The 131580-nt window shown below is 36.0% G+C and overlaps 15 protein-coding genes and 4 long non-coding RNA genes across 24 annotated transcripts; 11 read left to right on the top strand and 8 right to left on the bottom strand.

Annotated features, from left to right (window-relative positions):
* Window positions 1-12476: 12476 nt before the first annotated feature.
* On the bottom strand, window positions 12477-13865 carry LOC149588209 (uncharacterized). Its single transcript, XR_016380033.1, has 3 exons — window positions 13266-13865; window positions 13029-13189; window positions 12477-12547 (listed from the first exon to the last, which is right to left on the bottom strand). It is a non-coding gene; the product is annotated as an uncharacterized LOC149588209 (long non-coding RNA).
* Window positions 13866-17135: 3270 nt separating this feature from the next.
* LOC149588210 (interstitial collagenase-like) lies at window positions 17136-20765 on the bottom strand. Of its 3 annotated transcripts, none has more exons than XM_089863008.1 (8): window positions 20574-20765; window positions 20459-20496; window positions 20245-20380; window positions 19816-19917; window positions 19643-19743; window positions 18886-19099; window positions 18131-18288; window positions 17136-17451 (listed from the first exon to the last, which is right to left on the bottom strand). In XM_089863008.1, the coding sequence occupies exons 3-8, from the start codon at window positions 20330-20332 to the stop codon at window positions 17422-17424; spliced, it is 693 nt and encodes a 230-aa protein (XP_089719134.1). In that variant the 5' UTR covers window positions 20333-20380; window positions 20459-20496; window positions 20574-20765; the 3' UTR covers window positions 17136-17421. The 3 variants fall into 3 exon arrangements, with proteins under 3 accessions (XP_089719134.1, XP_089719133.1, XP_089719132.1); XM_089863007.1 differs by having other exon boundaries at window positions 20551-20765; XM_089863006.1 differs by having other exon boundaries at window positions 20459-20765.
* Window positions 20766-21522: 757 nt separating this feature from the next.
* Window positions 21523-25376, bottom strand: LOC149588211 (carboxypeptidase B-like). Its single transcript, XM_089862919.1, has 11 exons — window positions 25058-25376; window positions 24225-24303; window positions 24021-24157; window positions 23646-23757; window positions 23434-23535; window positions 23267-23371; window positions 22995-23105; window positions 22847-22940; window positions 22577-22779; window positions 21968-22052; window positions 21523-21890 (listed from the first exon to the last, which is right to left on the bottom strand). Exons 1-11 carry the CDS (start codon window positions 25141-25143, stop codon window positions 21712-21714), a joined length of 1293 nt encoding a protein of 430 aa, XP_089719045.1. The 5' UTR covers window positions 25144-25376; the 3' UTR covers window positions 21523-21711.
* Window positions 25377-26765: 1389 nt separating this feature from the next.
* On the top strand, window positions 26766-29040 carry LOC149588212 (gamma-aminobutyric acid receptor subunit beta-1-like). The gene is made up of 5 exons (XM_089863063.1): window positions 26766-27028; window positions 27647-27753; window positions 28331-28398; window positions 28464-28690; window positions 28752-29040. Exons 1-5 carry the CDS (start codon window positions 26985-26987, stop codon window positions 28861-28863), a joined length of 558 nt encoding a protein of 185 aa, XP_089719189.1. The 5' UTR covers window positions 26766-26984; the 3' UTR covers window positions 28864-29040.
* Window positions 29041-29583: 543 nt separating this feature from the next.
* On the top strand, window positions 29584-32005 carry LOC149588213 (glycine receptor subunit alphaZ1-like). The gene is made up of 3 exons (XM_089863044.1): window positions 29584-29799; window positions 30717-31045; window positions 31199-32005. Exons 1-3 carry the CDS (start codon window positions 29658-29660, stop codon window positions 31289-31291), a joined length of 564 nt encoding a protein of 187 aa, XP_089719170.1. The 5' UTR covers window positions 29584-29657; the 3' UTR covers window positions 31292-32005.
* A 2712-nt stretch (window positions 32006-34717) lies between these two features.
* LOC149588214 (cytochrome P450 3A41-like) lies at window positions 34718-39361 on the top strand. The gene is made up of 14 exons (XM_089862918.1): window positions 34718-34906; window positions 35471-35570; window positions 36257-36309; window positions 36442-36538; window positions 36604-36723; window positions 37093-37181; window positions 37258-37403; window positions 37497-37612; window positions 37730-37865; window positions 37978-38138; window positions 38221-38309; window positions 38392-38535; window positions 38797-38962; window positions 39107-39361. Exons 1-14 carry the CDS (start codon window positions 34833-34835, stop codon window positions 39185-39187), a joined length of 1572 nt encoding a protein of 523 aa, XP_089719044.1. The 5' UTR covers window positions 34718-34832; the 3' UTR covers window positions 39188-39361.
* Window positions 39362-50336: 10975 nt separating this feature from the next.
* Window positions 50337-55928, top strand: LOC149588215 (cytochrome P450 3A8-like). The gene is made up of 13 exons (XM_089862886.1): window positions 50337-50410; window positions 51132-51374; window positions 51432-51528; window positions 51895-52014; window positions 52098-52186; window positions 52574-52719; window positions 52778-52893; window positions 53117-53264; window positions 53334-53494; window positions 54066-54154; window positions 54864-55007; window positions 55076-55241; window positions 55557-55928. The coding sequence occupies exons 1-13, from the start codon at window positions 50337-50339 to the stop codon at window positions 55629-55631; spliced, it is 1668 nt and encodes a 555-aa protein (XP_089719012.1). The 3' UTR covers window positions 55632-55928.
* A 402-nt stretch (window positions 55929-56330) lies between these two features.
* LOC149588216 (cytochrome P450 3A5-like) lies at window positions 56331-65828 on the top strand. Its single transcript, XM_089863029.1, has 14 exons — window positions 56331-56600; window positions 56708-56807; window positions 58005-58057; window positions 58117-58213; window positions 58275-58394; window positions 58466-58554; window positions 58643-58788; window positions 58864-58979; window positions 59087-59216; window positions 59282-59442; window positions 59805-59893; window positions 59956-60099; window positions 65349-65514; window positions 65577-65828. The coding sequence occupies exons 1-14, from the start codon at window positions 56527-56529 to the stop codon at window positions 65649-65651; spliced, it is 1560 nt and encodes a 519-aa protein (XP_089719155.1). The 5' UTR covers window positions 56331-56526; the 3' UTR covers window positions 65652-65828.
* On the bottom strand, window positions 60507-64865 carry LOC149588217 (uncharacterized). Of its 2 annotated transcripts, none has more exons than XR_016380028.1 (2): window positions 64731-64865; window positions 60507-64574 (listed from the first exon to the last, which is right to left on the bottom strand). It is a non-coding gene; the product is annotated as an uncharacterized LOC149588217 (long non-coding RNA). The 2 variants fall into 2 exon arrangements; XR_016380027.1 differs by having other exon boundaries at window positions 60507-64597; window positions 64731-64860.
* Window positions 64593-64884, top strand: LOC149588218 (uncharacterized). The gene is made up of 2 exons (XR_016380030.1): window positions 64593-64718; window positions 64787-64884. It is a non-coding gene; the product is annotated as an uncharacterized LOC149588218 (long non-coding RNA).
* A 3061-nt stretch (window positions 65829-68889) lies between the features above and the next one.
* LOC149588219 (uncharacterized) lies at window positions 68890-70384 on the top strand. Its single transcript, XR_016380029.1, has 2 exons — window positions 68890-70087; window positions 70147-70384. It is a non-coding gene; the product is annotated as an uncharacterized LOC149588219 (long non-coding RNA).
* A 927-nt stretch (window positions 70385-71311) lies between these two features.
* Window positions 71312-75672, top strand: LOC149588220 (cytochrome P450 3A5-like). The gene is made up of 13 exons (XM_089862887.1): window positions 71312-71365; window positions 71689-71741; window positions 71802-71898; window positions 71966-72085; window positions 72153-72241; window positions 72337-72482; window positions 72555-72670; window positions 73167-73293; window positions 73360-73520; window positions 74938-75026; window positions 75089-75232; window positions 75373-75538; window positions 75598-75672. Exons 1-13 carry the CDS (start codon window positions 71312-71314, stop codon window positions 75670-75672), a joined length of 1437 nt encoding a protein of 478 aa, XP_089719013.1.
* A 917-nt stretch (window positions 75673-76589) lies between these two features.
* On the top strand, window positions 76590-80116 carry LOC149588221 (cytochrome P450 3A5-like). The gene is made up of 14 exons (XM_089862888.1): window positions 76590-76663; window positions 76772-76871; window positions 77257-77309; window positions 77369-77465; window positions 77527-77646; window positions 77718-77806; window positions 77878-78023; window positions 78089-78204; window positions 78711-78837; window positions 78899-79059; window positions 79249-79337; window positions 79397-79540; window positions 79648-79813; window positions 80015-80116. Exons 1-14 carry the CDS (start codon window positions 76590-76592, stop codon window positions 80087-80089), a joined length of 1557 nt encoding a protein of 518 aa, XP_089719014.1. The 3' UTR covers window positions 80090-80116.
* A 359-nt stretch (window positions 80117-80475) lies between these two features.
* Window positions 80476-103574, bottom strand: LOC149588222 (glycine receptor subunit alpha-3-like). 2 transcript variants are annotated; one of them, XR_016380026.1, is made up of 9 exons: window positions 101714-103574; window positions 101523-101626; window positions 101388-101455; window positions 101006-101232; window positions 100864-100946; window positions 100640-100795; window positions 99926-100248; window positions 97638-99860; window positions 80476-80593 (listed from the first exon to the last, which is right to left on the bottom strand). XR_016380026.1 is itself a non-coding variant. In XM_089863030.1 (8 exons), the coding sequence occupies exons 1-8, from the start codon at window positions 101746-101748 to the stop codon at window positions 99603-99605; spliced, it is 1254 nt and encodes a 417-aa protein (XP_089719156.1). In that variant the 5' UTR covers window positions 101749-103574; the 3' UTR covers window positions 96527-99602. The 2 variants fall into 2 exon arrangements, 1 of the variants encoding a protein (XP_089719156.1); XM_089863030.1 differs by lacking the exon at window positions 80476-80593 and having other exon boundaries at window positions 96527-99860.
* Window positions 81178-90957, top strand: LOC149588223 (uncharacterized). Its single transcript, XM_089862889.1, has 29 exons — window positions 81178-81273; window positions 81358-81497; window positions 81607-81706; window positions 82003-82055; window positions 82120-82216; window positions 82289-82408; window positions 82883-82971; window positions 83038-83183; window positions 83249-83364; window positions 84085-84223; window positions 84289-84449; window positions 84692-84780; window positions 84839-84982; window positions 85043-85208; window positions 85856-85859; window positions 86192-86354; window positions 86426-86531; window positions 87557-87609; window positions 87668-87764; window positions 87852-87971; window positions 88034-88122; window positions 88506-88651; window positions 88709-88824; window positions 89052-89184; window positions 89252-89412; window positions 89591-89679; window positions 90023-90166; window positions 90228-90393; window positions 90794-90957. Exons 2-29 carry the CDS (start codon window positions 81424-81426, stop codon window positions 90866-90868), a joined length of 3156 nt encoding a protein of 1051 aa, XP_089719015.1. The 5' UTR covers window positions 81178-81273; window positions 81358-81423; the 3' UTR covers window positions 90869-90957.
* LOC149588224 (cytochrome P450 3A30-like) lies at window positions 91391-96273 on the top strand. Its single transcript, XM_089862890.1, has 14 exons — window positions 91391-91703; window positions 91791-91890; window positions 92054-92109; window positions 92174-92270; window positions 93085-93204; window positions 93275-93363; window positions 93833-93978; window positions 94071-94186; window positions 94913-95045; window positions 95118-95278; window positions 95346-95434; window positions 95725-95868; window positions 95934-96099; window positions 96196-96273. The coding sequence occupies exons 1-14, from the start codon at window positions 91630-91632 to the stop codon at window positions 96271-96273; spliced, it is 1569 nt and encodes a 522-aa protein (XP_089719016.1). The 5' UTR covers window positions 91391-91629.
* Window positions 103575-103898: 324 nt separating the features above from the next.
* LOC149588225 (gamma-aminobutyric acid receptor subunit beta-1-like) lies at window positions 103899-105796 on the bottom strand. Its single transcript, XM_089862891.1, has 6 exons — window positions 105748-105796; window positions 105561-105628; window positions 105264-105490; window positions 105109-105191; window positions 104867-105025; window positions 103899-104328 (listed from the first exon to the last, which is right to left on the bottom strand). The coding sequence occupies exons 1-6, from the start codon at window positions 105794-105796 to the stop codon at window positions 103967-103969; spliced, it is 948 nt and encodes a 315-aa protein (XP_089719017.1). The 3' UTR covers window positions 103899-103966.
* Window positions 105797-107492: 1696 nt separating this feature from the next.
* LOC149588226 (gamma-aminobutyric acid receptor subunit beta-1-like) lies at window positions 107493-110101 on the bottom strand. The gene is made up of 8 exons (XM_089863045.1): window positions 109757-110101; window positions 109615-109686; window positions 109454-109551; window positions 108979-109046; window positions 108687-108913; window positions 108545-108627; window positions 108310-108468; window positions 107493-108192 (listed from the first exon to the last, which is right to left on the bottom strand). Exons 2-8 carry the CDS (start codon window positions 109683-109685, stop codon window positions 107699-107701), a joined length of 1200 nt encoding a protein of 399 aa, XP_089719171.1. The 5' UTR covers window position 109686; window positions 109757-110101; the 3' UTR covers window positions 107493-107698.
* A 763-nt stretch (window positions 110102-110864) lies between these two features.
* Window positions 110865-113658, bottom strand: LOC149588227 (gamma-aminobutyric acid receptor subunit rho-2-like). 2 transcript variants are annotated; one of them, XM_089863047.1, is made up of 9 exons: window positions 113560-113658; window positions 113398-113495; window positions 113161-113228; window positions 112874-113100; window positions 112730-112812; window positions 111848-112006; window positions 111397-111737; window positions 111218-111244; window positions 110865-111156 (listed from the first exon to the last, which is right to left on the bottom strand). In XM_089863047.1, the coding sequence occupies exons 1-9, from the start codon at window positions 113628-113630 to the stop codon at window positions 110941-110943; spliced, it is 1290 nt and encodes a 429-aa protein (XP_089719173.1). In that variant the 5' UTR covers window positions 113631-113658; the 3' UTR covers window positions 110865-110940. The 2 variants fall into 2 exon arrangements, with proteins under 2 accessions (XP_089719173.1, XP_089719174.1); XM_089863048.1 differs by lacking the exon at window positions 111218-111244 and having other exon boundaries at window positions 111403-111737.
* Window positions 113659-131580: the final 17922 nt, after the last annotated feature.

Here is a 131580-nt window from a genome sequence, read left to right on the forward strand (position 1 = left end):
GATGCTAAACGAAGCTAAACGAAGCTAAGCTAAGCTAAGCTAAACGAAGCTAAACGAAGGTAAACGAAGGTAATCGAAGCTAAACGAAGCTAAACGAAGCTAAGCTAAACGAAGCTAAACGAAGCTAAGCGAAGCTAAACGAAGCTAAACGAAGCTAAACGAAGCTAAGAGAAGCTAAGCGAAGCTAAACGAAGCTAAACGAAGCTAAACGAAGCTAAGCGAAGCTAAACGAAGCTAAACGAACCTAAGCTAAACGAAGCTAAGCCAAACGAAGCTAAACGAAGCTAAGCGAAGCTAAACGAAGCTAAACTAATCTAAACGATGCTAAAGGAAGCTAAACGAAGCTAAACTAAGCTAAACGAAGCTAAGCTAAGCTAAGCTAAACGAAGCTAAACGAAGCTAAACGAAGCAAAACGAAGCTAAACGAAGCTAAACGAAGCTAAACGAAGCAAAACGAAGCTAAACGAAGCTAAGCTAAACGAAGCTAAACGAAGCTAAGCTAAGCGAAGCTAAACGAAGCTAAACGAAGCTAAAAGAAGCTAAGCGAAGCTAAACGAAGCTAAACGAAGCTAAGCTAAACGAAGCTAAACGAAGCTAAGCTAAGCGAAGCTAAACGAAGCTAAAAGAAGCTAAGCGAAGCTAAAAGAAGCTAAGCGAAGCTAAACGAAGCTAAACTAAGCTAAACGAAGCTAAACGAAGCTAAGCTAAGCTAAACGAAGCTAAGCTAAGCTAAACGAAGCTAAACGAAGCTAAGCTAAACGAAGCTAAACGAAGCTAAACGAAGCTAAGCGAAGCTAAACGAAGCTAAACGAAGCTAAACTAATCTAAACGATGCTAAACGAAGCTAAACTAAGCTAAACGAAGGTAAACGAAGGTAAACGAAGCTAAGCTAAGCTAAACGAAGCTTAACGAAGCTAAGCTAAGCTTAGCTAAGCTAAACGAAGCTAAACGAAGCTAAACGAAGCTAAGCTAAACGAAGCTAAGCTAAACGAAGCTAAACGAAGCTAAACGAAGCTAAGCGAAGCTAAACGAAGCTAAACGAAGCTAAACTAAGCTAAACGAAGCTAAGCTAAACGAAGCTAAACGAAGCTAAGCTAAGCTAAAGGAAGCTAAACGAAGGTAAACGAAGCTAAACGAAGCTAAATGAAGCTAAGCTAAACGAAGCTAAACGAAGCTAAGCGAAGCTAAGCGAAGCTAAACGAAGCTAAACGAAGGTAAACGAAGCTAAGCGAAGCTAAACGAAGCTAAACGAAGCTAAACTAAGCTAAACTAAGCTAAACGAAGCTAAACGAAGCTAAGCTAAACGAAGCTAAACGAAGCTAAGCTAAACGAAGCTAAGCTAAACGAAGCTAAGCTAAACGAAGCTAAGCTAAACGAAGCTAAACGAAGCTAAACGAAGCTAAGCGAAGCTAAACGAAGCTAAACGAAGCTAAACGAAGCTAAACGAAGCTAAACGAAGCAAAACGAAGCTAAACGAAGCTAAGCGAAGCTAAACGAAGCTAAACGAAGCAAAACGAAGCTAAACGAAGCTAAACCAAGCTAAACGAAGCTAAGCGAAGCTAAACGAAGCTAAACGAAGCAAAACGAAGCAAAACGAAGCAAAACGAAGCTAAACGAAGCTAAACGAAGCTAAACAAAGCTAAACGAAGCTAAACGAAGCTAAGCTAAACGAAGCTAAACGAAGCTAAGCTAAGCTAAAGGAAGCTAAGCTAATCGAAGCTAAACGAAGCTAAACGAAGCTAAGCGAAGCTAATCGAAGCTAAACGAAGCTAAACGAAGCTAAGCGAAGCTAAACGAAGCTAAACGAAGCTAAACGAAGCTAAACGAAGCTAAACGAAGCTAAACGAAGCTAAACTAAGCTAAACGAAGCTAAACGAAGCTAAGCTAAACGAAGCTAAACGAAGCTAAGCGAAGCTAAACGAAGCTAAACGAAGCTAAACGAAGCAAAACGAAGCTAAACGAAGCTAAGCGAAGCTAAACGAAGCTAAACGAAGCAAAACGAAGCTAAACGAAGCTAAACCAAGCTAAACGAAGCTAAGCGAAGCTAAACGAAGCTAAACGAAGCAAAACGAAGCAAAACGAAGCTAAACGAAGCTAAACGAAGCTAAACAAAGCTAAACGAAGCTAAACGAAGCTAAGCTAAACGACGCTAAACGAAGCTAAACGAAGCTAAAGGAAGCTAAGCTAATCGAAGCTAAACGAAGCTAAACGAAGCTAAACGAAGCTAAGCGAAGCTAAACGAAGCTAAACGAAGCTAAACGAAGCTAAACGAAGCTAAGCGAAGCTAAACGAAGCTAAACGAAGCTAAACGAAGCTAAACTAAGCTAAACGAAGCTAAACGAAGCTAAACGAAGCTAAGCTAAACGAAGCTAAACGAAGCTAAGCGAAGCTAAACGAAGCTAAACGAAGCTAAACGAAGCTAAGCGAAGCTAAACGAAGCTAAATGAAGCTAAACGAAGCTAAACTAAGCTAAACGAAGCTAAACGAAGCTAAACGATGCTAAACGAAGCTAAGCTAAACGAAGCTAAACGAAGCTAAGCTAAAAGAAGCTAAACGAAGCTAAACGAAGCTAAATGAAGCTAAGCTAAACGAAGCTAAACGAAGCTAAACGAAGCTAAATGAAGCTAAGCTAAACGAAGCTAAACGAAGCTAAGCGAAGCTAAACGAAGCTAGACGAAGCTAAACGATGCTAAACGAAGCTAAACGAAGCTAAGCTAAGCTAAGCTAAACGAAGCTAAACGAAGGTAAACGAAGGTAATCGAAGCTAAACGAAGCTAAACGAAGCTAAGCTAAACGAAGCTAAACGAAGCTAAACGAAGCTAAGCGAAGCTAAACGAAGCTAAACGAAGCTAAACGAAGCTAAGAGAAGCTAAGCGAAGCTAAACGAAGCTAAACGAAGCTAAACGAAGCTAAGCGAAGCTAAACGAAGCTAAACGAACCTAAGCTAAACGAAGCTAAGCCAAACGAAGCTAAACGAAGCTAAGCGAAGCTAAACGAAGCTAAACTAATCTAAACGATGCTAAAGGAAGCTAAACGAAGCTAAACTAAGCTAAACGAAGCTAAGCTAAGCTAAGCTAAACGAAGCTAAACGAAGCTAAACGAAGCAAAACGAAGCTAAACGAAGCTAAACGAAGCTAAACGAAGCAAAACGAAGCTAAACGAAGCTAAGCTAAACGAAGCTAAACGAAGCTAAGCTAAGCGAAGCTAAACGAAGCTAAACGAAGCTAAAAGAAGCTAAGCGAAGCTAAACGAAGCTAAACGAAGCTAAGCTAAACGAAGCTAAACGAAGCTAAGCTAAGCGAAGCTAAACGAAGCTAAAAGAAGCTAAGCGAAGCTAAAAGAAGCTAAGCGAAGCTAAACGAAGCTAAACTAAGCTAAACGAAGCTAAACGAAGCTAAGCTAAGCTAAACGAAGCTAAGCTAAGCTAAACGAAGCTAAACGAAGCTAAGCTAAACGAAGCTAAACGAAGCTAAACGAAGCTAAGCGAAGCTAAGCGAAGCTAAACGAAGCTAAACGAAGCTAAACTAATCTAAACGATGCTAAACGAAGCTAAACTAAGCTAAACGAAGGTAAACGAAGCTAAGCTAAGCTAAACGAAGCTTAACGAAGCTAAGCTAAGCTAAGCTAAGCTAAACGAAGCTAAACGAAGCTAAACGAAGCTAAGCTAAACGAAGCTAAGCTAAACGAAGCTAAACGAAGCTAAACGAAGCTAAACGAAGCTAAGCGAAGCTAAACGAAGCTAAACGAAGCTAAACTAAGCTAAACGAAGCTAAGCTAAACGAAGCTAAACGAAGCTAAGCTAAGCTAAAGGAAGCTAAACGAAGGTAAACGAAGCTAAACGAAGCTAAATGAAGCTAAGCTAAACGAAGCTAAACGAAGCTAAGCGAAGCTAAGCGAAGCTAAACGAAGCTAAACGAAGGTAAACGAAGCTAAGCGAAGCTAAACGAAGCTAAACGAAGCTAAACTAAGCTAAACTAAGCTAAACGAAGCTAAACGAAGCTAAGCTAAACGAAGCTAAACGAAGCTAAGCTAAACGAAGCTAAGCTAAACGAAGCTAAGCTAAACGAAGCTAAACGAAGCTAAACGAAGCTAAGCGAAGCTAAACGAAGCTAAACGAAGCTAAACGAAGCTAAACGAAGCAAAACGAAGCTAAACGAAGCTAAGCGAAGCTAAACGAAGCTAAACGAAGCAAAACGAAGCTAAACGAAGCTAAACCAAGCTAAACGAAGCTAAGCGAAGCTAAACGAAGCTAAACGAAGCAAAACGAAGCAAAACGAAGCAAAACGAAGCTAAACGAAGCTAAACGAAGCTAAACGAAGCTAAGCTAAACGAAGCTAAACGAAGCTAAGCTAAGCTAAAGGAAGCTAAGCTAATCGAAGCTAAGCTAATCGAAGCTAAACGAAGCTAAACGAAGCTAAGCGAAGCTAATCGAAGCTAAACGAAGCTAAACGAAGCTAAGCGAAGCTAAACGAAGCTAAACGAAGCTAAACGAAGCTAAACGAAGCTAAGCGAAGCTAAACGAAGCTAAACGAAGCTAAACGAAGCTAAACTAAGCTAAACGAAGCTAAACGAAGCTAAGCTAAACGAAGCTAAACGAAGCTAAGCGAAGCTAAACGAAGCTAAACGAAGCTAAACGAAGCTAAGCGAAGCTAAACGAAGCTAAATGAAGCTAAACGAAGCTAAACTAAGCTAAACGAAGCTAAACGAAGCTAAACGATGCTAAACGAAGCTAAGCTAAACGAAGCTAAACGAAGCTAAACGAAGCTAAGCTAAAAGAAGCTAAACGAAGCTAAACGAAGCTAAATGAAGCTAAGCTAAACGAAGCTAAACGAAGCTAAACGAAGCTAAATGAAGCTAAGCTAAACGAAGCTAAACGAAGCTAAGCGAAGCTAAACGAAGCTAGACGAAGCTAAACGATGCTAAACGAAGCTAAACGAAGCTAAGCTAAGCTAAGCTAAACGAAGCTAAACGAAGGTAAACGAAGGTAAACGAAGCTAAACGAAGGTAAACGAAGGTAAACGAAGCTAAACGAAGCTAAGCTAAACGAAGCTAAACGAAGCTAAACGAAGCTAAACGAAGCTAAGCGAAGCTAAACGAAGCTAAACGAAGCTAAGAGAAGCTAAGCGAAGCTAAACGAAGCTAAACGAAGCTAAACGAAGCTAAACTAAGCTAAACGAAGCTAAACGAAGCTAAACGAAGCTAAACTAAGCTAAACGAAGCTAAACGAAGCTAAACGAAGCTAAACGAAGCTAAGCTAAACTAAGCTAAACGAAGCTAAACGAAGCTAATCGAAGCTAAACGAAGCTAAACGAAGCTAAGCGAAGCTAAACGAAGCTAAACGAAGCTAAACGAAGCTAAGCGAAGCTAAACGAAGCTAAATGAAGCTAAACGAAGCTAAACTAATCTAAACGAAGCTAAACGAAGCTAAACGATGCTAAACGAAGCTAAGCTAAACGAAGCTAAACGAAGCTAAGCTAAAAGAAGCTAAACGAAGCTAAACGAAGCTAAATGAAGCTAAGCTAAACGAAGCTAAACGAAGCTTAATGAAGCTAAGCTAAACGAAGCTAAACGAAGCTAAGCGAAGCTAAACGAAGCTAAACGAAGCTAAACGATGCTAAACGAAGCTAAACGAAGCTAAGCTAAGCTAAGCTAAACGAAGCTAAACGAAGGTAAACGAAGGTAAACGAAGCTAAACTAAGCGAAGCTAAACGAAGCTAAACGAAGCTAAGAGAAGCTAAGAGAAGCTAAGCGAAGCTAAACGAAGCTAAACGAAGCTAAACGAAGCTAAGCGAAGCTAAACGAAGCTAAACGAAGCTAAACTAAGCTAAACGAAGCTAAACGAAGCTAAACGAAGCTAAACGAAGCTAAGCTAAACTAAGCTAAACGAAGCTAAACGAAGCTAATCGAAGCTAAGCTAATCGAAGCTAAACGAAGCTAAACGAAGCTAAGCGAAGCTAAACGAAGCTAAACGAAGCTAAACGAAGCTAAACGAAGCTAAACGAAGCTAAGCGAAGCTAAACGAAGCTAAACGAAGCTAAACTAAGCTAAACGAAGCTAAATGAAGCTAAACGAAGCTAAACGAAGCTAAGCTAAACTAAGCTAAACGAAGCTAAACGAAGCTAAAGGAAGCTAAGCTAAACTAAGCTAAACGAAGCTAAGCTAAACGAAGCTAAACGAAGCTAAGCTAAGCGAAGCTAAACGAAGCTAAACGAAGCTAAAAGAAGCTAAGCGAAGCTAAACGAAGCTAAACGAAGCTAAGCTAAACGAAGCTAAGCTAAGCGAAGCTAAACGAAGCTAAAAGAAGCTAAGCGAAGCTAAACGAAGCTAAGCTAAACGAAGCTAAACGAAGCTAAACTAAGCTAAACGAAGCTAAACGAAGCTAAACGAAGCTAAACGAAGCTAAGCTAAGCTAAACGAAGCTAAACGAACTTAAGCTAAACGAAGCTAAACGAAGCTAAGCCAAACGAAGCTAAACGAAGCTAAGCGAAGCTAAACGAAGCTAAACTAATCTAAACGATGCTAAAGGAAGCTAAACGAAGCTAAACTAAGCTAAACGAAGCTAAACGAAGCTAAGCTAAGCTAAGCTAAACGAAGCTAAACGAAGCAAAACGAAGCTAAACCAAGCTAAGCTAAACGAAGCTAAACGAAGCTAAGCTAAGCGAAGCTAAACGAAGCTAAACGAAGCTAAAAGAAGCTAAGCGAAGCTAAACGAAGCTAAACGAAGCTAAGCTAAACGAAGCTAAACGAAGCTAAGCTAAGCGAAGCTAAACGAAGCTAAAAGAAGCTAAGCGAAGCTAAACGAAGCTAAACGAAGCTAAGCTAAACGAAGCTAAACTAAGCTAAACGAAGCTAAACGAAGCTAAGCTAAGCTAAACGAAGCTAAACGAAGCTAAGCTAAGCTAAACGAAGCTAAACGAAGCTAACCTAAACGAAGCTAAACGAAGCTAAGCGAAGCTAAACGAAGCTAAACTAATCTAAACGATGCTAAACGAAGCTAAACTAAGCTAAACGAAGGTAAACGAAGCTAAGCTAAGCTAAACGAAGCTTAACGAAGCTAAGCTAAGCTAAACGAAGCTAAACGAAGCTAAGCTAAACGAAGCTAAACGAAGCTAAACGAAGCTAAGCTAAACGAAGCTAAACGAAGCTAAGCTAAACGAAGCTAAACGACGCTAAGCGAAGCTAAACGAAGCTAAACTAAGCTAAACTAAGCTAAACTAAGCTAAACGAAGCTAAACGAAGCTAAGCTAAACGAAGCTAAACGAAGCTAAATGAAGCTAAGCTAAACGAAGCTAAACGAAGCTAAACGAAGCTAAATGAAGCTAAGCTAAACGAAGCTAAACGAAGCTAAGCGAAGCTAAACGAAGCTAAACGAAGCTAAACGATGCTAAACGATGCTAAACGAAGCTAAACGAAGCTAAACGAAGCTAAGCTAAGCTAAAGGAAGCTAAACGAAGGTAAACGAAGCTAAACGAAGCTAAACGAAGCTAAGCTAAACGAAGCTAAACGAAGCTAAGCGAAGCTAAACGAAGCTAAACGAAGCTAAACGAAGCTCAACGAAGCTAAGCGAAAGTATTCGAAGCTAAACGAAGCTAAACGAAGCTAAGCGAAGCTAAACGAAGCTAAGCGAAGCTAAACGAAGCTAAACGAAGCTAAACGAAGCTAAGCGAAGCTAAACGAAGCTAAACGAAGCTAAACTAAGCTAAACGAAGCTAAGCTAAACGAAGCTAACGAAGCTAAGCTAAACGAAGCTAAACGAAGCTAAGCTTAACGAAGCTAAACGAAGCTAAACGAAGCTAAGCTAAGCTAAAGGAAGCTAAACGAAGGTAAACGAAGCTAAACGAAGCTAAACGAAGCTAAACGAAGCTAAACGATGCTAAACGAAGCTAAACGAAGCTAAACGAAGCTAAACGAAGCTAAATGAAGCTAAGCTAAACGAAGCTAAACGAAGCTAAGCGAAGCTAAGCGAAGCTAAACGAAGCTAAACGAAGGTAAACGAAGCTAAGCGAAGCTAAACGAAGCTAAACGAAGCTAAACTAAGCTAAACTAAGCTAAACGAAGCTAAACGAAGCTAAGCTAAACGAAGCTAAACGAAGCTAAGCTAAACGAAGCTAAGCTAAACGAAGCTAAACGAAGCTAAACGAAGCTAAGCGAAGCTAAACGAAGCTAAACGAAGCTAAACGAAGCTAAACGAAGCTAAACGAAGCAAAACGAAGCTAAACGAAGCTAAGCGAAGCTAAACGAAGCTAAACGAAGCAAAACGAAGCTAAACGAAGCTAAACCAAGCTAAACGAAGCTAAGCGAAGCTAAACGAAGCTAAACGAAGCAAAACGAAGCAAAACGAAGCTAAACGAAGCTAAACGAAGCTAAACAAAGCTAAACGAAGCTAAACGAAGCTAAGCTAAACGACGCTAAACGAAGCTAAACGAAGCTAAAGGAAGCTAAGCTAATCGAAGCTAAACGAAGCTAAACGAAGCTAAGCGAAGCTAAACGAAGCTAAACGAAGCTAAACGAAGCTAAGCGAAGCTAAACGAAGCTAAACGAAGCTAAACGAAGCTAAACGAAGCTAAGCGAAGCTAAACGAAGCTAAACGAAGCTAAACGAAGCTAAACTAAGCTAAACGAAGCTAAACGAAGCTAAACGAAGCTAAGCTAAACGAAGCTAAACGAAGCTAAGCGAAGCTAAACGAAGCTAAACGAAGCTAAACGAAGCTAAGCGAAGCTAAACGAAGCTAAATGAAGCTAAACGAAGCTAAACTAAGCTAAACGAAGCTAAACGAAGCTAAACGATGCTAAACGAAGCTAAGCTAAACGAAGCTAAACGAAGCTAAACGAAGCTAAGCTAAAAGAAGCTAAACGAAGCTAAACGAAGCTAAATAAAGCTAAGCTAAACGAAGCTAAACGAAGCTAAATGAAGCTAAGCTAAACGAAGCTAAACGAAGCTAAGCGAAGCTAAACGAAGCTAGACGAAGCTAAACGATGCTAAACGAAGCTAAACGAAGCTAAGCTAAGCTAAGCTAAACGAAGCTAAACGAAGGTAAACGAAGGTAAACGAAGCTAAACGAAGCTAAACGAAGCTAAGCTAAACGAAGCTAAACGAAGCTAAACGAAGCTAAGCGAAGCTAAACGAAGCTAAACGAAGCTAAACGAAGCTAAGAGAAGCTAAGCGAAGCTAAACGAAGCTAAACGAAGCTAAACGAAGCTAAGCGAAGCTAAACGAAGCTAAACGAAGCTAAACGAAGCTAAACTAAGCTAAACGAAGCTAAACGAAGCTAAACGAAGCTAAGCTAAACTAAGCTAAACTAAGCTAAACGAAGCTAAACGAAGCTAATCGAAGCTAAGCTAATCGAAGCTAAACGAAGCTAAACGAAGCTAAGCGAAGCTAAACGAAGTTAAACGAAGCTAAACGAAGGTAAACGAAGCTAAGCGAAGCTAAACGAAGCTAAATGAAGCTAAACGAAGCTAAACTAAGCTAAACGAAGCTAAACGAAGCTAAACGATGCTAAACGAAGCTAAGCTAAACGAAGCTAAACGAAGCTAAGCTAAAAGAAGCTAAACGAAGCTAAATGAAGCTAAGCTAAACGAAGCTAAACGAAGCTTAATGAAGCTAAGCTAAACGAAGCTAAACGAAGCTAAGCGAAGCTAAGCGAAGCTAAACGAAGCTAAACGAAGCTAAACTAAGCTAAACGAAGCTAAACGAAGCTAAACGAAGCTAAGCTAAACTAAGCTAAACGAAGCTAAACGAAGCTAATCGAAGCTAAGCTAATCGAAGCTAAACGAAGCTAAACGAAGCTAAGCGAAGCTAAACGAAGCTAAACGAAGCTAAACGAAGCTAAACGAAGCTAAGCGAAGCTAAACGAAGCTAAACGAAGCTAAACTAAGCTAAACGAAGCTAAATGAAGCTAAACGAAGCTAAACGAAGCTAAGCTAAACTAAGCTAAACGAAGCTAAACGAAGCTAAAGGAAGCTAAGCTAATCGAAGCTAAACGAAGCTAAACGAAGCTAAGCGAAAGTATTCGAAGCTAAACGAAGCTAAACGAAGCTAAGCGAAGCTAAACGAAGCTAAACGAAGCTAAACTAAGCTAAACGAAGCTAAACGAAGCTAAGCTAAACGAAGCTAAACGAAGCTAAGCTCAACGAAGCTAAACGAAGCTAAGCGAAGCTAAACGAAGCTAAACTAAGCTAAACTAAGCTAAACGAAGCTAAACGAAGCTAAGCTAAACGAAGCTAAACGAAGCTTAGCTAAACTTAGCTAAACGAAGCTAAGCGAAGCTAAACGAAGCTAAACGAAGCTAAACGAAGCTAAACGAAGCTAAATGAAGCTAAACGAAGCTAAACTAAGCTAAACGAAGCTAAACGAAGCTAAACGATGCTAAACGAAGCTAAACGAAGCTAAACGGAGCTAAATGAAGCTAAGCTAAACGAAGCTAAACGAAGCTAAGCGAAGCTAAGCGAAGCTAAACGAAGCTAAACGAAGCTAAACGAAGCTAAGCGAAGCTAAACGAAGCTAAACGAAGCTAAACTAAGCTAAACTAAGCTAAACGAAGCTAAACGAAGCTAAACGAAGCTAAGCTAAACGAAGCTAAACGAAGCTAAGCTAAACGAAGCTAAGCTAAACGAAGCTAAACGAAGCTAAACGAAGCTAAACGAAGCTAAGCGAAGCTAAACGAAGCTAAACGAAGCAAAACGAAGCTAAACGAAGCTAAACGAAGCAAAACGAAGCTAAACGAAGCTAAGCGAAGCTAAACGAAGCTAAACGAAGCAAAACGAAGCTAAACGAAGCTAAACGAAGCAAAACGAAGCTAAACGAAGCTAAACGAAGCTAAGCTAAACGAAGCTAAACGAAGCTAAGCGAAGCTAAACGAAGCAAAACGAAGCTAAACGAAGCTAAACGAAGCAAAACGAAGCTAAACGAAGCTAAACGAAGCTAAGCTAAGCTAAGCGAAGCGAATCCACTCTAAACCACTCTAAACCACTCTAGCCACTCTAAACCACTCTAAACCACTCTAAACCACTCTAAACTACTCTAAACCACTCTAAACCACTCTAAACCACTCTAGCCACTCTAAGCTAAGCGAAGCCACTCTAAACCACTCTAAACCACTCTATCCACTCTAAGCCACTCTAAACTACTCTAAACCACTCTAAATTACTCTAAACCACTAAGCTAAGCGAAGCGAAGCTAAGGGAAGCTCTAAGCGAAGCTACGTTTCCTTGTAAAAACCATGAGTTTCATCGAGTTTTCTGAGTTTCATCGAGTTTTCGGTAGATTTATGCAAATGAGTATTCTTGTAGCAAACTCTTGAAAATAGTGGTGGATGGGGAATTTTATGCAAATTGGTATATTGGCTGCAAACCATTGAAAATACTGGTTTTATGCATGAAAAAGTTTTTTCAGAATTTATGCAAATTAGTATTTTGGAAGCAAACTTTTGAAAATGGCGGCCTTATGCAAAAAAATTGGTTTGCTGTAAACTTATGCAAATTAGTAGGGTCGAATATTCGGTTTTATTGAAAAAATCGGCTGCTAGACCATAGCCCACTCGATCACGCACATACGGACGCAAGCTGCTCGCATCGGCGGGTGGGTAAAAATTATTTGAAATACGTCACTGGCACCACGTGACGCCAAGATACTGCAACGGTTGCAGACAGTAGGCACACTGTCGTACAGAAGCTTAAATTTTTAGATCTTTTATTCTTTTTTGTTTATGGTTAGTCCACTGCCGTCATTTAACTACTTCGACCCCAAACATCTAGTTCTTTCTGTTACCACCCTTTACCCATTCCATTGTTAAAAGAGCATTCGAAAATCATTCAGTAAGAATGTAGTCATCATTTTGATGAACCGCGCGGTTCAGGACTTCATAATGTTTAGTTTCTTTATAATTTAAATTACGGAATGAAAGTTCAAGAAGTTTTTGATCCACCAAATTATGTCTTCTAATTTAAATCAAGTTAAAGTTAGTCTGCAACCGAAGGATGAAAGATAACGGCACAACCAAGAAAGTAGCTGGGTAATATGATAGTTTTTAACACTAATTGTGACTTCGGTCCGATCCTTTTTTTATGGATTGACTGAACGCCTTTGTAATCGGAATGAGTTCCCATGCGGACGAGAAGAAACTCATAGTAAAATTTAATTTCATTATAATACAAAGACTCCACATGGAGTAGGACTCGTCACCTAGTCCTTGTTTTCGCAGCGCCAATTTCCCGAAGTGGTAGTTTTCGAAATACGACTAAGCTTCTTTGAACCACGACCTATGACGTTTTCGAATATTTCTGCCCACCCACCGATGCCCTCTTTATAGACCATTTAAAATACGCGAAACTTCAAAACTGGCTTTTGTGTATGTTAATTGGTAGTACAAGCTTTATTATTTACTGTTAAATTATTTCTAGATATGATAATACATGTGTTTTAGCATACCAATATCAAATAGACCGTTCACGTTTCTTATGGATTTGAATTATAGACTTCGTTATAGTTGTGTAGTGCACGTTTTGGCGGTCTGTTTCTCCGTAGTTTATACTTCATTTTCTGAATCCTATTCAAGGAAAGACATAAAACTACCTGCTCAGTTTCCTACTGATACGATCTGAGGAAAATGCAATGACCTCTACTTTCGGTCAAGGTCACTCAAAATTTACACCGGAAGGCCAGAGTACCTGGAGAACAAAAGCAGACTGGTTTTGTCCTCCAGGTAGCCCGGCCTCCTGGTGTAAATGCTATGAATCCTCCATTTGTGTAAGCTATCTATACTGTGTGCCTAACAACTGAACGCTGTTTCACCTATAGATATGCTCCATAAGTTTGTCACTGGTTATTGAGAGCTTGCCTAGAAGTGGCGTAGGTGAAACGTCATAGATTATCTTAAAGCGACGCCTGGTGAGGTGTTGTCATAGGCTTAATACAGACTAAATAGGAAGATCGACAGCTAAACCGAGTGTATAGTCCATTCTCGCGTCGTACCACTCTTATCTTACAATGAATTGTACGGTATGATTAAAGGTTTTTAAAGCGCATACCCCATAAAGCTCTTTCATAGCTTTTATATCATCTTCGTGAAAGGCTACTTTATCTGTCAATCTCTCGTGGCTGGGATACATAACGGCTCCTTTAACGTCGGAATGTCCCAGTCCCAGGGAATGACCCAGCTCGTGCAGGGTTACGTAATAAAAGTCAACGCCTAAGCACAATACAATAAGGATCAATTTTCATTTTATAATCGACTTAAGGTATTAGAATCAATCGACTTAACTTACGGTAGAGCTTTTCCTTGGAAAAGGTGAAATAAAACTTTTCGTCATCGTCATAGTGAACGTCACCGTTTTCAGGACTAAATGCGTGAGCTAAGATTCCTCCCTGACCATCGAAAGGATCTTCGTCACCATGATCTCCCTTTGAGAAGCTCAACTCTATGTCCGCTTTGCCATCGTTAGTTTTTTCAAATTTAAGGCGGCTAATTCCACTCCAAGCCTACGAAAAAAGGGTTAAAACTGAATTTGCGATGTATTTATAAATAGAGACACGGCAGTAAGTGATAAACCCCTTCTACAAAACGTCACACCTCCGCTTATCCAATCATCTCTACTCCCCAACTAGCCTTCTATTTCATAAAATTATACACCATGTAGGAAGGAACCGTCTGATGCCCCATTCTTTTCGCTGTTACCCTAATTTTAAGTTCAATTTTCGATCATGTACATTCAAAAGTACATAGTTAAACCAAAAGTATCCTTCGCACCCTTTGGTTCTAGACGCTATGTAAAATGAAAAGCAAACGGCCCTCGTTTCAACCTCTACACGAAACAATCAATCGTAGAAGTTTTTGAAGGTCAAAAGTACACTATGGTGGTTAAGGTAATCATATGCAGAGGGGGAGGGCGACACTATTCTGAGCGGTAAAGGGGTTTGTCCAATTACAGGGTGCGAGCCAGCTTTAATGAAGTACACTTTTGGTTTCGATCTATCAAATTTTGGTACTATGCCTACGTTTTGAGAAAGAAAACCTTCAAATTCAGCTAATAGTTACGTTTGTGAATATACTGTCTACACAAATGTAGAATTATGTAGTTTTTTGTCTGTGATTACGTATGCCTCGATGAACACGAAAACTAAGGTTAAGAAATAGTTTCAGATTCATTCATAGCAACTCAAGATTATCACCCGGACAGACACTAAGATTATGCATCGCAATTTTTTGGTTTGTACAAAACTCAAAATGTGACTGCTTACTTCGAATGCTTTAGCAATATCCTTATCTATCCACCTCTTTGGATATTTGTTTGTATATTTTGTAACATTATAGGTAATATTTGTACGGCTCCATTTTGAACCTGCGCCAGACGAAAATTTAATCCTTAAATTGAGGGCGTTCATAATGATAAATTACCAGTAAGTGAATAATTTTGGGGATGTAAATTTCTCTTCGTTCTCACTCTGTTAGCTGGAGTGATGTCAGCAACTCCGCATCGTGGCTTATTCATTTCTTTCAGAGTTTCGCTGTCTAATTCGCCTAAATATTTTAATGAAAATCAGATTAATTTCTCATCACGGACTCTAAAACATTACAATTATTGATTATGATCGTGTATAACTAGAAATAACATAAACAAATCCACTTCGGTTTTCATCGAATCAACTAACGTTGTAAGCTATAAATATTTTTTAACAATTCCTCATAACATTAGGTCTTCCCTAACCGTTCTCATCAATTCACATTTTCCAAAAGAAAGCGACTTATGAATCAGTTTTCGTTTCACTTACCAGTTGTTGTTAAAGAAGTGAACGACTGAAATTTTCGTATTGCTTCTTTGAATTTATCTGTTGAACTGCGAAAAAGTAGTTGATTGGCAACTCCATTGTCGGTTTGATCGAAGTATCTGTATTTTTCCAAAAACCTCTGCAATAATAGATTTGTAAATATGAAATTTCTCATATTTATTGCAAGGTGTTTAAAGTGTGAATAGAAATTAATTTACTTTGGCATCTTTTTCGGTAGCTACGGGTTTAGACGACACTACTTGGAGAAAAATCCAAGAGACAATTATACTTACTGAAACCTCACGTGAAAAACTCATATTGTTGTGATAAGGTTATGCTTTTACCAAGATGATGTCCTAGATATAAGCTCCACGAGCCATTGTGTAAAACTATCATAAATAACTTAAGTAGGCCTACATCTCAAGCAACGCTGTAAATTAAAGAGAGTTATTTCCTCAAATTAATATAAGTTAATTTTAATATTTACGGTACAAATAACGCTTGTTTAAAGAGATAAGGGAAAATTTACTAGCTTGTGTTAACAATTACAGTGCGTCGAGAAATAGGACGAAATTTATTGATATTTATCGTCAAAATGAAAAGTGTATCTCGTTTGTGGATATCCCTTATGACAGGAATACATAGATCTGGAATCTTTAACAAGACATTTTATGTTAATTTCTGCTCGTATAAAAGGAGAGGTGTAGAAACCGTCACCGCTGACGTCATATCTAATCTATTTGAACTTAGGATTGAGGTAGCTAGCGACCTATGTGCTCCGATCACGAATCTAAACAAGTTCTCTCTGGGACGGTGATCTGAGGAGCTGACAGTTTAACGTAGTTTAAGGCCTTCCCCTTACCTTCAATCAGATTTAAGTATGGAGTCTATTGCCGCTTAAAGATAGGACATTACAGTTCCATTTCCTTTCACAGCCCATTATGGGTCAGTTTTTAGGCCGCTATCAGGTCTTTAGATACATTCCCGATCTGAGGCTTGGAGATTGTACTTTCATGGAATATATCGCCACGAAGAGAAAAGAGTAGAAAGTGAACAAAAAGGTGTGACGTATTGTATGAAGGGCTCATTAGGAAAAACTGGCATTTCTACTTTTATTTCCGCATTGTTTCTTTCTTTGACCTTCATGAAAAAACTAAGAGATTAATAGAGATGGGCCGATACCAGTTTGAACCGATACCGATCTATCGGTTTAGCCAAATACCGGTACCGATACCGATATTGGTATCGGCCCATCTCTAGATATTAATAGTGGTGCTAAACAGTAGAGTGTGTGACCTTATCGGGTAATTAGTACCCTTTCTGTTATGGCGTGTCAGTTCCGCTCTCTTATTTATCACAATCAAGTTTAAGGAACTAGGCCTGTGTGTGACGCTTCTAGATTCATTTTCAGTCGCTCTTGATGGTCAATACTTTCTGTTCTATGAAACTGAACATAACGTATTCATAACCCTCAATTTAGCTATTTTATCAAGTGCATTTGAACTACAGATAGTGTATGTCCAAACAAGATGATGCCGGCCATATCATACTTTTGCTCTAACTGAAATATTTGTTAGAACAAGACACCTTAAGGAGAAGCTCAATATAAGGAAAATGGACCATAAACACCTGGAAAATTCGATACTATCAAAGTTAAATCCCTGTAAGAATAATTATCGGAACACTAATGTTAAATCTCCATAGGAATGGTTGATTAAATCTTCACAGGGATAATAGAAGCTCCAAAGTTATATATGCATTAGTATAGGGCGTCTTATAGGTGTTTGTTACGCATTCACTGAAATATATTGACTAATTAAATGCCCACGCGAATATGACGTCATTCAACACGTAATGTTCAGCTGACCATATAAAGGCACTTGAGCATTAAATAAGTGGTATTCATGTTGCTTACATTTTCAATAACTATATCGTATATAAGTTAAACGTTTACTGACACTATGAAAATTGATAAAAGCTATCTTTGTGGACAAAGAATAGAAAAAGTGAATGATAAGTAAACCAAATGGGATGACTGAAGTCCAGATATTTAACATTTTCAGTATATAGAAATGATTATAAAATGTGAATTATTTGAAGAAATTGCTTATCTTCGTTTTTTTTTTCAAAATTCCATTTGCCCAAATTATTTTATCATGAAATTTTGCATTAGTTTCGAAAAAGTACATGAGAGTACAGAGTATTCGAATATAAAATTTTATGAAAATGAAAATTAAAAGTTGCGCTTTAAGTAAAATTGGCTTAATCTTGAAGAATTCGACGCCGGTTTAGATGTTTACTTACTTTTTTGCGAGGAAGACACTAAAGAGCTAACCTCAATTTCGAAACACATAAGTATAGGCCTAGTGGCTTTCATTCTTTAGCTGTGTATTTGGCTTCCAAATGGGGTGTGCCTTTACAATAGTCTCATAGTGTTTGGATGGATTTTAATGTACTAAAGAGTAATTGGTAAACATTTATTTTATTTTTTTTATTGGATACATTAAATTGAGAAGTTTATACGAGAAGCTTTAATATCCCAAACTTTTTTTCCTCAGTAAAATTGTAATAGTTACCTCAACCAATGAAAAATACCACCAGCGCTTAAGAGGGGTCGTTAACTATTGCGCTATTCACTATTCATCTTCCTTGGTGTTACTTCATATCCTCTTCGTAATAATTAGACTTTAAAAAAATTAATTTATATTTTTACTGATCTTAACGTGAGAGTGTTTCTCATCTTCTTCAAAAGAGAAGGAGAATTCTCACTTTTCCAATAGGAATGGTATTCAATCTTAGTAAGAATGCATACAGCTAATTGGAATAATTGTGCCCCATTTCTCCCATGTTAATTTCTATGCGGGTTTTGTGATTCTGGCTTGAAAACTATCCGTCACGCCTCAAAATAGATTTTTCGCGATGTAAAATTCGTCATGCATACGTTGAGACAATGGCTAAAAATGATTCCTATTGGCTGTATGTATTTCAGATCTTATAAAACAAATACCTCCAGATATTGCAAACGAAAATGTTTTTCAGCAAGAGGAAGTTAAGCCGAACTATTCAGTTACTTAGGGTGGGAAAAAATGTTGGCATTTTAACAATGAAATAAAGCCGTACGTTAAGAAATGCCGACCAGGGTGAGTTTGGTCAAAAATATGGTTCAAATAATTTGTTTACTGGTCACGGATACTAGTGCCTGAACCCAGATACATAGAAAATATATCCGCTTCATTTACTCTTGCTGCAGCCGTACATTTCAAAAATTTGTTTGAAGGGCTAATGTGTGGCTATCTTCGACAGAACAAGAACAGCATGCCATTTCTCATCTCGTTTGAATTTTTGAATCTTGTGAAGAGCTTACCCCATAAAGATATCTTATTCCTCTTATATCGTCATCGTGAAGGACGGCTTTAGCACCGTAGTTGTAAGAGGGATACATTACGGCCTCAAGGATGTTAGTATGATCCAGTCCTAGGGAATGACCTATCTCGTGTAGAGCTACCCAGTTGAAGTCAACCTCTAAAAATATTAGACAAATTTTGAAAGCATTAATTTGAGCTATGATGAGACGATGTCAAGCTAGAAGATTTTTAGGGTTTAAACTTTTCTACGGGAATTTTGGTATTCTCTTTGTTCATAATCTCTATAAAGGGTGTTTCTGATGAGTCTGCAATCAATTAAAGGGAGTACTCTTTGGGACAGACTGAGTGAAAAGTGTCAAAGAACATGGGGTCTAAAACATTTAGTTGCGGAGATATGTACTCCCAAACCAGGCTTCTAAAACATGGAAATTGGTACACATGTGGAGTAAGACATATCAGCCTGCCCATTTTGTTTGAACCATTTCTATACTCTCCAATCTAAGAACGTTAATGAGCCTTCATCTAGTAGCAGTGTACGTTTCAAGGTAGAAGTGTGCCTAGGCTGGCAATGTAAAGTAGTTCCAAGTGCGCAATAGCGCAAGACCGGACATTTTGATGTTAATTTGGTATACATAAAAGAAACGTCAGTCGTCAACATCGAACTCGAATTTCTTCCATTATTATTAAGCTAGCCTGCGACGCGACTAAGCATAAAGTGAATTGCAAAATAAAAAGGTAATTTGACTAAACATACTATAGAATTGGTTTATGGGTGTTGTGAAACTCCAACTTTCATCATCGTCAAAACAAATATCTCCAATTGGAGGAGCGGCTGCGTGAGCCGCGACGCCTCTATAACCATCGAACGGAGCCCCGTCGCCATGATCATAACTTCCGAATCGAACAGCAATGTCCGGATTACCTCTGGTGATTTTATTAAACCTCAGCGGTGATACTTCACTCCAAGCCTGTGCAAAATGACATGGATTTAGAATTGATGTGTGCATTGGTTGACCAACCATGTAAGCTTTATCGCATTTTTCTAGCTGAGAAATTTTTAAAGCTACGCATGACATTTATTGCTATTTGATTTTTGCTGCTCTTAAAAATGTTCCATGTCATTTTGCCGTCTGGACCACTGTTTTCGAACTATGATTTGAGTGGTTTAGGGATGACCCCTTAATTAAATTATCCTTAATTAAATTTAAGGGGGTCACCCTTAAAATACTCCAATCCTAACCTGAAAATAGTGACCCGGACGGCAGAAGAACATCCCTTGTAATTTATGCCAGGCTATAACCAGAAACGTCGTGTATTTTTCTGACTCTTTCTGGAATTTCATCAGGCTTAACGAATGGCGTTAGCAATAAATAAATGTCAAATTCGAAAGTAAATCTAATCAGAGATACGTATAATAGCTAAGATGACTGATGTCGAATACCGCAACGCCTTAACATTGTTTCTGACATCACGATGCAAACTAATATCGGCATTGTTACTACTTGGCGCACCTGGAAAGCTTTCTCAAGAGCATTATCTATCCAGTATCTCGGATAATATTTTGAATATTCAGTAATTGCATAGGTGAGAGTCGTTCTGCTCCATGTGGTGCCTGTACGTTGGACAAACATTTATCAATTTCTGCTTGAAGCGCCTTATTATATAGACAAGTAACAGATATTACCAAGAACTGAAAAATTTTGAGGGTGTTCAATATTCCTTTTGATGTCTGAAACTCCGCATCGAGGTTTATTCATTTCATTTAGGGTTTCGCTGTCCAACTGACCTAAATGTTGGAAAGTTTAAAGTTTAACCAACGGTTTTGATCGTGCTCTTTACGGTTACATGAACGTGGTAAGAACTTATCTTATCTTACGAACTAATGGTAAAAACGATATCTTGGCATTGGGCGTTTTGGTTTACGATATGTTTCGAGCGTGAGCCGGTTTTAATTATAGCATTTATAGTTGTTTACAAACAATTCAAGAACAAGCAATGAACTACAAAGCTCCATATGACTACCTCGGTTTAGTGAAAACCTTGGAACGTTTTTCGACGGACCTTTTACATAAACTAATAAAACATCGATTAATTATGAAGATTCAAATCTTACCGGTTATTTTTAAAGAAGCAAATGACTGAAATTTTCTTAATGCTTGTTCAAACATTTCCGTTGACCTATGAAAATTGGTTTCATCCATAAAACCATTTTTATTTTCACTGAGATATCCATATCTTTCCAAGTAAGTCTACAATAATTGTAAGAGCATAAATTACTATACTCGAATAATGTATCATTCACTTAATTTTAAAAGAAAGAAATTTACTTTGGCATATTTTTCAGTAGTTACCGACTTTGCTAAAACTATTTGAAAAGTAAGAGCCACTGTGATTACGCGCACTGTATAAAGAATCATACCTAATATTGGACTATGGCTTTACCAAGATGTCCTAGATATAAGCTCGATTGTGTAAAACTTTGACAAAGAAATAAATCTCAGCTAATGAATTGTTTGTCCAATTTTCGTCATAATACAATACTAAATCCTTTTATTTCTATGAGGTTTTGAATTGAAAAACGTACTTCGAAATGAGCATACAGCTCTCAGGTTTATGTTATGGACGCGTGTAGAGTTAAACACGTGTTTCTACTTAACTGTAAATAAATAAAACGGCAAATTTACAACCTTTTTCGAACAATATGTTCTTGGCAAGAAGAATGCTTAATTACTCGAGGTCAATAGACAAATTCATAATTCATACGAAGAAAAGAAACATATGAGGATGCAGTTTCAAACAGGATGAGTGAAAGAATAAAATAGATCACTGTTTTTAATTAAAATGAACAAGTTGGGAAACCAAAGATAAACCTCTCCGAGTCGAGACGCAATTAAGAGGTTTTTCTTCAATAAATAAATAAATAGAGCTGATATTAATTATTTTAATCGTCATTAATTTACCTTAATTCTAGGTAAATCGTTTTAGAAAATTCTATTCCTAAAATTATTTTAATCATAGCTATTGTTGACGTTTGAATTCAAGCGTATGCCTCTTTAACAATTTTTGGAAATTTAGTCGATTTATTAACAATAAATGATGAGAAAACTCGCAATTTCGTGAAACTTTGGTGGAAGCATTGCCATTGGAAGCCAATGTTGCTTTCTGCGAACACCTTTGCTCCGATTTGCCAAATGCGGACGTGGTGACACTGTGACAGACACACACACACAGACATATGCATTGTAATACCTCTCCGTGACGTCATCGTCACTCGGATTCTAAAAACTGAAGCAGAAGGGAATAATAGAAAATACGTTTCCTGCATGGTAACATGAGTCCGACAGTCCGACTAACCTCAAAAATACACTGATAATTCGGGCAACTACACAGCGTGAAAATAGTCCCTAGATTATGTCTGCTACAATATGAAAGCTTGATACTATATCACTATTCTAAATTAGTCTTTTTACAGCCATAAAGCATGGAGATATCAACTGTCATCCTTCTCTGATTATTCCCTTCTGACTGAAGATTAAGAGATGACACTTTGTTCTTTAATTAAATTGAGCATTTTATTATCTTAATAGATAGCTTGAACAGCGGCCTTAATGCCAGCCCAGGTTTCGCGGGCCGTTGGCAATATTTGACCAGCTGGTAACATAAATCCAAAAACTCCAGTGTCTCTGAGTTCAAGAGCGAAAGCGTACTTGGTTTTCAAAGTATCGTAAACCCAGTCAACAGTTGAACCGCTGGCTTGATCTACAAAAGAAATCGCTCAGTGTGAAATTACTATACATCATTGGCTGAAATCAAAGCTGCAATAGATCAAATCTTACAGATAGCTGTGGCAATTGGCCCATATCTATAAGTTTTTCCGTGCACAGCCTTCAATGCAGTGGTACCAATACGTGAAATTCGGTCCTGAAGGTGCAAGGATAGAACAAAATCAATAGAGGTTACAGTGTTGTTTTTTTACATCGATTTGAAATAAATAACCCCTCCATAACCCCTTTTATTAAGTCAAGTTACAAGAGAATGTATTGCAAAAAAGAGTTAAATTCGAGACTTCTGGATGATGAAAGTTTGAAGTGTAGGCGGGAACACTATTAGGCTTCCTACGCTTAGGCAATGGTGCCGTAGATTAAGAAATTTGATACAAGCTTCTCACACACCTCTAAGTATCCCATGTCCCTTCTATTTTTTTCTTGGGGACTAAGATAACTTTGTCACATCTACACATGAAACGTTTCGTTGACGTTATATTTTATCTAAACATGCGCCTATGACTAAAATGGGTCGCAAATCGCAATACAGCACGTGATTTGAAACAAATCACGGTTTATGTACAAGCGTAGGACGTCGTGTTGTTTTTGTTAAAATTTTAAAGGGATATCAACGCATTTTCTTGGTCCTCTAAATTTCCCCAATTAGTTTTGATGGCTTACCAATTCGGCAGCATTTGGAGGTAAGGCTTTAGTATATCCGTAAGGATACATCCACAATTGGGAGAAACTATGAATGCTGAAATAAATCTTGAGACGGGAACCAATGCTGGAGGTGATGTTTTTCAAAGCTTGAGTCTCAGGTTCCGAGAAAGGCCCATCACCGCAGTAGGTGTCTGAGCAAGGGCTGCTACTACTTCCCACTCCTGCATTTATCAATCAATACTCTTAATTACATATATTTCATAAAGACAAGTTTTAAGTGAATCGTACCGCAGAAATTCGTATCCAAGTTTCGGTTTGCGTCAGCGCCGAAGCAGAGTGGTTGTCTCTTACTTCTGGATCTGGTCTTCCTCCAGTTTCGGTTCTAAAATGTGATTGTGTTAGCGATAAGTTTGGACTAAGTAAACACGAATAATACCGATTTATGAGTGTACACGTAACCATCAGGGTTGGTACTGGGGAAAATGTAAACCTCGTATTTGCTCAGTAGTTGACGAACAACAGTGTCGTTCGAATATCCAGCGGTAAGCTATGATAAAGTAAGATTGTAGTATTTTTAACAACTCTAAGATACGTTTAAACAAGTTGCGTATAAATATAATTTCCTAATTTTTCTATAGGTTAAATTAAATCAACAAGTAAGTTAAAAAGTAACTGAACAAAGTGTTAAAAAGTTTATATTATAAATACCTGTCCAATTATATAAAGACCGGTAGCTGGGCTAACCCATTCTCTGGCGTGAATACCACACTCAATGAAAATAGCTGGACGAGTTCCTTTGGCGGCAGCGGAAATCTACAAAGGTTAAAAATCAAATTAAATTATTTTCAACAATAATTAATCGTAAATTCTTGTACCCTTATTCCTTTAATTTGTCTCTTCTCAGTGGAGGTTCCGATAACAACAGTTTCGGCCAATTGGCTGTATTCGCTAGCAACTGTGTCCAAGTAACTGTAGATCTAATAAAACACAGCACCGATTAAATTACTTTAGTTTATAACTAAAGAAAGATCTAATAGATATATATGTATTAAATATATGTACCAAATTGCAGATAAGTATAACTTACGTCTTCCAATGTGTAGTACTTGGCGTAGTTGAAATTAGCAACGCTTCCTTTCGTAGCGTAAAGCAAATCTTGTTCAGTTGCTTTGGTAGTTGCCGCTTCCTCGTCAATTAGCCTAAGTATTAAGATTTAACTAAACTTCCTGGCATTGTCTACAAGCTTTTCAATCTGTTGTAGATAGGGCTGGTTTCAATTGCACTCACAAATGACTAGTTACACTTGTCTACACACTGTCTATTCATATAGCTAAAACATTACGCGTCTTTATGTTTTTAACAGGCTTAATGGCTAGAGGAACTCAATTAGCAAAAACCTTCCGCTAGTGTTTCTGACGCAGTTTGGTAAAATAAAGATAAGCACACTCTAAATCTATCTTACTTTTGCAAATCGGGAATGGTTACTTCAGGGTTGAACTTATTTTCTTCCAAAATGAATAGAATAAGTTGTTTGAGCGTTGGTGGAACTTGAATCAAAGTGTAACCTCTTTTCACCGAAATCTCATTCCAGAAAGAGAGCTGTAATTTAACACAAAACAGTTAAGTAAACTGATAACTATAGCAAAGACAAGTGTGACACACGTACCTGGGTATATTCTTGTTCCAATTCCTTTAAGAAAACTTCATCCAGCTTCGACTGGACAGGAACTCTTACAACTGTGTATCTGTTTAAAAAACATAGTAAATATAACAAGTTGGGAAACCAAAATAAACCTCGCAACACGTCTATCGCATTTGACTCTTAATTTCTCTTTAATGTATCAGCCAATCAGGAGCTTTTAGATTATTACGTTAGCAAAATTACGCGACTGCCCTAGGTTAATATGCACGCGTATTGCGTTTCATCAGTTGAACCAAACATTTATGGCTAGTAGGTAAGAAAACCCCAGATTTGAGGCAAACTACCCTATCACTTTGGTTTAAGTACAGTATAGCTAAAATCGAAAGTAGAACACCTCACTCATATGGTAAACCCTAAATTCTACCACCAGTTGGACTTTGGAGAAAAGAGGTAGCATGGCAATGAAAGTTTCCCATAGTACCTTGGGGAGACTAGGGTTAGGTAAGTTCGTGGCTGACTAACTCAAGTAAAACTCTGACACGACATCACCGAAACGCTCAGGATGCTGGGAGGATTTTGTTGCCATAGATTGGGGACAGAGGCAAGGCTATAGGCAAAGAGCTTACAACTCCATTTCACCTCATTCCTCAAAGTTTGTACAGTATAGCTAAGAACAAAAGTTGAACATCTCACACATATGGTTAATCCTAAATTCTTCGCTATCACTGTTTAAATATTTAAATGAAACACAGTGATATTGTGCTTGTGCATAAATCAGAATTTTGCACAATCAATTGACTAGCATTTTTGTCGCAATAAAACGTAATACGCAATATTTTCACATCACAAATGCTTACCCAGTGTAATCAACTTTTTCATCATCTCCCGCGATAATGGCCGCAGCCACGTATCCGACTAACAGACACAGAGCTAATTGCTTCATGGTTATAAGTGTGTTAAGAAACGCATTAAGACCTTTTATATGTTCCTGAGTTTATCTTTTTAAGCCATATGCCATAATTCCCAAAGGAGCGGTAATTTAGTCAAACAATATTTCTAGATGAAAGATTAGGCTTATCGATAATCTAGATCCTAAATGAAAATGCACTTTAAGAATAATAAGCCATAACACAATAAATTAGTAAGCGTTAAAAAAGATCATATTACAGCTCAGCAGCGTAGCTATTCGGTGGATTATTATTAATCCGTTATGAGATAAGGGAATTTATGTATCTTTATAATTTGGGGTTTTTAAAGATATAAAATAACCATAGTGGTGTCGAGGTTAAATGGGTCCTCATTGTAGCTATACCTGTACTGCCATAGATAGTGGTCAATTCTGCTCAGGACTTGAAGTTTGTTTTATCATGGATAAAACAAAAATTGATCCGAAAATCAATAAATTTCATAAAGAGACTTTCAATATATACATCTATAGCTGTAAAGAACTTAAAGGGGGTACACAGGACTAGAATGTTTTCTTCTTTAATCGAAAGAGTGTTTAAAATAATGAACGTATCAATTGGAACCATGTTTCTGTCTACAATACTAAAGAAGATACAAGCATTTAAGTTTCCGCAATGGCGCCTTTACGCTTTCCTGCGAAGAACTGGGACGTACAATTATTGAACGCCTAGTGTCACCTGCGTGTTTCCTCATTATGAGCGGTCTTAGTACAGTTACATTTCTGACAGTATGACACGGTGTCCTTGTTAAATCAATAAGTTCTAGCGTTTAACTTTGTAGTATGGTTTTGCAAGGAACTGTTTAATCGATATCGGCAGCTTGGTTTAACACCATACAACTACTGTACGCTGAAAATTAAATAAAGTCGTTGGATAAAAGAAATAAAAGGTTCAAATGCTTATCGCAAATTTTTGTGTTTTAAAAAATGTTCAAAATTTTACCGCATCTATTCTGATGCATCATAATAGAGCTTTTTCCAGCGTTAACATAGTAACTGACTTTGCTGTTTTTTTTCAAAGCCAGGTTATTAATTATTTGAATAGAACTTGAAAGGGGCAGAAATGACCTTCGTAATTGAGGAAGTTCAAATTTACCATTCGTGTGCAAAATAATAAAAAAAAATCTTTTTCAACATCCTTACCAAATATAAACTGCAAAGTATTTTTTTCTGTGCCTTCATGGTTTTGAACACGCAAGGTTTGAATGGCTGTGCTAAACCCCTTTAATAAGAACTACCAGAAGTGGTATGATACTAGAAGTATTGAGCTAACCAAATTCTTCACTCGGCATTAGTGAAAAGACTTGATAAAACACAAACGGTTGGCCCTCTAGTGGCGGTTTCAGAATCTTTCCCTCCAAAACGTGAGACGCTCGCGGTGGTAGACGGCCGAACTAGATTCAAGGAGCCGGGTCCGTGTTCTGCGGCTTTAGGTTGAGGGGAAAGGGGTAGGAAAGTTTTTTGGAACTCGACCAATTTTTCTCTCTCTAGTTTTAGCACGTGGGAAGCGGCATAAAATCCTCAAATTTGTTCACTAGTGCCAGGATCTATTACCAATGCTAGAGCCCTTCACTTCTAGTCTCATACCACTTCTGGAACTACCTAGAAAAAGACGTCTTTCTTTGGAATAATATATTAACCATACTATTTGAAGTACGGCACGAACCGACTTGGACTTGTGCTATTTTTGTAGAATAGTTTCGATTTTTCTGTCTGGGCATGTCCAGGCACAATGCCAATTTTAAATTAAATGCATTACTTTAAACGGTTCCAGACGTACGGTTTCGCAAAACAGCACGGTTCATTAGTTATAGTTAAAAATGTTAACGTACATAGTATGGATAAATTGCGTACATTTATTTTTGTAAGTATAGCCTACATATACTTTTATAATAACCTCAATTCGTTTCAAGAATTCTTGGGTTGATTAAAGGAGTATTTGTTCACTTGAAATCAATTCCATTATTATTGACTTTATGGTTGGGTTCAAAAGATATTTTTTGGCTAAAATTATGTGATTCGTAAAATGGCTAACGATATGAATATCGTCATAACATTATAATACTCTCGGTAATTAAATAAAGTATTATAGTGTTGTGTCATTGACTAAGGGTGTGGTCAGTTTATTTTATTTTAAAATTTCATTATACAGAGTGTTCCTGAAAATTCTTTTAAGAATTTAGGGCAATTTTGAGTCGTAAATGTTCTGTGACATTTTGACGTCCGGGCCAAATTTTCTAGTTAAGATTTGAGTTTTTTTACGGATGACCCTTAATTAAGAAACTGAAGGACAATGATTTCTAATTTAATTAAAGGGTCATCCCAAAACACTCTTAACATAAATTAAAAACGGTGGCAAGGACGCCAAAATGACAAATAACATTTTCGACTCGAAATCGCTCAAAGAACATCCCACTAAATTTCCGATATACCGTTCAGAAACACGTTGTATTATTTGAGGTTCATAAATTTTTAATTCTAGTTTTGGTATTATCCATTTCTGCTCTGCGGAAGAATTTGATTGGTCTAAACGTTGGCCCAAGAACGTTTGCGTCAAAAATGAGCACTATAAGAAACCTTGGAACACAGGTTAGCGTATAGTTTCTGACTGTTAGTTTGGTCTTGGTTTATGCCAAATTTTGCATTGAAAAGTTAAAGGAGATGGGTAGATACCAACTACAAAGTTATTATATTTAATTCCAAACGTAAGTTTAATCGACACTGATATAGTCCCATCGTAAAGCAAGCCGACACTGATATAGTTCCAATTAAGGGAAACCGTCACCGATATAGTTCCAATCTAAGTGTAACCGACACCAATACAGTCTCATCGTAATTGAAACCGACACCGAAATAGTCCCATCGTAAGGCTAACCAAGACCAATATATTTTCAATCCAAGTGAAACCGACACCGATATTGTCTAATCGTAAGGAAACCGTCACCGATATAGTCCCATCGTAAGGCAAACCGACACCGATAAAATTCCAATCTAAGTTAAGCCGACACCGATATAGTTCCAATCTAAGTTTAGCCGACACCGATTCAGTTCCATCGTAAGGGAAACCGACACCAATATATTAGCCGATGATATTGCTTAATCTTGAACCGATACCGATATGGCATCGGTAAACGCCCAAGCTTAACAATTATCAATATCGATATAGATAAACCAACGGAAGTATTTGTGACTCTGATGATAATGGATTTATACGATATGAGTCAAGAAAGAATGGTATACATATATAAAATCACCAGTCATTTTTTTTGTAATTTCCAACTATTTGTATTAATTAATAGCAATTTGGCCTGCAATTCTTTATGCTACTAAAATGGAGGGACAAAATACTCAACGTGACGGGAATTGACTTAGAACACGCTGAAACTATCCCGGATGATATTCTAAACTGCATGTGGAAACCCGACATCATATTTTTACTTTGCAAAAACCCCGTCTTAATTCTTTCAACTATTCCTAACAGGGTTTATAAAATTCTTCCTACGGGAGATATGTATCACTACAGCAGGTATAAATGATATTTAAATAACCCTAAGAAATCATTGCGAAAAACATTTCGTATGTTGCAGATATCAACTTACAGTTAACTGTCACATGGACTTTAGAGCATACCCCATGGACCGGCAAATATGCGCTCTACAACTCGAGTTTTGTAATCATATTTATTTATTTTCTACCTAAGTCGAAATCCAACGCTACATTACCTTAGCCCGAATCATTATCTTTTGGTACCAGAAAGATAAAGTAAAAGTATTTAATTTATCTTTGTTTTGAGTTAAAACGTGTCCTTTATATCGCACCATAAATTGATAATCTACCATTAAGTTTCTATGTCTAAATGTGATCTATAGATCACTAGTCTGGCTCCCTATAAACCTCCTCACCCTAACCTGGTATTAAATTATATGAGACACTACCGCCGTGAAAACCTTAACTTTAGTATGACACGCGAGAAGTGATGAAAAAAATCTAGCCTCGATTACCGCCGAGGTTTTCATTCCGTAATTTATCATGCAAAATGTCTATAAAACAGAATGATACCTTATACCTTATACATGGGTTCGTCTTTTACCCAGTTATTATTTCATAACGTAAAAACATCAGTAGCGTAAGGTATGGAAAAGTTACTCGTGATTCGGGTAAAAAGCATAGGTTTAATAGAGCGGGAGAAAAAGAGTCACCCCAAAGTAAACATTTCACAATCACATATATTCTTCTCTTAGCCACGAGCTGCGTTACCAGGGAAAGAAAACAAATATATCTTGTTTTTTTTTTTTGTTTTTTTTTTGATGACCGAGTTCTCCTAGGAGCTGACGCAAAAGAAGGGGCCAGGAGACGTTTCACCACAGACCTAATTATGGATATTTAAAGAGGATTATTCGCTTATGACCCTACTAAACTACCCAGTTGTTGCGATTCAATTTTGCAGTCTTTTAACTGCCAAATATTTTTAATTCATAGTGTACAGTCGTGACATGAATGCAAAGTTGAGGTGGATGGGTGAAACAAAGGGTGATGTTAAACCTCCAAGTGTTTATCTACGATCATACGTAAAAAACACTCAATTCTTTATGGAACCGCCAATAGCGGAGAAAGAAGAAATACATTATATTTCTGGTGAGAAAAATTTCTAGCTCAACACATGTTTTCATTTTAGAGGGCTAGATAATAACCTAAAATCATAAGTGTATAGATATAAAAACAAAAAGTATACTTCATTAGCAATTCCCTGCCTTTGCTGTAGACGACTTGTAGTCTGAGAAATATAGTACCCTCCTCTCAACCGACCTGCACGAATTAACCAATCAGGGATGAGACTTTAGACGTCATAGATTTATAGAAAGTAATACATGATGCTGAGCTAGCATCCGCTATTTTATGAGCCTATTCACGGCTTGTTCCCTATGCCACGGTTGGGGACGCAGAGGGGGTCAACACTTTTCTGGGATTAAGGGCGGCTTCTCATATTACACAGCCTGAGCAAGTTTCAACGAAGTGCACTTTTTGTTTTTGTTCTATACACTTATGCTAAAATTGATCGAGCCAGGTTTATCTTAAAAGTTTACACAACAAGACCTTAAGGGAAATCGAAGTCCCTTATCATATTCGTGACCAAATTTTGGAGTTCCTTGTGAATGGGTCAATAATATCAGATGCAAATAGAAACAGTATGACGTTAAAAACGCACTGTGTCGATTTCTTTCGGTCAAAATCAACGCTTTACTTTATGATTTTCACAACGCGGGCAATTTTATGAAATCTTGGGCTAAACTTCATTCGACATAGAATTTTGTTAATAAAAAGGCAGGGCGTTACGCGATTGGTCGGTGGTGCTATCTTACAATTATCTATGAAATCTCAAACTAATTTGAATTTTAAAATCATTCGGAAATATTACATGGATGTCTCACTATGCGGAGGTCTTATAATTAATTGGTAGAAGACTAGATAAAAATTCACTTGATTTTCATTTTCACCCTCCTATTAAGTGCTATTAGTATATATACTAAAAATATTTTAACAAAACTCAACAGGGAATACAACCGACTTGAGATGCAAATTTATCTTCGTTCGTTACATCACTTCAAGCTTGATTAACACTTATATACCCAGTTTGCTCATCGTTTGTTTATCATTCGTTTCATTTTGGCTGGACGTTTACGCTGTACCTGGCAGAATAACTCTGGGTGTTACGGCTCTATTGACACTATCGACTCAAATTGTATCGGCCAGAAATGCCTTGCCTCAGGTTAATTACATGACCGCTTTGGACATTTGGCTATTCGGGTGTCTAGTCCTAGTGATATTATCCCTAGTGGAATTTACGCTTGCCAACTTAATAGCTAGGAATAGAAATAAAGCGGTAAGTAACGTCGTAAGCTTAGAGAGATATTGGGGGCAATTCTCTAACTTTTTAAGCGAGTTATCGCAAGTGATAACTACCGTCTAAAGGGTTGGTGTCAACCTCGCGCATGTTATGTGTGGGCGATATCTAAATAGGTGATTAAAAGTGCAGGTTGAAAAGTACTTCTCTGAAATTGTAAGGAACAACCCTGGGCCACCCCGTTTCAGTGAACAAGTGAGTAATGCACTGAAGGAGTGCACATAGTGTACATCTAAACTATGGGCATTGGGCTATTAGTTTCACCATATGTTCATAAGATATGTTCCATAAGTTAGTCACTGGTTACTGAGAGCTTGTCATGAAGTGACGTAGATGAAACGTCATAGATTCTCGGAAAGCGACGCCTGGTGAGGCGCTGTATACGGCTTATTACAAACTAAATAGGAAGATGAACTTCAAAACCAAATGTATTCTCGCTTGTCGTTTTCGAACTAGCTCTCAGTAAGTCTCTAGCATTACGAAGTATATGAAGTGTCATACTTATGGAACATAGCTTATAAACTTATGGTTTCACTTGGTCTGAAGATGTCAATGATGTTGTTTGATGTATTCGTTCGTCTTTTTAAAGGGAGAGTGCAAAGAGGGATTGGTGATTTTGAAAGGGAGAGAAATATGATTTGTCTATAAGAGTGCACTGCGAATGTACTATGCACACATTACTGAACCCTAATATCGTTTTGTGTTTCTGATTTATATTAACTTATTTTATATGATATAAATACTTTTCAGAATGCTACAGCTCCAGTCTCAACTAATGATTGTAAACAAGATAATGGTATTGAACCACCAAAAATTAACGCACTGGTGAAAAACGTTGAAGTGTCATCTAATGTCGGTACTTCTTGCTTCATAGACATTGACCGATTGTCTCGTTTCGTTTTTCCATTTACTTTAATCCTATTCTCTACTTTATATTGGTATTTGTTCCTGAAGAGCACGAATAGGTTGTAAATAAAATATATAGCTATCTTTTCATAAGTACCTATAATAAGGTAAGTCTCCAGGACTTCATAAGTGAAAACATCAACATTGTAAGAGCTAGACTGCGCTTAATCTTCATGAGATGTTTTTCTAATGTTAGCTTGAAATTAAACCAATGACGAAAGGAGAGTTAAAGGGGGTTGCAGCGGGAATTTGCATATATAGGAATAGGTAAATCCAGTTTGAAAGCGTGGTTAAAGGGACTGTAACGATGTCGACGGCCAAGTCACTTTTTTATTTTTTGATAAAGTCACCCGACCGCTCCCCCTACCAATCATTGATATCAGATCTCTCTTGTGATTGGTTTTGAGCTGCCCCCTTCGGCGTTCCCCCAGTCCTCACCCCCGAGAGCTCAAGACCCCTACTACGTTTGCTGAAAGAAAAGACTTTCGTTGGTTCCAAAACTATGGTATAAACATAATCATTAAATATCAGCAACCATATCAACCTTGCAAAGGATACCAAGAGGATCAAATTAAATCTGTAGAAATTTATAACTGATAAATACTGCGATCAGGGATAGATTTAATTTTAGAAGTAGGAATGGAGAACGGTTAGTATTTACTTTAGTCCGACTCATAGCCCAATATAAAGCCCTTCCCTCCAACACGTAACGAAAAGTTCAAATAATTTTATTGGCTCACTTAAACTACGTTTTGATGTCGTTGCAGACGTCCCCCTCCGTTCCGCCGAAGGGAGCCCGGGACTTTGACGCACGCCCACATTACTCTGTTCTCCATTCCTACTTCTAAAATACGCTTTAGATTTTTATGTTTATCAAGAATAAAATTATAACAAAAAATCCTCAATGTCCAAAAAATAAAATGAAAAACGTATAATGGGTGTAAAAACACATTAAAAAACTGCATGCTTTAGCATAATTCAATATTATTATTCTATTACAGGGCGATGTTATTAGTTCACTTTGTCTAAAATTACTGAACTGTAACGATTAGTGCATGTACCATAAATTCATGAGATATGATCCATAAGTTTGTCACTGGTTACTGAGCTTGTCATAGATTCGAGGTAAAGCGGCGCCTGGTGAGGCGCTGCCGAAGGCTTAGTACAAACTAAATAGGAAGATGGACTGCAAAACCGCGTGTAATCAAATCATGCGTCGTTCTCGAACTACATCTCAGTAATTCTCTAGAATTACGAGGTATAGTAAGTGTAATACTTATGGAAGATATCTTATAAAGGTATGATGTTCTAGTGTATGTACTGTTAATTCTAAGCTGATTCAACACCTATGTATTTATACATTGTATGTGTAACTTGTCCTTGAATAGAATTTTGTTTATTATTTTTAAACAACGCAACTAAGCTTGTTTTTCGAGTAAAGCTTCCTTCAAAGAGCAAGACTGACTGGATGAAAGGATAAAGGAAGTACCGATAGCCATATACCAATTATATAAGTGAAATTCCTTAGTAACTTTCATTAGTAAATATTAAATGAAGTATGGTTAAATTATTGTAGAAAATGAAATAACTGATAAATTAATATACATATAGAAGTGGATTAATAATAAGAATTAATTCATGTAACTAAGAATATGGAGAGACTAAGTTTCCTAAAACATCCTTGCCATAAACTAAAGAGTGTTTTCATTTTGGGTCAAAGAACATAGGGTCTACAACATTGAGCCATCCTGTCAAAATTTATCTCGGGATCTTTTCAAATCCAAACATTTCACACATGTTATTCTTTCTACCATAGCCTCCTAACGAATGCAGGCCTAAACATAGCACTATTATTATTTTTTCCTAATATTGTGGTACTGACAGGATAAGTACGTTTAGAATATGACTTACTTTAAATTTAGAAAACATTAAAGATAATGTCAACTTTATTAGAGTCGTTTAAATAAAACTCCGAAGCTTTCAAATTGTTAATTGGTTTTAGTAGAAACCATCAGTTTGAAGGATGAAAGTAAAATATGTCTCTTATTTTCGTATATGGTTTGATTACACTTTAAATATTCCGGTTTGTTTTTTCACGTGTAGGCCGCCTGTAATTATACCATAAGGCAATGAATACTATTTCGCAACGGCTTGAAACGTTTGCGCAACACTTTTAACAGATGACGTACCTCCGTTAAAGGAAAGGGGTAGTCAATATAACATTATGACTTAAATGAACCGCATTTTTCTAAATATAAAAGGAAAAATACTAAAAAGATAAAAGTCTTAAATACTAAAAAGATAAAAGTCTTTAAAAGGTCCCTTATTACAAAATAATTAGAATTTAATTAGTCTTAAAAACGAGGACTACTGCGCCATCCGCCAATGGTTTAGTGGGGTCTGCTAGCCCGAACCCTACCTTTACCCCTAACGGTATTGGTTGAATTCTCACAGGCTGAGAGAAGTAATTAAGGGGTAAGAGGTTCAGGCTAGCAGACGCCACTAAACCAATGGCGGATGGCGCAGTAGTCCTTGATTGTTTTTAAGACTAATTAAATCCTAATTATTTTGTAATAAGAAATCGTTTATTTTTTAAATATTTCCTTTAATATTTCCTTTTATATTTAGAGAAAGGCCGTTCTTTCAGGGTATAATGTTATGTTAAGTACACTTTTCCTTTAAACGCTAGCGGCTTATCGACAAAAACGTTATCTCAATGCATAAAACTACGCAACCTTCACGAATTTAAAATCAGTGTGTGCTTATCTCGGGCTGGTTATTAGGCAGAAGAGTTGTGTTTTTTTAATAGCATCGAATTAGCTAGAGTAAATTTTCGAATATTCAACTAAATATTCCAGTCATGTCGTTGTACGAAACCTTAGAATTAACGGGAATTATCATTGGAACAATTATTGCCTTAATAGGGGCGTATTGGTAAGTTTTTAATTCTTTTATCATTGCGATTAAAAATCGCGTATAGAATTTATAGATTAAAATGTCATCTGCAATAAAAAACAAGTTGGGAAACCAACCTGTCACAGAACATTTCCGACTCAAAATCGACCAAAAATCATCACCCTTAATTTTTTACAGCCTTTTAAGAAGCACCCTGTGTGCATACTAGCGACTTTACTCGCGTGTAATTAGTACTTAAATAGAAATGATATAAGAAACGTGTAGATTTTGTAGTATTTCAAATTATATACGTATTTTATAGTATATAGGGTTCAAGCTACCTTCATAACAAATTTGATTAAAATCGGTTCAGCGGATTAGCCGTGAAAACGTAACAGACACACTATGCTTTGTAATGTGAATGATTAAACATAGAGTGGAAAATATAGCCCCGTAAAATAAAACAAAAACGAAAAAAAAAACGGTTAATAATAGAGTGGGAATGATAAAACCAATAAAACATATATAAATTCCATCACGTGACTAGTTAGCTTATCATAGTCAAGTTATTCCAAAAATATTAACAGGCTCTATTCTCCACAGTATCTATTTCAAAAGAAACCACTATTGGGTTGGAAAACCGATTCCGTCAGATTCGCCAGTTCCCATTTTCGGAACAACTTTTGGTATCATAACAGGGAAGGTAATAATAATTAATTGTCATATTTGAGCCCACATTGAAAAACAATGGTCACAACTTAGAATGCTTTTCTTAAAGAAGGCACCTGCGAGTGGGTAAAAAATATTTGAAATCCGTCTCAATCACGTGACCCAGGAGAGGAGTGGTAGTTCGTTTTATTTCGAAAACTACCACTGTGGCGCTGCATTAACGCGAGAAACATGGACTAGGTGTCCAGTCCTACTCAATAAGGAGTCTTTGGATCATGGCTTCACGTTTTCCCTGTGACGTATTTCAAATAATTTTAACACACCGTTCGATGTCTTCTTTCGAGACCCTTTAATTAAGAGGTCCCTTAGAGCCGGTTGATATTTGGAACATAATTGACCCAAGTAATTGTCTCGCAACCTTATTATACAAACCTTTATCATCGTGTTCGATGTGAGATTTTATGAAGGAAAATAAGTTGACTTCGTGCTTTAATCAAAAGGGGGTCAAATTATTACCCTATTAAATTCAATGATCATTTTTGGCTTAGCGCAAAAGATATATTACTAGAAGCATGGAAAGAGACCACTTAGCTAATGTCATTTCGCTTGTGGCGATACCACCTTTTGTAAAGCTCCCACGTGTACCACTTGAGTTTCGTTATATCAGTCCACCTAGATTATTTAATAAGATGAGATATTTTTTTCGTCTATTTAATAAAGAAAGTGCACGAAACAGACCAAGATCTGTACCGAAAATATGGCAGAGTTGTGGGGTAAGTGAAATGGTCATCCTGTTTCAAATGGCAGGGTTTATCACGATTTTCTCGTGATTTATTGTTTGCTGTATGTATTCCCAAGAATACATAGATTTCTTCAATCTAAATAGCATCACTAATTGTTTACAGAACATACAATGGTTATAAACCAGTTATTTACATAGCAGAACCGGAATTAGTGAAACAAGTCCTTGTGAAGGATTTCACTAGTTTTTCATCCAGAAGAGTAAGTCTTACTAACGGTGATGTTAGAATGAACCACGATTGTCTTAAGTGTTTCGTATTTCTCAGGAATTGAAATCAGGTGATCCCTTGGTGGATAACATGGTAAACGTCGTGGCGGGAGATGAACAATGGAGGAATTTACGAAATACTATGACACCCGCTTTCTCTTCCGGCAAACTCAAGAAGGTAAATAAAATCTTCAAAAGTTGAATCAGGCAAAGATGTAATTTTAGAAGCAGGAATGGAGAACGGTTAGTCCGACTCATAGCCCAGTATAGAGCCCCTCACCCCAACACGTAACGAAAATTTTAAATTAACTTATTGGCTCATTTAAATTACGTTTTGATGACGTTGCTGACGGGGACGGCGAAAATACGTAATTCCTTTTTACCTCTGTCGCTATGACCCTCCTCTTCATTCATATCCTCCCGTCCCGGCGAAGGGGGTCTGAGGCTTTGACGCGCGCCCAGATTATTCTGTTCTCCATTCCTACTTCTAAAATTATATATCCCTGGTTGAATTAAAAATAGAAATTTATAACAATTGTTTTAACAGATGATTTCACTCGTATGCGACTGCGCAAAGCTTTCAGTGGAGAATTTTGAAAAATACTCGAAAAATGGAGAGCCAGTCGATTGCAAAAAGTAAATATTCAAATATTTTCCGGTATCCAATGTTAGGCAATCATGTATTTCTAAGCAAACTAATGTTATGTTTTAGACTTTATGGAAACTACACATTAGATGTTATTGCTAACGTCGCGTTTGGCACTAAATTGGATTCTCATAACGATCCCGAAAACGAATTTGTGCAACATGCCAAAAAGGTTTTCTCGTCAGAAATAAGTTTTCGATTAGTTATTGCCCGTAAGTCTAGCCTTAATAAGATTTAACCATATTAGCGGTTCATGACGATATCAAAAATAATCAATGCTATGGGTAATCAATTATACTTTACAGTTCTGTGCCCTAAACTTGGAAGAATGCTTGGAATTACATTTTTTCCAACCGACACAATAGAATTTTTCAAGAACATAACGCTAGCTATTGTCGAACAACGGAAAAATTCAAAGGAGGTAATTTATTTTTGCCATAAATTGAAAGATTAGTTAAAAAGCAAAAATTTCTCGCATTGTTTGGTTCTTTCATAGCAAAATACAACGATTTAAAAAATAAATGATATTATCTTCTAGGAACATCACGATTTCTTGTCCCTGATGTTGGAGAGTCTCGAAACCAATAGTGACGAAACCAAAGTGTCCCAGACAAATGGAAAAGTTAAGGACACAAATGAAGAAATTAACAGTGTTGATGACATTAAGAGGAAACGTGAGCAATATTCTTTAAATTTTAAACCCAAAACAAATTGCAATAAGATACCGTTTTTAAATCCGAAAGAAAGTGATAAAAAATTGAATTCAGTTTTAATTTCAATAAATAGCTCTTACGAAAAACGAATTTTTGGCCCAAACCATCATTTTCTTTTTGGCCGGATACGACACAACGGCTACCACCCTAACAGCCGTAACTTATTACTTTGCCACGAACCCCGAAACTCAGAAGAAAGCCTTGGAAGAAGTGGATAGGATTTGGAAAGACAGAGTACGTTAGGAACTTAGAATTCACATTTTCTTAACCATAACAAATTGACGGTTGATGACATACTGTATATTTGTAATCACAGACAGAAATTGATATTGAGGCTGTAAGTGAAGCTAAATATATTGGGGCTGCCATTGATGAAGCATTGAGATTAACACCACCAGCAGTGAGGTATCAGTTATTCTGGCTAATTTAGTGTATAAACTTAATTTAAATGGTAAGATACTTTAAATATTTTTAACCTTAACTTTAGACTCGAACGCACATGCGTCAAAGAATGCAAATTGGGGGACATAGGTGTGACGATACCTAAAGGAATGGTAGTAGAAATTCCCGCCTATTCTATTCACCGTGATGCGGAATTTTTCCCAGAACCAGAGGAGTTTAAACCCGAGAGGTGAGTTTTTCTTGAAATTCAAGTTACCAATAGATAATTCCATTAAATACACACGGAAGGGTCCGCCATAGTAGGTTGTTCCCTAGCTCCGAGAGGCACTACACGCTGGAGGCTAGCCAACTCGCACTACCTCTATCGGTGCTTCTTGGCACCTAAAATGGCGGCCCCCTACTCCTGTAGTGTTTGCTCCTCTTACGGAATTAATTGAATTTAAATAATCTCGTGAAACATTGTGAGTAAAATCTTTTTTTTTCATCATAGATTTTTAGGAGAAAGTAAAACCGTTATTGCAAATTCGTACACTTATCTTCCTTTTGGAGCTGGTCCAAGAAATTGCATAGCAATGAGATTGGCTTTGATGGAAGTCAAGATTTGTCTACTTTACGTTTTGCGCCAGTTTGAATTTACACCAACGGAAAAGACGAAGGTAAATAAACTATTCATCGTCAAATCTCTAGCACAAAAAAGTTTATGCTGAATAAAATATTTTGGTCGAACAAAAACATTTTTGTAAAGTTCAGCTTGAACTTCGCATTGTTACAATATAATAAAAAATGTTTTGTAATTGTAGATTCCTATGGAGTTCCTGAATGCCGGTTTATTACAACCGAAGGACATCATCCTTCATGTTAATAAACGAAACGTATCTTAATTGAGCAACTGTACAAATTATTTAATGTATTTTATGTAAATACGTAAATAGTCAAGGATATGTTTTATATATAAATATGCAACTATAAAACCTATGTTGTTACCTTCAAATGTAGCTGAAACGTTTTGCGACATCGAATCAAAATAAATCCTAACTCAGAACTTCAATTTTAAATTTAGGATATTTATTTAAACCAAGATTTTAATAATCTGTTACATTCGCCAATAGCAGATATTTAAGAATAAGTGATCAACATTGCAGTTGTGAATTGAGTAGCTGCGGTTATACAGTATATTACAAGAACTTGAATATGCCTTGCATTAATTGAATTGAATGAGGCTTCTGACCAAGTAACTTATTGGGTTCAATATCGCATTGTTGAAACCTGGGTTCCGTAATATTTATACCATGTACCGCTAGAGTGAGGTTTAAATATCGCATTGTTGAAACCTGGGTTCCGTAATATTTATACCATGTACCGCTAGAGTGAGGTTTAAATATCACTTCGTTTCAGACAATCGTTATCCAATTATCGCATGACGAGCGACCATAATTCTTTTTTTTTTCATTTTCATCAATAAGTCTTAGCTCGAATGTTTTATGTATTTGGATTTATTTCTGCGATTCTGGGCCTTAAGTGCAAAGTAAACCAAATCCAATTTCTAAAAACATCGTGTAAGTGCAAATTACAAGAATATTGAGTGTACCAAACAATTGGAGATCATTAAAGGAACGAACAAAGAACTATTGTTTGAAAAAACTGAAGATAATTCGTGAAGTGTAAATCTAACTGAAGCTTCTATTAACTCGCGAGATTTGAGAGCAAATTTGATAGAAAATTCGATACACTGATTTACTTTTGCAAATACTTCAGCAAAACTTGGTAGGTCGTGCCAGTTCATCTTCTATATTTCTTTTCGTGGACTACGAGCTAGCTGGTTTCTCATCGCCTTTGAAACCAAGTCTAATCATGGATTCTAAAACTTTAATGAGAGTCATCATGCTATTCGTAAGTAATCCCGTAATTTTTCTAGTTACCTGTAAATCCAGCACAGTTTAGAGTAAAGTTTTTCGCGCTTATATTCAATAATTATAAATAACACCAAAAGTATATTAAAGGTGGAATTCATAAACGTCGGACGCAACGCAATTTAGTACAGGCAAAGGCAGGGCGTCGTGCGCAAACTTCCGCCTTTTGCGCACGACGCCCTGCCTTTGCCTGTACTAAATTGCGTTGCGTCCGACGTTTATGAATTCCACCTTAAAACAACAAGTTGGAAAATCAAAATAAACCTCTTTGAGTCAAGACGCAATCAAGAGGTTTCTCTTAAATAAATATAATTGATATTGATTACTTTTATCGTAATTAATTTAGCTTAATTCTAGTTAAATCATTTTAAGAAACTATATTCCTAAAATCATTTTATACATAGCTATTGTTGAAGTTTGAATTCAAACGTATGCCTCTTTAACAATTTTTGGAAATTTATGGTATATAAGACGATTGATTCGCAATAAATGATAAGAAAACCCACAACTGCGTGAACCTTTGGTATAAATTTATACCTATAAACCAGGTGTAATTTTGTTCCCATAAAAGTTAATGGATGGAATAATGCCTAATTTCAAGTTTTCTTTACTTAAAATTGGATATTAATGAATATACATTTTCCAAAAATTTTTGTCGTTAGTGTTAATGTCCGTCAGCACCGGTCTTTTAAGCCACAACACGGAGATAGCCAATGAAAAAAGTGCTAGCAAAAATGCATTAAAAGTGGCCCTCCGGTTTTTGTCTTATTTATTTGTCTTTCTAGATTGATTACGACACTATTACTAGAACATTCAATTTGATACGGTACAATCCCGGAGAAAGACTTTATAGGGAATTCCTTCTGTATCCGACAGACCGGTAAATTTGACCCGCGTTTACCATGGAGTATGTTTTAACTTCTTTGTTATTTTCTCAGAGTAAATATAACGTACATTCCGGTTTCCAGTATTCTGCGGGCGCCAGTAATTTTAATTCTGGGTGGAAAACTTACGGAGAATTATATCGGTTTTATATTTCGTTTTAGATGGGCGATCTATATATGTCTCGTAGAGTTATTTCTATCGAGAACATGATCAGCATGAACAAATTTAATCGAACTTTTACTTACCCATATTGGCACTTGGAACACAACGTGCTGTCGTATTTCAAAGAAGCCGAGTATCAAATATCTTTGACTGGTGTCCTTCAAATCTTTCGTCCTAAGGCAATTTTCCATCTGACCTCTAAAGCTCCGAACCGTTTTTACATATTAATGACATATTTTGACGCATTTTAGGCGTGGATGATTATTATTATCTTTCTCTTTTTGTTCAATTTCAATTATTGCCTTCGCTTAGCCATCGCCAATCGATTTGTGCCGAGAGGACTTCGCGATTTTTTCGGTGGCTCCGATAACTTAGCGAACGAATACGAAATTTCCAAAAACGTTTTACTGTCCACCTATTTCGTCGGCTGTTTCATTTTGGTGGAAGTCTTCAAAGCCAATCTGTCAACCAAACTAACTGTGGACATCGATCGTAATATTGATACCTTGGACGATGTCTTCAAATACCCTCGCATGCGCGTTGTTTTTCAGAATAACGCCGACTGCGTTAATTTTCTTCGGGTAAAAGTAACCTTGAGTTTATTCCATCATGGATGTGTACAGGGATAGATGTAATTTTAGAAGCAGGAATGGAGAACTGAGTAATCTGGGCGCGTTAAAGTCCCGGACCTACTTCTCCGGGACGGTAAGGGGGGTTATGAAAGGAGAGGCAGGTCATAGCGACAGAGGTAAGAAGGGATTACGTATTTTTCGCCGTCCCCGTCAGTAACGTCATAATTTCTTTTTACCTCTATCGCTATAGCCCCGCCTCTTCTTTCATACCCCCGCCCGTTCCGGGGAAGGGGGTCCGGGACTTTCACGTGAGCCCAGATTACTCTGTTCTCCATTCCTGCTTGAAAAATTACATCTATCCCTGGTTCAAATTATATTCCCTTCAATAGGCCACTCGTCCGGATTTCATTAACGAATGCCAGAGGAGATTGAAGAAGTTTCCGAGGAAGAAGGGAGAAACCACGGACGGAATCTTCAACGAAGGAAACGCCGTCTACGTCGGCAGCCTCACTCATTTTGAATATTTTTGTCTTCATGGTTACAAGTCGCGTAAGCCGTTACATTACATGAAAAACTCTTTCTTTCCAATATTCGAAGCTTGTGAACTTTCAATGGGCGCATCAACTTTCATTAAAAACTTTATAAACACAAGGTAAATTGTATTGTACTGGCTAAAAAGCAACATGTAAAGCAAATATTCTGCATTTTAATTTCTTTGAGCTTCAATTTCTGAAATGACTGGTATAACACCTGAAGCGTAAACGGAAATAAATTTTATCGCTTTCGAACTGATGTTGTAAAAGCGATAAAATTCACTGTTAATTAGCACATTTTATTAAAGTAGTCACTCTAAAAGCAAATTCCATTGGACTTCTGCGCCATCGCTCGCGGTTTGTTCGGGTACATGGTTCTTTGGAATTTTTCATTCGGAGTGACTCCAAGAACACGCTACCTAAAACACCCTGTATAAATGCAAGAAAAGTAAAATAGTTTCTTCTTTTGCTTATAAGAAGGCTATACTTTATTTGTAGACTTATGAATTTTTGGGAAACTGGACATCAAATCCGATCAAACAACCTTCTGAACAAGAAATCCTGTTCGAAATATCTGAATCAAAAACAAGGGATGGAATTTTCGAAGATTTATTTACGTGATGTCATTGTTATATTTCTTGTATTCGCCGCTTTTGCCATGCTGTCCATTTTGGTCTTGTTCGGTGAAATCAGGTGCGCTTCGAAGAATACAGGCACTGAGAGAACTCTACGAGGAATCGAACTGGAAACGTATTCCTGCAGTATCCCTGAGAACAATACCAAGGAATGCGAGTGTAAGAGATGCCCTGAATGCGGTCATTCTAAAGGTTCTGTAACAGTTGCACGAGACAGGACAAAGAGACGTCGAAAGCCTATCAGCGAGCGTTTGATACACGTTAAAGAGTTTAAGAAAGTGAGTGAAAAACGTCAAAGATTGTCAGTCGGTGATTGGATTTATGAAACACCCCTTCAAACGTACGACGAAGAAAACTAGGATCCGCGATTCTTTGCCTAATGCCATGTTATATTGATCAACAAGTGGATAGCCTTTCATCTCTAGTAAACTTGATCCTTTCGTGTGATATCCACTAGTAATCGCAGATATCGGAAAAAAAATATAAAGATATCTGAAGTTCTGGACAGATGTGAGCTTGGAAATCGTTCAGATAGCACTATAGGTGAGATGAATAGTATCACCATATCAGATCAGATTTAAGAACTGAAAGTAATTACGACGTTCAATGAACTGTTGACGATTTTACGGGAAAGATATCGTAGTCAGATGTCATTAAAGATGAAACAATATTTCATAATTTTAAGCACTATTATTTACCACCTAGGACATACACTTTCATTAGCGGAGATATTCCCAAATTCACTTGTTTAATAGATCTGGCATTTTACATAACTTCTGCCGTTATTCTTCGCGTCTACGTAGAGCTTACGTTAAACACGATGATCTTGCCACACCTTCCATATATGGATGTATAGTACATGTGCTTCTGTTTTAAAACAATACAATTTAAACTTATATAAAGACTATGCGTCAAGTCTCTGTAATGAGAACTGATCACCTTCGCAACCATAGTACAGAGAACACGCGTAAATAGTCGCAATATTTTCCATAAACCATTGACCTCAGAAAAACCTCTTCTCTATTTGGTTGGTTGGTTTATGTAGATGTTGCTTCTCATTTTACAAGGCGTCTACAGTCAAAGGCTGCGAACTGCGATTGTTTATCTATGAACCTATGGTAGAACCCGGCCATGTTTTTACCTCTCCGTGTGACAATGACGTCACGGAGATGTATTACACTGGACGTATCTGTCTGTCTGTGTCTGTCATCGCGTTTGCAAATCGGAGCAAACGTGTTCGCAGAAAGCAATTTTTGGCTTCTACTCCCATCGTTCGGATTAAGAAGTACGCGGCGATTGGCCAAGGTTACGAGAAACGTGTAGCCTCCCAATGGCAGGGCTTTCACCAGGGTTAACGCAATTGCTGGTTTTCTTATCATTTATTATGAATCAGTCGCCTTATATACCCTATATTTCCAAAAATTGTTAAAGAGGCATACGCTTCAATTCAAATGTCAACAATAGCTATGTTTAAAATGATTTTTGGAATAAAGTTTCTTAAAACGATTTAACTAGAATTAAGTTAAATTAATGACGATTAAAATAATATTAATTATATTTATTTAATTAAGAATAACCTCTTAATTGCCGCTCAACTCGGAGAGGTTAATTTGGTTTCCCAACTTGTTTTATGTAACTTCAAGGATATTATAGATACAAAGTCTACCCCTTTGTTTAATTTTACACTATTTCGCAACAAACTGAAATGTTGATTGCGCAACTACTTCAACGGATAACATTGTCTGAAAAAGCATAGAGTTTTATCTCGCTCGTATTCTATATAAAAACTACGATACCTTTACCGATAGTAATAAGCGTGTACTATACAGACAGGTGTTCTAATAGCCCGGTCGGTTCTTTGTACTCTTTTCCTTTAAAATTTACTAATTAAATCATATAAAATTAGAGTGTGAAATTTCGAGTATTCTATTAAATTTCTAGCAGGCAATCATGTCATTTTACGAAGGCTTAGGTGTAACATTTTTAATTGGCACAATTATTGCCTTAATTGGGGCGTATTGGTAAGTTTGTTAAAATTTTATCTTTTGCGATTAGAAATTGCGGGTACTATTGACAGATTAGTTTGACATCTACGCGTTCAAAAACTAGTTAAGAGTTTTGCAATGATATTAATAATAATGCACTGAGTGGTGATCTTCGATGGCGCCCTGTCTAGACACTTTTGATAATGCGTTGGTGTTATACGGGCATAATTTGTATGAGATTCACAGGCGCTAATAAAGAAATTAAACAAATAATCGTGGCAGCTTTAATTAAAGAAGCCAATGAACCAAATCATTTGTCACTGCTGTCAGCTACGGATCGAATGACGACACTTGAAAGTTTAAAACTTATGGAAACGCTGGAACGTAATGCGTTAACAACAAGCTTTATATCTTCAGTGACCTATTACTTTGAATCAATTGGTTTTGCTCATTTTTCACGTGAAATTTTTCATTATAATTGCATTTGAAATTCTCACGCACCAAAATAGCGAGTTGCTAATTTCACACGCGTTTTATTCGTTAGAGATAAAACCACCTTCTTTCACGCGAAAATCCTATAGTTGTAATTAAGTTACGCAAAATGAGTGTTACTGTTTGGATAAGTTGATAAATTAAATTCTTTGCAGTTTTTATTTTAAAAGAAACTACTATTGGGCTGGAAAACCGATACCATCACTTCCCATTTTCGGCACCACATTTGGTCTCGTTGGCGGAAATAAGGTCTAATAACGGTCAATGCTATTTTTTGTGATATTTGAGTCAAAATTATAGCTGTCCCGTTTACTAAAACAGGACAGCTTTATAATGTTTTTCTTCCATTCCATTATCTTGCTCTGAGATGGCTCGCGATTGGCTATGGATTAAATCCTAGAGAGAGGGTCAAGGTCTTTCGAAGCTTGCTCTGTAAATAAAATACCCACCCTACAGATTTAGGGAGAAAGCATCACTACTTATCCGTGCTTTTAGACAGATCAGTTAATCCGAGCGACTCTCGGGTTGAGCGCGAACTGATCTAGAACTTTAAATAGGGCACACTTAAGTTTTTCAGAATTCCCCAGAGCAGTAAATGGAATACGCCAGTCTAGAAGCCCATATCTTTTCACTCTAGAATACACAGGGTTAATTTAACTTGCATACAATCCTATGTTTTTGTCAATGTGTAACACTTTTCATTGCACTACAATATTTCCTTAATTGAATTAACCAAATACTTGTTTCTTATATTTTATATAGAAACTGCACGAAGCAGATCAAGCTCTGTATTATAAATATGGCAGAATTCTGGGGTAAGTTAAACCATCAGTCGCATTCGAACGACAGCTTCCTTATGAAGGGTGTTTCAAAATGGATGGTACGACCGAATTACAATGGGCTCAATGGGAGATTTTGAGTCGAAAATGTTCTATGCCTTTTTGCTATGTGGGTCAGAGAGGGAGTATACCCCAATGGCGACCTTGCCCCTGCGTGTTGGTTTCTCTTTTTGTAGTAATCGAATTTGTCTATTCGCACGAGAAAAGAAAAATTTAGCTTTCTTCTTTCATTTTCTTATCGAGAAAATCCCAAACATAGTGAATTATTTGTGCTCAAACAAACAAAATTTTTTACAGGACATACACTGGTTTTAAACCCGGATTATTTCTCGCTGAACCGGAACTTGTCAAACAAATTCTCGTGAAGGATTTCACTAGTTTTTCAACCAGGAGAGTGAGTTAGGTTGACTGTGAAGTTAGCCTGAGCGAAAATTGTCTAGCAAATACAACTTTTCCGCGATCATTGGTTAATTTCAGGAATTTAAATCAGGTGACCCGTTAGTTGATAACATGGTGAACGTCGTGCCAGGAAACGATCAGTGGAGGAATTTACGGAATACTATGACACCCGCTTTCTCTTCCGGCAAACTTAAGAAGGCAAATAAAATCTTCAAAAGTTAAAGTAAAAAAAAAATTCATAACAATTGTTTTAACAGATGATTTCACTCGTATGCGACTGCGCAAAGCTTTCAGTAGAGAATTTTGAGAAATACTCGAAAAATGGAGAACCAGTCGATTGTAAAAAGTAAAAGATTGAGATATTTCCTCACATCAGATGGCACTTAATAATAGTTTCAATAAATGTCTTAATTTTATAATTTAGGCTTTTTGGAAACTATAGTTTGGACGTTATCGCTATGATCGCGTTTGGCACTAAACTCAATTCGCACAATGATCCTGAAAACCAATTCGTACAGCATGCCAAAAACGTTTTTGCACCAGAAAGAAATTTACGAGTATTTTTCGCTCGTAAGTCCAGTCTTTGTCAAAATCCCATCTAAGTCACGTGATGATGACCAAATATTTGGTCACGTTTCTTGTATTACTTCAATAATCACTTCTTTTAATCAAAAGAGCGTTTAAAATAATGAATATATCAATTGGAACCATAATTATATCTACAATATTATACAAGATATGAGATATTAAGTTTCCGCTATGGCGCGTAGTGGGGTTCTAGGTGTCCAATAGGGGAACTTCACAGTGCTTCGCGGACAAGGCTAACGCGCAGTGTCCATTAAGGAAACTAAATTGCTCGTATCTTCTTTAATATTGTAGATAGAAACATGGTTCAAATTGATACATTAATTATTTTATACGCTCTCTCGATTAAGAAGGAACATATTCTATCCTGGTGTATCCCATTAAGAATTATCGCTACCACAAATTTTCAGTTCTATTTCCTAAACTTGCAAGAAAACTTGGAATCACACTAATTCCATTGGAGACGCTAGAATTTTTCAAGAGTATAACGCTATCTATTGTCGAACGACGAGAGAACTCTAGAGAGGTATTTTATTTACGAAGGCAACGTGTATAATGAAAAATTTGCTAACGCTAAAATTGTAAATAACTAACCTTCCAGGAACGTCATGATTTCTTGTCACTGTTGCTAGAGAGTCTTAAGGGAAATGCGAATGAATCCAAAGAATCCCAGGCAACTGAAAAGGTTAATGGCGCAAATCAAGAAATTAACAGTGTTGATGACATTAAGAGGAAACGTAAGCGCTCTTTAATTTAACTTTAACTGGGACCTCTCTTAATTGTCTTCCGTGGCATCTGAAATTAAAGAAATGTTAATCAAGGGTTGATATTCTAAATAAACTAACTTAAGAAAGCGGATCATATTGCAATGTTTATCTTAAAACATTAAGGTACGGTTTATCTCTTAGTTATAAATTTTGGAAACTTGTTTAACGGCTACTGGAAAAAATACTAGTGACATAAATTGCTTTCCGCAGAAAGTAAATGGATTTATTTTGTTAACTGTTTGTATCATACGTCACCGTAACTCATGGCGATTTAAAACATTTAAATACGAAACAATAATTTTTTTTCCAAGTTCAACAAAACATTAAGAGTCTTTAGAAATACCTTAAAGATACACAAGATCTACATATTGAAAACAATTTATTCAGTTGTCATATCAATTAATAGCTCTTACAAAAGAAGAATTTTTGGCACAAACCATCATTTTCTTTTTGGCCGGATACGACACAACGGCTACCACCCTAACAGCCGTAACTTATTACTTTGCCACGAACCCCGAAACTCAGAAGAAAGCCTTGGAAGAAGTGGATAGGATTTGGAAAGACAGAGTACGTTACGATTCACATATTTTTCAAAAAAAAAAAAAACAATAAATATATATTTGATGACACACCTTTATAATCACAGACAGAAATTGATATTGAAGCCGTAAGTGAAGCTAAATATATTGGGGCTGCCATTGATGAAACATTGAGACTAACTCCACCTGCCACGAAGTAAAAGATATTAGCTCTAATTTAGTTTATCGACTTAAGTAACATTTGGATCATTTTTAACTTTAACTTCAGGCTCGTACGCACATGCGTCAAAGAGTGCAAATTGGGGGACACTGGTGTAACGATACCAAAAGGAATGATAGTTGAAATGCCTGTTTATTCTTTGCACCACGACGAAGAATTTTTCCCAGAACCCGAAGAGTTTAAACCTGAGAGGTAAATTTTATAATTATAATTAACGATTTTGACAACTAATGGATACTTAACTTCACGTTTAATCAATATAATCTCGTTCCATGAAAGGTTTTTAGGAGAAAGTAAAACCACTATTGCAAATTCGTACACTTATCTTCCTTTTGGAGCTGGTCCAAGAAATTGCATAGCAATGAGATTGGCTTTGATGGAAGTCAAGATTTGTCTACTTCACCTTTTGCGCAAGTTTGAATTTACACCAACGGAAAATACGAAGGTGACTGAACTATTCTTCGTCTTAATCAGACCATAAGTTCATAAGATATGTTCCATACGTTTGTCACTGGTTACAAACTGGAGCTTGTCATGAAGTGACGTAGGTCATAGATTCGAGGTAAAGCGACGCCTGGCGAGGCACTGTCAAAGGCTTCGTACAGACTAAATAGGAAGATGGACCGCAAAATTAAGCGAGTGTAGTCAATTCTCGCGTCGTTTACTTATGGAACATATCTTATAAACATATGATCACTCTTATAAATGTGAAAGTAACTCTGTCTGTTTGTCACATTTTCACGGCTAAAGCGCTGAACAGATTTTCGGTTTGGATGTAGCTTGAACCTTGGGGAAGAACATAGGTTACTTTGATTTTTAAAAAAAACGACCCCCTAAAGTGAAGATAACCGGAAAACTTTATTTGTTAACAGAACTAATATAGGCAAATAACAATTTAGTAACACTATATATACTATAAAATCCACCCGTTTCTTATAAAATTTCGATTCAAGTACTTATTATACGCGAGAGAAGTCGAGGGTAATAGCTTGTGTATTTTTATAATTGCAGGTACCAATGGAGTATCGAAATACCGGTTTATTACAACCAAAAGACATCATCCTTAATGTTAACAAACGTCACGTATCTTAAGTGAAGAAAAAACTACTAGTTTCATCTATTTTATATAAATACGTATATATTCAGGGATTTTTCATTGTTTTTTCGACCTTAAAATTTACTAAACATTCATTCTTTTATACGCACTTTCAAATAAAGAAGAAATAATTCTAGAATAAACTTAACATGTTAAAGAAAAATAATCACACTCGAGGGAATGAAATATTAAAAAAGGATTAATTTTCACAGATTGAAATATAGTTATAGGAACAAAATTATGAACTATACGAAGCGAAAAGCGATGGTTTAACGCAGAGCGGGTTAACGATAAACAAACCGGTACATGTTATCAATAGTTTCGTGAAATATTCAGCTGTGAACTGCGTGTACATGCAGGCAAAGTAATTTTAAAATATTTGGTTGAGATAATACTCTAGTGTCGGCGGAAATGGTTGTTTATGAAGGGTTGGAAGTTACCGGCGCTTTATTAGCATTTATTATCACGTTTCTTGGAGCTTATTGGTAAGACCAACTTACGCTATAATATGTTTTTCATTTCTACGCTTAAAAAGGTACAATTTTCCGCCATATTAAAGTCTTACGAAGTAACAGTTCTTTTATAAACAAGGTTTTAATTAGCAAAATTAGAATTGTTTTTCACTCATCCCTAAAACACTTTAATCATAACTTGTTGAGCATGTTACTTATGGCAAAGTATCATAAAATCTTTGGCCTCAAAATCGGTATTCCGTTCTAACATCCTTTTTATTACCCTCATCGTATTATGTACATCTACGATGAGGGTATTAGTTTGACCTGCCCTGTTGTTGTGGTTGCTGTTGGCGTCGTGAAAGAGAACCGCCTTTGGCAGTATAAAAATTTTCGTTCCTCATTGATGGGAGAGGATTGTGGTGAAGTGATATTTTTCTTTCGTGTATTTTAAAGAGAAGGGGATTATAATAGTACGTTTAAGAACTGCATTTAATTGTACTAGTAGGGTTAAGCATTGTGAATTGTGTTTAACGTTTTCTCGATATATTTAAGGCGAGAGGGTGGATTATGGTATTGCTTTAAATTAATTTGGTTACGACGCAATGAGTATTGTCGCAAGAGTTACTACACTTAATTTATCTCTGTTATTGTATTTAATTTGCTCAGAAGCAAATCTAACACTGTTTCGCGTTGAATTGAACGATCGGTTAAACAAATGTGTAATATTTTTCGCTATTTAAACAATTCTTAGGATATACTTCAAAAGGCACAACTATTGGGTTGGAAAACCAATACCGGCAGATTCTCCAATCCCAATTTTGGGAAACGCCTTCGGAAATTTGAAAGGAAAGGTTAGTTTATGTTATGTTATAATACCTTATAATACGTATATCATTTCTGCATGCAAAATAATATTATTGATTGAAACATTAATGATTCAGCTAATCCATGAAATTGATCAAGAACTATACGATAAATATGGTCGCTTATTTGGGTATAATTTTGATTACATCTATTTTATGTCCATTTTCCAAGTTGTTTTCTTTTGCAGCACATATGCTGGAATTTCACCAATTATCTATGTTGCTGATCCAGAATTGGTAAAAATGATTCTCGTGAAAGATTTTTCAAGCTTCTCAACTCGAAGAGTATGTTACAGTTTTTTTCAAGAAATAATTTAAAGGTGGCCTTATTATCACTTGCGTATTAAATTTAATCCACATCCAGCTGATTCTGTCAATTAGTTTATCTAATCTATCGTTCCTGTTTTGCACTTAAATGCTAAAAATATTCGCTATAGAGTGGTTTTACTGAGAAAATTTCACGCAACAATAAAAAAGGTTCCGCAGACAAATTCTCATATCAGAAAAATAACTCCGACAAACCTTTTCACTGAATAAGGCTTACCTTTTATCTTGAAAATTGCACCAATCTAATTTCTCGCGATAACTTATTTTACAAATCCTAAAAATAGAATCCAAATAAATCTCTCACGATGCTAATTTTTATCTTAGAATTTTAAAACAAATGATCCCTATGTGGACAAAATGGTTGTTTTACTGAAAGGTGACGATAAATGGAAAAATATACGTAACACAATCACAAAAGGATTTACGTCTGGCAGATTAAAAAAGGTAACTTTAAAAATCAAAGAAGTACTAATGGCATAAAAGTTAAAAAAAATCAACAAATCCATCAAAAATCGTTTCAATGCTAGATGATGCCACTGATATGCGACTGCGCAAAATTAACAGTCGAAAATCTCGAAAAATATTGCAAAAATGGAAAATCAGTTGACTTTAGTCGGTAAATTGAGAAACGTCCCACCAGAAGTAAGATGAGACTAGAAGTACTGAGCTAACCAAATTCTTCACTTGGCGAAAGTGAATATTCTTGATAAGGCACCAACGGTTGGCCCTCTGGTAGCGGTTTCTGAATTTTCCCTCCAAAACGTGAGAGGCTCGCGGCGGTATACGGCCGAACTAGATTCAAGCAGGGGGTAGGAAATAAATTGGGAACTCGACCAATTTTTTTCTCTCTAGTGTAGGCGCGATGGAAGCGGCATAAAATCCTCAAATTTGTTCACTAGTGCCAGGATCTACTACCAATGCTAGAGCTCTTTACTTCTAGTCTCATCTCGCTTCTGGTCCCACTAGTGAATATAAACTGTATTAATTTCTAGCTTTGTCTCAGAATGTATGAAAGTAACGCTTTGGATGTTATCGCTAATGTGGCATTCGGGACCAAACTTGACTCTCACAATGATACGGACAACAAATTCGTTCAGCACGCGAAGAGAGTATCTTTATCAGATATTGACTGGAAATTCATTATACTTTGTAAATAAGACTTTCTCATTAACTAATATAAAAGGTACTTAAGATTTGTTTCTTTCAGTGATAGCACCTAAATTTGCCAGTATGATTGGCGTAACTATGGCTTGTCGAGAAACTATGGATTTCTTCAGGGACTTGACACTTGAAATTGTAAGGAGAAGAGAAGAAAACAAGGAGGTATTTATAAACCAGAAAGAGCTACAACAGGGATTTGTGTAATTTTAGAAGCAGGAATAGAGAACAGAGTATATTGAGCGCAGATTATGAAAATGAAATGTCCATTCTATGTATTAATGTGATTAGGCCACAACACTAAATTTCTACCATCTTTTCGGCCCGAATCTGTTGTCCTACAGAGGTAGTGGCATAATTGATAAGTAATAGCTTACCTTCTGTATAGGTTCTGCATGATTTCCTACAAATTATGATGGACAGTCTACAAGAGAAAAATGATAATACGAAGAAATGCGCCAATATCACTACTGAGGAAACTAAAAACTATCATGTGGAATCCAGTGTTAACCGTATCGATGACATGACGAGAAAAAGTAATAAAGCACATTTTATAGGTGCATTGAAATCAGTCTAATGTGGTTTTGTTATCGATCTCAAAATAGCTCTGACTATGGATGAATTTCTTGCTCAAACAATAATGTTCTTCCTGGTCGCCTACGACACCACATCTGCAACCTTAACCACGACCACATACTTCCTTGCCACTAACCCGGACTGCCAAATGAAAGCCTTTGAAGAAGTTGATAGAATATGGGAAAATAGGGTTAGTCCAATCAGATACCATTTATTAAATCAGAGATTTGTTGTGAAGATTAAAATCAGCTCAATGTGAGTCAGTTATATTTAAATAATTTAACTTTACCACCAAATTTCACTAAATTACCCCACTGTCAAGTGTCAAATGATAAGTAATTTTATCTTAGTCACTGTATCCCGCGAATATATAATCGGGCAGGCATTTCTCAAGTTTATGTGGAACTATTCGTAACTTTATTGTGTGTATACCCCTATGTATGTTGAGTATTGCAAAGCGATTTTTGCTCTTGTTTGAAAAAAGTCTGGAATTTACAAAAATTATAAATATGACCGTTAGATCAGTACTGATGCGATAAAACCCTGCTCTTAAAAGAAGGTCGCAGCAACACCGGAATTAAAAAAAACAATAAGTTGTTAATGTTGTCTACCACCAAGATAACTTTCTCTGTCTTCTATGCATACCAGAAGTTCAGAACCACTAGCTTTTAACTTAATATCGGTTTTATAATGAAACTTTCGTAGCAAACTTGTAAAAATATGTGATTACGTAAATCGTAAATTTTAAACAAATATTTTAGAAGACCATTGATTTCGATTGTCTTTCTGAGGCAAAATACATCGGAGCTGCAATTGATGAAGCACTTAGACTCGTTCCTCCATTTCCAAGGTATGTGTTCCTTTACTACGTTTAGTGTTCGAACGGGAACCCCGACTCCGACCCTGAAAATCCAGGACCCCTGACCTTTTTACCTAAGATGTAAAATGTAGTCGGAGATTTTTCGGGATTAGATTTTGCTACTCTGATTTTGGTAATCTGATGGCCAGATTATACTCCGTTGAGGGAGTACAAAAATATTGATAAAATAACATACTTAGACTTCATTGTTTTCGATGAAACTTGGAAAAGGCACACCCTGGATAGTTACTTGTTAATTTAAGAGTATTCCGAAAGCAGACTAAGCTGAAGTTTTTAAGTTATTGGAGGCGAACGAACCATCACGAAATACCCCATGTTATTTCTATGGGAAATTTGGTTAAAGCATGTGATTTTTTTTAACGTTACGAAAGGGTGTCAAGTCATACGGGCCCTGTAGAGTAACGGAATTTAGTAATAGCAGAGGTATACTGTATAATAATCCTCCTTTTTTATAAATAAGCTTATTTCCTAATACCAAGAAATTTTACGATTTTTCATAATTTTCTCTTCAATTCTAAAACCTACATTGTCTTACCCGACTTGTGGGACACCAACCCCGATTTTTTTTCCGGAGATACCTTGACCTCGACCCCAACGCCAATAACTATTATACCCTGTACGAACCCTAACCACGTTAAATGCAAATTTTGGAAAATTATGAAATTTCGTTACTTATTAGGATCACACGAACTTGTAGCAAGGAATATGAGCTTGGTAATACCGGTATAACTATCCCAGTCGGAATGATCGTTGAGATTCCAGCCTTCGTTATGCATCACGATCCGGAATATTTTCCTGAACCAGATAAATTTATACCAGAAAGGTAAAAACATAATCCAATCTTTATGCACTTTTAACTTAATACAGATTTTATAACCTTTCTTATCATAGATTTTTGGGTGAAGGAAGAACTACTATCGCCAACTCGTACACATATCTTCCGTTCGGAGCGGGTCCAAGGAATTGCTTAGCCATGAGATTGGCTCTTTTGGAAGTGAAATTATGTTTAATTTACGTCTTGAAACATTTTGAACTCTTGCCATCCGAAAAAACTAAAGTGAGTCAATAAATAATACAATAATTAACGTAATAACGGTGAGTGTGACACTCGAATACTTTCATCGAGGTGTGTTTCCAAGAAAATTATAATTTTAGATAAATTGAATTTATAATTATAGATAGAAACATGTTTCCAATTGATATATTAATTATTTAAAACGCTCTTTCAATTAAAAAAAAAACAAATTTCTAGCCCGGAGTATTCCTTCAAAGAAATTTAGCATTTCTTCAATGAGAAGTGTCATATTAATCTTTATTGTGTTTCTTAAGGTAATGCTAAATTAAAGTCGCTAATTTCAATCATTTATTACAGATACCGATAGAATATCGAAGATCAGGTTTGTTGCAACCAAAAGATGTGATTCTACAAGTTAAACGAAGAACCTGAGTAAAGTTCCTTGACACCAGGGTTCAAAATAAAAAAAAAATAAATAAATAAGGCCTGGGTTTTTATTTATACCCCAATCTACCGGATTTTACTGGGTTTTTTTAAAAAGGCTGGGTTATTTTTATCAAAAACCCATCCCACCGGATTTTACTGGGTTTTTAAAAAAGGCCTGGGTTTTTTATTAAAAACCCATCCCTCCGGATTTTACTGGGTTTTTATTTATTACTAAATAATAATTTTGAAATTCAAGGAATAAATATCTTGAACAATCATTAAATAAAAATCATTTTAGTATTTAAATTCATCAAAATTGACTTTTTGGAGTTTTTTAAGTTTTTTTTTATTATTTTAACCCTGCTTGACACCAACATATATCAGATTTCTAATCAGCAATATACTTTAAAAATAACCCTAACATCACGCTAGACAGCCCTGTCTAATATCATTGACTCCTTGTTATCATAATTTCACATTGTTAAGCAATAGATCTTAATCACAATAAAATATTTTTCGTTATTTATCAATTTTCCATGCGTTAATCTAATTGCCAATGTACCTTAGTTATATTTGATTTAAGACTAGTTTATTACGTCACTAGAGGGCGCTAATGTTCAATAATTCTAAAGTTTATGACAAACATTGCTAACGGCAAAAAATGTAGTTGTACGGGTTTCACAACAGCGCCTTTAGAGGTTAAAAAAATATACTGTTTAAACATAAAGCGCTTTAGGAAATTTGGCACCGATAAGAACGAAGAGTTGCGTAATTTAATGTCATATTTTTTTAAAGGCTAGATAGAGAGAGGGTAAAATGATAAGGAAAAATTGTAAGTCTTACTGCCCTCAATCGGGGTTTAGCTTTCACTTGACACTGTGGATTGGTATTGGTTGTCAAAATGGGTTTTTACGAAGGATTAGAAGTAACCGGGGCGTTAATAGCATTCATTTGCGTGTTTTTGGGAGGCTATTGGTAAGCTACGTATTTACTATTTTCATTTTTTGTTGAAAATACCGTAAAAAATTAGAATTTTGCAATGTCTTAAAGAGATATTTATTTATCCATAACAATATTCTCAGGATATACTTCAAAAGGAACCACTATTGGGTTGGAAAATCCATACCTTCAGATTCTCCTGTACCACTTTTAGGAAACGCAGTTGGTCTCATATCCGGAAAGGTTAGTTACGTTTAATTACGTAGAGCCTGCAGGGTATTTATTTACATATTAGAGTGGTTTCCCGAAGGACCATTATACGAGGTAACCCTTAAAAGGATAGTAGCCTATAAATCAGTTAATAAATTTTGGATAGATTTTTTTCCGAATAGTATGTAAAGAAAATCTACGATATATAGCATAAGATTATAAGACGTGCTTCATAAGTATGACACTACCTATACTTCGTAATGCTAGACACTTACTGAGAGCCAGTTCGAGAACGTCGCAACACTTGATTACACACGGTTTTGCAGTCCATATTCCTAATTAGTTTATACTAAGGCTTTGACAGCTGCTCACCAGAAGAATCTATGATGTTTCACCTACGTCACTTCATGACAAGCTTTCAAACTTATGGAACATATCTTATGAACTTATCGGAATAAATGAAATATTGTTTGAGAAATATCTATTTTACAATTGCAATTTTAAATAATCTTTGGTGACATCTTTAAATAAGTGACACAGTTTTGCCATGTGCCATTGGTTAGCTACGCATTTTTAGCGGCAGAAAGCAGTGGTGGGAATATTCGCTAGTGACGTTGTACCATAAGTTTATAACAAATGTTACATAAGTACGAGGCGTCGCTTTACCAGAATCTATATCCTATGTCACTTTATGACAAGCTCTCAGTAACCAGTGGCAATCATTTGGAACATATCTTATAAACTTATGGTGACTGACTGACAGACAGACAGAGTTACAGTCACAATTATAATGTCAGAATGAACTTTTGAAGCTTTATTTTGGCATTTTGGTTTATCAAAACCCAATGGTTGTCGAAATTTTTATCTATTATGGCTTTAAGTTAGATAAGATCAGCTAAGTTATTGCTATGTTATGTTTAATGAAATAGTTTTATAATAATTCCTTATCTGGATAAAAAATTGGGCAAAAATAAATTTTGATTTTGATGCTTAATATCAGAATCCACTTTTTAATTTCATTTGGACTGTAAAAATATTGAGTGAAATAAAATTGTTATCAGATGATGATAGACTACTTTAAATGACTTGATCCCATTTGTATACAATTTTAGAAATGAGAATAAACAATTTTTTTTTGTTGAAATAAATGCTTTGATGGTTGCAATGCCCAAATATATGTCACATAGAGAGAAAATTATAAAATCTTATTAAAATTAATTTGTGATTTAGCCTTTCCACGAATCTGACAAAGAGCTATATGATAAATATGGTCGGGTTTTTGGGTAAGATTTACATTAATTGGTCTTACATTTCGATTTGTTAAGTTACCGTAATTTTGTAGTACATATTCTGGCATCAACCCAGTTATCTACATTGCTGATCCTGAATTAATAAAATCTATATTCGTGAAAGATTTTACAAGCTTTTCCACCAGAAGAGTGAGTTTAGTTTAGCTAGGAGCAAACATTAGTTGGTCTAATTTTTTATTTGAATAAAAAGATTTTTAATGCTGGTGATCCCATTGTGGACAATATGGTTTCGGCAGTTGCTGGGGACCATAAGTGGAGAAACATACGAAACACAATGACTCCGGCATTTACTTCGGGGAGATTAAAAAAGGTACACCTTAAAACGAAAAGAAAAAAATTATTTTAGACATTATAACTTAGGGCATTCCTTTCTATATTAAGATGATGCCTCTTGTTTGCGACTGCGCCAAGTTAGCTGTAGAGAACTTTGACAAATATTCGAAAAACGGTGAACCAGTTGATTGTAAACGGTAAAATGAAAATTCATTCATGACATATGGATTGAACTTAACCTTTTCTGGTGAAACTAGAATAATATATTAATCTATTTTGTCTCAGAATATATGGATGTTACACATTGGATGTTATCGCCAACGTGGCATTTGGGACGAAGTTGGACTCGCATAATGATCCTGACAGTAGTTTTGTAGAGCATGCTAAGAAGGTATTCGCTGCGGAACTTAGCTGGAAACTAATTTTACCTTGTAAGACCTACTTTATCAGTAAACCTAAATCTTACGCGTAAAGTTCAAAGTTTTTTCTTTCACATTTTCATAAAGTGCTCGCACCCAAATTTGCCCGCAAGCTTGGCATGTCTTTCTTCCCTCAAGACACAATGGACTTTTTCAAGGATATCACTCTAGAAATTGTTAAAAGAAGACAAGAAAACAACGAGGTTTTTATAAACTAGCAACTTTGTTTTTAAAATTTCAGCAAAACGTTCCTATCATAATCTGTCTTTGATAAATTAAAAACGAATTAATGTTTAGTAAATTCATGCAGGTTCGAAATGATTTTCTACAAATTATGATGGAAAGTCTAAAAGAGGAAAATGATAAAGCAAAGAACAAGGAGACTAAAAACGATCATGCAGACCCTAAGATTAATAGCATCGATGACATCAAGAGACAACGTATTAAATTCCAACTTAATGATATGTATCATTCAAATTTGATTTACTTATCATTCTCGAAATAGCTTTGACAATGGATGAATTTCTTGCTCAAACAATTCTATTCTTCTTGGCCGCCTATGACACCACAGCTACGGCCTTAACCTCGACAACGTACTTCCTTGCCACCAACCCGGATTGTCAAAAGAAAGCCTTGGAGGAAATTGACAGAATATGGCAAAACAAGGTTTGTGAAATCAAAAAATTTGAATATCTATTACATCAGCGAATGGATTTTGTCCACATATCTTCTACTTTTTTCGTGGCTTTGTGTACAAAAGCATTTTTTCTCATTAGTATCTGTTAATTCAGTCACAATTTCGGAAACATTAGCTCACGCATTTTAAGTACTATTTTATCACTAGAAATAGTTTATTCAGCGTTATTTATATGAAAATTAAATATAACCAAGGCGTGAAATATAATTCAAATCGAACCTGAACATAACATGAACCTAACCAAACCTAAACTGAACATAACATGAACCTAACAAAACGAAACCTCGACCTAACCAAACTTGAGTAATTTAATGGTGAACATATTCACTAGACGGATATCGATTTTGAAGCTTTTTCTGAAGCCAAATACATCGGGGCAGCTATAGACGAAGCATTAAGACTTGTTCCCCCAGGAACAAGGTACACGAACCACGGTACACGCCGATATTTGGGAAATTATACTAAATTGAATGTTTATAAAGGCTTGAGCGAACTTGCGTCAAGGAATACGAACTTGGAAACACTGGAGTGACCATCCCACCGGGAATGATTGTTGAGGTTCCGGTATACGCCATACATCATGATCCGGAATTTTTCCCAGAGCCTGAAAGGTTTATGCCAGAAAGGTGAAGTCATTGTAAAGAGAGCAAAACTAAAAAACCTGGATCATTCCATAGTTTTAAATTATAAAAAAACGTCTTGGTTTGGACCAAGGCCGAAAAAACAAACGATATGTGTGAGGTTTATCATTTGACTGAAGTTTCAGATATTGCAATTGTTTTAGTTATTTTTATCCATTTAATCCTTAATCAGTATTAAATTCAATCAACTGATTTTACTGTTAATCGATCCATTCCCTCTAAATTAATTGAAAAAATTACATATCTACGCTTTTTCAAGAACAATTACATTTTCCGAAAACATTTTATCATGAAATTAATTATTTTGAAGGGAGTACGTATTGAGGTGTCAATATAGAATATTTGAAATATTCTACTGACTTTCTTAAAAGAGCAGGTGAACTTTGACATAATTCGAAAGGAAAATGTAAATATTTAATAGTGGATTCCAAACAAGGGTGTTGCACTAATTTATACATTTAATTTCGTATAACGAAATGCTACATTTCTATTGTCGCCTCTATGAAGAAAAGATTGCACTGCAATTTCCCTCTCCGTGCTTTAGAATTTCTTGGTCATGATTCAGTCTTCATTTGAAACGTCACCACCCCTTTCTACATTGTTGGCGCTACTTGTACACCGGTTACGTATTACGTGTAATCCTTTTAGTACGCATAAAGACCATTTCGGAAAACACACAGGGGCGAGGCCACCATTGGGGTATTCTCCCTCACACCAAGGGTCACCGCCAGACTGTGCCAAAGTTCACTACAGGCAAGAGGCTAGTCAAATCTCACTGCCTATAGCGGTGCTTCTAGGCAAGAGAGAGAGAAGACCTCAATGGTGGTATCACCCCTGTGTTTTAATTATCTGTATGTAATTTCCAAAATGGTCCACTCACTTACAAATGTACACCGATTACACTGAGTTATCGGTCCTTCAGGCGCTAGCGAGTGTCAGGCCACAACCGTAATCATTCATGTACACGAATGTTTTATAGTTTTAGGTTATTAATGTTGGCGGGCAAGTCCGGAGAGTCATGTACCGTTCACTAATGTGAAAAGGTCTCGAACTATATGATAATATTGGCTGAGTGTGTTGCGACGGCTCAGATGACCCATACACTGGAACCACTGGTGATCGTAAAACTGTATATATTGGGAATATGAAGGAATGGGGGGGGGGGAGTTACATCAAAAGCGCATACATTAAAATAAAATAATAAATTTTTTGTGTGCTACAGAGTGCCACCTACTCAAAGAAACCACACACGATAAACGTTGATGCTTTGTCTTATGAGGACGACATTAGTTTATAAATAAGTTTGAGCAAAATAAGTTATTTATCATAATTTCTTGAACATCAGTCTTCTCAGAAACTTACTACAGATTTAAACTTTTTTGCTGCAAACTTCAAAATTTGTCAAGCCAGCCTTAATTAAAACTATGACCGTCAATGTGCTTTCAAGTTAGTAATCATCGACACGAAATCCCTTCAAAATAATTAATTTCATGATAAAATGTTTTCGGAAAATGTAATTGTTCTTGAAAAAGCGTAGATATGTAATTTTTTCAATTAATTTAGAGGGAATGGATCGATTAACAGTAAAATCAGTTGATTGAATTTAATACTGATTAAGGATTAAATGGATAAAAATAACTAAAACAATTGCAATATCTGAAACTTCAGTCAAATGATAAACCTCACACATATCGTTTGTTTTTTCGGCCTTGGTCCAAACCAAGACGTTTTTTTATAATATCTGTCACTTCAGTCTTAATGTAATTAAAATTTGAATAATTTTATTTTTGCTTTACCGTCAAACATTTGGGGTTGATCTATTTCTAATTGCTTAAAGAAGTACTTAATTATCGTTAATTACATTTAACTTATATCCAATAACATTGATTTTGATATCCATATAATGTTGTACCATAAGTCTATTATGGGGACCTTACATAATAGACTTATGGTTGTACATTATTTATGAAAGAAGTTTAAAAACGACGGTATTTGAAATATGGAAGAAAAATATTTGTTTCGTAACACTGTATACACATACAGTATTGTCGAGATCAGACCAACAGCATTGAATGTTGCCAGATTAAATTGTTGCTGGTGATTTTACGAACTATGTTAATGATATATTAAAATTTAAATGGAAAAGTTACATTTTGACACATTCCTAACCCTAAAATTTTGTATTTGGAGCCTATTAAATGCATTATAGTGATAATGTAATTAATTTTAGTGTTAAATAGGAAAACGTTTAGGCTGAAAGAACTCGCGTAGTTTAATCTTATTTTATTATTTCAGTTAAAGGTTATCTATAGTTACCCAAAAAACCTGTTGTTTTCGATTAATTTCACGTTAAATATGGTTATTAAGTTGAAATTAACGGCTTATCTTCTTTTATTAGTGTTATTGCAGTTTATTATACGAGTTTGAATAAGAAATTCTCCTAAATTGCAAACTTTAGAGGAGTGCCTGTTTGACTCTTGCGGAACAATCACTATTTTGCCCCAAAACTTTTAAATATCGCGCCTTTTCAATGGCTCTCTTTTAAAAATGGGAAAAATGCTTTTAAATGACAATTTAATTAATCGTAAGAATTCAACAGGAAAATGGAGGCTGGGTGAAAGATAAGTGTAGTTTTAATTTTAATTTGTTAGTCTAATTATAAGGTATCTATGAATTTACCCAAAACATTCGTGTTTTGGGCTAATTTCACATTAATTATACTTAAGTTTAATTTAACGGCTTATCTTGTTTATCTAGCGTGGATTTCGTTTATAAAACAAGTTTCAATAAAATATTAACTTTAATTGCAATCACCCTAAAATTTTAATGTATGCGCTTCTGATGTATTTTAACGATCATTTAAATTAATTTGAAAGTGAAATAGGAAACTACTGTGGCTGTACGAAAAACTTGTGATGTTTTAATCTTAATTTGAGCGTGGTTCTCGTGAGAGTGGATTAAGCTTAAAATTTATTTGAATTTTTTACCCTAATTGCAATGTTTAGTGCAGTTTAATATTTTTTCCGCAAATTCATTTTTTAACCCAAAACTTTTGAATTTCGCGGCAATTATTGTACTTTAAAATAGTTTAAATTAACTTAAGTGTCAAATAGAAAATATTCGACTTTACCAATGGCTCGGGTAGTTTTAATCAAAATTAAAGAGTTTATTTAAAAGTTATTTGAGCCTTTATCCAAAAAATGTATATTTTGGTTTAATTTCACGTTAATTATGTTTAATTAACGTAGGACTGTGTTTTGGCACTATACATTTAGTGTTATAAAATGAGTTTAAATGTATACTTCACCTTAATTGCAATTTTTAGTGGAGTTTTCGATTCTCATTTTACGCTAAAGTTTTGAATTTCGCGCCTATTAAGGTACTTTGGAGATAATTTAAATTAGCTTATGTGTGGGGCTTTACCAACGGCTTGGGTAGATACAATCTTAATCAAGAACATCATTTAAGAGTTATCTGAGTTTTCATCCAAAAAAATGTATATTTTAGTTTAATTTTACCTTAATTACAGTTAATTACGTTGAAATTAACTTGTCGTCAGTGCTCATTAAGCTTATAAAATGCCTTTTAAAAAATAATTCACCTTAACTCTAATGTTTAGAGGAGTTTTTGATTATTTCCAACAAATTGCGTTAAATTTTTATCATATCCTGAGCTAGGTTTGTGGTAACATAAAGATTATCTATACAATATGTTAATGAATGATGTTATTCTATAGTTTAGCTTTAATATCAGTAATTAAATCAAATACCTTTACAATTCATAGCAATTTAAACCAATAAACAAACGGCAATGTGGACTGTGGAAATAGAAAACAACGTAACCCTCCGTTTCTAACGTGGTTAGGTTGAGAGAATCTGGGTTGTAAACATGAAAATTATTTGACTAATTAAATTATATAACGACACTGTCCTCCTGGATTAACCAGCACAACTGTTTCTTATGAATTAAACAATCCACTGTTAGTAACAAGTAGTTTATAAAATGATAACGTAACATCACTGTATGACTGATTCAATAGGATCAAAATTGTTTTAACGAATAATCTGGTCCTCTACATTGGTTTAGTTTCAGGAATTATACCACACACATTGACAATTAGTAGCATTTTAGTGAGATTAACAAATAATGAAACCGTTTATACCAGTCCTCAAATGAGAATGTTGACTTAACAGCGCTAACATTAACACCACTCTTTTAACTGCCGAAGGGAAAACAAATTGGAAATTTTGTCATCTTTCCTGTAATATTTTGAAGTCGAATTCTTCACAGGGTGAAAACACTACCGTTGATTTCTAAACCATAATAATTTGGATATATATGCCATTTTTTACTGTCATAGATACAGTATTAAGTTACAAGAAGCGTAAAACCTTGGCCCTAGGGTTGGGATTTGTAGCATGAATCGAAGCAGACTACGTATTTTGTAATTCCAAACAGAGCTGGAAATTAGCTTTCTAATAATCTTTAAAAGGAAAGACACTATAAACACTATATAACATAGAGTAACTAAAATACAACTTAAGCCTTGGCCGTAAAGAACGTCGAAAAGCTTACTTTAAATGATATAAAAACCTCTATTAACTGTAATTATTTACCTGAATTACTTTTCTAGACGAAAATTCGACCTGATAACGACGTATTTCTTATTAAGGGTGCTACAGTTAATTAGAAAATACATATAAAGGTGCTCAAGCTCGGACGAAATACAAAAGTAATTTGCTGGAGTCTACTGCTAAGAAATTAGGAAAATCAGCAAGAAAGCCAACATTTACAATTAGTCAACGTAACTTGTTAGCACCCACAAACCTAGGACCTTCTAGTTGTCAACGAGTACGAAATGAAGAAAATAGGTTTAAGCGCGCTATAAGGTTAGGCTGACATCTGACCCAAAAGTAATTTTTTGACTTACTATCTTAATTAGTTACAAAAATTAGAATTCATTAATTAAAAATCGAAACCCGTAAGTTTCCCGTTTAATAAATGCTTGTTAATTTAGAAGTATTCCGAAAACTAACTTCGCTATACTTTTTCCGTATGGCCTATGACCATTTCGTTAAAAAAACGAAAATTTTTTAATGCTTTTTCTATGGGACGCTAACCCTAAAAGGTGTGACTTTTTCTTTAACATTACGGAAGGGTGTCATGTCATATCTACAAGGGCCTACCGGCCCTGTAGAATTAATCTCACATACTCGAAAAATTTATGACAATAGATTTTTGGATGAAGGAAGAACTACTATCGCTAACTCGTACACATATCTTCCATTCGGGGCGGGACCCAGGAATTGCATAGCCATGAGATTGGCTTTGATGGAAGTGAAATTATGTTTACTTTACGTCTTGAAACATTTCGAATTTTCACCATCGGCAAAAACCAAAGTGAGTCAAAAAATAATACTCATAAATAAAATTCAACAAAATCCCGTTTTTTTTGCCTTTAGATACCAATAGAATTCCGAAATGCTGGTATTCTACAACCTAAAGATGTGATTTTGCACGTCAAACGAAGAAATTGATGAAGTTTATCTCACACTAACTTTTGAGATAAAATTAGTTCTTTGATTTATTTCTAATTCTCAAATGTAACTGTGCGTTGCACATACTTTTATACAGTCCTGACTGATCACTTATGTATTATGCAATATTTTTTATGATGATAAAATATCGTATAGTTATCGCCAATTTGAAATTCCAACGAGGTCAACGTACATTTTTTTAGTAATTTATGATCCTTCTTTAATGGCGTTCTATGGAAGATACAGTATGAAATGATTCTCTATAGCTTATTGGAAGAAGTCTCTAGCGGTTAAGTGAAAATCAAGTTGTTTAAAGTGAGTTATACCATTGCCCACTCGAGTCTCGATCACGCGCAACACGACGCAAGCTGCTTGCGCTATAGAAGCCCGTTCAAAGAATTCGATTTACATGTATAAGTGCAACGTTTGAAGATTATTTAAAAGAACCCAAAAATTAATATTCAGTTCTATGGGAGGAGGTAGCTTTTTTGGCCAGATCCTTTGTCCTATTCATCCGAATGACCTGGAATTTAGATGAGACGCGTGTTTTTTCATGTTTTGTTATACTAAACAGAGTCCAAGTTTCTAGAGTGGATTGTTTTTCTTATAAAAATTATTTTCCAGTGTCAAAATGATGGCTTCAGTGCTAAGACTGAATATATCTTCGGATGATCGGATCTACTGGTCCCAATGGATCTGATTTCGGATTTTCCTCTTTGATTTCGTAATTTATTGATTACTTCAAAGATTTCGCGAGAAGCGTAAGGGATTTCGTGTAAATGTCGGACCCCTCGACAATGTATAATTTAATAGTGAGATTGAAGTAGTTTATAGTGTCATTGAGGGGCTAAACACTCGCGCATTCTGGCCTCAGTGTAGAAAAGCGCTACTTGGGAGAGCTAATATTTTTAAATCCATCCACCGGACTGAAAAAATGGTTGGGTAGTTATTTTTGTTTATTAATTGGTCTTAGTTCCGAGGTAATTATTTAGCAACTCTGGGTTATCTAAACAAATAATTTAATACGAAGTTATAACAAGACGACCCAAGGGCTGGGCTCGTAAGAGTAGCCACATCGTACCGTACTTCGACGCGCGTCTTTTAACAGTGGTAAAACATGGTACCCGTAAAGAAAATCAGAGTGAATAGCCCATCGATACTCTAACAAAAAATTAGAACCCTTAATCCTTATTTCAATAAATTTACTTACTACATAAGTGTAATATCCGGGGCCACAAGCTAGTACTTTCTTTTAAAACTCTTCTCGATTTGTGGAGAAATAGACGTGTTTTGGGAACGTTCCCCTTTCGCTAGCTCGACAGTCGACAGAGAAGCTCTCCAGGATTACATTTTAACAAAGCTTGTTTTACAAATACGAAGGTATATTTTCGTTACTTTTACCTCTATCTCTTCATACTATTTTTATTTTACTAATTTTCTAATTAAGAACAGGAATAATTAGGCCAAAAACAAACAAAGATTTTGGAATATATTACACATTTCATTTCAGAACTTTTGATCAACGTAAAACTGGGTCCCCTGTGAAATGAATTAACTTTCATAGGAATTAGTTTAATTATTATGATTTCTGGTTTAGACTTATTAGACACGCATGTTTAAAGGGTACTTTTTCCAGCTATAGGAATCCATAAACTCCAGTACCACTTTTCAAAAGTGGAGAAAATGTCGGGGTGATGTGGGGTGGGGTACCTCTTAATCTGTGGGGTCGGATACTTATGAATTTGTATGTTTGGGGTTTTTATATTTATTTTCTTTTTATTTATGTGCTAATTAAATAGATAACGATTTTCCCCGTTTCGTTCTCGTTCGGTAGCTATCGCCATCTATGTTATGATTGACTGGATCGTTTTGGCGGTTAATTCAAATGTTGGTTTAGATAGAGCTAACATAGTGTTAAATGAGCGTTATGCGTTTGATCATTTTAGCATTGCTAAAGGTAATTCGAGGGGATAATCACTAAAATGGGTAATCACTATAATGAACTTGTATCTTTGGGGTCGGATACTTCTGAACCTGTATCTTTGGGGTCGGGTACTTCTGAACTTGTATCTTTGGGGTCGGATACTTCTGAACTTGTATCTTTGGGGTCGGATACTTCTGAACTTGTGTCTTTGGGGTCGGATACTTCTGAACTTGAATCTTTGGGGTCGGATACTTCTGAACTTGAATCTTTGGGGTCGGATACTTCTGAACTTGAACTTGAATCTTTGGGGTCGGATACTTCTGAACTTGTATCTTTGGGGTCGGATACTTCTGAACTTGAATCTTTGGGGTCGGATACTTCTGAACTTGAACTTGAATCTTTGGGGTCGGATACTTCTGAACTTGAACTTGAATCTTTGGGGTCGGATACTTCTGAACTTGAATCTTTGGGGTCGGATACTTCTGAACTTGTATCTTTGGGGTCGGATACTTCTGAACTTGTATCTTTGGGGTCGGATACTTCTGAACTTGTATCTTTGGGGTCGGATACTTCTGAACTTGTATCTTTGGGGTCGGATACTTCTGAACTTGTATCTTTGGGGTCGGATACTTCTGAACTTGAATCTTTGGGGTCGGATACTTCTGAACTTGAACTTGAATCTTTGGGGTCGGATACTTCTGAACTTGAACTTGAATCTTTGGGGTCGGATACTTCTGAACTTGAATCTTTGGGGTCGGATACTTCTGAACTTGTATCTTTGGGGTCGGATACTTCTGAACCTGTATCTTTGGGGTCGGGTACTTCTGAACTTGTATCTTTGGGGTCGGATACTTCTGAACTTGTATCTTTGGGGTCGGATACTTCTGAACTTGTGTCTTTGGGGTCGGATACTTCTGAACTTGAATCTTTGGGGTCGGGTACTTCTGAACTTGAATCATTGGGGTCGGATACTTCTGAACTTGTATCTTTGGGGTCGGATACTTCTGAACTTGTATCTTTGGGGTCGGATACTTCTGAACTTGTATCTTTGGGGTCGGATACTTCTGAACTTGAATCTTTGGGGTCGGATACTTCTGAACTTGAATCTTTGGGGTCGGATACTTCTGAACTTGAACTTGAATCTTTGGGGTCGGATACTTCTGAACTTGTATCTTTGGGGTCGGATACTTCTGAACTTGAATCTTTGGGGTCGGATACTTCTGAACTTGAACTTGAATCTTTGGGGTCGGATACTTCTGAACTTGAACTTGAATCTTTGGGGTCGGATACTTCTGAACTTGAATCTTTGGGGTCGGATACTTCTGAACTTGTATCTTTGGGGTCGGATACTTCTGAACTTGTATCTTTGGGGTCGGATACTTCTGAACTTGTATCTTTGGGGTCGGATACTTCTGAACTTGTATCTTTGGGGTCGGATACTTCTGAACTTGTATCTTTGGGGTCGGATACTTCTGAACTTGTATCTTTGGGGTATGGGTTTAGATAGAGCTAACATAGTGTTAAATGAGCGTTACGCGTTTGATCATTTTAGCATTGCTAAAGGTAATTCGAGGGGATAATCACTATAACTAAACTTTCGCTTTCAAACGTTTCTGGGCATAAATATCTGTTCTTCGATTCGCCGGAATATTAGAATTACAGCGTAAGTAAGTTTATACGGTTATAATTTTATCACTGTTTAGAGTAGGGCATCGAGGGGCTATTAACTCTGATTTTATGCACGGTAAATCATTTAAGCATTGTAAAAGATAGCGCTATTCACTCATTAGGGTAAGTCATAGAGGGGTTATCCACTCATTAGGGTAGGGTATAGAGGGGCTATTCACTCGTACGATGTGGCTACTATTACGAGCCCTTGGGCCGTCTTGTTTTTTTTGAAACCCATACAAAATGTTCAACTTAACTTTACACTATACGAGAAATGAGATACTATACAATTTTTAAGTAAATTTTTATTGTGTGAATTAACGTGGTTTTAGTTCGTTTTTCAATTGTAAGGTATAAGAGGTCTAAGACTTCGCGCGCCATAGTTCCAGTCTCTTTTCAAAATACAAGGGGGAACGTAAAAGGAGGCCGGGCTATTTTGCCTCTCCTCAGTCGGAAAATACGTAATTTTCGTTATTCTTGTCGCGCTGACTTGCGTTTTCAAGAACCAATGAGATGATGGTTGTAATTTAGAGGCGGAGATTAACTCCGGACCTATGTTTAGACTGAAGATCAAGCTCGTGTGGCGAATTTATACCTTCTCCCTAGGAAACTATATATCGCTTCTTGCTGCTACCTATGTATCATAATTTCTGGTAGATGATTTCGGTTTTTATTTTTGGAGTTTGCATTGCTACTCCTAGAAATATTTTGTATAGACTTTGAACGGAAAAAAGCAAAACGTTGGTTAAAGCTGATAGCAATGAGATTGGCTCTGATGGAAGTGAAGTTATGTTTACTTCACGTCTTGAAATACTTTGAATTCTTGCCATCCGAAAAAACTAAAGTGAGTCAATAAATAATACTCATAAATAAACTTCGTTTAAATACGAACTTTCGTTACAGATACCAATAGAATTCCGAAACACAGGATTCCTACAACCAAAAGATGTAATTTTCCACGTCAAACGAAGAAATTGATAGTTTTCCTCACAATAACATTTTGAGATAAAATTAGCAGTTTGATTTATTTTTAATACTCAAATCTAACAGCGCGCTACACATATTTTTGTACATAATCGTTCACTTGTGTGTAACGCAATATTTCTTTATGTTAATAAAAATCACGTAGTTTTTTTGCCAATTTGAAATTTCAATGAGGTCAATTCAATAGGTAGCTATTTTCACGTACATGTTTTTAGTAGGTATGATTTTCTATGATTTAGAAATAATTTAAAACATCTTTATGGAAGCTACAATATGAAATGATTCTCCATAGTTTATGGGAGACATCTCGACGTCTCTAGCGATAAAAATCAAATGAAGTTTGTTAAAATTAGTTACACGTCTATCGAATTGATAAAAGCGCCTTTTTCCAATGATATACTTTGTTTATACATTATAGACATTAACACAAATGAAGGACGAAGAGTTGCAACACTCATTCTCACTCAGTCATTAAGATTAAATTTTTCTTATGATTGGGTAGCTGATAAAAGGATAATTGATAGGATGATTGAGTTACACAATTTTTGATAGAAAAAAATTATGTCATATAGCTATTGTGTTTCATCGGCGTTAAGTTTTCACTAGATACCTCGGATTAGTAGGCGTCAAACATGGGTTTTTACGAAGGATTGGAAGTTACCGGGGCGTTATTAGCATTCATTTGCGTGTTTTTGGGAGGATACTGGTAAGATAAAAATTTTAATCATCTATTGCCGGAAACTTGAAAGTTACAAGGCTAGAAAAGAATATGAAGATATATGTTAATTTTTTTCATAACAATATTCTCAGGATATACTTCAAAAGGAACCATTATTGGGTTGGAAAATCCATACCGTCAGATTCACCTGTGCCGCTTTTGGGGAACGCCGCTGGACTGATATCCGGAAAGGTTCGTTACCTTAGCCTACTGGGTATTTATTTTCATATTTGACTGGTCTCCCAATGGACCGCCATAAGATGTAAACTTGAATAAAAAAGAATCCATAAAAAATATGTTGTTCTTACACAAGTCCGATTTATATGCATTAAATAAATTAAATTAGTGTATGCTACTTTTCGAGAAATGTATATTTTACCAGGGATAGATGTAATTTTAGGATCTGGAATTGAGAACAGAGTAATTTGGGTGTGCATCCATGACCCCCTTCCCCGGAACGCGAGGGGGTATGAAAGAAGAGGCGGGTTATCGCGAGAGAGGTAAAAAGGAATTACGTGTATTTTTTGCCGTCCCCGTCAGCAACGTCATCAAAACGTAGTTTAATTGAGCCAATAAGGAAATATAAAATTTTCGTTACGTGTTGGAGGGAGGGGCTCATACTGGGCTGTTAGTCGGACTGAAGTAAATACTAACAGTTCTCCATTCCTGCTTCTAAAATTACATCTATCCCTGGTCATATAGATGCAAAATACTAAATTCTTATAAAAAAATTTATGATTTAGCTTTTCCATGAAACTGACAATGAGCTATATGAAAAATATGGTCGGGTTTTTGGGTAATATTTACATTATTTAGTCTCTCATTTCAATATGTTAAGTTCCCATAATTTTTGTAGCACATATGCTGGCACCAAACCAGTTATCTACGTTGCGGATCCCGAATTGATAAAATCTATATTAGTGAAAGATTTTTCAAGCTTTTCCACCAGAAGAGTGAGTTAAGTTTAACTAGGCCTAGAAGCAATTATTAGTTGGTCTAATTTCTAATTTGAATGTAAAGATTTCAAATGCTGGTGATCCCTTTGTTGACAACATGGTTTCGGTAGTTGCTGGCGACCATAAGTGGAGAAACATACGTAACACCATGACTCCGGCATTTACATCAGGGAGATTAAAAAAGGTACTCCTCAAATCGAAATAAATAGTTTTAGACATTATATTTTACGGAATTCTTTTTGTCTAATAAGATGATGCCCCTTGTTTCCGACTGCGCAAAGTTATCCGTAGAGAACTTTGACAAATATTCGAAAAACGGTGAACCAGTCGATTGTAAACGGTAAAATGAAAATAACTCTTGACCTGTCATGACAGATAGATTGAAGTTAACTCTTTCTGGAGCAACAAGAATAATATTAATCTATTTTGTCTCAGAATATATGGATGTTACACATTGGATGTTATCGCCAACGTGGCGTTTGGGACCAAATTGGACTCTCATAATGATCCTGATAATAAATTTGTAGAACACGCTAGGAACGTATTCTCAGCGGAAATTAACTGGAAACAAGTTTTACCTTGTAAGACCTACTTGATCAGTAAACCCAAATCTTATGGGTAAAATTCAAAGCATTTTCTTTAATTTTCAAAAGTGCTCGCTCCTAAATTTGCGCGCAAGCTCGGCATATCTTTCTTCTCTCCAGACACAATGAACTTTTTCAAGGATATCACTCTAGAAATTGTTAAAAGACGACAAGCCAACAACGAGGTATTTGTAACCCAGTAGCTTTGTTTTTAAAATTTCAGTAAATCGAACCTTAGAGTATGAATTATTGAACTTATATGATTTGTGTAAGTCGAGACCATTCTACTAGGGCAGTAGGGTTATTAGTTAGAGTTTCTTTCTCAGCACACAATGTAATTGGTGTACACGTGACTGGACTAGTGAGGTTACACGTAATCTTTAAAAGCCATACCTGTTTACAGGTTTAGTGACTGCCCCCCTACACCCTTTTGAAACAGGAGCTTGACATAGAGTGTTGAAATGGCTAGTCTCATTTAATTGAGATCCCAACTCATCCGTTGCTTTATAATTCCACACATATTAATTGAAAATTTCCACTTCTTAAGGATTATCAATTCCTATTGCTAACTGTTGCTATTGCAGTTTTGGGCCAAAGCTAATAATAGTTAAAATAAAGATATCCATTTCCTTTGTTCCTTGGGAAAATACAATGTAATTCATGTTCAGGAAATTCATGCAGGTTCGAAATGATTTTCTACAAATTATGATGGAAAGTCTTAAAGAGGACAATGATGCTGCAAAGAATGAGACTAAAAAGGGCAATGCAGACCCTAGTATTAATAGCATCGATGACATCAAGAGACAACGTATAAAAATCCCAACTTAATGATATGCATCATTCAAATTTGATTTACCTATCATTTTCGAAATAGCTCTGACCATGGATGAATTTCTTGCCCAAACAATTCTGTTCTTCTTGGCCGCCTATGATACCACAGCTACGGCCTTAACCTCGACCACGTACTACTTTGCCACCAACCCGGACTGTCAAAAGAAAGCCTTGGAAGAAGTTGATAGAATATGGAAAAACAAGGTTCGTGAAATCAATAAATTTCAATATCTGTTACTTGAGCGAATCGATTTTTCCCCCTTTGCTTATACATTTTTACGAAGGCAAGATTTTTTTTATTAATATCTGTTAATTAAAATTGAACCTAACCAAAAATAACCTCGATCAAACCTCAACATAACATGAACCTAATTAAACCAAACCTCAACATAACATGAACCTAATTAAACCAAACCTCAACATAACATGAACCTAATTAAACCAAACCTCAACATAACATGAACCTAATTAAATCAAACCTCAACATAACATGAACCTAATTAAACCAAACCTCAACATAACATGAACCTAATTAAACCAAACCTCAACATAACATGAACCTAATTAAATCAAACCTCAACATAACATGAACCTAATTAAATCAAACCTCAACATAACATGAACCTAATTAAACCAAACCTCAACATAACATGAACCTAATTAAATCAAACCTCAACATAACATGAACCTAATTAAACCAAACCTCAACATAACATGAACCTAATTAAATCAAACCTCAACATAACATGAACCTAATTAAATCAAACCTCAACATAACATGAACCTAATTAAACCAAACCTCAACATAACATGAACCTAATTAAACCAAACCTCAACATAACATGAACCTAATTAAACCAAACCTCAACATAACATGAACCTAATTAAACCAAACCTCAACATAACATGAACCTAATTAAATCAAACCTCAACATAACATGAACCTAATTAAACCAAACCTCAACATAACATGAACCTAATTAAACCAAACCTCAACATAACATGAACCTAATTAAATCAAACCTCAACATAACATGAACCTAATTAAACCAAACCTCAACATAACATGAACCTAATTAAATCAAACCTCAACATAACATGAACCTAATTAAATCAAACCTCAACATAACATGAACCTAATTAAACCAAACCTCAACATAACATGAACCTAATTAAATCAAACCTCAACATAACATGAACCTAATTAAACCAAACCTCAACATAACATGAACCTAATTAAATCAAACCTCAACATAACATGAACCTAATTAAATCAAACCTCAACATAACATGAACCTAATTAAACCAAACCTCAACATAACATGAACCTAATTAAATCAAACCTCAACATAACATGAACCTAATTAAATCAAACCTCAACATAACATGAACCTAATTAAACCAAACCTCAACATAACATGAACCTAATTAAACCAAACCTCAACATAACATGAACCTAATTAAACCAAACCTCAACATAACATGAACCTAATTAAACCAAACCTCAACATAACATGAACCTAATTAAACCAAACCTCAACATAACATGAACCTAACCAATCGAAACCTTAACATAATATGAATTTAACTGTGGTAATCTAATGGTGACTATTTTCCCTAGACGGCCATCGATTTTGAAGCTTTTTCCGAAGCTAAATATATTGGGGCAGCTATTGACGAAGCCCTAAGACTTGTCCCCCCAGCAACAAGGTACATGAACCAAGATGTAGGCCGATCTTTGGGAAATCATACTAAATTGAATGTTTATAAAGGCTTGAGAGAACTTGCGTCAAAGAATACGAACTTGGAAACACTGGAGTGACACTCCCACCCGGAATGATCGTTGAGGTTCCCATATACGCTATACATCACGATGCAGAATTTTTCCCAGAGCCCGAAAGGTTCATGCCAGAAAGGTAAAGACATTGTTAAAAAAGTCACTCATCAGGGATCTGAACAATAGTTTTACAGCTCTAAATAGCGTAAAAACTGAAAAACCTGGATCATTCCATAGTTTTGAATTAATCCCAGACTCTTTCCAAATTTATAACAATAGATTTTTGGGTGAAGGAAGAACTGCTATCGCTAACTCGTACACATATCTCCCATTCGGAGCTGGACCCAGGAATTGCATAGCCATGAGATTAGCTCTGATGGAAGTGAAATTATGTTTACTACACGTCTTGAAAAACTTCGAATTTTCGCCATCCGCAAAAACCAAAGTTGGTCTAAAAATAATACTTAAAAATAAAATTCGTTAAAATCCGACCTTTCGTTACAGATACCAATAGAATTCGTGAACGCAGCTATTTTACAACCAAAAGATGTGATTTTGGACGTCAAACGAAGAAATTGATAAAGTTTTCCTCACATTAACATATTGAGATAAATTTAGCACTTTGAATTTTAATGCTCAAATCTAACAGCGTGCTGCAATATATTTTTTACACGATTCCTCACTTATCCAATGTTTCTTTATGATAATAAAAAATATAATAGTTATTTGCCAAATTTGAAATTTCAATAAGTCAGCTGTTTTCACGAACATGTTTTTAGATTGTAGGATTTTCTATGATTTCAGGGATATATTTTATTTTAGAAGTAGGAATGGAGATCAGAGTAATCTGGGCGCGCGTCAAAGTCTCTTCCCAGGGAGGGAGGGGGGGGGTATGAAAAAAGAGGCGGGTTATAGCCACAGAGGTAAAAACGAATTACGTATTTTTCGTCGTCCCCGTCAGCAACCTCATCAAAACGTAGTTTAAGTGAGACAATAAGATAATTTAAACTTTTTGTTACGTGTTAGAGGGAGGGGACCTATACTGGGCTATGAGTCGGACTAAAGTAAATACTAACCGTTCTCCATTCCTGCTTCTAAAATTACATCTATTTCTGATGGAAGGTACAATATGAACCGATTCTCTATAGCTTATGGGAGACGTCTCTAATGATAAAAGTAAAATGAAGTTGTTAAAGCATTTAACGCATCTGTGAAATTGATAACGCCGCATTTTCCAACGCTATACTTTGTTTATACATTGTAATACAGCTTTCGAAAATTTTACACAAATGAAGGACGAAAAGTTGCGACATTCATCCTCAATCATTAAGGTTATATTTTTATATAAGTGGGTAGGTGATAAAAAGATAATTGATAAGATGATTGAGCTACATAATTTATGATAAGAAAAAATTATGTCATAACTATTCCGGTTGCTATTGTGTTTCATCGGTGTTAAATTTTCACTAGAAACATCGGGTTAGTAGGCGTCAAACATGGGTTTTTACGAAGGATTGGAAGTTACGGGGGCGTTATTAGCATTCATTTGCGTTTTCTTGGGAGGCTATTGGTAAGATAAACATTTAATTCACATTTTACAGGCACCTTTAAGTTTAAAACACAATAAGAATGTGGCAAAGAGTTAGAAGATATTATTTTTTAATAACAAAATTCTTAGGATATACTTCAAGAGGAACCATTATTGGGTTGGAAAATCCATACCTTCAGATTCACCTATACCGCTTTTGGGGAACGCCGCTGGACTCATATCCGGAAAGGTTCGTTACTTTAGCCAACTGGGTATTTATTTTCATATTTAATTGGTTTCCAAATGGACCCCCATAAGATGTAACCATAAAGATATAATAGCCCATAAATCGATTATTTTTAATCAAAATACGGTCTTATCTGGATTTGAAATTAGCCAAATCCAATTTTAGATTTTGATACAATGGATCAGAATCCTTTGCTTTTAATTTCATGGGCAACCTGGATCGGATTATAAAACAATTGATTTAGTGAAAATAACATTTAATAAATTCGTTATCAGATGTGACTGCTGCATCACCACAAGATCCCATTTGAAACCAATTTTAGAAAGGGCATAGAATACGCTTTAGAATTCAATCCCTTCAAAAATTTTAAAAATAATTTATAATTTAGGCCTTCCATGAAACTGACACAAAGCTCTATAAGAAATATGGGCGGATTTTTGGGTACAATTTTAATATATTTTCCTTTTATTTACTATTGCTAAGTTATTATCATTTTTCAGTACATATTCCGGTGTCAACCCAGTTATTTACGTTGCTGATCCTGAATTGATAAAATCTATATTCGTGAAAGATTTTTCAAGCTTTTCCACCAGAAGAGTGAGTTAAGTTTTGCTAGAAGCAAACATTAGTTGGATTAATTTCTTATTTGAATATAAAGGTTTTCAATGCTGGTGATCCCATTGTGGACAACATGGTTTCGGCAATGGCTGGGGATCATAAGTGGAGAAACATACGTAACACGATGACTCCGGCATTTACATCGGGAAGATTGAAAAAGGTACTTCTCAAAACGAAAAAACGAAAAACCTCTTAGACATTATATCTTACGGAATTCATTTATCTGATAAGATGATGCCTCTTATTTGCGACTGCGCAAACTTATCCGTTGAGAACTTTGACAAATACTCTAGAGACGGTGAACCAGTCGACTGTAGACGGTAAGAACAAGAATATGAACTTACATTCCATTGGTACAATAAGAATATTAAAATTATTATTTTTGACTCAGAATGTATGGAAGCTACACGTTGGATGTTATCGCCAACGTGGCATTTGGAACCAAACTAGACTCTTATAATGATCCTGACAATAAATTCGTAGAACACGCTAAGAAAGTATTCTCCGCTGAACTTAGCTGGAAACAAATTTTGCCTTGTAACATCTACTTAATCTCTAACTCTTGAACGCAAAAGTTCAAAGTTTTTCTCATTTTTAAAAAGTGCTCACACCTAAGTTTGCCCGCAAGATTGGTATGACTTTCTTCCCTCAAGACACAATGGACTTTTTCAAGGATATCACTCTAGAAATTGTTAAAAGAAGACAAGCCAGCAACGAGGTATTTGAATAGCAGAGTATTTTTGCTAACATATTTTGAGTTCAAGAATAAATCAAACCTATAGTAAGGTTATTGAGTGGAGCTTCCGGGCCGAAATAGACACATGATGAAATGGCTGATGTAAATTCGCATTCATGTATCTAAACGGCGAATCCCACTCTTTTGACGCGTACTATTATAATTATGGCCATTTCGATAGCTGCGATGATTTTAACCAATATTTTCAAGTCTCTTAATTCCTACAAAAGATGCGCAAGCACCATAGGGGCGTGGCCGTCATCGTAGGATATTTCCCTCGCGCAGAATACAAGAGGCAGTGCGAGTTGGCCAGCTTCCCACGTGCAGTGAACTCGGACTCCGTCTGGTGTTGCCTCTTGGCGCTAGGGCTATATAATGCGATGATGGTCCCGTCCCTGTGGTTTTCGCTTCTTTGCAAGTGTTTAATGAAATGATCTAAAGTTACAGTAAATTATCTGAGAGTCTTACAAACATAATAATGTTCACAGGTTCGACATGATTTTCTACAAATCATGATGGACAGTCTTGGAGAGGAAAATGATGGAGCAAGCAAAGACACAAAAAACGGTCATGCGGACCCCAGTATTAATAGCATAGATGACATCAAGAGACAACGTATTAAATCCCAACTTAATGATATGCATTATTCAAATTTGATTTATCATTCTCGAAATAGCTCTGACCATGGATGAATTTCTTGCACAAACAATTCTATTCTTCTTGGCCGCCTATGACACCACAGCTACAGCCTTAACCTCAACCTCGTACTTCCTTGCCACCAACCCGGATTGTCAAAAGAAAGCCTTGGAAGAAGTTGATAGAATATGGAAAAACAAGGTTGGTGAAATCAAATAAAATTAAATTTTTCACATATACCTGAAAGGTTAATTACATTATATCTACTTATACTAAAGCCAGATTAAACTAATCCAGATGTAGATTCTTATTTATGTTAGGAAAATACAATAAATGAGCCCATTGTTAAAACCCAGCTAAATAAACTATATATTATAAAAATTCTTCTAGACGACCATCGATTTTGAAGCTTTTTCTGAAGCTAAATACATTGGGGCAGCTATAGACGAGGCCCTAAGACTTGTTCCTCCCGCAACAAGGTGTGAACCTTGTCATACGTCTATATTTTGCAATTTTTATAAATTCTATGTTAACAAAGGCTAGAGCGAACTTGCGTCAAGGAATACGAACTTGGAAACACTGGAGTGACCATCCCACCGGGGATGATTGTGGAGATTCCAGCATACGCAATGCATCATGATCCGGAATTTTTCCCAGAGCCCGAAAGGTTTATGCCGGAAAGGTAAAGTCATTGTAAAAGAAGTCACTCAGCAGCGCAAAACTAAAAAACCCGCATCATTACTTATTTTTACACTAATCTAATATACTCGCCAAAATTTATAACGGTAGATTTTTGGGTGAAGGAAGAACTACAATCGCTAACTCGTACACGTATCTTCCATTCGGGGTGGGACCCAGGAATTGCATAGCCATGAGATTGGCTTTGATGGAAGTGAAATTATGTTTACTTCACGTCTTGAAACACTTTGAATTTTCGCCATCCGCAAAAACCAAAGTGAGTTAGTTTATAGACCTTTTCGACGTAAAAAGGGTAGTCATACATTTCCGTCTCTGCTCAATCACGTGATTCAAAAAGTCTACAGCGCAGGTGCCAAAAAGCGGGATGGAAGGCGGAGCTTTACCCCTTTTTAGTTTCATCGAAATGGTCTGCAACACTTATGAATGAAGTTCGTTCAAATTCGGTTTTTCTTTACAGATACCGATAGAATTCCGAAACTCAGGTTTACTGCAACCAAAAGATGTGATTCTACACGTTAAACGAAGAACCTGATACTGAGGTTTTCTATACACCGTATCAGCACGCTACACACATTTAACCAATGTAATTGACTCTTTGTCATCATAATTACCTCAATTTTATATTATCGCCATAAGAAAATAATACATCGCTCGAATGTAATATTTCATTATGATAATAAATACATAATTCTTATTTGTCAATTTGGAGTTTCAATGAAGTTAATTCCATAGCCAGCTAATTACACGTACATTAATTTTTGTAGGGCTTAATTATTTTTGATTTAGGGAAAATTTATTATTTATCTTTTTATGGCGTTCTATTGAAATTATTCTCTATAGTTTACGTGAAACGTCTCCAGCTACCAAAAGTTGTTTAAGTTAGTATTACACGTTTTCGTAATTGATAACAGTAGATTATGAATCTACTTTTTTTACACAGTAGTCCAGTAGTAATAACATTTACTTCTGATATTATCAGAGTTCTTCTTTGATTGTCTTTCTATTCTTTTTGCTTTGCTTTGCTTTAATTGCCATTCTGAAAAAAAAAAGTTCATTAAAAACTACATTAATTCTACCCTTCTCCCTTCTGTTATAGGTCAATTTGGAATCTTAAATGCGTCAATAAAATCGTCAGGATTATGTAATTATTCACAAGAATACGACTAATTTGTTGTATCTCTAACCATTCATTCTCCAGAGTCTAAACCCACACTTATTTAGTTTTTATATATTTTTAAACTTTTACGACGCCCACTACATGCTTAATCGTCCTTGATTATATTCTTTAGAACATATTTACACCGCTAAGCTATCTGCTGGTCTCGTGCACAGTCACTGAGCACCTTGGAACTCCACGCCAGGTCCGACGTTTCTCGTATCTACAAAGGAGCTCCTGTTTAAACATTCCACGAAGAATATAACAAACTATTATTATTATATCATTTCCCCTAGTCGACCCTGAATGTGGGTTGTCAACCCTCCCTAACTTTGTACCTAAACTCCGCCCTAAAATTGATTAGTATAATCAAACCTAACTATACACGCCGGTCCTATAACCTTGAGAGATGTACTGCTACCCAGTGTTTCGCAACAGACCCGTCACCGAGTTGTTTATACGGAGAGACACACGGCTTTTGAGTTTGTTTTTGTAAAGATGAAACGGTAAGAGCTTAGACTTAAAGCCGTTACATTTTCTATCTAAAAGATAGTCTGTGCGTAAGTGTATGAATTTCGTACGATAAAAAATTATTTCTGTCACATTGTCAAAACTTTCCTCGTATTTGGCATTATATTTTCTAGTGGCAGTATTAAACTCTTCGCATATTTTGTACTTAATATTATTCTCGGGATTGTTTGAGGCCAAAAATGGTTGTTATTGAGGGATTGGAAGTTACTGCGGCATTAATAGCGTTAATTTGCGTGTTTCTTGGTGGATATTGGTATGTAAAATTGATTGCACTTTTTGAAAATGCAGTGTTGCTCTAAAAATAATGTATTATCACTCGGCGAAGCGCATTAAATGTTACATTTTTCCTAAAATGTTGCCAGGATTTATTTAAAAAAGCACAATTATTGGATTGGAAAACCAATACCATCAGATTCGCCAATACCTATTGTGGGAACATTCGGTGGAGCTTTATTAGGACAAGTTAGAAAAATTTAAAAATATATAACCACTCCGACATCTTCCCATTCGGACCAAAATTCCCATACAGTTTGATGTTTTGGTAGTAATTTATATTGAGTTGCGAAACATGTCAAATTAATGATACGTTAGCCGTGATGGTTTAAAATAAAAAGGCAGATGACATAACATTATACCTTAATGTTCTTTTAAGGCATAATGTTAAGTTACCTAAACTTTTCCTTTAAATGGGAATTTGTCAAAAAATTCGCGAAACCACATACAATAAAAATTTTTAAATGAATAATTTTCTGATTCAGAGAATTCACGAGATTGACCAAAAACTTTACGATAAATATGGGCGAATATTTGGGTAAATCTTTTACTATTTCGATTTTAACCATTTTTCACGTTAATTATATACTGCTATGGGTTAGCACATACGAAGGACCATACCCCATTATCTACGTTGCTGATCCAGAATTGATAAAATCAATTTTCGTGAAAGATTTTTCAAGCTTCACCAACAGAAGAGTTAGTTATTGATTAACTGTTATTTCACTAAAAGCCATTAAAAGATCACCTATTTGTTATTTGCATTAAAAGGTTTTTTCTTTTGATGATCCCATTTTGGATAACATGATTTCGGCAATCCCGGGAGATGATAAATGGAGAAATATTCGAAACACATTGACTCGTGCTTTTACATCAGGTAGACTAAAGAAGGTTGGTCCAATAGTAAATAAATTAGTCAAAGGGAAAGTTTCAGGTAACGTAACATTATACCTTAAAAAAATATTAAAAAGGAATAAATTATCTCCTATTACAAAACAATTAGCATTTAATTAGTCTTAAAAACGAGGACTACTGCGCCATCCACCATTGGTTTAATGTCGTCTGCTAAATCGAACCCTTTACCCTTACATCTATCTCAGCCTGTGAGAATTCAACCAATTCCAAAGGGAAAGAGGTTCGGTTCAGCAGACGCCACTAAACAAATGGCGGATATCACAGTAGTCCTCGTTTTTAAGACTATTTAAATGCTAAATTATTTTGTAAAAAGATATCATTTATTTGTTTGAATATGTTTCATTTTATAGTTAGAAAAATACCATATGTATTTATAGGTATAGTGTTATGTTACTTAAACCTTTCCTTGAAGACGTCTAGGCAAATTTCTAAAAGAAAACATGTATTTAGATGATGCCTCTTATTAGCGACTGCGCAAAATTAGTGGTTGAAAATATGGAAAAGTATTCTAAAAATGGGGAACCTGTGGATTGCAGACTGTAAGTGTTTAAAGCAAAAAACCCTTGGTGAAATTAAGAAAAATTTAAATTTTCACTTCGGTTCAGATTATATGGAAATTACACTATGGATGTCATCGCTAACGTAGCGTTCGGTACCCAACTTGACTCTCATAATGATCCTGACAATAAGTTCGTGCAATACGCTAAGAAAGTCGTTTCCGAGGAAATTAGCTTTAGACAAGTTTTTTCAAGTAAATTCCATTTTCTTAAAAAAATAAAGCAATTTCGCAAAATCGATGATTTATTTTTATTTCAGTGATGCTACCTAAATTTGCCCGTTTGTTAGGCATACATTTCGTTCCTCCAGAAATCATAGATTTCTTCAAAGATCTGACGCTTGAAATTGTAAGAAGAAGAGAAACCAACAACGAGGTATTTGGAACCATTTTCAACCCAATACGCCCACCAATTTTACTTCAGTAAATTCAATTAGTTAATCATACACCCACCTAAAATAAAAGCCCCAAGTCTCACCACCTCAACATTCTCGAGAGGGAATAATAACGATACATAGGCCTAATTGAAAACTTAATAATCCAATTAAAATAAATAATTATAATTACACTTAAGTGACTACTAAGATAGGGTTGTCACTTTTCATCTTGAGTCTCGTATTGTTGCTTTTGAGAGTAGACTAGAAGGAAATGTTAGGCAAAGACAGGACCAGGCTCTACGAGGATTTTGATGCCAACTTCCCACAGCGACAAGATGGGGTCGGTTAGAAATGTATTGCTCGAAGTCCGATAAAGTGTAGTCACTTGTAGCACACTTATGGGTGGAAGCAAAAGTATATAGATATAAAAACAAAAGTGCACTTCATTAACAATTACCTGCCTTTGGCTGTAGGCGACATGTAAACTGCGAAGCAAACTACCCTCCGCTCAACCGCCTACAGGAACTAACCAATCAGGGAAGAGCTTTTTGACGTCATAGGTTTATAGAAAATAGTACATGATACTGGCAATCCAAACGTTAAATTTTGGTACTAGAGCTAACATCTGTTACTTTATGCGCCTATTCTATTTTTCCTACATAGTGTTCACGATTAAATTCATAATATTACACTAAGTTAACAACTATTCTTTGGCACAGGTTCGACAGGATTTACTGCAAATTTTGATGGAGAGTCTTAAAGAGGACAGTGGTGATTCCAAGAAAGACACAACCGAGAAGACCATAAACGATGAGTTCGAAAATTTTGCAAAGAGTGTCGATGAAATTAAAAGAAAACGTAATACGCAAATTTTAATAATTTTTTTTAAACAATAATTTAAATTTTTGGTTGAATTACTATAGCTCTGACAATGAATGAATTTTTGGCTCAAACGATTATGTTTTTCCTGGTCGCCTACGAAACCACGTCCATCGCTATCACATCGACATCGTATTTCTTAGCTACCAACCCAGAGTGTCAGAAAAAAGTCTTGGAGGAAGTTGACAGAATATGGAAAAACAGAGTAAATTTAATAAAATACCATTAAACAAGAGATATAGGACAAAAGTAACAATAGTCAGATCTAGGTGATTATAATACGAGGATTACCGTAGCTAAAATATTATCGACAAGGCTTGGTAAAAGCTCGAAAGCTTTCTTTGCTCATTTATGGACAGGGACTAGAATAATTTCCACTAAAAAGAGATTTTACATCGCGACTTTTTTTGGAAGGAAAGACATTTAAATATTATACAATTTCTCTAGACCACTATTGATTTTGAAGCCTATTCTGAAGCAAAATATATTGGAGCTGCAATAGACGAAGCACTCAGACTTGTTCCCCCAGCGATTAGGTATGTTTATTTAGTATTTAGTTTATGCCTCTTTTATGGATATAGACACATTTATTAGAATTGAGCGAACTTGCGTCAAGGACTACCAACTTGGAGACACTGGAGTGACAATACCACGCGGCATGCTTGTTCAAATTCCAACCTTCTGCATACATCGTGATCCTGAATTTTTTCCAGAACCCGAGAAATTTAAGCCAGAAAGGTGAAATCATGGTTAAATCGTTGCTTACTTTCAAATTAACCTCCAAATTTATGGTAATAGATTTTTGGATGAAGGAAAAACTACCATCGCTAACTCGTACACGTATCTTCCATTCGGCGTGGGACCCAGGAATTGCATAGCCATGAGATTGGCTCTGATGGAAGTGAAGTTATGTTTACTTCATGTCTTGAAAAACTTTGAATTGTCCCCATCCGCAAAAACCAAAGTGAGTTAACTCAGGTTGATTGTGATAAGCCAGCCATAAATTAAGGGGGATACTCATTGGGTGACTAGGAGTCGAAAACGTTCAATGACATTTTGCTCTTCTTGCCACTGTTTTCCAGTTATGATTTGAGTGTTTTATTGATAACCCCTTAATTTAGAAATCATTGTCTTTAAGTTTCTTAGTTAAATTTAAGGAGCCATCCGTAAAATACTCCAATCTTAACTTGAAAACAGTGGTCCTGACGGCAAAATGTCATAGAACATTTTTGACTCAAAACCGCCCAAAGAACATCCCCCTTAGTTAATGGCACACTTATCAGAAACACCCTGTGTATTAGGTTGATACACAAAATGCATTAAAATGCATTAAAATGTATTAAAATTTGGTGTTTTTTTTGTTAAAGAATCCACTGGAATTTCGAAAATCAATGATGCTGCAACCAAAAGATGTTATTCTACATGTTACAAAAAGAAACTGAATTAGTTACCGTGACGCCAACATTTTGAACTTAAAATTAGCAAAAAGCCTTATGTCTATATGAATGTTTTAACGAAAACTTAAATTTTTTATGATGACACTCGCGTAAAGCTTGTTTTGTTTCACAATAAATGTTGTTTTAAGATTTGACTTATTGAATTTATTCACAGCATCGTAAGCATATCATTCTGACAAAAATATGAAACTGAAATGAATCTTTTTAAATTATGTCCGTTGCTTCCGGGTTGAGGCAACAAAACCCAACAGTAGACCCCATGCTCTTTGAAACTGTCCACTCAGTTTACACCCTAAGAACACACCCTTTAATTTATGGAAAACTTATCAGAAACACCCTGTATAATTCTTGATAACGGGTTAGTCTTTCACTATCTATTCGCTCTGATTCGACGCCTCATCTCGTGACCAATAATCCCTTATCAACTAGGCTTTTGTTGATTGAGAAGATGTTTGTATTGTTAAAGATAGCATATTCAATATCATATAAGCCTTAACTTACGAGTACATTCTTTCTTTTTGTTCTGACATCAGTAGGAGTGTTGATTTCAAGTTGTTCAGTTCGGCAAAAACAACTACAATGGGTGTTTTAGAAGGATTTGAAATAACCGGAGCTATTCTAGCTTTCATATTTGTGTTTCTTACGGGTTACTGGTAGGTTTTTATAACATTTATTTTACATAGTACTAAATTTATTTTCGTTTTGAAATCCATATTATTTTCAGGATTTTTAACCGTAAAAAAGGTTATTGGGCTGATAAAGCGATTCCTTCTAAATCACAAATACCGCTACCGTTTTTTCACATTATTTTCCATATTTTTTCTCGAAGCGTGAGTAGTATATATCATTGAATAGTAATTATATTAACAGGTAGAACGAGAAAATATACAAATAACATATCTGTCATAGCATGAAATGCGCAAAAGCCGCAAAGAAAGGGGCGTGTTATTAAGTGACAAATTGTGAATAAGAATTAATTTTAATTACTGTTAATGGGATTATTGTTTAGTCTAAATCTACATGGGAATCTTGACAATTTCAAAAATGATGAAAAATAGCAGAAAATCAGTTTTGGACCTACTGAAAAACATAGTATATATATCAGGGCGAATCGCGTTTCTTCAAGAAATTAACTTTAAGTAATGACCATAACACCACATGTTGAAACGACTACAGCATCTTTGCTATAATTACTATACCAGAAGTATATAAGACTTCTCTTCGAGAGAAATGTACCACAAAGAAGGGTAATTGTAACATGATTCTTCCCAACATCATTTTACATTTGGAGCAAGGTTACTAAACCGAATCACATACGCAATAAATAGTTCCCTCATCATTAATCTATTAGCCGAGACGCCCTTGTGGATATTTGTCCAGCGTCAAGACGAGGTTGTGGGTTGATTGCTGAGGATTTATTACCAAACAGTTATGGAATTCACCCCACGGTGCGATGCTTATCTGAAATTTGATTAGCAGAAGAGCAAACAACTGTGTGAGCCTGGGAAGAATCATTTTACATAACTTAAGTATTAAGAGGATACTGATAGCGATTTCCACTGACTGCTCGCGGAGCGCTCCCATGGAGCCATATAAATGGGAGAAGTAGTTCTCGGCTTCGTTAAAGACTGTTTTTGCTAAATCAGGGTCTCCTATATTTATTGCTCCATGGGAGCGCTCCGAGAGCAGTAAGTGGAATTCGCTATGAGTGTTATCCTATTATCCCATTCTGCTTATACCGCCAAAGTAGAGAGTTATCTATTCCACGTTTGGGAAATGAGGGTCTCCACATATTTCTGGTCGTGTATTAACGTTTGTCATTGCTTTACGTATCTTTATACCTTTATTTCAACAGCAAATTCACGTGATGGACAAAAATATATGTTCCAAATATGGCAGAGTTTTTGGGTAAGGATTTTTTTGTAGTTTAGTAATTACTTTCTATCGCCCTTAACATTTTATTTAGCTCTTACATGGGAGAGCGGCCAATAATTTTCGTTGCGGAACCAGAACTAATAAAATCCATTTTAGTAAAAGATTTCAGTAGTTTCTCATCAAGGCGAGTAAGTTTCAGTTTACAAATTCAGTTAACATCACAAAAATTCAAGAATGTTTCGAATACCAATATATTAAATGTTTTTAACGTGAAGCCTATTAAAATGGGAAACGCCATTGTTGACAACATGGTTTCCAATGTGGAAGGTGGTGATAAATGGAGAAATCTACGTAATACGATTACCCCAGCTTTTTCTTCGGGAAAACTCAAAAACGTAAAATAATATAGCAGTTTCTTTTAGGTATTACAGTTAATATTTCTTCAATTGACTAATAGATGTTGCCTCTTGTAAGCGATTGCGCGCAACTAGTTGTTCAGAACTTTGAGAAATATTCACGAAATGGGGAATATGTTGATTGTAAACGGTAAGAAATTTACAATACATTACTGAACCTTAATAGTAGTGAACCAGCTAGGACGATAGCAATACGTTCGAACCATTTCATGGTGATTAGATTTGTTTAAAATCTCATGAACGTCTCAAATTAGTGGTAACCAAGCCAACTGGTCAACATCTCCGGTTAAATTAGTGTATCTTGGCGTTTTTGGCTTAAACAACTAATCTTAGCCCGTTCTTTTCATTGCGTAAAGAAATTTTACGTTTAATATTCTTCAACCATTTGGAATAAATTTAACAATAGAAAACTTTAGCAATAGGGAAAAATATGTAAAATTCGGTAGTGAAATGGTTTCCAATGTTGGCTCAAATTTAAATCCTAGGTATAGACTAATTCTTCTTTGGTCCTAGGCTCTATGGAAGTTACACTTTGGATGTAATAGCAAACGTCGCATTCGGTACAAAACTTGACTCTCACAATGATCCTGACAACAAATTCGTTTACCATGCCAAAAGAGTTTTCTCTACGGAAATAGACTGGAAACTAGCTTTATCTTGTACATTTCTCAATACGATATTAAGTCCCTCACAATACTAAAGAATCTTATTTTCAGTCGCTTTTCCCGTGGTCAGAAAATTTTTCGATGTCGGAGTTTTCAAGAATGAACCCTTGGAATTTTTTAAGAAAACCACTCTTGAGATTATAAAAAGGAGAGAGGCTAATAAAGAGGTATTAGTCAAATAGAAAAGGGGCTGGCAAACTTGAACGAAAGCTCACGATCATAGTTACCACCTGAAATTCGTCATACAGTGAAACCCTAAACCATGGAGTACTTCTTCGTACTTCACCTTCCCATCGCAAATATAAAATGAGGACTCTGCTTTTAAGTTTGAGACTGCAAGCCTCTTCAAATTGTTAAAGACAACCGGTAGAAAATTTAACTTCATTCAATATAGGTTCGTAACGACGTTCTGCAAATTTTCATAGACGGTCTTAAAGAAAGCAATGCTGAGGAAGTAGACCAAAGTGAAAACGCTAATGATGACAATCCAGATAAAAAAATTAGTGTCGCAGATCTCAAAAGAAAACGTATGTGTCTAATACTCATACACCGTTTTTGGTTTCACATTAAGAATGTTATTATTTCTTTCGTTAGCTTTGACCAAAGACGAGGTTATCGCCCAAACTGTTTTATTCTTTTTGGCCGGATACGATACAACAGCAAATACCTTATCTTCCGTAACATATTACCTTGCAACGAACCCAGAATGCCAAAAGAAGGCCTTAGATGAAGTTGATAGAATATGGGAGGGAAGGGTATGTAACCAATGAAACCAATCGTTGTCAATGATAGTCAAATTTTTCACCACATTTTGGCAATGGGCAAAATTTTGGTGTAAAATGTGGTCCCCGAGGCTGCAATGTACCTTTACTTTTAATATGGTTGATGTTTTCTTAATTGTTTATTTCGTTTCCATGTCGATCTCACGTACAGAACACTTTAGATCCAGAAGCTCTTTTTGAGGCAAAATATATCGGAGCAGCAATAGACGAAGCACTAAGGCTTTCACCTCCCACGACTAAGTAAGGAAGAAAAAGGAACAGGCCAACACTTACTTTTGAAGAAGCAGAAATAAATAACAGTCAACTTTTACTTCAGTTCAACTCATAGCCCAGTTACTATTTCCACCCATTAATTTTCTGACTGTCCTAAATCTATACGTTATTATGTTGTTACTGTTGAAGGTAGATCGTTTACCTCCATCTTGGTAAATAAGACCCGTCTCTTATTGCCTATCCCTGCTCCTTTAAAAGGGATCTTGCAATATAACGAGCGCCCAAGGAAGCCTTGTTGTTTAACCCTGCTTCTTTAAAACTACATTGAGCCTCAAGCAATTGTTTTTACTGATGTCAACACTTTTGACAGAGTTGAACGAACATGCGTCAAAAATTATCAACTAGGCAACACTGGCGTGACTATCCCCGAAGGAATGATTGTACAGATCCCTTCTTTCGTATTGCATCACGACGCGGAGTTTTTCCCTGAACCAGAGGAGTTTAGACCAGAAAGGTTAAACATAAAGCCATATAACCTAATCGTCAAAACTGAGATTTACTACTCTACTCCGTAGGTTTTTGGGTGAAAGTAAAACAGCCATCATGAACTCTTACACTTATCTACCATTCGGAGCTGGACCAAGAAATTGCATTGCCATGAGACTTGCCCTAATGGAAGTCAAGCTTTGTCTTCTCTACGTTTTGAAGAATTTTGAGTTTAGACCTTCTGAGAAAACCAAAGTGCGTAATTTTTTACTTCATATTTTTTATTCGAAAGAGCGCGTAATATAATGAATATTTCAAAACCGTTAACAATTAAAGACATAAGTCTAATCTTAAAGATTCGTAGACTTTTCGCTTCTCTGGGAAGAGGACAACAGGTAGATGGCTATTAAACCCTTTTGTACTAGTGGTGGTATTACGAATTATATTCCTTTGCCACCTATCGTCATGTTCGCAGAGAGGTCCAAGGCTTTGATGCCTTTGTGAAAACTCGTAGCTTATTTAATCCTAATATTGTAGATGTACATACAAATGAATCCATTTTGAAATATTCATTAGTTAATAGTTTCCGTACGAAAATTTTTTTTATCTAAAACTTGCATTTAGAGAGTTATATTTTTATACTATTGTTTTACAGATACCGATGGAATACGTTAATTCTGTGTTGTTACAACCTAAGGATGTAATTTTATACGTGAAAAGGAGAAACTAATATTTCAAATATAAAAATTGTTTATTTTTGTGATACAAAAATGTTATTTTAAAAAAAAACAATATTAAAATTGGTACTGAAAACCGAAACATACCCGATTTTTACTACAATTTTATAAATAATTTTAATTAAATTTCAGATATTTCAGCTTAGTTAACTAAATGATTTATTAGAATAATAAGGACATACCTTGATTTCATATAACATATGTCTGTTAGTAACCGGTTAGTAACTTTCGGTAACACTAATTCAGAATTTCAATAGAGAAAAAGAAAAGAAGATTAAGCAATAAGTGGAAATAAGGCGCGATTAAATTTAAAATCAAGAATATTTATGAGTAGTGTGGGAATTACACTTTTTGAACGTATAACGTTGCAATATACTGATCTTTCGCACGATATTTGAAGAGTTAAGATTTATAATCATACCGTTTAATGCGATTTTTATGGAAGCTGGTTGCACTTTGTTTGGAAATATTACATTGCGTAACGTAAACCGTGGGAGGAGGGGTAAGGGCGCTTAGTTTTTGAAAAGAAAACATCAGAAGAAGTGTAGAGGCAGAGTACAGTGGTTGTTCTGACCTTGTTTCAATTCATTCCCGGCCTCCAGAGAGCGAATACAAATTTAACCATCCGCTTGTCAAGTCGGTTACAGACGATAACGTTTTTCTATGGTATTATCTCGATAACGATTAGAAAGGAGAGTGATTATGTAGTTTGAGTAATAAGAAGTTATAGTGTAAATTTAGTTAACTTCATAAGATGGGTTTGTTTGAGGGTTTCCAAATTACTGGGGCAATTATTGGACTTCTTATTGCGTTGTACAGTGCTTATTGGTAAGTTTGACTTAAGGCTCTTATTGATAAATTTTGAAGCAAATAAAAATTCGAATTTTTGCGTCATAAAATCCAATTTATTCTTAGGATATACTTCTGGAAATATAATTTCTGGGCTGGAAAACCCATAACAACTGCTAAAACAATACCATTATTTGGACTTTCTTTAAGGGTTTTACTTGGAGGAGTAGGTATACTATTTCACTCATGTCAGTTATCGATATTGTAAATTTGGAGAAATTTTTCGATTCTAAGTCGATAATGCAATATCAGATTAATGGATCATTTATTAATTCCGTAAAATAATTACTTTATGTTTCCTATTTTATAAATTATTTATTTTTAATAAGGAGAGTATTGGCGAAGTCGATAGAGATAGTTATAAGAAATATGGAAGGCTTTTTGGGTATGTCTGTTCATTATGCTTGAATATTGTGCATATGCGAAAGCAACCGTATTGTCATTTTCAGAACATACAATGGAATATACCCAGTAATATATATTGCGGAACCCGAACTTTTGAAAGATATTCTGGTGAAAAATTTCGCCTCGTTTTCAACCAGAAGAGTGAGTATGCCGATCTTCTTAAATATATTTGAGAAAAAAGTTCGTTTGTTCTTTAGGCACAGTCACATTAAGCTAAACTTCATGGTTGATAACAGTAAAACAGTAAGTTCATAAGATATGTTCCATACGTTTGTCACTGGTCACTGAGAGCTTGTCATGAAGTGACGTGGGTGATAAAGTCATAGATTCTCGTGAAGTTAAAGGCTTAGTACAGACTAAATAGGAAGATGGACTGCAAAATAGAATGTAATTAATCAATTCTGGCGTCGTTCTTGAACTAGCTCTTAGTAAGCTTCTAGCATTACGAAGTATTGGTAGTGTCAAACTTACGGAACATATCTTATAAACTTATGCTAACACTAGCTGAAGGTTCATTAGAAGTGGTGAGGATGAGCTACTAAAGCTGGGTTCGAGAAACCCTACCCTTTAAGTCAGTGAAGATAGTCCTATTCCAGAATCGTAACATTTCACCCTTAATGTTTATCCCTAAATAAGCATAATTTTATTGAATTGCCTCTTCGATGTAACTAAGAGGGAAAGACACGGGGGGTAAAACTTTGCTTTCCATCTCGCTTTTTGGCGCCTGCGCTCTAGTCTTTGTGTATCATGAGAGTGCCTAAAGACGGCTATGGGGCAACCATCTTCTATGTCCCGATATTAAGTGTTGCCTACACCTTTTCAAAGAGGGATATTCGAAAGTACCGGTTTTTAATCCCTTAGCTTGAAATGGCAAACAAAATTTGGAAAGTAAAAGCTTCAGGGTTACGAGAATACTTATCAATTAAACAATTTTTTTTAACATTTTCATTAAAAGGTTTTGAAAACAGGTGACCCGATCATGGATAACATGATTTCTGTCATAGAAGGAAACGAGCAGTGGAGAAACCTACGCAATACTATAACGCCAGCTTTCGCAACCGGAAGATTAAAAAAGGTAAGTTACTTCAATCGGTTGGAATCTATTAACAACATAATGTAACTATTCCCTGAAATTATTTAACCAGATGATACCACTCATTTGCGACTGCGCCAAAAACTGCGTTAAGAACTTTGAAATTTTCACTAAAAACGGGGAAGAGGTCGACTGTAAGAGGTATGCTTATAACTCCGAAGGCCAATTCAGATTAGAGTAAAATCTCATGTTCCCGACGGTAGCCTCGTTAATTTCGTTTCGGTCACGTCGGTACGTTCTTTTCCCTGTTAAGACGTGAGAGTAGACGACTTAAAACGAGTTGCATATTAGTTTAAACTGGCCATATGGCCAGTAGTAGAGCCTGACCTCTTTAACTAAAATCATGCGTCAGTAAGGCAGGATCGAGTGAGCTATGGCTAAGAAAAGGGCCTAACGAGGTGGTGCCATCTCTGCACTGCCCTACAAAATTTTCAAACTAACCCGCGAATCTTTTACGTAGCCGTTGACACGTGTGAACAGTCTAATTAAGTGAGCAAAGCGACTTGACCGATTTTAGTCTAGTCTGAAATGGGCCTTAATACTTTTAATTCTGCCACTTGTGGCAAAACAGAACGAAACACTTAATTATAAATCCTTTTTTCATTTGAAGAATGTATGGCAGTTACACCTTGGACGTAATAGCCAATGTAGCATATGGAACAAAGATAAATTCACTCGACGATCCTGACAATGAATTTGTGAAGCACGCTAAGGAAGTTTTCACGTTAAAACTCGGTTTGAAAACACTCTTTACTAGTAAGTTAGTTAAAAGCAAAGGATTATGATAGCGTGGAGAAGAAAGCATGCAGCTTACTAAAAAAAAACTTTCAATTATTTGTATTTTAAAGTTCTGATGCCCAAACTTGCTCGCCAATTCGGGTATTCCTTCTTTGCAAAAGAGTCACTTGACTTCTTCAAAGAACTTATTACAGAAATTATTAAAAGACGAGAAAAAGCAAAAGAGGTACCAATTTATATGTTAAATCAGGAGGTGGTTGTCAGTCTATTTTACCTTCCAAGAGTTTTTATCTTACTTCCAGGGGGTTTTAAAGTCACCAAGGAGGTTCTTGAGACCCCGATAATTATCTTAAGACCACCAGATATGTTCCCCCTAAATTATTTCGACCCCAATTAACTTGGCCTCTAAGTAGGAAATACCAAATTCTAAAAGCCATAAAAATTTCTCCTGTCTTGCGTGACGAAGACGGACTTAATCACTATCCCTGCATTTTATTGCAAATACATTTGTAAAATGGTTAAAATGTTCGTAAAATTGTCACGCCAGGACGTTTGATTACGTTTTTCATTTAGAATGTTAGGGTTTGTTGTCCGGCCACCATTTTAATAGATGGCTCATATTCGAAGACAAAACTATATAGTTAGTCAATAGGATCGGTACCTACGTAGAAGATATTGTATAGACACCAAACTACCAATAGGATATAAATCAATAAGTACAGTTAATGTCAGTCATATCAGTCGAACCATATAAATGTTATTCATGATTTTAGGAATAAGTCTCTTAAAACGATTTAACTAGAATTAAGCTAAATTAATGATGATTGAAATAATTAATATTAATATCAATTATATTTAATTATTTGAGAAAAACCTCTTAATTGCGTCTCGACTGGGAGAGGTTTATTTTACTTTCCCAACTTGTTAATAATAATTGTTAACACTCCTAAAGGTTCACCACGATTTTCTCCAACTTATGATGGACAGCCTTAAAGATGACAATGCGGATAATATGATGAAATCTAAGGCAGTTGATGAAGATGCAGATCCTAGCATTAAGAATGTAGAACAAATCAAACGAAAACGTACAAAACTGCCATTGTTCTTGGCTTTACTTTAAAAATGGTTATACATTTTTGTCAATCTACTACACTTAGCCCTGAACAAAGACGAATTCTTAGCACAAGTTGTCATTTTCTTTATCGGAGGTTACGAAACTATTGCCACGACTTTGACCACAGTAACTTACTTCCTAGCCACTAATCCCGAATGTCAGAAAAAAGCGTTAGAAGAAGTTGACAGAGTATGGAAAGACAGAGTAAGTGAAAACTCAAAATTGAAACAGAATCTATTTAAATCTTATTATGTTGCCAATATTTAAATAGGAAAGTATTGATGCGGAAGCTGCTTTTGAGGCAAAATATATTGGAGCTGCCATAGATGAAGCACTTCGTCATTCTCCACCAGCAAACAGGTCAACACCAACTCCGTTTATTACTCATTTGCCCAAACATTAGCCGAGTAAGGGTTAAATTCCTTTAGATTAAACTTTAGGTGACAATTAAAACTACAATAATGTATCGAGGATCGATATTTGTGTAGTTGTTTTTTCATATGTTTTCGAACAAATCCACGAAATCTTTCATAAAATAGCGTAACACTCACTTTTTGGCCCTCCCATTAGCCTATTGTAGCTAAAGAGCAGACAAACTGTTAGGCTGAACGAAATGAAGTAACCAATCAATTTCACTTTGCCGAATATAGATTAGACAGAACTTGTATCAAGGATTTTAAGCTAGGAGATACTGGAATTACAATCCCAGCTGGAATGCTAGTTCAAGTGCCGACTTTGGCCATGCACTTTGATCCCGAATTTTTTCCTGAACCCGAGAAATTCAAACCAGAGAGGTATAGTTCAATTACAACAAAATTTTTCAATAAATCACGTTGTACTATTTACTGTTCTGAAACAGGTTTTTAGGTGAGAGTAAGGCAGCTATCGCTAACTCATATACCTATCTACCATTCGGGGCTGGACCCAGAAATTGCGTTGCAATGAGATTTGCGCTGTTGGAAGTTAAAATGTGCCTTCTATACGTTTTAAAAGAATTTGAATTTGTACCATCGGCAAAAACGAAGGCAAGTCTTGCAATGTTTACATAACAATTCTCGTTTAAACTTTGAGAAAGTATCAGACCAACTTATAGTTTAGAATACTAGCATCGCGATTTTAAGTCAATATTTGCAGAAGCCTATAATCCCAACAAAGTTCAAATCAGTAGCATCTACCAGCCCGCCGTTTGCGATGAATAATTCTATGGCTCCGATAGCAAAGCGTTATGCTGAATTTTAGTCTCCTGATGTACGTCGAAAAAAAAAAAAATAAAAGCTTGGTCAAAGGAAAAGGGGGGGAGTAAGAAAGATGGAGAAAACATAATTCTGCCAAAAAATAGATATAGGCAGAGGCTTTTGAAAGTTTTTTAAATTCGAACTTGGATCGGATATAATTAAGTTGACGTCAATACCCTTTTGAAAAAATGCCCCCCCCCTCTAATTTCATCACCTCTTGACTTCAGAAGGGAAACAATTTTCAGCCCCCATGTGTACTAGAAAAGGGAGCTTTCTGTAAAATTTCATCGCCAACGCCGGTCACTGTATAAATCGTTGCTCGTAGTAACTCTCAGTATCTTCTGATCAATTATAGTTGGTCTGATTTCTTCCTCACTGTAAAACATGGACTTATAACTTTGCATCGTTACAGATACCAATGGAATACATGCACACAATTTTGATGCAACCCAAAGATGTCATATTGCATGCAAATAAAAGAATAAAAAACCAATCCCATTAAAACTTTATCTTGTCGTGAACTAAATTCAACGCACTACGATTTTAGTAATTACCATGATTATATACATTTTAAAAAATGCAGCTTACATTAATTCTATATATGCCGTAGTTTAAAAAAATAAATTTTTAAAAAGTCTTAATTTTATATTACGAAAAACATGGCCGGGGATGGTCTCAGTGATAATATTGAAACGTTTGAATTATGTAAGCCAAGCTGCTGGGCGACAACGATTGAGGGAATACGCCACATGTCTTTGATCCCACCTAAGAAGTGCCCATTTCCCCTGTTCGCCGGACGCGCCTTGACCCCAACACCCCTTCCGTAACCTCCCAAAAAACCTCAATTCCTTCAACCGATTCATCGCATACTAAAAACCTTACTAATCCCATCCGCTCAAGACCTTGTAGCCATCGTAGCGCGTAGCCCACTACTTTTAAATTAATAATAGTATGTTCAATTATTCAACGACAGTGGCGTATATATTTTAGAATAGTAACGTTTGAATAATAGTGGGTTATTATATCTATTCAAATTGCCCCCTTTTCAAAAATATTGGTATTAATAATTATTTTTCGTTTGCATTTACTATTTTCTTCTGAGATTTTGAAACCGTTTTAGGCCAACGAAATATTTTTTCATCAAATTTTTCAGCTCTAACTAGTTAGGCGAGACTGTTTATTTCTTGTGAATAGATATAGTGTAAACGTACCGTAACGTCCATATTCAATCACATGTGGTTAATTTAACTTCTGATGAAATATACCGTTTAAAACAACTAAAATTTACTTAAAATAAGGCTCCCTCAAAATTAATGGTTTACACTCACATTTCCAAAGAATCTTGATGCTTGGAGTTGGATACGATTATCAGATTAGTCCAGCACAGGAGCGTTAAGATAATATTAACTGCTGAAATTGCTTGCGCGATAAGCGTACCGTATGCACGGAATAATAGTTCTTCTCACTTCTTATTATATTTAAAACTTTAACTTCGAAACCACACAACAAAAACAAACCGTTTCTTGTGAAATTTGAAGAGCTACTGAGACCGTTTACAAGAGATAAATTAAACAGCTTTTTTAACAGAATGAGTCATCGGCTTTTGCATACGCAAAAAAAATATTAAATGAATAAAAACAAGAGGGCCCAAGGGCTGGGCCTTAATAGTAGCCACATCGTAATCTACTTAAATAAAATGAAAAGAAATATAAACACCAAAAGACACAAATTGAGAAGTATCCGACCCCAAAAATACAGAAGTATCCGACCCCACAAATAAATAGGGACCTCCCTCATTCCCGACCCTTTAGAGATATATTAAAGGAAGAAACTCGCTATTTCTTTCAAGCCCTCAAGGTTCAGTGGTAAAGTGTCTTACTGCTGCGCGAGCGACCCGGGTTCGAATCCCGGCTGCGACCATGAAAAATTTTAATTAAAATAAAGTCTCTAACCGAGCTGAGCTACCCCTATTGGTGGGTTAAGGTACTATAGAGATCCTTTTAAGCTAAAATCTGACGATAACGAAAGCGACAACCCCGGCCACAACTACAGCTCGGGTCAAACTAAGAGCCTCATCGTATACTACGATGTGGCTAAAAAATGCATGAGCGAGTTTTTTAAACTTTTGTAACAACGTCATCACTTGAAACTTCATAACACTAGTAGGTAGTAAAAAAATTTTCTACTTTTTATGACAACAGGCAGTTTTTTATATAGATTATTTTATCTAACAGAATTAAACTGAAAAAAATATCCCTAAAATAAACTTACTCAAATAGACCCTTTTCGTCTGCTTGATATTATAAAACGCGGTAATTAGCCCTAAAAACCTTAGATAGGTGTTAAAAGCTACCAGTCCAGCAAATTCCTTTATTTCGAAGCCATATTTAACGCCTTTGTCCTCCACATACCGGATGTTTCGTCTTGAGGCAACATAATGGTTCAACCAGTCCATAGAGGATATATAGTAGAGGAGTAGACACTTTAGCCTTTACCAATGCATAAGGGAATATGTCGCTAAATGTTTACTATTTATTTCCGGGGTTTTTTCCATTGGCTGATATCTTTCTGTACAAAACTGATCACTATTTGTTGAAAAATGTTTTTTTGCTATTTGTATATCCTCTATAGAGGCAGAGAATGATATTTAGACAAAAATAATCACGTCTCTATCAAGAAACAGAGTGCCGGAAGTAGCTCCAAAACATTTAACGAGAACTATTGTATATAGTCCATGGTAAATCACCGGACTATATTTTACCACTGACTTTGTAAACGGTCTCTTCAAATTGAACAACGGAGTGATTTATGTAGTTTGAAGCAAATGAGTATTTCGGGATGATGGTAAAGTTAGAATCACCTTTAGTAGTATCGAAATACCAAGTAATACTGAGCAAAATTAAATACGTTTTCCATTATTAAATTTTTCATATCTTCCAGTTCATATACATTTTTGTCTACAATCTCTAATAAACTTGTTTTCCAAAAGTCAGAAATTAAGCTGCCAGTGAACTGACTTTCTAAGGATCTTTTCAATAAGTTAATTTTTGTGTACATTTTTCTTAGTGCAGGAATTCATATCATCTACTATGCTCCATTATCAGATCAAGGTAGACTTCTTTTAGCGTACGAAGTAGTTCGTGTTGTGTCAGTTTTCACATTAGCGTGTTTTGAAGCGTCGTGTAGCGTATGCGTGGGCCATAACGCGAGTTTTGGCTTGACTTCTCAAAACACGCAAATGTGTAGTGGAGATCAACTTCTTAACTTCGCGTCATAGCCCACAGTTCTCGAGTTCATTTTTGTCCTGTTGTATGCAAAAACACAATCCAGTAGATTGAAGCCAGCAATATCAGAATTGTTGGAAATACAAATCGAGAAACTTTATCAATATTTAGGTCTTCAAAACATTCTCTATTTCCTAATTTGCAGCATCTTCCAAGCTTGAACTCTGTGCTCATATCTGTTGTCAAACTGCCAACTTTAACATTCTCCATTAGTTCTTTATCATTATCTGTTTGACTAACATCATTGAAAATTGGTTTGGTTCGTTTCTAAAAGAATAATACGATACAGAAATGTATTGATAATAACAATATTACTAACAATAGAAACTTACCAATCGCCTTCTTTCAAAAGAATTTGCCAATGTAAACTCTACTAATGATAAGAAAACCAACAACAAACATCCAAACAGCCATATGTCCAAGGCTGTCATATAGTTAATTGGAGGTAATGCGTTCCTTGCGGATACAATTTGAGTCGATAGTGTCAAAATAGACGTCACACCGAGAGTAATGCGTCCCGGCACAGCGTCAACGTCCAACCAAAATGATACAAAAGAAAGGCAAACCACGAGAAGACTCGGGACGTACGTGTTTAGAAGTGCTGACATGATCAGTCGAACAAAGGTGATTTTACAAATTAGCTCCGTAGTGTTTCCTAAAATATTAAATCCATATTAGGTTTAGTCAGGGATAGATTTAATTTTAGAAGTAGGAATGGAGAACAGAGTAATCTGGGCGCGCGTCAAAGTCCCGGACCCCCTTCCACGGGACGGGGGGTGGTATGAAAGAAGGTGCGGGTCATATCGACAGAAGTAAAAACTAATTACGTATTATTCGCCGGCCCTATCAGCAACGGCATCAAAAACGAAGTTTAATTGAGCCAATAAGATAAATTAAACTTTTCGTAACTTGTTGGAGGGAGGGGCGCTATACTGGGCTACGAGTCGGACTGAAGATAATTCTAACCGTTCTCCATTCCTACTTCTAAAATTAAATCTATTCCTGGTTTAGTTTGTAAAACGCTGACTAATCTCCGACTTACGTACCCGATTGGTGTTGAACTTCCGTGGTTTCCGCTACTGGAGTTTCCATTTTGAATTGAGTAACCTTAACATGAGGACGTAGAACTATGCTCGGATATGACAAATTATCCCTTGACTCGCTCATCCAGTAGAGGTTAGCTTCTCTTGATCTGCTGTAAACTTGAAACGAAGAGTAAGTGTCGTGTTTTAATAATTTATTAGCCCGCCATTTCCACGCGTAAACTTACAAAATGTTAACTTGATGGAACAAACTTGTTTGTCCATTGGATACTCTTTAAAATCCATGTCGCAGTTCACCGTCATTTGGTACCTAAAAACGACAGGAATCAAATTAATAAGCATATCTGATCAAAACATGAATATAAATACCTGCAATAATGATAGACACTGCCCGTTGGAAGTATTTTGTACACCGTATTTGGAACCGTATCTTGAATCAAAAGGGAGTCTTTGCAATTGAAGAATATAATGTCAGGTTTCCATAAGCAACTTGAAACGTACGACGGGATGGTTTGGGGGTACTCAATCGTCAAATTACTCAAATCCAGAGAAGGATCTTTCCACTTTAGAAGCAAACTTATCTGAATACCGAATTGCTAAACGGAATCAAGTTGTAGAAATATAACAAATACAGTGTGGAAATCGCCCTCTGATAATGGGTGCCCAGGTTAAAACTATACTGATTGAAATGTCTTACGCCAGCACTGGATTACTTTTACCAGAAGTCAATAAGCCTCCTCGTTATAATTACCATTCTTTCTTCACTTATGTCATAGAGGTCAAGGATGATTATTTGAACGTATACATCTAACGGTTTCCCTATGTGCAAAGAACGTTTTATCATGAATTTCGTGCAGTATATTTTTGCTTAAATTTAGAAACACACCATCTTCTGAAGCGCTTGTGAAGTTTACATCATCGGCACAAATTTTCGGTCTTCTAGTCGACCAGTCTATGCGTTCGCATTTAATTACAAAGACCAATATACTACTACATGAAGAAAAAAAATCAGGGAGAAACAACCGTTAATTTTTGAATTCCCCAGCTTAGTATACTGCACCAGCAGGTTCGTCTCACCAAATAATGAATACCGGACGCATGAAGATAGCCATTTCAAACTAAATATAAAACTACGCAAACTAATGTATAGAAATGTATATACAAATAAAAAGAGTGTAACATAAATTTCATATTAGCCAATAAACATCTCCTTTGCCAACTTGTTCTTAGGAAATCTAACTGCTTTCCTCTAAAGTGAATGAATCAACTCTTAAATATTAAATAAATAATAGATTTGCTACAAGTGTTAAATATAACTTTTTAAGAGAAGGCCTATTTGAAAGAGATTTTTAATAGAGACTTGCACATATTCAACGGTACAAAGCCGAATTTTCTACCTGCCTTTCGCTGAAAGTTCAGGGAGTCGTTAATATTTACACGCTCTAATTCCAAATAATTAGTTTTTCTCGAGCCATGAAACCATGACTAATATAATGGTAAGTATACCAAGGGAAAAAGTGCTTCTCAAACACGAGCTCTTGAGGAATGCGTACGCATTCAAAACTGAGAATAGTCGATACAGACGGGCATGGGCTGTTTAGCAATGATCGGTTTTTATTTGGTACGAGCCTTACTGTCGTTCAGAGTCAAAATGTCCTATCTAAGGTTATTTCAATAACACAAAGTTCTCAAGACAAAAGGTTCGTTCAACTTTAGTCAAACTGATAGTACCAATTGCAATTTAGAAAACGCTGATACAACATATTTTCGACTATGTGTGATGATACTGATTATGACTAAGAGCTAAAAGACTTGGAACTTCCAAGTTGCCCCTCCTGAATTCTACCGAGGAGGATGCTCGTAGTCCCCTTTCATAAAACGGTACTGTGCCGTTCCCCGGTTACCATGGTTACCACTTAGCCCCTCACGGCAAGAGAGCGTACGTTGTCGCGCATGCGTTCAAGCCTCAATATGGGAACTTAACAGTATTTCGAGGGAAAGCCTAAAGTCTAATGTCCATTGCGCGACATTACGGAAACTTAATTGCTCATATCTTCTTCAATATTGTAAATAGAAACATGGTTCTAATTGATATGTTAATTTTTTATGCGTTTTTTCTATTAAAAAGAAAAAAACATTCTAGCCCGGAGTATCCCATTAATTACTACTATACAATTTATTCTCTACTGTCTTTAAATAACACGTATAATAAGTATAGAAATTTAAATTTTGAAAACTTAAATTATGTGTTCAGTATCAGTAGCGAAGGAATTTTCGCGACAACTATATTCTACTTTTTCAGTTTGGTAGAACAAGCAATAACTTTATTTATGCATGCTTTCAGTTCCAAGCCTATCACGGCAATATGTTTTTAGCAGGTAAACGTTCCATACATCATACGGAAGCAGGCAGTCAAGCTTGTGATTGTTGCGTTACGAAAAGGAGGTTGGAAATTTGAATTGAAAACCACGTATCGTAGATTATGAATGGTTCTATTTTCTCAACATACAGTATGATAGGTAGGGCATGTTCCAGGTTTCCACAGACAACAAGGGTAAATATATCTCTCGATGAAAATATAAAAATTTACGATAGACTGTGTTTCAATGGCATTTGTTGAAGTGGTTGGTTATACTAATCTAATTTCGATATGAATAAAAGCCAATATAATGTAGCAAAGGACACCATCGTTACGGGGAACAACACCCTCGAGACACGGTCAATGTCAATGTTACATAACAAAGTTTTAGAAGAGTTTTGTTGTGGCAAGACTTTCGACCCGGAAAACGCAGAATTTCCTTCCCTTTTATCATCGTTTACTTTAGGTGAAATTCTTCGTTGCTATTAAAAATTGTACGAAATTCTACAATAATGAAGTAAAATGTTGCCTGCGGGATAACTCATTTAAGACAGATTCATTCTCACGTTTCCAATTTATTTTTTGGGTCTTCTACTTAGCTTCTAATTGTCGCAATTTTAAATTAACCCCAATACACGTATAGGGATAGAACGACTTGAGACAACGAGCACAACATCCCGGAAGCTAAATGGTGAAAAGACCTTAAAAGAGCTATCCCACAGGTAGCACGTAAAGATATAACGTATGTTGAATGAACGCTCAAGTCTATATCAAGTCACTAAAATTTCATCGTGCTTGTCTAGAATTGGAACCATGGTATAACCCAAAACATCCAGTGTTACGTTCAATAGTACTGAGAAAAGAATGTTTAAGCATTCCGCATAAACGAAGTCTAGGTAGTTTTAATTTAATTTCAGTACTACGACATGGAAGATTTTAAAGAGGTGAAGTTTTGACTTTCAGAACGTTACTCAAAATATACTCATATGAATAGTCGACCGTACAGCGATGGTCTTCTTCCGTTTCATTGTATTGGCCAGTGTAAACTCAATCAAGGACAAAAAGACCAAGACAAGACAACCGAACAACCAAATATCCAAGGCGGTCATGTAGTTTATGGAGGGTAGAGAAGATCTGGCTGAAACTATTTGAGTTGATAACGTCAGTAGCGACGTTACTCCCAAAGTAACTCTACCGGGCACGGATTCCACGTCAAGCCAGAACGAAACAAAGGACAGACACACAACAAGAAAACTCGGGATGTAGGTGTTTAACAGACTCGACGTGATATAACGGTCGAAGGTCAGTTTGCAAAGTAGCTCCGTAGCGTTACCTAATGACAAATAGTAAATGGACCAAATCAGAGTTATGTGGGTGCATGGCTAGCTAGAGCCCAAAATCTGCGAAAGCGTGTAAGTTGAATTCCAAACACACCACAAGGGGACTTCAATTTAACAAAGGTATTTTGCAGATAGATGAATCGTGTGCTTGATCAAATAATTATGAATTTAAAAAAACTAAGAATGAATAACAATTCACCTATATTTTTTCGTTTAGCTTTCAAAGGGTAGCGAAAATTTTAAAATAACTTATTAGGAAGTTATAGAGCAGACTCGGGTAATTATTATTGTATTGTCAATGTGATTGAAGCGTTGCAAACGTTCTAATCGCCCACATCACCAAGCTTCACGTTCAAGAGTGGCGACAGGCGGTTTGGAAAATAAATCCCACTGCTTCATCTTTAACCCCGTCCCATGGAAGAGGGTCGTTGACCATGACTCGCGCCCAACTAAGGCACTTTGTTATTTATTCCTAATTCTTTTATTTTAATAAATTCCTAATCTGATTAATGGTACGAAAAATAGTTTTACCCGATTGCCATTCAATGATATTCTTCTCGGGAATGGGCTTCCGCATATTGAATTGTGGATTTTTGACTGGGTATTTAATAACAATACTGGGAAATTTCAATTTATCCGTATTATCTTCTCCCATCCATTTTAATTCGGCGTCTTTTGATCTGCTGTACACTATAAAATTAAGAAATAAAGATACAAAAACGAAGATTTAGCTAAACAAATTTTAATTTAGCTATTCTAAAAATTTAACTTACAGAGGCCTATTTGAAGATAGCAAGTTTGTTTGTCCATCGGATAGAGCCTGAAGTCCATCAGGCAATTTACCAACAGTTGATATCTGTAAATAAATAAATAAATAAATAAATAAACGAAATAATAGTTAAAGAGCTAATATTCATGAAGCAAATACCTTGAATAGTGGTACACCAAGCCTGATGGTAACAGTTTGAAAACGGAATTCGGGACTAGAATCTGCACTTGGGCCGCGAATTTGCAATTCATAAAAATGACATCGGGCATCCAAAGACATTTGGATACGTAATCAGGCATAGTACGTGGTCTGTCGATAACGAGTCCGGAAACGTTAAACATATCGTCTCTCCATTTCATTACCAGATAAATTTGCATTCCAAATTCCTGGAAATCGAAATTAACATTATAATCTATTATAATCTATTTTAATTAAATAGTAAGTGAAATGGTTTACCATTTTTTCCTCACTGATGTCGTAAATGTGTAGGATCATGACCTCAACGTAAACATCCAAAGGTTTTCCTGCAAATCACACCGCGACTAATTATATAACTAAAAAATCACCACGTGACATAAATACAATGCCCGAAACCCTGTGAAATAACCAACGTTTACTACTTATGGTAAAAGTTCTTTTATACCATCCAAAAACGAGAGGACTGAACATCCAGTGTGTGGATCCAAAGGCATTAGATGTGCCTTCAAAGTTACCAGTCCACCAAAGTACTTTTGTTTTAAGCCACATCTATAGTCTTTGGATCCACATACCTAATGTTCCACCTTAAGACAACAAGGTGGTCAAACACCTCGACTTCAGAAAAGAGTTTATTAGCATATGTTCATAAGATATGCTCCATAGGTTTGCCACTGATTAATGAACTTGTCATGAAGTGACGAAGGTCATAGATTCTCGTAAAGCGACGTTGGTGAGGCCCTTTCAAAGGCTTGGCCCCGACAAAATAGGAAGATGGACTCCAACACCGAGTGTAGTCAATTCTTGGGTCGTTCTTGAACTAGCTCTAGGTCTCTAGCATTAAGAAGTATAGGTAGTGTCCTACTTGCGCAACATATCTAATAAACGTATGCTATTAGCAATAAAAATCAGATTAAGGCGAGAATATTTTATTGTCTCAATTAACGATATTGAAAATTCATTCAATTCAGTTTGTGTTAAGCTCAATTACCTTGATCAGTTGGTCTGGTATATTTTGGATCGTTGGCGCATAATTTTGGTTTTCTGGCTTCCCAGTCAATTTCATCACTTCCGAGTGCAGAAGTGTCACTGATGATGAATAACAAAATTAACTTCGACGTAGCTTGAACGAAACAACATTAAGTATAAATATTTTACCAAAAGAAGATTGAGGAAATAACTAATAGAACAGACAATTTTGATAAAATTGCACTTTCAATATTTCTCATCCTACCTTAACCACGAATGAAATGAAACCAAAAAAATGTATTACAGATGTTTCCCTTTTTGTTTCATTACCCATATAATGTTTTCTTTATTGTCAACCTTTACCTTTTGACCTTACAGTTGAAACTGGAATGACAGCTAGATTATGTTAAAATCACCATATAAAGTACTCACAACTCAAACGTAACGCATTTATGGAGAAAATCAAAGGTATATAAACCGAATTTTCTCCCCGAAGTCTTTTTCATCGATCAGAGTAGTTGCTCCAGTCACAGTTCACGCTCTAACTCTTAATTATGTTTCTCCAAGTATGACGGAAATTATAAACTAAACCACAGTGAAAGTACCGGTACTTGATTATTAACACGAAATGTTATATATTGCACGCACATTCTAAAACAAGTTGGGAAACCAAAAATTGCTTTCTGCGGAGACGTTGCTCCGATTTGCCAACTGCAAACGCGGTGACAGACATAAACACGCAGACACGTCCAGTATAATACCTCTCCTTGACGTCATCGTCACTCGGAGTGGTAATGAGACATTTCGAAATTTCCGTAGGCCTACCTAGTTCGTTTGTTTTGTGTTAGATCAAGTATGACAAGGTTAGATAGTATACTAGCCAAAGTTTGTTTTCCGGTGTTTTGTATAAAAAATAGAACAAAATTGCTAGCGACTACCATTTTTCTGAGGTATTTAGTAAATAGAATCACCCATCTGATGATAGTTCAATCTGGTATTGAACTATCATTGCGCAACTCGCCAAAAAATATTGTATCTAAGAAGTTATTAACTTCATAATACTTCCATAAAAATGTATTTTTGTTAAATATACGCACATAAATAATACATGAAACTTTCGCATAATAAATTCGACACACATGAAATGTTACTTACACTTTCCTTTATTTTCATAATTCAAGACAGTAATAAAATGTCAAGATGCAGAGAAAACACTTAGAGGACTGCTGTAAACTAACAACCAAACTATGAATTTTGCAAAGAATAGGCGAAGAAACTCAATATGTCACTTCCTCGTGTATTCACACATTGGTTACACAGAAAACAAGTGACAGACCCATTAAGTAACACTGTGATAAAACCATGTGGATGGTAACAGTGGTGCACTAGCAAACATACTTATAATCTTTCAATTCAAATTTGAACTAGGCCTAATGTATTTTCAAGATGAACAAAAGCCAATACAATGTTGCAAACGACATCATGGTTACGGGGAATATAACCCGTGATACGCGGTCAATGTCAATGTTACAAAAGGAGGTTTTATCAGTGTTTTGGCGCGACAAGTCTTTCGAATTTGAAACCGCACCCTTCCCATTCTTTATGTTCATTCTCTTAATTGAATTGGCCAGTGTAAACTCAATCAAGGACAAGAAGACCAAGACAAGACAACCGAACAACCAAATATCCAGGGCGGTCATGTAGTTTATGGAGGGTAGAGAAGATCTGGCTGAAACTATTTGAGTTGATAACGTCAGTAGCGACGTTACTCCCAAGGTAACTCTACCCGGAACGGATTCCACGTCAAGCCAGAACGAAACAAAGGACAGACACACAACGAGGAAACTCGGGATGTAGGTGTTTAACAGACTCGACGTGATATAACGGTCAAAGGTCAGTTTGCAAAGTAGTTCCGTAGTGTTACCTAATAAAAAGTAGAAGTATAATTCTATTCAGGGTTTTCGTTAAAGACTCTCTGAGGTCTCTTATTCATTCATGGTTTTTTAAACAAATTCTCAATTGCAACAAGCATTAATTTTACCGGATTGTGCTGCAATAATATTCTTCTCAGCAACGGGACTCTGCATATTGAATTGTGGGTTTTTGACAGGGTATTTAATAACAATACTAGGAAATTTTAATCCATCCGTATTATCTTCTCCCATCCATTTTAATTCGGCGTCTTTTGATCTGCTGTACACTGTAATATGAGGAAATTATGGTACAAAAATAAAGAATTAACTAAACTAATTTTAGTTTAGCCAAACTTAACTAACAGAAGCCTATTTGAAGATAGCAAGTTTGTCTATCCATCGGATAGAGCTTGAAGTCCATGACGCAATTTACTACTAGTTGATATCTGTAAATAAATGCATTAATATTGTAAATAACAAACCATATTCATGAAACGATTCCTACCTTGAATAATGATACACAATGCCATCTGGTAACAGTTTGAAAACGGAATTCGGGACTAAAATCTCTACTTGCGCGGCGAATTTGCAATTCATAAAGATGACATCGGGCATCCAAAGACATTCAGATACGTAATCAGGCATAGTTCGTGGTCTGTCAATACTGAGTCCGGAAACATTAAACGTTTCGTCTCTCCACTTCAACATTAGATAGATTTGCATTGCAAATTCCTGAAAATCGAACCATAACTTTAATGTACGTTTAAAGTAATTAGTAAATAATTAAAATGTTTCACCATTTTTTCCTCGCTGATGTCATAAATATGCAGTATCATGACTTCAACGTAAACATCTAAAGGCTTCTCTAAAAATAATTGCACTACTATTGAAAGCGTAAGTAGATCAACTTTTATGTAGCTATGTCTGAATGATGGCTAGTTACTACAGTGATTGAGCTCTGACTCGACTACAGGAACAAGAGCGGAAAGTAATTTGAGAAAAATCCCCAAAATAAAACCCAAAATGTTTTCATTTAATTGGTTATGGTTTTAGACAGTATGCTAAAAATCAAATTCTAAAAAACCTCATGGGGTTTCTTCCGGTTTAATTCTGTACCGCCTGCCATACTTGCGTGCAGGAGATAGCCCTAAACTCTAGTATTCTTGATTAGTTAGGAAAATTAAATTTGATCGAGCAAATTTTCCTGTCTCATTCTTTTACACACTTAACAATTGTGAAAATTCAACAAATTCAACGAAATTGTTCAATTACCGTAATCAGTTTTTCTGATATATTTTGGATCGTTGGCGCATATTTTAGGTTTCCTGGCTTCCCAGTCAATGTCGTCATTGCCAAACACATAAGTGACACTAGTCAAATATAACAAAATTAAATTCCGCGTAATTTCAAGAGAAAAATGTAAATTTCCTTACAAGAAACAGATCGTGTAAATAACTAATAGAAAACGTGATTCCGATTTAAACGTAGTTGCAAGAAGTTTCATACTATAGTAATCGTCAGTAATATAAAAAATAAACCAAAAGTTGTATCACAAATTTTTGTTACAAATATTACTTGTTTAATTTTGATTCCCACTACTGTAAAAATTTACTTCTTGAGGTCTAAATTGAAATGTGAATGACAGATTGGAGATGTTAAATCATTAAAATAAGATCTAACATTTACGGATTGAGTACAACACTTTAAGAGTATAGTTTGGAAAGTAGAGTCTGGAATACTGAGTTTTCTTTATGCACTTCGCGCTTATCGATCTCACTATAGTCGCTAAAGAGAGAACACGCTCTAATTCCTACATATTTATATTGTTTCCAAGTATGAAGCAATTAATATTAAAAACAACTCAATACTGAAGAGGGTGCCGGTAGTTTCTCTCTTTTACGAATGCGCGCGCCATCTAAAATGAAATAAGTCAATATATTTGCGGTTGTTCGTCTCACACCAACAATGAAAATGACATGTACCGTGTACTATGTGATCTTAGACCAAAATTGTTTTAACCGTGCGAAGTATAACGTTCATCGTTTTACCAGGGAAATATGTAATTTTAGAAACGGGAATGGAGAACAGTTAGTATTCACTTCAGTCCGACTCATAGCCCAGTATAGAGCCCCTCCCTTCAACACGTAAAGAAAATTTTAAATTACCTTATTGGCTCACTTAAACTACGTTATGATGACGTTGCTGACGGGTACGGCAAAAAATACGTAATTCCTTTTTACCTCTGTCGCTATGACCCGCCTCTTCTTTCATACTCCCCCGTCCAGGGGAAGGGGGTCTGGGACTTCGACGTATGCCTGTTCTCCATTCCCGCTTCTAAAATATCACCCGTCTCTGATGTTATACATTATCCTTGGTTTATAACATCTTAGATCTATATTTAACTCTGAACCGTCTGAGAATATTTTCTATTTAATTCGTGTTGTTACTTGCTGTTTTTTCAAGGTGATATAGACAAGTATGCGCGACTTCGAGCAGTTCATAAAACTACAGCATTGAATCTTAAAAAATATCACTTCATAATATTTCCATAGAAATTATATATATATATATATAGAATGTCTGGCTTGTTCTTTATGCCTAAACTGAAAGAACGTGTAGTTTTCACGTAATAAAATCAAACACGTATAACTTCATAGTTTTTACACATACGTTCATTTGAAACAGTAATTACAATGAGTGACCGCGCCGAAGTCTGTGTATGATAAATAGAAATAATAGATTCATTTTTCAAATATCTACTAATCTATTTTGGAGATGAATAAGAGCCAGTATAATGTAGCAAATGACACCATGGTTACGGGGAACAACACTCTGGAGACTCGGTCAATGTCAATGTTAGGCCTACATAACGAAGTTTTTTTAGCAGAGTCTTGGTGAGCCAGGCCTTTCGACTTTGAATACGCAGCATTCCCATCCTTTTTTTCAAAGTTTAGTTTTGGATAAATTCTACGTGTCTATAAATCAATGTTTGTAAATATTATTCGAAATTCTAAAATATTTTTAGTAAATTCATACCATACGATGAATTAACTCTTTCCAAGTCTACAAAACAAACCAAAACGTCAAAAGTTATTTTTTCAATATTGAAAAACTAAACATGTTGGAACACAAATGTTTTCTCGGGATAACGAATATAGTGGGTATACAACATATACAGGCTATGTTATAGACTTGAAAGACAACATTGAACTTACGCGTACATGATCATTGTTAGTCTTCATTCTCTTTATTGTATTGGCCAGTGTAAACTCAATTAAGGACAAAAAGACCAAAACAAGACAACCGAACAACCAAATATCAAGGGCGGTCATGTAGTTTATGGAGGGTAGAGAAGATCTGGCTGAAACTATTTGAGTTGATAATGTCAGTAGCGACGTTACTCCCAAAGTAACTCTACCCGGAACGGATTCAACGTCAAGCCAGAACGAAACAAAGGACAGACACACAACGAGGAAACTCGGGATGTAAGTGTTTAATAGACTTGACGTGATATAACGGTCAAAGGTCAGTTTGCAAAGTAGCTCCGTAGCGTTACCTAATGACAAATAAGTGTGAATCACGCGTGTTATTGATCGCTGATTCTTTTTTTAAAAAGATTATTCGATTGATACAACGCCGTTAATATTTTTTCAATATTAAGTTTACCCGACTGCCATTCGATAATAATCTTCTCGGGAACGGGCTCCTGCATTTCGAATTGCGGGTTTTTGACGGGGTATTTTATAACAATACTAGGAAATTTTAACTTCCCACTAGTGTCTTCTCCCATCCACCTTAATTCGGCATCTTTTGATCGGCTATACACTAGAAAAATAAGAATTGGTATGGTTAAGAAACTAACTAGTTTTAGGTGCGTTTAACCATAAGTATATAAGATATGCTCCATTAGTTTGGCACTATTGTGAGAGCTAGTCATGGAGTGACGTCGGTGGAACCAATCATTCTTTAATAGCGACTTCTGGGCCTTGTCTTAATATTAAAATATTAAGACTAATTTCCAAACTGCCATCCATCATTCATTGCACTGTGCTCCAGCTAGAGCTCAGTAAGACCAGAAGGGGATAATAGAAGAAGGATGACACTCTGTATCCTCTTAGTTCTTTAGGTATGTAACGTCGTTCTTCCCAGACTCACCCTTTTTGTTTGCTTACCCGCTCATCAAACTTCAGATGGGCATCGCACCGTGCTGGGTGAATTCTATAATTGTTTGGCGCTAAATCGCCAGCAATCAACCCACAAACCACGTCTTGTGGGAACAAAAACCCACAAGCGCATGCGCCTTGCCAAATAGTTAAACACTAATAGAGTAATGATGCGGAAACTCTTTATAGCGTATCTGACTCGGTTTAGTAAAGTTGCTCCAAATGTAAAATGATGTTGGGAAGTATGACGTTACACTTAGCTCGCTTTGTGGTGAATTTCTCTCGAAGAGAAGTATTATATACTTCTGGTAAAACAGAAGAATTACAAACGACGTGAAGTGTCATATATTTATGGAATACACTGTAAGCTAGAGGTTTAACGTACGTAAGCCTATTTGCAGAAAGCAAGTTTGTTTGTCCATCGGATAGAGTCTGAAATCCATGAGACAATTTACTACTAGTTGATATCTGTTTAATGAATAAGTGGAATGTATGATATTTGCGAGGCTTTGAATAAACGAATTAATACCTTGAATAATGGTACACAAAACCATCTGGTAATAATTTGAAGACAGAATTTGGTACCAATATTTGTATGTTCACCGCGAATTTGCAATTCATAAAGATGACATCGGGCATCCAAAGACATTTAGATACGTAATCGGGCATAGTATATGGTCTGTCGATATTCAGATCAGAAACATTAAACATTTCGTCTCTCCATTTCATTATCAGATAAATTTGCATTCCAAATTCCTGAAAAGCGAAATTAACATTTAAATCAATCGTAAAAAAATAGTAATTGAAGTGGTTTACCATTTTTTCCTCACTGATGTCGTAAATATGTAGGATCATGACTTCAACGTAGACATCCAAGGAATTGCCTACAAATAATCGAGCAATTCACAACAGAACGGAACAATAATCTTGACCAACTAGGTATTCAATTGCTATCAGCTTTAACAATTAAGGAAAATTGCGCTTTTGGCTATCTACCGTTTTGTTGCATACCTCGTTCTTTTCGATATTAAATGCATAAATAATTTCAAATACCGTGATCAGTTGGTCTTGTATATTTTGGATCGTTAGCGCATATTTTAGGTTTCCTGTCTTCCCAGTCAATTTCATCATTAGAGAACACAGACGTGACACTGATCATATATAAAACAATATTGTTTTCGGCATAAATTCAACGAAAATTTACACTTTTCTTACAAGAATAATATGATGGAAATAACTAATAGTACAGGTGATGCCGACATAAATGCAGTTCCAATGTGTTTCATCCTGAGACAATCGCCAGCAAAAAAAAAAAAATAAATTAAACTGTATCATGGATTTTTCTTTTCATTAACTCCCATTTTACATATCGCTAGTGCCCAATTTTCTCTTTACGTGAGGTTAGGAAATGTAATGGCCGTAGAGATACAAGAAGAACAGTTGAATTTTCAGCGTTGAGTACGGATCTATGGCAGAACCCCTTCGCATGTGGCGCCTCTACTGGCGAGGTATACTAAAATATTACAAACTCCATGTTAACATTTGAAGTTTAAGAGCGTCGATTGGGCAAGTACAAGGATCAGTTTATTTTTAACACTACTAAGTACTAGTTTAGAAAAATCTTATTTCGCTGACTGACTTGGGAGGGAGACAACCGGGTTCGAATTGTGTCTGGAACGTTTTAAATAAAAAATAAAAAATTTATTAATTATTTTCCGCATTATTAAACGGAAGGAAATGTTTGTAGGATGCAGAGAGGTATATTAACAGAGAATTGAAACGTGTTCAAGATGCATCGTTAGGCCCTACAGTATTTGTAAATAGTTTAAAATAAATAACTCGATAGGGGCGCCATTTACCATTCCCTCTATTGCACAAGCGAAAGAGGTTTGAAAATTCCGTCACAAAAAGACGCCTGACCCGCCTGGAAATAGTTTTTCTAGGTTCTCAATATATTTTCTACTGTCTATGGGAATGACAACTTGGAGAAGTTAAAAGAACGAAGTAAACCTTAAAATGGAAAGTTCTATAAATTTTTAAAATCAAAAAATTTAAACCGCAAAATACTGGCAAAATATACGACGATACGTTTTAGAACTAGTTTATCGTGTTTGGTTTTAGGTAGCTGCAAAATATTTGTTCATGACTCTCGTATTTTATTACCAATTATGTGTAATTACTAAAAGTTAAACATGATTTTGTTCTAAAACACTTTCTTGTGTATCAACAGTTGCAAGCACGCGTATGGCAACAACAAAATAATCACGTAGTTTTCTATTTTCATCAAATGGTTGAAACAGGTTAAATGTGTTGCGCTATAAACTTTCAAAACTGTCTTCTAGAAAATTAAAATACACATACCAATTAAATCTCGGAAACCGGATTTGCACCAACGTATGTTTTTTGCTCCTGATTCGTAGAATCTACTAATCTAACACTCATCAATTTATAATGAAAGTATGTACACCTTGGCTAAATTGAAATTTTATGTTATCAACACTGGTTTTCGACAATCTTCCGCATAAATATATACTCTCAAGGTTATAACTACTACATTTTGTTCTGTAGTAAAAAATATAATAAACATTTGAAAAGAGAATGGAACCTTGCTAATACAAAGAAGCCCGACAAATGCATTCGTCTAATCTATAATATTAGATTTTACTGTAAGAAAACATTTGACTAGCAAATGCACTTAAGGCTCTTAGAGGCGCAATATACAAAAAACGTAGTACCGTTAAATGTGAACGATTGCTTAGCTATTTGAGTAGAGTTTTCATACACCCATTAACTGAACCGACAATTTAGACAAACCATCGAAAGAAAGAAATACCTAGAGTGTGCTTTATATGGAAATTCTACATCACCCATGCAGTTAATAGGGAAGACTTTTAGATTATAGAAGCTATGCAATCAAATAGCTAAGCTATAATATGTTTTAAGTGCATATGGAGGCATAGTTTTAGTCTTACTAGGTTAGTAACAAACAGCAAAATACATATGGATTATTCCATTAATTACTTACAGAGAAACCAATACACCAGCGGGAATCGCCATCTTAGGTTATATCTCTCACGTTGAAAAACAACGACAGACGGAGCCAGAGTTCACTACACGCGGGAGTCTAGCCAACTTCTTCTAGCTTCTTGGCGCGAGGAAAATAACCCAAGATGGCTTCCTCCCGTTCTGTATTTTTCCTTCTCTTCAGGAATGAATGTAACGGTCTATTATAAGAAAAAGTCTCGGATTCCCACCTTTGTACATAGTTATCACCTCTGAATAGTGCAGAGGATGCAAGTCGAGCTCTAGCCCAATCACAGGCGGGGTCTTAGCTACGTCATTTTAAAAAATAGTCATTGATTTGTTTCGTTCGTGTTTCAACATAATTCAGCGAACTATATATTATTGCTTTCAAAATCAGTAGTTGCAAATAGTAGAAACTGAAGGTACAGCAAATAGGACTAGGCGTAGCTCTCGTGATTGTAGGACGGTTTAAAAGGGGGTAAGAAATTGGGGAGTGGTTAATGGTTATAACCTAGCCAGCATGTTTGAAACTTAATGTTTTAATGTATATACTTTTGGTTAACGCTTATATAGTATGACCAAAAAATACCAGATGTCGCTGTTTTTTTTTTAAATAGGGGTATTAATTTTTAAAGGATGAAGCATCGTTTTAATTTATGACCAATTTTAATTGGTAATTTACTAGACACGTTTAAATATTACGGTGATTTCACATCTGTAACCTTGGCGCTGTACACGATAATTCTATGATGAAGAAAGACAAAACTTTAGTTTCTATTAATATTTTACCGTAACTCAAGTCGGAACTTTTGCGTTGGGAAATTAGGCAAATACCCTATTAAACCATCACTAGTTTTTTTACGTTACTATCCTCGCTTAGGAAAACTTTGAAGGTTATCTCTGCCAGAAGAGCTAGGTGACCCAAAAACGAATCAGGACGAAACCTAGAACAGCGCGATGGCAATGGGCGGCGAAACAACGACTTTTTCAAAGATGCCACCCAGACAGGTAGATGCAATTAAGAGCACAGCGGCGTCTATTTTGGTAATGAAGAAGAAACATCACTTCTCTCCGTTCTCTCGTGTCGTAAGACTTTACCCAATTGTAAAGGGTTAACGGAGCTGAACGCGCACAGTTGATACAACTCGGAATAGAAAACGAATCCGAAGAGCCTTTCACACGAGCCAATTTTCCACTGCAGTTACTTTCAGCGTTATCAATTGTCAAAACTAACTAGTTACTATGCTAGCGACATCTTTGGCAATTTTCAAGTGTAGATAGATTGTTATCACTTGTCAATATTGTTTCGTTCCTGCGCTAGCGATAACTGTGGAAATTTTCAACAGCAGTTGGCATGAGCGTTAAAATTTGTTATTACTAATTCTTTACTATGATAGTGATATCTTTGGAAATTTTCAACTGCAGTTAGTTCGATAAATGCCTCATTCGAGAAAATCGGAGGTAATTGTAAAGTGGAGATGCATGAGACACGATGCAATAGTTGTAATTTAATTGAATAACACTTGTCACGATGCTTTTCTGACCCCTGAGATAGCTATGTCAATGGGCGAAAGCTTTCCATTGATACCTAACTTATCCAATTGTGAGGATTGTAGTGGAGATACGTATACTTCCCCCTATTTGTTGTCACACTAGGGTGAAGATCGTCTCTTATTTCTCTAGGTTTAATTTTATGACTAATTACGAAATTTCCACTGTCTCTTGTGAATGAACCTTAATACTCGTTACATCGTCTTTTTGATATCTTGGAGATGTCGTTTTAAGACTAGGTTTATCTATATCATCTCCAAATAAATATCTAAATCTATCTGCAGAATCTAGTTCAAGTAAAGAACGATTATAATCCATATTATAAATCATCCTGAGTTCCTTGAAAGACATAATTCGCGATTTAATTCGGAGAGCCTTTAATCCGGCGCCGACTTTTTTTAAAAAAAAAATAAATGGTGTTTGTAGGATCACAGAAAAGGAGTAAATGACACTCAAAAAGAATCGTATAAATGTTAAAGAGAAGCGTTTAGGCAGTTCAACGAAGAAAGTGGATTGTCAAAAGCTTTGTACTCCTTTCATCATAACCTCCTTGATGTTCTGGATTCTTAAATAAAACGTTCTAAAGATTGTGTTCTGGTGTTGAAAGGCAGTAATTTGAAGCCCATGTGGTTTTAAGAATAGGATTCCAAATAAACACCAAGCAATGTTTTACAGCTTTGCTTCAGGAACTTAACCAAAGTTAAACTTCTTGGAATGGGGTTTAAAACAAAACATCATTATTATAATTTAATTTCTAGGCAAAACTACGTACAGTGCTGATCTTTATAGCACAGGTTCATCTGGAGGTTGACTAGACGATGGGACCAGCGCTAATATGAGAGGAACTTTCACGCCAATAGTTGTAATTAAGGCCTGTTTTCATTTGGCAAAATCACGGCGAATTTGCTATTCTCGGTGTGTTTGGGGGTTTTTTCCCTAGTGAAAACAGGCCTTTAACGCATATTCACGTGTAAGTTAATTTCTCGCATCTTCTATCAGTGAGTAAAGAGGTTAGATGGAGTGGTAATGGTGATGGTGGTGATGGGTAACTCTCCCAGTGTACCTTGCGCACGTCTCTACTCTTCGGTAGGCGATTGTGAAGTGCTGCCTCGTAGTGCCATTCTATTTGTGAGAACTAGCTTCTTTTTTTAAGACAGAGGGGGCAGACTTCTACGTTATAGGTATGGAGGTTTTTACCCCATCCTGTTCTTCTTCAAGCTTCTATCTAATTAGATAACTGAACAGTGTAAAAGTTAGGCCATAATGTGGTTCCCGAGTTGGTTAATGGACTTTTGAAAATACTTTAGAATGGTAATAAATATAACGACAACAATAACAGATTTAGCAGCTATATCATATTTTTTTAAGTATTACAATATTTTCAGTTTGGACAGGAGTTAATCTCCTGGAATTCCAAAACAACAAAGTTTACTAGCTTATGTTTGTTTATTTCGGGACGTTTTTATGGCGCGGGAGTAATTTCTTCTTCTTTATTTTTTATTTTTTTTTTTGTAATGTGTTCAACTTCCTGAATGTCACGGCGGAGTTTTCGGTCGTTTACCTCTTCAGAGGGAAGCGAGGTGGCCGACTTCCTAGATGCTCAAATAAGATCTCGATGAATTAACTAAAGGAAGCCTTAAGATTTCAAATCTGAGTATCCGGAAATTAACTGCATGATCAGTAACTACAACATTTACAACCGATTAACTCAAATTGAACACGTTACTTTCATGAAACCACGACATCTTGTCCAGTCTAGCTTGTTTTATATTTTTAATGTTCAATATCGAAAGGGTTTTAAATACAAATATTGCTCTTGTATCGGGCTTCTTCAATTTAGCCTTGTCACCTTTGTATTTGTCCCTCCCTTTCGCTTAAATAGTGTCAGCCAATCAGGAACTTTTGAACTATCACGTAAGCAAAAGTCACGTGTATGTCCCAGATTTATGCCCACCCACAATCAGTTCCACCATTCATAATTAAGATCTATGGCCAGTTGGGCATTCCTAACTGGTAATTGGTGTAGCGACCTTTTAAAAAGTTGGTGGTAAATTAGAGTCTAGTGTTTAACCACCTTGTTTCTCCAAAGACGTTAGAAGTGACTTCAAACAATACGGACCAAATTTGGTGGCCTGTTGACTTTAAAACCCTATCTAACGTCCTTGGACCAATATACCGAATCTTCCTTGTTAACCCAATATCAAGCAAACGACACTGTACCCCTCCCCTTTTGAAAAAGGTCTATATTGAAGGATTTGACAACGCCTAGGGATAATTTCACCAAGAATCAAAGCTGGAAACTATGCATCTCCGCAAAAGAGATGTTAATGAAAATAACTGTCTTCTTTATAACTGTTGACTCAGCGAATACCAGCGAAGACTATACCGGCACGACGAGAAAGCGATAAAACTCGTCTTAATTTATATCTCGAAACTTAATCGCGCTGAAAGAAATACATTACGTGAATGCCTAGCTTTATATAACTCTCATCGGATTCGACCATACCTAGATCGAGAAAAGACGGAAGTTCAAAAGACTTTAAACTCTTTTGAAATTAAATTTATTTGATGCCCAAAAGAATTGCATTCAGAACTAATATGATGCAATTAATTAGGCGGAACAGTGTCTTTGAAAGTAAATTAGGATGAAAGACTCGTCAGATATTACACTATGTTTGTTTAAAAATATATTTCTTCTTTTGTAAAAATGTAACATAGCTAAGTTGCTTTTAAATGAAACGTGAATTAAAGCCGCGTTTATATTATAGTCAGTTGAAGCAGAAGTAAAAACAACCTACAAAAAATTGTCCCTCAAATTTTTTTAATCACTCAATTTCAGCAAGATACGTTTGAACAGAAGTGGATGAGATGGTTTGATTAGACCATTGGCAATCAGTCAATGAGATGACCCGCAAAAGGTTTGATATTGAGGTAGTAGCTAGGCTATCAATTCATGACAACTGTGATTCAATTTAGAAACCCTCGCAAATCTGCATATCTGTAATTTCTAACTATTTATTGGCGTGAAGAAACATAGCCTATTTCAATAAAGCATCAAGCTCGAAACTCGCTCAGGGTCGTCTACGATCTATTTCGATTTATAGGCTAGCTACTTGAGTGAAAATCTTTTCTTTAAGTCTAAATAAACACCGTTCATTGTTAAACTGTCCCATTGTTGTCTTAGTTAAAGGTAATTCTACAAAATGGGAACAAATACTTTGGCAGCCTATTGTCTTTCCTAGTGATTACCCACATCGATAAGAATGAAGGGAAGCATAGGTATCGTATTCAAAATAGACCACAATGAAACAAATATCCCCTTCACTGGGCAGAAATCTAGTTAACCAAAATGAGAGAGAGTACCAAAATCGTCCAGACATTTTTGAATGCAAATTTAATCTAGGTTCTTCTAGATAAGAACCCACCCCCTACCGTAATGTTTATGAAAAAATCGGCTTTGAAGCTTAGCGTCCCATTGAAAAAGCATTGGGTGGTTCAACGCATCGATTAACTTAAAAACTGCAGCGAAGCTACGTTTTGGAATACTTTCAAATTAACAATTAACTTTTCAAGGTGTGCCTTTTCAAAGTTTTACCAAAAACAATTAAGTCTAAGTATTTTATTTTAATTAATTTGTAAACTATGGTGTACGAAGTCTGTTTGAAACGTTAGTACATTCGAAGTTTTTTTTTTGACCAATTTCCGTGCTGGTTGAAAAAAACATGTTATCAAACTCAAAATCCGTTTGAGGTTGATAACATGTTTTGACAATTTTACTTCAAGTTCAACCAACTAGGAAAATAAAGTGCGCTACTACAGGAACCGGTTCTTAAAAAAACATTAGTACCACATACCTTTCACGTTAAAACTGCAGAAAATATTACCCGAATTATTTCTTACAGACCTTCTAATAGCGAGTCTCAGATCGAAAAGAGTTCCATTTAAAATCTGGGGTTTGCTTTTTGTCTTTAGTTTGTCCACTGACAAAGAAAATGTAGCGTTAAAGCTATACTTGATATATTGGAATCATTGGTAGTATGTCTATCACCTTGCCTTACCGTACTATTGGTTTAGGCCGATGAATTAACTATGATCGATGACCTAAAATACATTTGATAAGACATGAAAAAATCCACATTTTAAACCTTATCTTGAAAACTGCCCCCAAAATGACTTTTTAAGCTTGGAGATTATGCAATCGAATTTTGTCTTTAAAAATTTATTATGGGAACCTTAAGGCCTCAAACATACGATGCGACTTTAAGTCGTGAAGTGGTCGTCCTGACCACCGCGCAATATGTTCGCACTAGGTTTAAAACTTCGGTCACGACGATTCTCGGCTGAAGTTGCGACTCTATAAATCAACAGGGATTTATTTTCCTATTATTCCACTGCCATCGCGAATTTCCAAATTGGGCTTTTGAACCCTGTCATTGAATAACACGAAACGGTCCGTCTGCTCAGCAATTTTTGTTGTTTCGACGTCGGGACGTTGCCAAAACGGTAGACGTTTGAAAATAACGCGACGGTCGCGACAACAAAGATCGGTCAGTGCGAACTCAGCCTAGTATCTATTGTCTCAATGTTTGTTATTGTTGTAAAAATGTAGCTTTTATGCAGTTGGGAAAAACGAAAATTAACATTGAGAAACTGCTTTTTCTCTATATGAATTTCATTGTCTTTCAAGACGCTTAGAAATACACATTAGTATCGCAGTCAGTACTTATTTTAAACTATCGCACTATATAAGATATGTTTTAATCTTAAAACAGTAGTAAAGATTCCCGGCGTTGCGTGTGTAATGCTACTTTTAAAATGGTTAAAATCAGAAGCATGTAACTTCCACCGAAGTTATTTTGTTCTGAGGGCTAGTCTTATTAGTTAGTTAGTTAAGCCAGCGCATTATGCGATTGGTCAGAGGTCCTTATTTCAAATTATCCTTAACCTAATTTGAATTTTAAAATCATTCGAAGGTGTTTCCTGAGTGTTGCACTATGCAGACTGGTCTTATAATTAGTGGAAGAATAGATAAAAAATCACTTGATTTTCCACTTTACCCTCCCTTTAAGGAGGATAAAAACTATATGAAATACGTCATAGGCACGTGACTCAAAAAGACATGGTTCAAATTTCGGAAACTACCCACTTCGGAGGTATTGGCGCTACAGGCATTCGGAAAAAAATCTACTCAGATACCTAATAAGTATGCTATTGGCAATTACTAAGGTTTTCTAACTACCATCAGAATGAAACAATTGAACAACATTAATATACTTTTTTCAGTATCAATAAAACCAGTTGCGCATGAGGCACAATAATATTGAATATGACCATATTGCTAGAACAAGGGTCAGTTAAGGGCCAATTAAAACATCGTCTAGAACCTAGATGGCCCAAGGAAATGATACGGAAGAAGGCCGCATAATGGAAATCGTTATATTGATCGCGGAGAACTTTTGACCTTTTAACGAATTTCATTGTGCTCCGCAACATTCCTAAAACTACGTATAACCTCTGTTTGCCAAAAAATCTGGAACATTACTACACATAGGAAGCGAAAACCGTAAAATAGTCGTCAAATATGAACTATTAATAAAAACATAAACGATGTTTTTAGCGCTTGACAACGCATAATTTCGATTAGAGCCTTAGACAAAGAAATATACCAGGACAATAGTATTTTCAGTTGAATCTTAACCCTGTTACCATAGACAAATTAATCTCATATCGCGTATAGTGGCATCCACGACTTGAAAACATGACGCGTTTTTTCTTCACGAATCTCTTTGAGCATGGGTGCACCAAATCTTGCCTCAACCAATATCATCCCTAGTTACTATTTCTTCCAATAGAGTGCTCTCAATATGAATTGTTGTACGTCATTTTACCTGGGGTCTTTAGTCATTTTATAGCGCCATCCTCCGTTCAAATATTTCAGAATCAAACCCTAAATCAAAGCAAACCGTCTCGTTACGTTCTCTGGTCGCTAGACCGCGAACGTATTAATTATTTATAGAGTTTGTTGCTTAAGCACTTGCCGTAGTAGCGTTACAAATTAAGCATTTCCCGAAAAATGACACAAGAACTTGACCCTTTGACCCTTAGTTCAAATCGGTAACAATCATAAAAATAATAATAATAATCTAAGCTTTGCCTATGAAGGGATTTCCACACTAAGCCTGTGGTTTGTTTACAGGTGGGTCCCTTTACAATGCATGGCCGCCGCGGCGAATATTTTGGCCAAAATTCTAAATTTTTCACAGCACTCTACATCAGAGCTTTCAATTTTCAGAATGCTTTTTCTTCTGGCCCTCCACGTTTTTCGCTCTACAAAAATACTGTTAAACATATTGTTGAAACGAATGACATAGTTTGTCCAAAAATAAGGTCGTTCAGTTTTGCCAAATCAAGAGAATTGACATCACAAAAGATGCGAATCCTTCATTTATGAACTATCTTTACCCCGTATATTATCGGTAAAAAACTGAATAGTTTTGACAAGGCTTTTAGTATTTTTGACACTCAGAACCAAAGATATAATAACTTAAAAAGAAAGACCCTTTTCAAAAATTGAGGGTAAAATGGGCTTGATGTTTAAGGACCTTTCACTCTTCTACTTGTCCGGTATGTTTACAACAAAGACGTGAGATTTGGCTGAAAAGAATAAGGTCTTTGGTGGACTGGCTACGTTGAAGCCCCATCTAACGTCTTTGGATAAACATACCGGTAGTTCCATTCTAACCCAACAGCAAGCAGACGATATTGTGGTCCTCTTTATACAGTAAAGACAAAACTTTCGTTTAATTTCGTGAAATATGAAGGCAATTTAATTAACGCTTCTTGACAGTTGGCTGTCCTGTTTTTATTTGTCTGTGTTTTATTTGATCGATATTGAGCGATTTTAAGCGTGCAACTGAAATAAACAGATGGCGCGTGTTATGACTCAAGCGCTTTCAAGTGTCTTTTCATCCGATAAGGAAGGCTTATCGCCCTGATAAACTAACGTTATAAAGTCTAGTAGTTTATCAGTATTGGCGCAGGCAGGATTAATTCTACTAACCGGGTTTACTAAATACGATAACCCTGTAGTCTTTAGCAGCGATGAAATGGTATTATTTCAAGCACTTGTTACAAGCGAAGAATTCTACATCTGAAGCTAATAACATTCTCATCTGAAGTATTTTACATTAAATCATAATCTAAATCATATGAATACAATTAATTCTTCTTCATTCTCATCAGTGAGCCCAACGTTAAAAACATTATGACCGACCAATCGGTCTTTAATGGTCAAAAGTTCTTTAATTAGTTATATGGCTGAAATTAAATTATTATTAACAGTTTTCATTTTATAACTAAAGATATATTTGATGTGGACATCACCGTTTTCCCCTGTCTCTAAACTTCACTGCCGTGCTAGGCTAAGACCACCATATCATTGACTAGTTGCAGAAGCTGGTAGAGATAGGCTTATAAAGTCTATTAGTCCTTGGCCCTGCTCTAGTTGGCGCTACCTACGTAATTTGACGCCGGTCTAAAGCTATACTAAACTAGCTAATATCTTTTAGTGACATATAGCAATCTCTTGCTTTGCAGAAAAGCACCATACAGGCGCCATAAAGCCTTCAATGAAATTAGTTTTACAGATTTTAATTTAAAAAAATACGTAATTAAAATTTTTAGCACTTAAAAACTTGGTTTTGGGTTTAACCATAAGTTTAAAGGATATGTTCCATAAGTTTGTCACTGGTTACTGAGAGGCTGTCATGAAGTGACTTAGTTGAAACGTCATAGATTCTCGTAAAGCGACGCTTGGCGAGGCGCTGTCAAACGGCTTAGAAGAACAGACTTAATAGGAAGATGGACTGCAAAATCAACCGAGTGTAGTCAATTCTCGCTTGTCGTTCTCGAACAAGCTCTCAGTAAGTCTGTAGCATGCCATACTTTAGGAACATATCTTATAAACTTATGTTTTAACAAAGGAAAAACAATTATGATTAACCTATTCCATTAAAAAACGCAATGGAATTTAGAATGATCATGACATATCAGAATCTTAATCACCCTTACTCGTAGCCTGAGTTTTTAATAAAACACTTTTTAAGAATCGACAACCTTCTGTTTTGATTTCTTCTAGCAACTTTTTTGTGGATCATCTATGATCGTTTGGTTATATATTAGTCAGGAAAAATTATAAGTTTCATTGGGAAAAGAACGTCATAAGCAAGTTTTCGCTTGTATTGCCAAAAGGATATGTAAGATAGCGACACCGAATAGGGGAGACGAAGCGCAGACAGCCTAAAAATATATTTCCGGGGAAAGTGGTTCTTTTACGTCTTTTTTTCTTTACTCAAAGGAGGACAGGCAGTAATTCTTTCGCTTCTTCGCGCGCTCAGTTGCGCAACTGATCTTTTTTTCCATGATTCTCCCATCTGTCCATATTACTTTCACTTTGGCCTTCCCCTATTACTTTAGGGAGATTTATCTGACTAATACTAATAGAGTCTGCCCCGTTATGAAAAGCATATGGTGTCGGTTTAACCCATCCAATTAATAGTCGACCCTGTGTGTTTTCAAAGTACACGATAAATATTTAGATTGCACTTGTAGGCGACTACAGATGGGTGCTGAAATGGTTAATATTAATTGATTCTGTCTACTGAATGTTTTTCAGAAGGTTTTCTATTAAATATGAACAGAAATAACGGATTGGTCAGAGAGTTTTAAAGGGTTAATCGATAATAACAAATTAGCACCTTCATTCTAAATACAGGGTGTTTCTGGTAGGTCTTCCATATATGAAAGAGTGTGTTCTTTGGGTCAACTGAGTGGAAAGTGACAAACAACATGGGGGTCTTCAACATTTAGTTACGGAGATATTGTAATCCAAACATTGGGCCCATTAAACAAGAAAATATTTACACATATGAAGTAATATTTCAACATCGAAGGTCAAAAGGTCTTAAAGATACAATAACCACTATATGAGTAAAAGTATTTACATAATTTTTAACTTTCATTTGATGAAAACCCCTTCTAAACCTCGAGGACTTTGTTGGAACTTCGCCAGTAGCTAAGTACCACGCCACTCTTGCACGCACGTGTTGATGAGAAACAAAAGGTTACACAAGTCTCGAATGTTTATACGCAAAACAAATTAAGACCAACTAAGCAGATCCTAACGAGTTCTCGAAAACTTTAAGACGTAATGTATATACTCAAGAACTATAGCATATTCTAAAGTCTAAACGAAAGCGAGAACTATCCATTTGGTTATCTCGATATCTGTAGCAAATTGTAGTTAGGCACGTAGAGATGAAGATTTTTAAAAGATATCGCCTGCTGGTTTTAATTTCGGAGAAGCGAAACTTTGTTAAAATTTAATGCAATGCTTGGTAGATTTTCGAAAGTGCAGTGCCAGGAAAATGGTGTAATAATTTTGGGCTACGCTGTACAAAGACCTTAATTACATAATAAAAACCACCAGTCATCTTTATCTCTACTCTCAATTGTTGAAAGTAAAACAAAATGTCATTATCTCTGATGTTCATCACGAGGAACAAGATTTGCAAGTTATTGGAAGTTTCGGGAATTACGCGCCCGTTGCATTTCACAGAAAGCATATGCTTCAATGAGATACAGTACAGAGCTACTGAAGCCAAAATTATTGGTCGTAATAGAACTATTAACGCAGCAGGCGAGAAATTAACACGTTGTAGACAAAGGGATCGTTCGCTTCATTAAACCTTGGACTAATAACAGAAGCAAGACGTTATAGCTATGCTTACAGAATTTGACAGTTTATGTTCGAAAGTCATTTGCGCCGATAACACATAGACTTGAAGGAGAGAGGGATGTAGTGGTAATCCCCATACCTATAACGTAGCCTCTGTACCACCACCACCTACGGTAACGAAGTCCTCCCAGCATCCTCAGCGTTCAGGTAGGGTCGTATAGTAAAGAATCGTAAAGGACGCTCCCTCTTTTAAAAATAGAAGCTAGTTCTCTATGGCGCTACGAGGCAGCACTTAACAATCGCCTAACCAGGGCGCAAGGTACACTGGGAAAGTTTCATTGCCGCAGATCACCCATCATCATTTCCACTCCATCTTACCTCTTATCTCACTGACAGAACCGAGGCTTGACTTAAAAACAAAGAACCCGCGCATGCGTCGAGTAAACCGGATGTGTAACAAATTTACCGGATGCAACCGAAATAAAGCTTCATCTTGCCCAATCTATCTTTTTCGAGTCAAAACGTATGCCTTATCAAAGGCTTAAGTGTCAACTGTAAAATCCCCCTTATATATTTGTCCAAGATTTAACTAAGTTGGTTGTTGTAGATAATGGAAGTTCTGTGTCAGTTGACAAAAGCAAAAGAGAGCTCATCGACCTCTCTTTTCCCAAGAAATTTGTGGGCATCACTTTAACCGTATTGCGAAGAAGAGATTTAAAAATTACTTTCTTACAGTGGAAGTCTCTCCCTGTGCCGCAAATCGATTGAACCACGTGTATAACTACTTCGCAATTATGCAAAATAGTAAAACTTCCGGAAAATAGGCCTAGCATAGTTTTCGAGGAACACGAGAATATGTTAACATTTCCATCAAATTCTATAATGGTATACGCGATGTACGAGGTTACCTCCCACTTCTTAAATGTTAGTAGTTTTTGATAAGCGCCATCTAGTGAGCGAATTCTGTACTTTGATTTTATTCCGTATTTTAAAAATGGCCGCGGACAACAACAGTCTTTATGACACAGAGTTAACCCTTTGTCAGGCCCCGAATAAAGTTTGTAAACGCGCGATCTCCACTCCCTTAAATCCCTATCACTACTTTTGCAGCCAAGAACGGAACATGTTCTACCCCAACTTGCCACTTTTATTTTTCAAAACTTACTAATTAGCAATGAGAATTAAAAAATATGTTCAAATCATCGGATTCACCGAGCCAAAGGATTTCAGACGATGGTTATGAACTTCCTGCTTTTGAACGCTAGATGGCTTTAAACACCGACGTTTAAAGGGACAAAAATACCGAATTTTACGCTAGACTTCGACGCTAGATGGCGGTTTCAAAAACTACTAAGACGCAATGGCAGCCCCCTTGGAATTTGCCTGGTAAACGACGTATTCAGCTTTATTATAGTTTTGCTTTAAATTCTAGGACGCCTAAATCAGGTTTATTTTGATATGTTTTAAATAAAAAGTCCATAACGAAGTTCGAAGAAGATATTTAAAGTAGCGCCCCTAACATGCAACCTAACTTTCTAAACACCAATTTTAGCTTAGGAGGGGCCGTCACTTGGCGCAAGAAACTTAGAAACAAATCACAGGTGAAAATTATCGTTTGGCAAGCAAAACAAGTTTTCGAATGCTGGCGGTCTTCATCATTTCTATAACAGTCAAGGATGGTGCAGGATCAACCAATAACCCCCCCCCCCCGTCTCGTCAATTTAAAAACTGATCCCTAGGAACAATAACCATCTCTTCTTCGATTTAAAAACTAGTGAAATAAGAAATGATTTTGGATCAGAGAAAGTGTGCTATTTCAGACTGCTTTATAATTCCACTAACATGGCCATGCCGACTACTTCCGAGTAGTGCTTTTATAATTTTCTGTTCACGCGTATAAACCTCAAAACCAAAAATCCAGACTATTCAATCAATCAATGAACATAACGCTGTTAGAAAGGTTTTCCGGCGGAACTAAGCAAGAGGCGAGTCATCTCTAGGGGAGATGACTGCGTAAGAGTGATGCCAGGAACGCCATTGAAAGAGGAGAGAGATGAACGGCGGAAACACTCAAGTGAGCAATGCGTCATTCTCCTCGATATTTTGTATGAAATACGTGGAAATGGATGAAGATAATCTTTCTGTTTTTATGAAAATTCTCAGATTTCGTATTGAAGTGAGATATTCCAACTAAAAGTCGATATTTACGTATCTTAAGAATTTATATTTACATTTAAAGCAAATGTCGGATCCTGTCGCACCCCTAACATTCTGACTACACACAAATTTTACCCTGCCAAAGGCGTCCGGGCCACTATTTTAGAGTTCTGATTTAATTAGCATTGCCTTCCGTGTCTTAGTTAAATTTAAGGGGTCATCCGTAAAATACTACAATATTAACTCTAAAACAGTGGCCCGGATGACAAAGTGTCATAGAAACTTTTCGACTCAAATCGCCCAAAAGAATATCTTCTTTAATTTATGGCAGACTTATCAGAAACACCTTTGTAGTTCTTGGTGATTTTTACGATGTAACAGAGTTAATGTAAATACGTCTACTAAATTTAGAGCTTAATGTTATTTTGTTTAATAATTTACTAGATAATAATGTTATTACTGGCTTCATTGCTTACGTAATGTGAAATCTGCAAAACAACAATAAATATTTTGGCTCTGTAAAGGCAATAACTGTATATGGAGCCATAAGGGCTGTTCTCAAGAGTGTAATATTCGATAACGTACGTGCACGTTAATTCTTAACATGTTTATTATCAATAGTTTCATGAAGGTCATGCAGTTAGACAAATCACATTCCAATATCCTAGTCAGACGTTAATAACATTTTTCCGGAGAAGTATAAGACTCAAAGCATATTCGAAACCATTCCTGCTAGGGGCTACGGCACTTATCGCGTTTTAAGCTGTAGGTCGGATTTGAAGCGACGGCGTTGGAGAATTTCCAAAGTGCTCTTAGGCAAGCTACGCAATTTGAGTTATATTCTGATCAAACTCGACCTTATCCTCTCAAAGGTTTTTGGGGGTGTGGGAGAGGAAGTGGAGTTTGATGGACGGTGAAATCACTATTTGCCTGCACCATGCTTGAACTAAGCGTTTTCCAATGATGATCCGAGCGCTCCCGGAGTGCTCCGAAAAAAAAATTCGTCTTTCAATGGGTAAAAACGAGCGGCTCTGAAACGGAGCCGCGTCTTCCAAAGTAAAATTCGCTCCCTCCCAAATTGATCAAAACCGCTCCGACCCTAGAGATTGTGATTACGTCACAAAACCGCTCTGAAAATACTTTTATCTTTCATTGGGAGCAACTAGATCAGGTCCTCCGAGCTAGAGCGATGACGTTTCAACAAAATACGGAGCGATCTTGGAGCGCTCACAGGAGATCCCTATGGAAAACGCTTTTAATATCTTTCATGGAACCGGTTCTGACCCAGGAAACCTTCGAACACACCCCTGCGTTTGAGAGCCACATCCTTCCACTCAGGAACGTTTCGTTAGAGGGGGCGAAAATTTCGGTCCCTTTTACGAATGCCACAGTACATTTTGATTAAGGGGATGTGTACAATAGAAGCTTTATAATCTTATACTTCACACGATAAAAGACATTAGCTTCCAACCCAGTGAATAGTTCTTTATCGTCGAAATCAAAGTAATCAAAGCGAACACGAAGATATATTTTTTAGTACCACGCGAAACCCAAATACGTTGATTCAACTTGTCTGTTGATACAAGAGTCTCTCAATCGAAACGAAGATTAAGCTTTTTTGTGGGCTTATTTTCTAATTACTACCAGCGGAATAGGAAACCCATTGAAGCTTATATTTAGAATCAATAATAGAACTAAAGACGGTGAAGAGTTAAGCCTAAACTCACCTTTTCGCGGCATACGTCAAAGAAGTAGCGAGAAAAGAAAAGTTGTGGCAAAGATATGAGAAAAATCTTCCAATTTGTTCTATTGGTTAGAAGAGCACGCAACCGCCTTTCCAATTTCACCGCGAACATGTCGAATCCCTTGCACAGACTTCTTTGATTACCCGTTTCTCTTTCTCAAACCACTCATTGTCAAAGGCTACAGTTTCATTGTTTCTAAAGAATTACAGCAACCTAACAGGGTCCAGGCTCCTTCAGTGCGACGAGCTATATGCAAACTTTATGTCAGTCGCAATTATTCAGACCCACTAGCTTAGTTCCAGTATTATCAAATTATTATTTACAAGATTGTAGAAACGAGCAACTATCCTAATTCGTGAAAATATTAAGCAAACCTGACCTTTTTTGGCGTTTCGAGTCATGTTTATTCTTAACGTCAGAAAAGTCATGCATCGTGGACAAAATTGGTGCTCGGTGCAAAATAATTGAGATTTCACTTATTGAACCTAAAAGACTTGCTATGAGAATATTTGCAAAGGCGTTTAAATTCAAGTTGATAACTGTTGCAGTGTAAATTGAGGAATTATTAACGAAGCACCAGCTTGTTAGTTCTGCTGAACTTCGAAACTGAAGACTCAAAACTGTTTCACATTAAGCTAGGAATAATAAATGTACGTGCAATGTCGTGTTTTGAATAACAACAGGTTAATCATTAATGTAATAAAAACCGAGTTCTTTCCTCCATAACGCTATTACGTGAAAGCGGTTGCCCCTAATTTTAGCGAAAATGTGTACTTGGCTATAAAAATAGCGCTCAAAGTATTATTTTCTAGAAAGGTCTCGAGGCAATTAATTTTCTAGGAAGAAAGTTACCAATACAGAATTTTGAAAAACTACTATTTTGATATATTTTACTTGCATTAATATTTCGCTGCACGTTCAATTGCGTTGTACTTAACTGAGAACCTGAATATTTAACGCATATATTTATATTCAAATAAGCACGGTAATCAATCCCCGCGTCTAGTTATTTAATCCTACGAG

This window comes from Phalangium opilio, unplaced genomic scaffold (assembly GCF_054372755.1).
Source record: "Phalangium opilio isolate 3A_F unplaced genomic scaffold, DU_Popi_V2 ptg000662l_1, whole genome shotgun sequence".
NCBI lineage: Eukaryota > Metazoa > Arthropoda > Arachnida > Opiliones > Phalangiidae > Phalangium > Phalangium opilio.

Coding starts and splice junctions, on each gene's coding strand:
- LOC149588210 (XM_089863006.1), bottom strand. CDS start 20,548: ATGATTCTTTATACAGTGCGCGTAATCACAGTGGCTCTTACTTTTCAA. Junction 19,918..20,244: donor TGCTTCTTTAAAAATAACCG/GTAAGATTTGAA, acceptor TCCAACATTTAG/GTCAGTTGGACAGCGAAACC. Junction 19,100..19,642: donor CTCTTGAGAAAGCTTTCCAG/GTGCGCCAAGTA, acceptor CATTTTGCACAG/GCTTGGAGTGAAGTATCACC.
- LOC149588211 (XM_089862919.1), bottom strand. CDS start 25,143: ATGAAGCAATTAGCTCTGTGTCTGTTAGTCGGATACGTGGCTGCGGCC. Junction 22,941..22,994: donor ACGTGTACACTCATAAATCG/GTATTATTCGTG, acceptor ATCACATTTTAG/AACCGAAACTGGAGGAAGAC. Junction 22,053..22,576: donor CTCCAAATGCTGCCGAATTG/GTAAGCCATCAA, acceptor TTGCACCTTCAG/GACCGAATTTCACGTATTGG.
- LOC149588212 (XM_089863063.1), top strand. CDS start 26,985: ATGTTAACGTACATAGTATGGATAAATTGCGTACATTTATTTTT. Junction 27,029..27,646: donor AATTGCGTACATTTATTTTT/GTAAGTATAGCC, acceptor TTTTAATTCTAG/TTTTGGTATTATCCATTTCT. Junction 27,754..28,330: donor TAAGAAACCTTGGAACACAG/GTTAGCGTATAG, acceptor ATATCGATATAG/ATAAACCAACGGAAGTATTT.
- LOC149588213 (XM_089863044.1), top strand. CDS start 29,658: ATGAATGCAAAGTTGAGGTGGATGGGTGAAACAAAGGGTGATGTTAAA. Junction 29,800..30,716: donor AGAAATACATTATATTTCTG/GTGAGAAAAATT, acceptor AAAACTCAACAG/GGAATACAACCGACTTGAGA. Junction 31,046..31,198: donor CTAGGAATAGAAATAAAGCG/GTAAGTAACGTC, acceptor TTAAAAGTGCAG/GTTGAAAAGTACTTCTCTGA.
- LOC149588214 (XM_089862918.1), top strand. CDS start 34,833: ATGTCGTTGTACGAAACCTTAGAATTAACGGGAATTATCATTGGAACA. Junction 36,310..36,441: donor AAATATGGCAGAGTTGTGGG/GTAAGTGAAATG, acceptor AATTGTTTACAG/AACATACAATGGTTATAAAC. Junction 36,724..37,092: donor CTTCCGGCAAACTCAAGAAG/GTAAATAAAATC, acceptor TTGTTTTAACAG/ATGATTTCACTCGTATGCGA.
- LOC149588215 (XM_089862886.1), top strand. CDS start 50,337: ATGGTTGTTTATGAAGGGTTGGAAGTTACCGGCGCTTTATTAGCATTT. Junction 50,411..51,131: donor ACGTTTCTTGGAGCTTATTG/GTAAGACCAACT, acceptor AACAATTCTTAG/GATATACTTCAAAAGGCACA. Junction 53,265..53,333: donor CGATGACATGACGAGAAAAA/GTAATAAAGCAC, acceptor ATCTCAAAATAG/CTCTGACTATGGATGAATTT.
- LOC149588216 (XM_089863029.1), top strand. CDS start 56,527: ATGGGTTTTTACGAAGGATTAGAAGTAACCGGGGCGTTAATAGCATTC. Junction 58,789..58,863: donor CTGGAAACTAATTTTACCTT/GTAAGACCTACT, acceptor ATTTTCATAAAG/TGCTCGCACCCAAATTTGCC. Junction 59,894..59,955: donor CTTGTTCCCCCAGGAACAAG/GTACACGAACCA, acceptor ATGTTTATAAAG/GCTTGAGCGAACTTGCGTCA.
- LOC149588220 (XM_089862887.1), top strand. CDS start 71,312: ATGTATATTTTACCAGGGATAGATGTAATTTTAGGATCTGGAATTGAG. Junction 73,294..73,359: donor CGATGACATCAAGAGACAAC/GTATAAAAATCC, acceptor TTTTCGAAATAG/CTCTGACCATGGATGAATTT. Junction 75,233..75,372: donor GAAAGGTTCATGCCAGAAAG/GTAAAGACATTG, acceptor TTATAACAATAG/ATTTTTGGGTGAAGGAAGAA.
- LOC149588221 (XM_089862888.1), top strand. CDS start 76,590: ATGGGTTTTTACGAAGGATTGGAAGTTACGGGGGCGTTATTAGCATTC. Junction 76,872..77,256: donor CTGGACTCATATCCGGAAAG/GTTCGTTACTTT, acceptor TTTATAATTTAG/GCCTTCCATGAAACTGACAC. Junction 79,814..80,014: donor CGCCATCCGCAAAAACCAAA/GTGAGTTAGTTT, acceptor TTTTCTTTACAG/ATACCGATAGAATTCCGAAA.
- LOC149588223 (XM_089862889.1), top strand. CDS start 81,424: ATGGTTGTTATTGAGGGATTGGAAGTTACTGCGGCATTAATAGCGTTA. Junction 83,365..84,084: donor GAAGAGAAACCAACAACGAG/GTATTTGGAACC, acceptor TCTTTGGCACAG/GTTCGACAGGATTTACTGCA. Junction 89,413..89,590: donor ATAGAATATGGGAGGGAAGG/GTATGTAACCAA, acceptor TCTCACGTACAG/AACACTTTAGATCCAGAAGC.
- LOC149588224 (XM_089862890.1), top strand. CDS start 91,630: ATGGGTTTGTTTGAGGGTTTCCAAATTACTGGGGCAATTATTGGACTT. Junction 94,187..94,912: donor GACGAGAAAAAGCAAAAGAG/GTACCAATTTAT, acceptor ACACTCCTAAAG/GTTCACCACGATTTTCTCCA. Junction 95,279..95,345: donor ACAGAGTATGGAAAGACAGA/GTAAGTGAAAAC, acceptor ATATTTAAATAG/GAAAGTATTGATGCGGAAGC.
- LOC149588222 (XM_089863030.1), bottom strand. CDS start 101,748: ATGGCTATCTTCATGCGTCCGGTATTCATTATTTG. Junction 101,233..101,387: donor ACATAAGTGAAGAAAGAATG/GTAATTATAACG, acceptor GATTCCGTTTAG/CAATTCGGTATTCAGATAAG. Junction 100,249..100,639: donor GGAAGTTCAACACCAATCGG/GTACGTAAGTCG, acceptor TTAATATTTTAG/GAAACACTACGGAGCTAATT.
- LOC149588225 (XM_089862891.1), bottom strand. CDS start 105,796: ATGCCTTTGGATCCACACACTGGATGTTCAGTCCTCTCGTTTTTGGAT. Junction 105,629..105,747: donor AGTCCTCTCGTTTTTGGATG/GTATAAAAGAAC, acceptor TGTGATTTGCAG/GAAAACCTTTGGATGTTTAC. Junction 104,329..104,866: donor TATCATTGAATGGCAATCGG/GTAAAACTATTT, acceptor ATTTGTCATTAG/GTAACGCTACGGAGCTACTT.
- LOC149588226 (XM_089863045.1), bottom strand. CDS start 109,685: ATGAAACTTCTTGCAACTACGTTTAAATCGGAATCACGTTTTCTATTA. Junction 108,914..108,978: donor ACATCAGCGAGGAAAAAATG/GTGAAACATTTT, acceptor TTCGATTTTCAG/GAATTTGCAATGCAAATCTA. Junction 108,628..108,686: donor ATTGTGTATCATTATTCAAG/GTAGGAATCGTT, acceptor ATTTATTTACAG/ATATCAACTAGTAGTAAATT.
- LOC149588227 (XM_089863047.1), bottom strand. CDS start 113,630: ATGAAACACATTGGAACTGCATTTATGTCGGCATCACCTGTACTATTA. Junction 113,229..113,397: donor TACAAGACCAACTGATCACG/GTATTTGAAATT, acceptor GATTATTTGTAG/GCAATTCCTTGGATGTCTAC. Junction 112,813..112,873: donor TTTGTGTACCATTATTCAAG/GTATTAATTCGT, acceptor TTCATTAAACAG/ATATCAACTAGTAGTAAATT.